At 26.1% G+C, this 144,179-nt stretch overlaps 22 protein-coding genes across 22 annotated transcripts; 14 read left to right on the top strand and 8 right to left on the bottom strand.

The window, feature by feature from the left end:
* Window positions 1–5,022: 5,022 nt before the first annotated feature.
* OCT59_015218 (uncharacterized protein) lies at window positions 5,023–5,978 on the top strand (the record flags this gene model as incomplete). Its single annotated transcript, XM_025326721.2, has 2 exons — window positions 5,023–5,153; window positions 5,462–5,978. The coding sequence occupies 2 exons, from the start codon at window positions 5,023–5,025 to the stop codon at window positions 5,976–5,978; spliced, it is 648 nt and encodes a 215-aa protein (XP_025174730.2).
* A 988-nt stretch (window positions 5,979–6,966) lies between these two features.
* On the bottom strand, window positions 6,967–8,663 carry OCT59_015217 (uncharacterized protein; the record flags this gene model as incomplete). The annotated part of the gene is made up of 5 exons (XM_066139866.1): window positions 6,967–6,970; window positions 7,052–7,081; window positions 7,167–7,195; window positions 7,266–8,042; window positions 8,133–8,663. The coding sequence occupies 5 exons, from the start codon at window positions 8,661–8,663 to the stop codon at window positions 6,967–6,969; spliced, it is 1,371 nt and encodes a 456-aa protein (XP_066002699.1).
* Window positions 8,664–11,461: 2,798 nt separating this feature from the next.
* OCT59_015216 (uncharacterized protein) lies at window positions 11,462–12,916 on the top strand (the record flags this gene model as incomplete). Its single annotated transcript, XM_025311133.1, has 1 exon — window positions 11,462–12,916. One exon carries the CDS (start codon window positions 11,462–11,464, stop codon window positions 12,914–12,916), a length of 1,455 nt encoding a protein of 484 aa, XP_025174732.1.
* Window positions 12,917–14,863: 1,947 nt separating this feature from the next.
* Window positions 14,864–15,632, bottom strand: OCT59_015215 (uncharacterized protein; the record flags this gene model as incomplete). Its single annotated transcript, XM_025311134.2, has 3 exons — window positions 14,864–15,055; window positions 15,125–15,520; window positions 15,627–15,632. The coding sequence occupies 3 exons, from the start codon at window positions 15,630–15,632 to the stop codon at window positions 14,864–14,866; spliced, it is 594 nt and encodes a 197-aa protein (XP_025174733.2).
* Window positions 15,633–17,411: 1,779 nt separating this feature from the next.
* On the bottom strand, window positions 17,412–18,453 carry OCT59_015214 (uncharacterized protein; the record flags this gene model as incomplete). Its single annotated transcript, XM_066139864.1, has 3 exons — window positions 17,412–17,548; window positions 17,621–17,735; window positions 18,403–18,453. The coding sequence occupies 3 exons, from the start codon at window positions 18,451–18,453 to the stop codon at window positions 17,412–17,414; spliced, it is 303 nt and encodes a 100-aa protein (XP_066002698.1).
* An 8,009-nt stretch (window positions 18,454–26,462) lies between these two features.
* OCT59_015213 (uncharacterized protein) lies at window positions 26,463–27,454 on the bottom strand (the record flags this gene model as incomplete). The annotated part of the gene is made up of 4 exons (XM_066139863.1): window positions 26,463–26,485; window positions 26,568–26,603; window positions 26,677–26,967; window positions 27,295–27,454. 4 exons carry the CDS (start codon window positions 27,452–27,454, stop codon window positions 26,463–26,465), a joined length of 510 nt encoding a protein of 169 aa, XP_066002697.1.
* Window positions 27,455–33,444: 5,990 nt separating this feature from the next.
* On the top strand, window positions 33,445–33,795 carry OCT59_015212 (uncharacterized protein; the record flags this gene model as incomplete). Its single annotated transcript, XM_025326723.2, has 1 exon — window positions 33,445–33,795. One exon carries the CDS (start codon window positions 33,445–33,447, stop codon window positions 33,793–33,795), a length of 351 nt encoding a protein of 116 aa, XP_025174736.2.
* Window positions 33,796–36,909: 3,114 nt separating this feature from the next.
* OCT59_015211 (uncharacterized protein) lies at window positions 36,910–37,161 on the bottom strand (the record flags this gene model as incomplete). Its single annotated transcript, XM_066139862.1, has 1 exon — window positions 36,910–37,161. One exon carries the CDS (start codon window positions 37,159–37,161, stop codon window positions 36,910–36,912), a length of 252 nt encoding a protein of 83 aa, XP_066002696.1.
* Window positions 37,162–39,450: 2,289 nt separating this feature from the next.
* OCT59_015210 (uncharacterized protein) lies at window positions 39,451–39,960 on the bottom strand (the record flags this gene model as incomplete). The annotated part of the gene is made up of 3 exons (XM_066139861.1): window positions 39,451–39,564; window positions 39,758–39,803; window positions 39,881–39,960. The coding sequence occupies 3 exons, from the start codon at window positions 39,958–39,960 to the stop codon at window positions 39,451–39,453; spliced, it is 240 nt and encodes a 79-aa protein (XP_066002695.1).
* Window positions 39,961–57,228: 17,268 nt separating this feature from the next.
* On the top strand, window positions 57,229–59,442 carry OCT59_015209 (uncharacterized protein; the record flags this gene model as incomplete). Its single annotated transcript, XM_066139860.1, has 5 exons — window positions 57,229–57,418; window positions 57,689–57,744; window positions 58,371–59,238; window positions 59,303–59,341; window positions 59,429–59,442. 5 exons carry the CDS (start codon window positions 57,229–57,231, stop codon window positions 59,440–59,442), a joined length of 1,167 nt encoding a protein of 388 aa, XP_066002694.1.
* Window positions 59,443–61,020: 1,578 nt separating this feature from the next.
* OCT59_015208 (uncharacterized protein) lies at window positions 61,021–62,754 on the top strand (the record flags this gene model as incomplete). The annotated part of the gene is made up of 4 exons (XM_066139859.1): window positions 61,021–61,578; window positions 61,668–62,541; window positions 62,618–62,656; window positions 62,741–62,754. The coding sequence occupies exons 1-4, from the start codon at window positions 61,060–61,062 to the stop codon at window positions 62,752–62,754; spliced, it is 1,446 nt and encodes a 481-aa protein (XP_066002693.1). The 5' UTR covers window positions 61,021–61,059.
* Window positions 62,755–64,995: 2,241 nt separating this feature from the next.
* Window positions 64,996–66,683, top strand: OCT59_015207 (uncharacterized protein; the record flags this gene model as incomplete). The annotated part of the gene is made up of 5 exons (XM_066139858.1): window positions 64,996–65,526; window positions 65,617–66,390; window positions 66,458–66,486; window positions 66,563–66,601; window positions 66,674–66,683. 5 exons carry the CDS (start codon window positions 64,996–64,998, stop codon window positions 66,681–66,683), a joined length of 1,383 nt encoding a protein of 460 aa, XP_066002692.1.
* Window positions 66,684–67,949: 1,266 nt separating this feature from the next.
* On the top strand, window positions 67,950–69,009 carry OCT59_015206 (uncharacterized protein; the record flags this gene model as incomplete). Its single annotated transcript, XM_066139857.1, has 3 exons — window positions 67,950–68,039; window positions 68,124–68,237; window positions 68,806–69,009. 3 exons carry the CDS (start codon window positions 67,950–67,952, stop codon window positions 69,007–69,009), a joined length of 408 nt encoding a protein of 135 aa, XP_066002691.1.
* A 16,783-nt stretch (window positions 69,010–85,792) lies between these two features.
* On the top strand, window positions 85,793–86,152 carry OCT59_015205 (uncharacterized protein; the record flags this gene model as incomplete). The annotated part of the gene is made up of 1 exon (XM_066139855.1): window positions 85,793–86,152. One exon carries the CDS (start codon window positions 85,793–85,795, stop codon window positions 86,150–86,152), a length of 360 nt encoding a protein of 119 aa, XP_066002690.1.
* A 1,402-nt stretch (window positions 86,153–87,554) lies between these two features.
* On the top strand, window positions 87,555–89,157 carry OCT59_015204 (uncharacterized protein; the record flags this gene model as incomplete). The annotated part of the gene is made up of 5 exons (XM_066139854.1): window positions 87,555–87,744; window positions 88,021–88,076; window positions 88,160–88,409; window positions 88,722–89,033; window positions 89,102–89,157. The coding sequence occupies 5 exons, from the start codon at window positions 87,555–87,557 to the stop codon at window positions 89,155–89,157; spliced, it is 864 nt and encodes a 287-aa protein (XP_066002689.1).
* A 7,394-nt stretch (window positions 89,158–96,551) lies between these two features.
* OCT59_015203 (uncharacterized protein) lies at window positions 96,552–98,095 on the top strand (the record flags this gene model as incomplete). Its single annotated transcript, XM_066139853.1, has 4 exons — window positions 96,552–97,094; window positions 97,157–97,205; window positions 97,590–97,994; window positions 98,070–98,095. 4 exons carry the CDS (start codon window positions 96,552–96,554, stop codon window positions 98,093–98,095), a joined length of 1,023 nt encoding a protein of 340 aa, XP_066002688.1.
* A 14,960-nt stretch (window positions 98,096–113,055) lies between these two features.
* Window positions 113,056–114,983, top strand: OCT59_015202 (uncharacterized protein; the record flags this gene model as incomplete). The annotated part of the gene is made up of 2 exons (XM_066139852.1): window positions 113,056–114,652; window positions 114,940–114,983. The coding sequence occupies exons 1-2, from the start codon at window positions 113,194–113,196 to the stop codon at window positions 114,981–114,983; spliced, it is 1,503 nt and encodes a 500-aa protein (XP_066002687.1). The 5' UTR covers window positions 113,056–113,193.
* A 4,324-nt stretch (window positions 114,984–119,307) lies between these two features.
* On the bottom strand, window positions 119,308–121,011 carry OCT59_015201 (uncharacterized protein; the record flags this gene model as incomplete). Its single annotated transcript, XM_066139851.1, has 5 exons — window positions 119,308–119,321; window positions 119,404–119,433; window positions 119,524–119,804; window positions 120,089–120,108; window positions 120,481–121,011. 5 exons carry the CDS (start codon window positions 121,009–121,011, stop codon window positions 119,308–119,310), a joined length of 876 nt encoding a protein of 291 aa, XP_066002686.1.
* A 3,575-nt stretch (window positions 121,012–124,586) lies between these two features.
* Window positions 124,587–125,965, bottom strand: OCT59_015200 (uncharacterized protein; the record flags this gene model as incomplete). Its single annotated transcript, XM_025319050.2, has 2 exons — window positions 124,587–125,410; window positions 125,476–125,965. 2 exons carry the CDS (start codon window positions 125,963–125,965, stop codon window positions 124,587–124,589), a joined length of 1,314 nt encoding a protein of 437 aa, XP_025174749.2.
* A 9,663-nt stretch (window positions 125,966–135,628) lies between these two features.
* On the top strand, window positions 135,629–136,936 carry OCT59_015199 (uncharacterized protein; the record flags this gene model as incomplete). The annotated part of the gene is made up of 2 exons (XM_066139850.1): window positions 135,629–135,838; window positions 136,307–136,936. 2 exons carry the CDS (start codon window positions 135,629–135,631, stop codon window positions 136,934–136,936), a joined length of 840 nt encoding a protein of 279 aa, XP_066002685.1.
* Window positions 136,937–136,966: 30 nt separating this feature from the next.
* OCT59_015198 (uncharacterized protein) lies at window positions 136,967–137,659 on the top strand (the record flags this gene model as incomplete). Its single annotated transcript, XM_025311137.1, has 1 exon — window positions 136,967–137,659. One exon carries the CDS (start codon window positions 136,967–136,969, stop codon window positions 137,657–137,659), a length of 693 nt encoding a protein of 230 aa, XP_025174750.1.
* Window positions 137,660–139,347: 1,688 nt separating this feature from the next.
* Window positions 139,348–140,031, top strand: OCT59_015197 (uncharacterized protein; the record flags this gene model as incomplete). Its single annotated transcript, XM_066139849.1, has 1 exon — window positions 139,348–140,031. The coding sequence occupies one exon, from the start codon at window positions 139,348–139,350 to the stop codon at window positions 140,029–140,031; it is 684 nt and encodes a 227-aa protein (XP_066002684.1).
* Between the last annotated feature and the right edge of the window lie 4,148 nt (window positions 140,032–144,179).

The raw sequence follows: 144,179 nt of genomic DNA, 5'->3' as shown, positions 1-144,179 counted from the left end.
ACAAATGCTAATAGCTAAGAATTTATCATGAGCAATATCATGATAAGGAGGAAGTCCCGTACAGACTTCATATGCAATAATTCCAAATGCATAAATATCACTTTCTTGAGTATATTCTCCTCCTCTTAAAACTTCAGACGCTACATAAGGTAATACTCCATATACTTGTTTTTCATTTTTATTAATTTGAGAAGATTTTACATTTGCTGGTTGGCATAATCCTAAATCAGTAATAATAGTATAATTACCATCTCTTAACATATTGCCACAATGAAAATCATGATGAATTAATCCTTTTTCATGAATAGAATTGAGGCCTCTTGAAATATCTACTAGATATCCCAACTTATCTACCCACTTTATTGAATTAAATCTATTATTTAAATATTGTCTTAAACTACCATCTTTTGCATATTCTATTACCATCATGAAATTATTAGATTCCGGATCTCTAGTAATACCAAAACATTTAGTTACACAACCTGAAATAATCGTAATATGTGATTCAATCTAAAAAAGAATCCATTATAATAAATAGTAAGTTTAACATTTATAATGGAACAGTAGTTTTTGAAAATGATATACAAATAAGTAACTTACTTCTCTAAAAAATTCGGATGTAATATCCTGAGAATTGTGTAAACATTTTAAAATAATTGGAAAATTATTTTTATAATCTGTACCAAAATGTTTGCTTCTCTCCCATCGATTATTTTCAGAATCCCATCTTTTTATATATCCATCCTTCCAAATTGCTTTATAAATAATTCCAAATCCTCCTTCAGCCAAATATTCAACATTTTCAAATCTATCATATTCAATCCACTCTAAATTTTCCATATATTCTTTAGCTTTAAGTTGTGTTTTTTGAATAAACTTATCAACTTCGTTATTTCCACTAGTCCAATTTTTGAAATTTTGTTGAAAATGCTTAGCATTACATGACTTACACCAATCACTCTTAGTATTAGGCTGTCTACATTCTTTGCATAAACCATAATATATATAACGTTTTTTTAATTCTTCATTTAATATTAGCTTATCAATTAACAACCTTTGTTCATCTGTTAATTCATTATAATTAAAATCTTTTATTTGTTCAATTACATCATCACTGAGCTTAAATTCTTCCATGTCAGCTTTATGTGTTTAAACAGAGTAAAAGGATTTTTTTTTTTTAAAAAAAAAAGGCAGCCTTATATTACGTATTACAGTTGCACAACAGTGATCGACAAATCTTATTTTAATTTTGGTCAAACAAGGCGTTAAAACTTAAAAAACCAGCTGGTGATCACAAAATAAAAAATATTGTTACACAAAAAAGCAACTACAAGTGATAAATGATAATTATTTTATAAGATTTTTTAATCTATCTTTTAATGCATTCTGTTAGATAGTGATATTCTTTTACAATTGAATTACTGTGATTCAACTAAGAAATTATTTAATCATTAAATAAATGGAGGTATAATTCAATTATTTAATCTTTAAAGTAATTAGGAAATTTCAACTGTTGGTAAAAAAAAAATTGTAATGAAACCAGGAAATTAAAATTTTTATTTTAACATCTTTTTTATACAGAGGCCTACAGTAATTTACCGGATTTTTAAAATTACTTAAGTAATTTATAGTAAATAACATTTTTTAAGATATATAAAAGTTTGTCAAAATTCAATATATTGTAATCAATTTATTTTATTTAAAAACTAATCAATTATAGCTTTTAAAAAATATATTAATTAAAAGACTGAAATTCCAAAAGTTATTTAAATATAGTAATTAATGTGTAATATAATTATAAAAAGTTGTTATGCTTTACATTCAGAAATTTTTTTATATTTTAAAACTATTTAACTATTTATTTTTGATATTTAAAAACTATGCTATTTAGCTATCAAATAAAAAAATTTTGAATGAAATTTGTTAGAAAATTTGACTTTTTATGCAATTTGAAGATCATCAAGCATTTAAAAAAAAATTCTTACTGTAGGCCTTCTGTATAACATGAACTTTTATAGATAATTGATTTGTTTTTTCTTTTAGTGTTTCTAAAAAAATATAGTATTTAAACTTTTTTTTTTTGAGTTTTTGGCTAATGATGTAAATGTTTCTAAAATAAATATAGTAACTCAATAAATTTTGTGCTCAAAATATTGTGAATAAAACAAAAAATTAGTGAAATAAAATTTTTAAAATATCATAATTTGCTTAGAAAAATAAATAATACTATTATCAAACTATAGAATTCTAAGGAGAGATACAACAAAGAATGCTAAAGGATTAAATAAATTGAAAGTTGAACGAAGTGTAGTTGTGGCACAGCATATCGTATTAATAAAATGCCCCTATGACACCCGAAAATCTGCCAAAAAATTCCGCACAGGGCCGGAACTATGCAGTAACACGTGAATAAACAGTAACGACTAAGGCGTGACAAATATGATTTTGACTAACCGAAAAAACTGTCACTCAGATACTTATAGAAAATGGAAACACAGAGGGACGTGACATGTGTGATGAATAATTTTACTATTGCGGAATTTTTTTGGGTGTCACTGGGGTTAATGTTTTAATAAGCAACATTTCAAGTTTTAAGATTTTCACACGGCTTCTTAATAATAGCTATTGATTTACTATTAAATAAATTAGCTTAAACTTTTTATAATATGAGTAATTAACGTAAAGACTATTAAAAATCTACATTTTTTGATATAACTATTTTACGAGATTGCCAATGAAAGACTAAAGTTTGATATTAACAGATTCACGCGTTTATGATGAACTTATCTGAGAATGTTTTGGGCTGAATCACAATATTTTACGAAGGGATACAATGATATTAACGTTAACAATATTGAAGGACCCAGAAATATATATAAAAGGGTCATTTGAGTTTGCGTATTTAAAAGATCATGAAAATTTTTCCTTTTTTAGATAATTTTTATAATGCCAGTCAGAATTTTATTTCCTATTATAGTGGCCGACTGACATTATCATACTGAAAAAAATGTGTACAACTCATAGTAAAAAATTTTTTTCATCACCTGACCATTATACAGTATATAATATTAAGATCCACTAAAACTGATGGTTGATTTATTTAACATTATTGACAGTACGTAAATATAGTCAAGTTGTAGTATATTAGATTCATGGAATAAATTATTTATATGGGAAATTGAACTAATTCGTAAATAGAAAATATTATAAAAAGGAGTACAGCATAATTATGAATTTTAATTGTTTTCAAATAAAGAAAATTTGCCTCCAAAATTCATGTTACAATTGTTACATCTAATTTTTAAATTTATTGTACTCAGTGACTTTAATATTTATATAATGGACCCTTAAATTTCGAAAGGTAGAAAATATTGCATTTTTTTTATCATATTATTTTTATTAGAAAATAAAGCCATATATATTATATCGTAAAAATCAAAAAAAAAAATTAGTTTATTTATTAAATGATGTTTGAATTCTTTAAATATTTTTTTCATTATTATCACATATTCCATCGAATTTATTAATCAATCATCTGATTAAGAGGATTATTTTTTTTTGACTAATTGTTCAATAATCATTATGTATTTTTTATTTCGCTCTAACTATATATATCGAGATCTATCAATTTTAAATTGTATAAACGAAATCTAGAACTATTAAAGGATAGGGATGTTGCAGTATGTGGTTTATTCCAAACCAGTTTTAAACCAGCTTATGCTCAAACCGATATAGTTAGCTAAAACTAGTTATTAAACGATAACGTGTCATTTTAGAAAAAACATCTAGAGTTTCATTATTTAAGAGTTAACTTTACATTAAAAAAAAGTATTGTAAAATATCCAAATTTATGCTCCAAATTAGGAAAATAATAGTTTTAAACCAGATTTTGCCAAGTTTCATGTAGTTCGTGACCTGAAACTAGTAGTTTGCACGAACCGAACTAGTTGAACCATTTAACATCTCTAACTACTATCTATGGACATTAATTATAAAAAGATATCGCTATATTAATAAGAAAATAAATTATTTCAAAATTATAATTTCTTAATTAATAAATATTAGCCCTATAAAAAATTTTTCAGAAAAATAATCACGTGTCTGAATTTCTTCGGAATAAAAACTAGAAAAATGAGTTTTTTCCAGAATTTTTTTATAGGGTATCATCGAACGTAATCTATTCATTATGAAATTAGGATAAATTATTTAACTATAAAATAAATGATTGAAGATTTTTAAATATTTGAAAAAACTCTTTCAACTCCTTAAATTTTACTATAAATCTGCAGAAATTTTTTTTGGAAGTTTTGAAAAATTTTTTATATATCCTTCATAAATATGGAAATGATACTAATACAAAAAGAGTTTTTAAAAAGTTTTACAAGGAAACAAGTTGCAAACAGTCAAAAAAATTTAGAAACATAGGTCGTAAAAGTACTAGAGAGACCTACAGTATCAGTCATAACTTCGATGATACAATAACGAAAGCAAGCTTTTCGGCGAATTAAGTAAAAATACGAATACAAAAGTAGAACTCATGGAGCTGCTAATAAAAGTCTGTGACAATATGATAATGTATGAACACTATGAAAAAACACAACCAGGCTTGGGAAAAATAACGAGGATGGCTGCGACAGGCACAGCACTCAGATAAGAAACACGTGGACGAAGTCAAAAAGGGAATTGAAAGAGAGCTTTTGTCGAACAAAGATAGCGCCAACAGATGTACAAAAAAATACAGAAAAAGGAAAAGGAACATCATGTTCGAGAAATCTTTTTGTACGACATTTTGAAAAGATGGACAGAGATTCAAATACAAGAAACGGTAAAGAAGATCAATGACAAAATATATTCGATAACGATCAAAAAGCAATACAAATATCAGACGGTCAGAATAAAGATTAAACTACAAGACTGTTTTGAAAAGTCATTTACGAATGGAAACTTCACAGTTTTATAGTCGGTTGAACATATATTAGATGGTACGATGGCAAGTTGACAAGAACGAAAAGAACGAGACAGATGGCAATTGTGGAAGGATGTATCAGAAGCGGAATGGAAGATGATCTGGGAGGACGAATCGAAATACCTAAAAATCTTCTAACAGTATACCCAAAAATTACGCTCTCAAAAATGATAAAAATCAAGATCCTGTAAAGTTTTGACTTATTGCAAGTTGAAAAGGACCTGGAAGATACCCATATAAAAAAAGAATGTCCGGAAATTGTAGCTAAAAACGTCCGGAAAATGTTTATTTGTCTGGAATATGTCCGGAATATTGCAATATTCCGGACGTTGGAAAATCTCCATTTTCCAGAAAATGTCCAGAAAATGTCTAGGAGGGTTCAGACCCAGCGTCCAGAAAGTGTCCGGAATATTGCAATTTTCTGGACGTTTTCCGGGCACACGGACATTTTCCGGATGTTTTTAGCTACAATTTCCGGACAATTTTTTTTTACAGGGTACACTTAAGGCAGGCACTCACTCTTTTCGTGAAGCAACAGAGAAATTTATCACTTGGACCGGTAAAATCGGACAAGATCCAAGGACGTCATGAATGGGCCTTAGATAAATTAAAGGAGGAAGTAATACGTCCTTCAGTTGAACCAGAAGAAATCATAAAGGTTATAGATGAATTCCAGGACGATCAACAAGAGGAGAACGATGATGTGTTGAGCAAAATAAGTGTTGATGACGTATTGGATGCGGAGGTCTGGACCAATCGACCCATCGTTAATTTCCTCAAGAAACTAAGGGAATCCCTGCTGACAGAGGATGACGTGATTGAATATATTAACGAATGTAAAGTAACTATTCAACTAGTAGAGGAAGTGGAGAAAAAACTCATACCGGCTTTCATCACACATTCCAACAAAATCCCAACAAAAGAGGAGATTAAAGAATTTGACACAAATAACCAGAAGATGGTGAACCGACTTGTGAAAGAAGATAAAATGAAGAGAGTGAGCAAGGAATAATTAAAGGAAAGACTGTGGAAAATATAGGTTATCGATGGAAAGGAGGGTTTTGTCAACTAATTTTTAGAATAGTCTTCGTGTATGTGGTTTTGCTAACATCGTAGATAGTAGGAAATTTATTTCTTTAAAACAAATGTATGTGGAGTACCACGATATCAAATTAAATAGCGACATAGCACAGCCATTACAAAATTTTTATTTATTTTCAGAGTAGTTAATTTAATTTTTGGCTCAACAGTATAAAAGGGATTAACTGTTAGTTTTTTTTTAATACAACAACTGACTAAAGGTGAGGGTCAATAACTGTTTGTAGCTGAGAAGTATTAGAAGTATAACAGATGACAGAAGTGGTATCTATTCGATGTTCACAAATGGTAGTTTAATAATTTTTTCTTTTATAAGTTCTGCATCTTTTACAAATAATATTTAATGATTTACCCAAAAAAAAAGTTTTTAAAATATTTCTTAATAAGAAAAGCAAGGTACAGTACATGAATGAGTAAATATGTTTGTTTTTTCAGGTAGTAAAAACATAAATTAAATTGAAAAACTTTATCACTTACAACATGCTCTGACAATTCGACATATAGTACAATCGAGCAATATTAAATTATTAATCATAAATATCATGTTCAAATTCAAGAATTCTAAAAATGAATATACAAGGAATATTAGAAGAGTTAAACTATATAATGTTAAATTTGAAAATGTAACTATAAAGTCGAAAAAAAGTATAAAAAATGTAATTTATTACTTCATCATAATTTTATAATATACAGTACAGTATAGTAAATCATCCTATTTGTTTTTGGTTTAATTTATAAAAAACTTTATTTATAAGATTTTAATCATAATAAATATATTCCAATAAAATACACATACTGTAATAATGATAAAGAAAATAAATAGTAAATAATAGATAAAATAAAGAAATTTATATTCTGAATATTGGTAAATTTTCTTCCTTTTCTTTTTTCTTTAGTTGTTTTCATCTATAAGAATGAATTAAAGTAAATTGTTAATATTATTAGTAAAATTAATCATGTAGAAAGCAATATAATGCAAATAAGTACCTAGGTTGAGTTTGGTAAAATCTATTACTTCTGTAGATTCAAAAAACAAAAAAATAATTGTAAATTAAAAGTATTTCAAGAATACTTTTGTAAAATAAGCTAATACATTAATTACCTGATATTCTTCAAATGAATTATCATCATCTTTATTATTATCAATAGCATTTTTTGGTTCTGGTAGATTTTTAAAGTTTAAAAGCCTACTTGAGTAAACTGCTTGAGAATTTATAGTATATGAGAGAGAAGTACCATTATATGATAATGAAGTAGAAGTTAACTTTTCATTAATCTTATCTGCTTCTTCAATTTGCTTATTTAATTCATCATCACTCCAATTACAACTTGAAATCCATAAATTATATAATAAACTCTTTAATTCATTTGCTTTAGGTCGTTTTAAAGGATCAGCATCCCAACATTGTTTAATTATGTCTGAAATTAGTTGAGGAATTTTATAATTGGATTTTGGCCTATGCCCTTGACAAATGCTAATAGCTAAGATTTTATCATGAGCAATATCATGATAAGGAGGAAGCCCTGTACATACTTCATATGCAATAATTCCAAATGCATAAATATCACTTGCTTGAGTATATTCTCCTCCTCTTAAAACCTCAGGTGCTACATAAGGTAATACTCCATATACTTTTTTTTCATATTCGTTATTTTGAGAAGATTTTACATTTGCTGGTTGGCATAATTCTAAACCAGTAATAATAGTTTCACTACCACGTTTTAACATACTACCACAATGAAAATCATGATGAATTAATCCTTTTTCATGAATAGAATTGAGGCCATATGCAATCCTTTGTAAAATATCCAACTTATCATCCCATTTTATTGAATTAAATCTATTATTTAAATATTGTCTTAAACTACCATCTTTTGCATATTCCATTACCATCATGAAATTATTAGATTCTGGATCTCTAGTAATACCAAAACATTTAGTTACACAATCTGAATTAATCATAATATGTAATTCAATCTAAAAAAAAATCCACAATAATAAATAATAGTAAGTTTAACATTTATAATGAAACAGTAGTTTGAAAGTTATATACAAAAAGTAACCTACTTCTCTTAAAAATTCGGATGTAATATCCTGAGAATTGTGTAAACATTTTAGAGCAACTGGAAAATTTTCGTAATTCACATCCAAATATTTGCTTCTCATCCATTGATTATTTTCAGAATCCCATCCATTTATATATCCATCTTTCCAAGTTGCTTTATAAAAAGTTCCAAATCCTCCTTTAGCTAAATATTCAACATCTTCAAATCTATCATATTCAATCCACTCTAAAATTTCCTTATCTTCTCTAGCTTTAAGTTGTGTTTTTTGAATAAACTTATTAACTTCATCATTTCCACTAGTCCAATTTTTGAAATTTTGTTGAAAACGTGTGGCATTGCATAGCTGACACCAATACGAATCAGTTTTAGGCTGTTTACAATCTTTGCATAAACCATTCTTTTTATAACGTTCTTTTAATTCTTCATTTAATATTAGCTTATCAATTAATAATTTTTGTTCATCTGTTAATTTCCGATTATTAAAATCCTTTATTTGTTCAAATACATCATCACTGAGCGTAAATTCTTCCATGCCAGCTATATGTGTTTAAACAGAGTAGAAGGTTTTTTTTTTTTAAAAAAAGGGGCAGCCTTATATTACGTATTACAGTTGCACAACAGTGATCGACAAATCTTATTTTAATTTTGGTCAAACAAGGCGTTAAAAAACCAGCTGGTGATCACAAAATAAAAAATATTGTTACACAAAAAAGCATTATTTTATTTTTTAATCTATCAATTATATATCTTTTAATGCATTCTGTTATTGATAGTGATATTCTTTTTATGGTTGAATTACTGTGATTCAACTAAGAAGTTATTTAATCATTAAATAAATGAAAGTATAATTTACAGTAATTATTTAATCTTTAAAGTAGTTTAATAGGAAATTTTAACTGTTGGTAAAAAAAAATTGTAATAAAACCAGAAAATTAAAAATTTATTTCTATTATTTAAAACATTTTTTTTTATATAACATGAACTTTTATTAATAATAGATTTGTTTTTTTTTTAGTGTTTCCAAAAAAAAATATAGTTATTTATTTATTTATTTTATGTAAAGTCGGAAGAACTATTCTAAGAGAGCATTACTTCTAAGAAGTGCGCCCAACATTTAGTCAAAAAAAAATATAGTATTTAAGGGTAGAGTACACACTATAATTAATTTTAATAGTCACGTGATGGAATGTCAATTTCAAAGTAATACAAGAGAAGATCGGTCTAATAAAAAAATGGCAATTTGTGCCAAACCTTTTTCATATTTTTTGTGTAAGCTATTTGGAACCAATAATATTCATGATATAAAAATTAAAGTTCGTTTAATTTTACCAAGATTCTTTTATGTTCGTATGAAGTTGAGTAAAACTGCCAATTTTCTAAAAAGTCTGCCAATTTTCTAGTTTGTTTTAAGTAACTATAACTAAAACTCTTATATTATATTAAAAAATTATTATAAAAACCAAAAAAAGTAAGTTTATCTTGTTGTTTATTTTCTCAGAAATGAAAAAAAGAAAATATTATATATTATAATTACTATTTCTAAGTTAATAAAATATTTTTGTTTTTTTAAACATAGGTTATAAAATACATGAAACAAAAGACTATTTTAATGTGCTATAACTGATAGATTAGTTGATATATTTAATCTTTATATTAGTTTCAGTTCTTTATTTTTATTACGCCAAAATTATTGATTGTAAATATTAGTTTACTATAAGATAGGTTCTCAACGAAGTAGTTAGTTTTTTGTGGTATTTTTTTAAAGGAAAATTAGCAATTTTACTTTATTCTTTATTAAATTTTATGTTTCTTTCGTTTGTATATGCCGATCATTTTACATGTGACATAATTAGCCACGGTAATTAATAAAAAATGATAAAATAGGTGTACTCTACCCTTAAACTTTTTTTTTTTTTTTGAGTTTTTGGCTAATGACGTAAATGTTTTTAAAATATAGTAACTCAATAAATTTTGTACTCAAAATATTGTGAATAAAACAAAAATAAATTTATTTCTACTAGTAATTCTAAGGAAGGATACAACAAAAAATACTAAAGGGTTAAATAAATTGAAAGTTGAACGAAGTTGTAGTTGTGGCGCAGCATATTACTGTAATAAGCAACGTTCGTGTATTAAGATCTTAATAATAGATGGCTATTGATTTACTATTAAAATAAAGTTAGATTAAACTTTTTTATATTATGAATAATTAACGTAAGTTCTATTAAAGTCTACATTTTTGATATAAATATTTATAACTACGGCAACGTTTTAAGAGATTGTCAAGATGAAGAACCAAAAAATTGATAATATTTTCTACTTTTTGAAATTTAAAGGTCCATTATATAAATATTAGAGTTACTTAGTTACTTAATACAGTAAATTAGATGTAAAATGAATATTGGAGGCAAATTTGTTTACGCCCTGTAAAGCTCAATAGTTAAGGGATTATTAATACATTTAGTTTATTAATAAGAATACAAATGTTCTTTATTTGAAAAAAATTAAAGTTCCTTAGTTAATATGTTGTACTCCTTTTATAATGTTTTCTATTTACAAATTAGTTTATTTTTCCCATAAAAATTTATCCCTTGAAACTAATTTATGATATACAACAATTTGACTCATTTTTTAACTATATTTACATACGTCAATAATGTTAAATCAAGTTAAATAAACTATAAATGACAAATTTGTAAATCAACCAGTTTTATTTTATTAAGTGTTTCCAATATTGTTAACGTTTAATATTGTATTCACTCTAACTATATATGATACCAAGATCTGTCAATTTTAAAATTATTAAATGAAAATCTAGAACTATGAAAGAAATTATCAAAATATAAATAAAGTTTAAACTTCATAAACTTTTTGTCATCAATTTCAGGTAAATCTAAAAAGATTTCTGTCTATTTATCTATTATAATTTATAAACAGTTTAAATTAAATTAAAAAATACTTGATCTTTTTGGTTTCGTTGACATTTTGTGTAACCTTTACCTTAACAAACAAAACAGCAGGCTTATGATACAAAATTTCCTGTACGATATTCCTTTCTTAATAACCTCTTATATGTAACGTAAAATATGCAGTCGTGACAGTGATACAGGGAGGTAATTTTTTTGCGCCTTTGATAAATATTGACCGCAAATGGAATTATCCGAAAGATTTTCATAACGATAACTCAAAAAAGAAAAAGTTAATAAAACTAAATATTGTTAGTCCTGTTAAACATGGCGTTTCAAACAATATTAAACCATTTTTTTTTTATTTTAAATTCAGTACAATAAAAGATTTTCAAGCGTCAAGATTGAAAACAAGGCTGTTAACATGTCTTCAGGTTCTGATACTGAATCTGCTATTATTTCAAATGCATATACTCATTCCATTAAAACTGAAAGTCAATTTACCGATTCCAGAGATCCAAGTATTTTAAGTCAATCTTCTGATAGTGATGGTTTTGTACCAAATGATAAACTTAAAAAAATAGAAGATGCATTTTTGGGTTATTATGAATGTTTGATTGGTAACTCTGAATCATTAATTCCATTTTCTACAGCTAGAATCGATTTACATGGGACAATGATATTAAATGAAGGAAAACATTTAGTTTTAACTAAAATTAAAGAATCTCCCTATTTAAATAATACTTCAATTCTTTTCATTACTGGTAAAGGAAGGAAAAAAATGGGAGAATGGACTGGAAAAATGTTTAATGGATTTCCTGAATGGATACAAAGTGTTAGACATTTACTAAGTGAAGATCCCGTAAAAGGATTGGGAAGTTATGAAGTATTTATCAAAAAAGAAATGAATACTGGAATTAGTGAAAAAACTTTGAAAAAATGGGAAGCAGAATCTAAAAAGAAAAAAGACATAAATTATAAATTATCATTAGCAGGTTTTTATATGAAAAGTAATGAAGTAAATGATGGAAATTATAATAAAACTAATAAATGTTATTTAAAAGCTAAAGATTTATATTTAAAAGCTGAAAGTTTAGGTTCATTTGAAGCAAAATTATGTTTAGGAGCTATATATTCTATTGGTTTAACTAAACCAAAAGATTATAAACCGGCCAAAGCTAAAAAATATTTCAAAAAGATAGCAAAAAAAACGAAAGATGAAAATATTGCTAGGATAGCAATGAGAAATGTTGCTACATTGTTTCATAATAATGAAATTGAGAAAAAAAAAACAGGATTATTGGAATATTTTTCCTCTTTAATAATTAGTAATAAACCTATTAAGCCATTACATTTAAAGAATGCAGAAACATGGTATCAAAAATCTCTTGGTTTAAAGGATAGTCAATCTGCGTATCAACTTGGATTGCTTTACGAAAATAATTTTTATGATAGTATAAAAAATGAAATTGAAGAAAATAAAAAGAAAGCAGAAGAATTATTTGAAAAGGCTGTTGAAGGCAATAATTTGTATGCAAAAGCAAAACTAGGAAGAATCTTAATTAATAATAAAAAAGATGAAAGTAGAGGGCTTAAACTGTTGAAAGAAGCGGCAGAAAAATTGGATATGGGGCAAACATACCTTGGCGAATATTACGAAAAAGCAGAAGATTATGAAAAAGCTGTTAAATTTTATTCAAAGGCCGCCAGACAGAGACGTGGATATTATAGTCATGCCGCACAATATCGCCTTAATAGATTAAATGACAAAGAACTCATTAATGAAGATACTAATATTGAAGATATTTTGGAATACTATAGAAAGGAATGTAAATATGGTTATGTTGAAACTGGAGAAAATTTTGAAAAAATTCGTTAGAAGAAAACTTATTTTTTTTCATAAATTATTTATATCAAAATATTTATAATTGTATTTACATGAATAAAGGGTATATGATTAATTACTTTTATTTATTTTAAATAGTATTTGATGTAAAAAAGTGTTAATGACTAAAAGTAACATAAAACAAAAATTTCAGGTTGAGATTTGAGGTATAACGAGCTTAACCATTAAGTCACTTTCAGTTCTGATCGGTGTCAACATTTTGGTAAAGAATTATAAATTCTGTATTGAAGATTTTAAACAGTTCTTAAACGCATTTGCTTAAAACAAATTTTTAAACTGCCGCCCATATAATTAAATGTAACTAATTTTGTAGTACGGCCTCAAAAAATGATGTATATATTATTTCTGTATCCTGCTGGTACACTTCATACGTTGTTAACGAAAGAAAATAATGAATAAACAGTTAAAAGAGATATAACCGTCCGAGTGTTCTCAAAATTTTAATTTAAAAAAGATATTTTTATTTATTAAGAAAGTTAGTTGCTACCTTATTGGTCAATTTACTTGTATAATAAAGTATCGTAATAAACAGTTGTACGTTTACTAGTCTATTGCGTATTAAATTAATATTTAAAATATAAATAATTCTAATCATTGACCGATCTTTTTGCAAAACTAGAAAACAAAAAAAAAAAATAATAATATCATTCCTTTATTAAAATCTGTACAGTACAAGTACATATTAATAATCGAAATATCTAGAACCGCAGACCTCAAGTTCAATCTAGTCTAAATACAGAGGGCTGATTTAATCTAATATGTACTATTATTACAAAAGTAATAGAAATCGCAATAAAAATTGAACAAATAAACGTAAGCCTAACCAAAGATGACTAAACTCTAAAAAAAGAAAAAAAAGAAAAAAAAAATTAATTAAATGTAAAAAATATCTTTCCGTTTCGTTGTATTTATGAACATGTTTTTATTTCAAGCAAAAATTTTTTTTTAATAAGAACAAGATAACTTTTCACATAACAGGGAGCTTCAAAAAAATTTATGTGAGATAGAGTTGTAATGTTAAGTGATTTAAATATAGATATATAATAAAGAATGGTATTTATTATTGTTATTATTTGTTTAAAAAAATAAATAATAATATATTAAAAAATAAAAGTGCAAAATATTATTACTGATTAGATTGCTAAAATCAAAAAGATGATAACAATTTATTATATTTATGTTGCAATTGTTGATATTCTACTATAACTTGTTCATCTGTTTTTATTGAATCAAAATCAAGTGCAGTTATTGTTAAGGAATCCCATGTTTTTGCACGGCTGATAGCAACATAAGACTGGCCAGGTGCAAACATCTGTGAGTCTAATGATATTGTAATATCTGGTAATGTTAAAGATTGTGTTTTGTGAACTGTCAATACATAGGCATCTTGAATAGGAAATTGATACCTTGAAGCAGGTTGCCCATTATAATTGAATCTAAAAATCTATTGTCAAAAATATTTTTTTATCGTGCAAAAATTTTCATTATTTCGATCTATTGTCAAAAAAAAATTTTTTTATCATGCAAAAAATTTTCACTATTCCGATCTATTATCACGAAAAAAAAATATTTTTTTTTATCATGCAAAAATTTTATTATTCCGATCTATTGTCACAAAAAAAAAAAATATCGTGCAAAAATTTCACTATTCCGATCTATTGTCACGATAATTCGCCAATCATCAATTTTTTTATTTAGTTTTTAATTAACAATGAATAAAAGCTAATATTAATTTTATTACGAAACAAATATATTTTTATTTTATATACTGTATACTTAATTAATAAAAAATTATTTTAGGTAGAATGGGTGTTAAACTATAGTATTATATAATTCCTAATTATAATTACCATAACTAAACAAACAACAGATGTTTTATGAAAATAAAGAAAATACTATTGCGTATAAATCATTGAAATATCATGCATTTTCTTCTGATTCTGTTAAAATTATATCATCTTTCTGCTTTTCTTTCTGTGATCTAGTTCTAACATTAGTTTTTTTAGCAGCCTTTTTTAATCGCTGTAAAGATAAATCTTCTTTTTTGATAACAACATCCTGCATTTGTTCATCATTATTTGTGATCTCGGTATTACTTGAAGCCTTCATTTCCTAAACAAGTGGCTGGACTATATGTTTATTACTTCTAAACTTGTTGGCACGTGAAAAAGTTGAATGGACATTAATATTTGACTGGTTTTGAGACAAATTATTAGAGTAATCATCTAATAAATCAATTTTTTTCGCTTCAACAAATGGAAGCTCATTTTCATTTAAATCAAAAAATCCAGAAATATACACTAGTTTTTCAACATTTAGTTTTGGTGCAATGATCTTTTTAAAGCGTGAATTGGGTCCAGCTTCATAGACGACCTGTATTTTGAAATCCATCCTTTCCTTATTGCCAAAGCTAAAGTTGTTGTATTCTAATAAATTAACCCCAAACTTGCAGTCATTCTCATGTTGTACAACAGCTTCGTAAATTTTTCCAACAAAAGATGCATAAGGCCCATATGGAAGCAAATTATCATCATAATTTCCAGTTTGAGGTAATTTGAAGGCTGCAGAAACTAATAACTATAATAAAACAAATTAATATTTATTTTAATTTAAATTTTTCTTTTTTTATTTACAATTTATAATAAAAACATTTTATAATTATTATGGGGTATTCAACACTTACATACATAATTCCACGATTAAAGACGCATTTACCACATAATAGTGCTGCAATTTGTAAATCATACAAAAACAGAGATACTTGCTTTTTATAATAACCATAATGAAAAATTTTAGTTTTTCCTGGCTCAAATGTATAGCTTGCTAGACCATTGATGAATCCTCCATCTTGCCTTTTGATTTAATTTGACATACTTAGCTATCAGTGCCTATTTTTTTCACTACCATATAATAATCCTATAATGTATATTTTGTAATAATTGACAATATAATTGCTATTATAATTTAATATATATTAAAATATCATATTACAATGAAATGTAAAAAAATAATAATTTTGTAATATATGACAATTATCCTTTTATATTAGTTACAATATTAATATTAAATATTATACTTGTTAATAGACTTATTAATATATATGTTATTAAATATGATATTTACATGACATGTCAAAAATTCCTATTAATATTATTTAAAAAGATTATAAAATACTACCAAAAAAATCACCACTGATAGCAAAGTAAACTGTAACTGAGGAAGGCATTTTTATTAAATTTCTTTTTTTTTTTTTGCAATGATAAACTTGAAAACTACCGCTTTCTTTTTTTCAAATTTATAAAAAATTTACACAATAATAATTCGCAATAAAGCAATTTTATTTTTTTTTTATTCTATATTTACAATACAATAGTATTGTTCTATTTAATTAAATACTATAATATAAATTTTTTTTTAATAATAAATTAAATCATTAGTAAAGAAATTCTAGTATCCACTGATCTGCCACAATGCATTTATACAGATTGTTTTGGTACTATCTATGGTCTCTGATCAAAATTAAAAATAAAAAAAAAATAAAAAATCGTCAAAAAAAGATTATCATACCTACTGATTTGCTGCGGTATGCTGTGAACCCACATTTTTCCGGTATCACTCATGCACCCTGACCGAACTTAAGAAAGGAAAAAAAAATTTTCTAAAAATAACTTGGCTGGGGATTAGTAATCAGGAAAAAAAAATATAGCTAAAAAAGTCTAAAAAGAAAAAGGTTACTATACCAGCCGATCCGTCACATCCAGTAAAATTATTTAATATAGTTTTCCAAAAATAGCCAGTGTTAACCTTGAGACTTCTTTATCTTTATCCCACAATTTTTTTGACAACAAAAAAATGATATAAATGCTCTTTTGGTCCTGCGGATGGTGGGTGGGCGTGGGTTAATGTTAGTAATTCATTTCATTTCGATATGAAATGTAACGTTAATGTTAACGTTAACATAACGTTAACATAAAATTTTTCTAAGACTGGTTTCCTTTTTTGGAATCCCACTACCCATTTTGGCATTGATTCACTGCTGTAAATTTTACCCTTCCCTTTTTTAATCAGAACCTTTCCTTTTTTAACAGAAGCCTTTTCCTCTTTTAAACAACAACGGTCAACAAATCTTTTAGTGGTTTCAAATAGAATAAATGTCACGTTTTTTAATAAATTTCATAAATCCTTATTCCGAATGTTATGGTAGATAATTTAATCAAATTTTTTTAGGGTAAACGTAATACTTTATTTAATTATATGATAAAGAACATAAAATTACATACAGTACACATTGAATTTGGACCTAAGTCCTCCCTCCTTACCCCATACCCTATATATCTTTTCGTCCCCCCAGGATATGTAGTAGCTAATTGACCTCGATCTATTCTCAAATGTACTATACTAATCGGACCCTAACTAAAAAAAAACAAATTATACTATTCTATATTTTATCTTTTACTCTAAACTTATCCTAAATAGAACTACTTCCTTTTTTATCTAAAAATCTCTCAGAAATTTTATCTTGAGTCTCTTCGTCATTTTCTTCTAAAGACCGTTTTTTACCTTCTTTGACCTCCACAGTGGCTTTGTCTTCTTTTCTTCTTTTATCTGTGGAAAGTCATTTAGTCTCATTTATTTCGTTGTAAAGAAAGACTTCTGTCAACTCAATCTTTTTATTACCAATATCGGAATCTACAATTGGAATCATTGATGGTTGATTGGGCTCCCTAGTGTAATTATTTATCAATTTTGAAATTGCGATGTGTTCCGGTACTAATTCCAAAGAAACATTCGTCTAAATTTTTTTACCATTAAACAATTTCATCAACCTTGTTAATTCTTTCTTTATCGTACTCTGGAATTGATGTAGTATCCACTTTAGCTGTTTTTAAAACAGGATTAATCCACGTTATGTTTCGTTTTTTTATTTAAATTTTCTCATTTCTTTTCCGTAGATTTTCCATGCTTTTTCAAGCCCTTTAATTCAATTGATTTATCTATGCTTCCTTTCTTTGCTGTTCATTTTCAAATTCATTTTTCCAAAACTACAGTAAATGTGTAACCATATTTATATACGTCATTTAAATAATTATACGCTTTCCATTTACAAAGTTGTTTAATATCTGTTACTACTTTTAAGCTCCCTGGGGAACCATCTTATATTAAGACATTTTTTGTCTTTTTTCGTTAGATCCTATCGTTAGATTTATACTTTTCCTAAACACTTCCTCAAGTTCATCTGTCAAATTAATTTGAATTTTTACTGTCGATATTTTTCTTTGTTTTCAAGCTAACTTTACTTAAAATCCTGAGTTGGTGAATCGCTGATTCCAAATATTTCTCTGGAATATCGTACAAGAACATTTCACGTGTGCTGAACAATAATCCCCGTGGTCGAGAGTGGAATTTCTACTGGTTTGTTCATCTTTTGATCACGTGGATTTTTCTTTTCTCTTTTGTACCTGCCGATCTGCTCCCTCTTTCCTTTCTTGTTCTAGTTTCTGTTTCACCATATTAATTTCTTTGTTTAAAGACGAATTTTTAATTCATTCTAATTTCAGCCATTTTTTTTTCTTTTGCTACGCTTCCCGCAGTCCCGCAGTTCTGCAGCCATCGTCGAAGTCAGTTTTTCATTAAAAGACCCAATTCTTTTTACATTACTATCATATAATTTCACTGGAAGAAATTATATCTTTGAAAAAAGCCGGTTGGTTTTGACGTTTGGATATATATCATCTATTTTTACTTCATAGTTTCTTTTTGCGTATTTTATTATTCCTCGAAAACTAGTTATTAAAAATTTTCGAACTTCCTTAAGAAAGTCTGTGCTAAACTCATTTCTTGATGGAAATGACTATATTTTTTTTATGTTTCTTATTTATATATCGTTTATTAATAATTTTTTTTGAAAAAAACTTTCTTGTATAATTTTGGATGAAAGATCGTCAGAAAGAAATTTCTCTTGTCGATAATTTAATAAATTTAAAGAATCTTAAACCATATAATTGTGCACACAAATAATATTCTGGAAATAAGTTTATTGATCCCAGTGCGAAGCTAGTAAATAGATAAGATGCAATTACTACAAAATTGCAAAAAATATTTTCCAACTATCATATTTACTTGCTTTGGTCTATTTAAACATAAATGACAAAATATAAATTAATTAATTATTTATATAGTAAATGAATCATTATAATTAAAGATTATCCCCTTTAGAACCGATATTTATTTGATAAAATCTATTTTGATGAATCCTATAAAAGATAATTATTAATCAATTTGTTTACACCAAAATTAACTGAATATTCTTCAAATGAATTATCATCATTATTTAACAATAATATTCGTGACCACCAAAAGATTTTTAAAAGTCTAAAAGTTTATTCATGTAAACTGCCTAAGGAAATTATTTTTATAAATATGTTACACAATTGCTGTTAGTTGCTTCAAGTCTATGTATAGCAATAATTTGTACAATATAATGGTAATAACAAATGATAATAAAATATTAATCTTGAAACTAGATGTCTGTATTCCTAAATTTCTTTCAGAATCTATAAAAAAAGAATTTTTTATCAAGATTTATTCGTGACTTTGTGATCATCAGCTGATTTTTTAACACCTTTGTTTGACCCAAATTAAAATATGATTTGTCGATCACTGTTGTGCAACTGTAATACGTAATATGAGGTTGCCCCCTTTTTTTTTAAAAAAAAAAAATCTTTTTACTCTGTTTAACACATAAAGCAACATGGAAGAATTTAAGCTCAGTGATGATGTAATTGAACAAATAAAAGATTTTGGTAGATATTACTATTTAACAGATGAACAAAAATTGTTAATTGATAAACTAATATTAAATGAAGAATTAAAAGAGCGTTATAAAAAGAATGGTTTATGCAAAGAATGTAAGCAACTTAATACTGGTAGTAATTGGTGTAAGTCATGTAATGCTAAGCATTTTCAACAAAATTTCAAAAATTGGACTAGTGGAAATGATGAAGTTGATAAGCTTATTCAAAAAACACAACTTAAAGCAGAAATACAAAACGAAATTTTAGAGTGGATTGAATATGATAGATTTGAAGATGTTGAATATTTGGCCAAAGGAGGATTTGGAACTATTTATAAAGCAATTTGGAAAGATGGATATATAGAAAAATGGGATTCTAAAAATAATCAATGGGAGAGAAGTAAAGAATGGAATATAAAATATGAAAATTTTCCGGTTGCTTTAAAATGTTTACACAATTCTCAGGATATTACATCCGAATTTTTAAGAGAAGTAGGTTACTTATTTGTATATCATTTTCAAAACTATTGTTCCATTATAAATGTTAAACTTACTAATATTTATTATTTTGAATCTTTTTTAGATTGAATCACATACTAAGATTATTGGTTATGTAACTAGATGTTATGGTATTACTAGAGATCCAGAATCTAATAATTTTATGATGGTAATAGAATATGCAAAAGATGGTAGTTTAAGACAATATTTAAATAATAGTTTTAATTCAATAAAGTGGGTAGATAAGTTAAATATTTTACAAAATATTGCAAATGGCCTCAAATCTATTCATGAAAAAGGATTAATTCATCATGATTTTCATTGTGGTAATATGTTAAAAGATGATAATTGGACTTTTATTACTGATTTAGGATTATGCCAACCAGCAAATATAAAATCTTCTCAAAATGAATATGAAAAAAAAATTTATGGAGTATTACCTTATGTAGCGCCTGAAGTTTTGAGAGGAGGAGAATATATTCAAGAAAGTGATATTTATGCATTTGGAATTATTGCATATGAAGTCTGTACAGGACTTCCTCCTTATCATGATATTGCTCATGATAAAATCTTAGCCATTAGCATTTGTCGAGGGCATAGGCCAAAATCCAATTATAAAATTCCTCAACTAATTTTGGACATAATTAAGCAATGTTGGGATGCTGATCCTTTAAAACGACCTAAAGCACGAGAATTATATGATTTATTATATTACAATTTATATAATAAATTAGTTGATAGCAATGATGATGATGATAGTGAAATCAAAAAGCAAGTTGAAGAAGCGGAAAGAATTAATGAAAAGTTTACTCCTACTTCATTACCATATAATGGTACTACTCTTTCATATACTACAAATCCTCAAGCAGTTTATACAAGTAGGCTTTTAGACTTTAAAGATCTTCCAGAACCAAAAAATGCTATTGATAATAAAGATGATGATAATTCATTTGGAGAATATTCAGGTAATTAATGAATTTAGCTCATTTTACAAAAGTATTCAATGAAATACTTTTAATGTACAATTATTTTTTTATATTTTAGAATCCATAGAAGCAATAGATTTCACTAAACTCAACCTAGGTACTTATTTACATTAACTTGCTTCTACATGATTAATTTTACTAATAATAATATTAACAATTACTTTAATAATTCGTTCTTATAGATGAAAACAACTAAAGAAAAAAGAAAAGGAAGGAAATTTACAAATATTCAGAATATAAATTTCTTTATTTTATCTATTATTTACTATTTATTTTCTTTATCACTACAATTTGTATATCTTATCGGAATATATTTATTATTATTTGAATCTTTTAAATAAAGTTTTTATAAATTAAACAAAATGAATTATATGTATGTTATAAAATCATAACAATGTAAATAGATTACATTTTATATATATATACTGTATATATATTGACTTTCAAGTTTAACATTATAAGTTATAACATGATAATCATAGGAGATATCTAACATTGGAGATTACATATTTGATTTTGTAGTCTTATATATATCTTGGAAAGAAACATATCAGAGTGAATCCCAAAAATAAAAAAAAAGTTCATTAATAAATGTTGGCCAACATCGTTAGTTGACTTGAATCATTTCATATTTTCAAAAATCATACTTAAAAGAAAATGTTAATTTAATTCCAGATGTAATTATGTTGATTTATTAACAACTAAGGTCCATAATAACCGACTACAACCTATTTCTTTTAGTCATTCAACGACATATTAGTCATATTCATTACGTTGTGAAGCCTTCATCATAACAGATTTTTACGCAAATAATAAAAATAATGGATGAAGTTTTAATAAGTTCACGAAATTACTCGCAAAGCGTTTGCTATAGTTGTGCTTTTGCTTTCATTGTGATAATACATATTCGGCTTGTAGCTGTATTAATAAAATAGAAAGTCCAAAAAAACAGAAAAACTTATTTTTACTCCAGTAGATTTGATCCAACAAAAAAGATATGTGAATCTTAAAGACAAAAATTATGGTCATAATTCAGACTTTAGTCAAAAATTTTCAATTGTTATTTTGTACCAAATGTAATATTAGTGCATATGATAGGTTAAGATCTTCAAATAATTAACGAAAAATACAGTATCTAGCATATCTAATCCTGAAAATCCTTCTATTGGCGAGTTTAAATTTAAACTAATTGTAAAAAAAAGAATGGTAGTTTACTTCAGTAAAAGAGAATTATCATCATTGGAAGCTTCAAAGTGAAATTCAGTTTATTACTAGTTGATAGATCAATTAGCAATAAAGATTTTATAATATGCCTCAGGCCTTGAGTTTAAAATTTTTTCTAAACTTAAAATCCTTATCACATGACATAAATATCGATTTGCGTCAGTTGATAACTAACGCGCGTCGACGTCAGGACGTCAGGTGTTGATTGACATTTTGACGTGGTTCACCTATATCGCACAATCAAAAGAAGTGATGATAGTTTTTTATTAATTTCAATTGTTTTTATAAATTGCTTTTTTATTTCATTTTTATACTCAGGAAATATATGCAAGCCAATTAAATTGAGGAATTTCATAATTGATGTTACTCTTACTAATCCTTGACAAAAATTTTTTATGGACAAGAGTTCACCATGTGCCATATCATGATTCCTGTACAAATTTCATATGCAATAATTCCAAATCCATAAATATCACTTACTTGAGGCATATTAATTTCCTCTTCAGGTGCTGTGCAAGGTAACACTCTCTATACTTTTTATTACTATCTTAAGAAGTCTTTACATTGGCTGATTGACATAATTCCAAATCGGTATTATAAGCATTTTCATCAAAATCGCTTAATATATTTCCATTATGAAATCATGATGAACTAATCCACAATTTTGAATATTTTTAAGACCATTTGCAATACCCTGCAGACTTCGCAACTTTCGTTTCCAAGTCTGTAAATAAAATTATTAATTAAATATACCTTAGTTCTTACCATTATAAAATTATTTGATTACTGGATCTTTAATAATGCAAAAATAATGAACTACCAATTCAAATAAGTTTCACATGCTAAATTATTTGATTCAACCTTAAAAGAAAATCAATTGCTAAGCTAACATTTATAAAGACCAATATTAATAATAATAAATCAATGAAAAAATATCTTGTCTCATTAAAAAATTGAGCCGTGATGCTTTGAGTTATATAAACATTCTAGAGCAAAATTTGGTTTCACTACTAATTCTTTCCTATTGATTATTGTTATAATACCATCCCAAAATAGGTTCATCTTTCCAAATTGCTTTAAAACAGTTTCAAATCGTACTACTGCCAAATATTCAACATTTTCAAATTTACAATTTATAATATTCAATCCACTCTATCGTTTGATACCTATTTTTAGCTTTTAATTATGCTTTTCGGATTAGTAATTCATATCAACCTCATGATTTCCACTAGTCTAATTTTTTATAATTTTGTTGAAAACAATTTATAAGCAAACTATAATTTCTCATAAGCCATTACCTTATATAATAGGCTTTTAATTCTTCATTTGATATTAGTTCATCTATTAACGATCCTTGTTCTTCAGTTATATCCAGTCAGAATCTTTTATTTGATCAATTACATAATCACTGAGTTTAAATTCTTTCCATTCTAATGACTAATGAGTTATTTGAAGAATTATATCAAATATATGTAAAAATAATAGAAAATATGAACAAAAAAAGAAGCGAAAATATTTAATATTTGTACAATGACATAATACTAATTTGGACAATTTGCATGTTATATGACCTTTGATTTATATTTAAAAAAAGATGAATTAACATCAATACGTTAATCAGTCATCTGATCTATGGAAAATTTGAAAATTAATTACATATAATAGTGATGCAAAATTTCATGTGATCGCGTACAACATATGAGTATAATATTTTACCGCTCCTCTTCAGCAAAGGATTTACAATAATGTCCTGGCTTATATAATTTAAATTATAAAAATCACCAAAAGGCTTTCAAACTATTTTAAAATTATATACACGAACTTGATAAACTTTTATAAATATTTTACTTAAAAGTTTTTTGATCAAGCAAACATTATTAAGAACTTGCATTTTTTTCAATAAGAATCAATTGATTAATTACACAAATATTATTAACCAATATTCCAGAATTTTTTTTTATCTTACATTACTCTCTTAATATCATTTGTTTATTTAAAGAGATTAATTAATTAGCATGTTTGCAGGGGGAGGAAGCTTAACCTAGACCCCGGGCGCAAGTTAAAATCGTCCTTGCAGGTGATAGAATTCGGTTAGGTAATTAAAGAGTTCTTACACGAACGCGAGTATATAAAAATCTTATACTAATTCTTACATAAATTTTTTTTCATTTCCTAGGAATATAAATCATTGATTAGTTTAATAATAGAAATATACATATTTGAGACGTTACATAATTTGAATAATTACTACCGAATTTATCCATGAATTATTAAAAGAATCATGATGTTATTACATTTATTAAATAAAATGGAAGAGATTATCGATAAATATAATCACTCAACATTCCGAATTTTACATAATCATCAGGAAAAAATGTGTAGTTATCTTAATATGATGGTTGAAAAATTGATTAAATTTACTACTGTAACTTATATGTACCGCATTTTTATATAATTGTAATAGACTTGTTAAAAATTTTATTTGCTATTTCGTCATGACCAGTATTACTACTATTACTATTACTAAAAAGGTTAACCATAATTTTCTTTAGCATTTTTTGTTGAACTAAGTCATGTGCATAACTGTTAGTCCTTTAGTTGTGACAGATTTTAACAGTTTCCATTTTCTAGTAATATATTTTGGTGCCATAAATAGGCTAAAGATATAAACTAATCTTGGACTATTAAATTGTAAAATCTAACTTAATGTATAACGTATCTTATTTTACTTATTTTTAATGTGAGTAAATCATATAATTCCAACTGTAAGATTTTAAAATATGAATGAAATCATAAGTATTTAAATATTTGTATTCTATAATAATTATTCAGTACGTGCCGCTATTAGACTATTATATAGAATAATATAATTTAATCATCTAATAATATATAATAATCACGTCAGAATATTAATGTCATTCTTTGTTTTATTATTTTCTTTTAATTGTTTATTTACATCAGCCTTTAATTAATTTTAGATATAATTATACAATATTCGAAAAGAAGAATCTCTCTAACTTTCATTAAATAACTGCGAATAATCTAAAATTAAAATATTTAAATAATTATTTTCCATAACTTATATGTAATTTAACGGGTGTACAGATTATTCAAAAGTATAAACTTAGCAAAACTGAAAATAATAGACCAAAAAAAAGTAATTTTTCACCCGCTAAGGTCATATAGCCAAAATATATTCAAAATAGACAATGTATCACAAACTTTATTTTTACATGATAAATATCACATTTTTAAATATTTATGACATTAGTATACACATGAAGAAAAAAATACATAATTATAAATATTTATTTTTGTAAGGATTTTTTTTATATAAAAATACCAAATAAAAGAATACTAAATATAAAAATAAATATGAGAAAATTCTAATGTTCGTACGACTGTAACGTGATGTGTCTGATTGACAATTTTAGTGGTCATTTTTTTTTGTCGCTCTTGTCAAGGTTTCTGTTTATCAAACCTCTAAATATCAATTTTAAACGATTAGATCATTATAATTAGGCTGCTCCAATTTAATAGTTTGTTTAACGTCCTAACTTTATATAAAAATTGAGGGGGGGGAGGGGGTCAAATTAAGTAAACATTTAAAAATAAACATAGTTTTTTCTTTATCACTCAATGCATTTTTACTAAAAATACATCTTAATTTATTACAGATAATGCAATTAATAAGTTTACATATATTACTTTTATTAATTATACCATTTTCTTTGGTAGATTCAATTATACTGGAAAGAAATTCTTTTAAATATTATACAGATCGGTGATGTTATTATAAGTCACGTGATATAACATATGTTTGTTTATTTTTAAAAATTTTTCAAAAATGAGGGGGGTGGGGTACGTTAAACAAACTATTAAATTGGAGTGGCCTTAAATTTTTGAGATTCCCACTATATTTTAAGAAATAAAAAGGTTTTATAGTACGACAAAGTAATTAACAACGAAGAATTACTTAAATACAATTTTGTTTTGAATTTGGCATTTTGTTCTGAATTTAGTTACTTTTATTATCTCGATCTATAAAAAAGAAATAAAATTCAAAAGTTAAATATCATGAAATATAACAAAAAAATATAAAAAAAAATATTAAAAAATTTACCATATTCTAATTGAGAAATATTAATTTGTTGAGATACTACAATTTAATGAAATATAATTTATTAATATTATTAGGTAATTTTAAAATATCAAAAATTGCCAAATAATACCTGAATATTCCAAGGATACTATATTATCATATCGTTCATAATAATCAACAGAATTTTTTGGTTCAGGTAGATTACTAAAATCAAGTAATCTACTTGTATAAATAGCTTCTGAATGTGTTTCATATAATAATTCTAAACTAGTTGAGGGTATTCTATTAGTTGATAATTTCTTATTGATTTCATCAGCTTCTCTAATTTGATCTTGTAATTCCGTTTGATCATAAAAGTAAATCCATTGCAATAAAATTTCCTTAATTTCATTTGAAGATGGTCGATTTAATGGATTTGCATCTAAGCATTTTTTAATTAAGTGGACAATTTGTTGAGGTACTTTAATATTAAACCTTGGCCTGAATCCTTGACAGATTTTTAATGCTAAATTTTTATCATGGCTTACGTCGTGATATGGAGGCAATCCAGAAATTATTTCATACATAATTATACCAAAACTATAAATATCAGAAGCTTTGGTATAATTCTGTCCTCTTAAAATTTCAGGAGCTATATAGGGCAAGACACCATATACTTTGTTTTCTGTATTTTCTGACGCATTGTAATCTGCAGGTTTACATAATCCCATATCTGTTATACAAATTACAAAACCTCTTAGTATATTACCAACATGTAAATCTCGATGAATTATTTCTTTATAATGAATATTTTCAAGTCCTCCTGCAATACTACGTAAACATCTAATTTTATCACGCCAACTTAACTCACAATAATTGTTATCTAAATAATTTCGTAAACTTCCCTCCTCTGCATAATCTAAAACCATTATATAATTTTTTGTTTCGGGATCTTGAGTTATTCCATGAAATTTAAGAATGCGACACAACTTAGACATAAAATTTATTTTCTGATGTAATATAATCTATATTTAGAATAAAATGTATTAGTAAAAAAAAAAAGAAAATCTCAAAATTATGTTTAATATTTTAATAATACCTCATTCAGAAATTCTAATGAAATATTTTTTGAATTATCTAAACTTTTCAAAGCCACAGTTTTATTTCGATATCCTCTATCCCAATTTTCATTTTTATCATCCCATCCTAATATAGGTCCATCAATCCAATTAGCTACATACACCTTAGCAAACCCGCCTTTTGCAATATATTCAATATCTTCAAATTTATCATAAGGTATCCATTCTAATGCTGTATTATTATAATCATGATATGATAATTGAGTATCTTGAATAAATTTATCAATATTATTATTACCGCTAGTCCAATTTTTAAAATTTTGTTGAAACCGTTTTGTACCACATATTTCCTTACATTTCTCACATTTTATGTTTAATTTTTCATTAGAAATAATTAGCTTATCCATTGAAGGATTTTAAACTTTAAATGATTACAATTAAAATGTGAAAAAGCGAAATTGGGTTTGTTAGGAATCAAATAATAAAAATCCGGAATAGAATTTAGGTCATATTTACTTATTTTTGAAATCTATTAAAATAGGTAAAAAGAACTCATTTTACGCATCTCTTGTATGGAATTATTCAAAAAAAAGGAAGGATCTACTCATTATTTTGGTTCATTCTACGCGAATTTTGTTACCCTTTTATGTATAACGTGTAGATCTCTTCTTTTTGGGATAATTCCAGACGGGCCAGATGAGTAATCTCCTGTTACCTATTTCGGTCCTATTACATCGTTGTATTGTCTTTTTTTTTTTTGATTAGCAATGCATTTTTTATTAATTAAATCAAAGATTTTATAATATACAAATATCTAGAACCATTAATGAAAAAACACCAAAGGCTCTATAACTATTAACTAACCATGATCTAATCTACATGATCTAACTAATTACTAAATAACTAACGATTCTAATTGTTGAATCTACAGTATATCAACCTAAAAAATTGCTATTACTAAACTAAAAATCTTTATAAATTTTTTTTTGATTTTAAATTTTCTCTTTTTTACGATACTTTACTACTTTTGTAAAATTCCTTTGATTTCAAAAATATATCTAAATTTGTGAACGTTCAAAAATAAAACAAAAAGAAAAGAAAAATAAAAATAAATTATCATAATACATTAAAGAAAAGAAATCCATTAGATTTACCCTTCACTGGAAACGTTTTCGAAAATCGGCCGAAAATTCCACACTCGTCCGCGCATTCTTCAACCCTTTCCAAAGCAAATATAACAAATCTCTCCTTTTAATTTTGTTTTAATTGTGGTCACTTTTATCATTGTTTATTCGCTATCGTACTCAGCCCTGGTAATCTGGTGTGTCACTTAGTCACTCACGCTTCTTGTTTTCATTCAAATTGTCGTCTTCTGCTCCATAAACTTGTCCTTGTTCGAACTTACATTTACTTCCTTTCTCTTGATTGTAAGGTTAAAAAGTTTTTTATTTTTCTTTGAAACGAAATATGTGTTACCGCAATACGTGTTGCAATTTAATATGTAATGTATGTAATATATGTGATACATATACGTGACACAAAATAAAACAACCACAAACTGTACCACAAAAAATCACGTGGGGGCAGAAAAGTGACGGGAAGAATATGAACACCCCGAAACTTTCAATAATAAATAAAATATATATAATCATTTATACTTTATTAAGCTATAATAAATGTTCAAACAAAATTTATTTTAATTATACTAGTATCTAGTATTCAATTTAATTATACTCCTATTACCGCTTAAATTATTTGTTATATTTGTTATTTACGGTTAACTACACTTTTTTAAAATAATAATGTAGTTAGCCGTAAATAGTAGTAGCTGAGGGTGTTGTTAGCCGAAAATTTACTGCGCCTTCGGCTGAATTTTTCGGCTAACTACACCATTATTCTCATCACCATCATAAAATTATTAGACTTTGAATTAACAGCGAATTACGCAAGGTGAATTAATTGAAGTATCTAAAAAAAATACATATATGTATAAAATTATTATTATTAGTCAGTTAAATTATTTAAAAAATCTTAAAAATTATATATAAAAAAAATAGGCTGTATACTTCTCATCAATATATTTACTTCTTCTCCATTGATTATTTTTAGAATTCCAGGTTCTTATATATCCATCTTTCCAAATTGCTTTATAAATAGTTCCAAATCCTCCTTTGGCTAAAAATTCAACATTTTCAAATCTACCATATTCAATCCACCCTAATATTTCATTATAATCTTTAGCTTTAGGTTGTACTTTTTGAATCAACTTATCAACTTCATGATTTCCACTAGACCAATTTTTTAAATTTTGTTGAAATTTATATTGATACCAACTACAGTCAGCTCTTAATATAATGAACCCTCCGGTTTTCATCTCAAATTCGTCACAAGATTATAGTGAAGAATTCAAAGAATTTAATTGGCTGATTCGTTATAACGAGGGATACTTGACGTATTTGATTGGTTAAATGTCACGTGTTGGAAAATTCTGTTATAAGCGAGTTCGTTAATCTTTGCATAAACCATTCTCTTTATAACTGAACGTTCTTTTAATTCTTTATCTAATATCAGCTTATCAACGAATAATTCTTATTCCTTAGTTAATTCATTATAGTCAAAATCTTTTATCTACTCAAATACATCACCACTGAGCTTAATTTCTTCCATACCGGATTATTGAATGTGACCACGATTAAATTTCAACTAAAAAAAATATAGTGAGTCTTAAAAAAAGCATATAAAAATATATTGCTGTCACTAAACTTGTGGATGTATTTATGCGTAATGTTGCAACATGCATCACAACTTTGTATTGCTATGTTGAAACAATATGACCGTAAATATCTATGATTTAAATGGCCTTGTGTACAAATTGTTTTGTAATTGATCAAGGCAACAGAAATGATTGACAAAACTTTAGCCAAAAAGTAAAAAGTCCGGACATGTGATTTAATGAGCATGTGATTTTGTTATATATGGCGCAGTTTCGGTCGTATTGTTTTAGCTTTTAACTTCAGATTCCGGATTCAGCGTCATACACAAAAGAAAGACTCAAGAAATCCTTGACTGTTGGAAGGTATATTTCTATAAAGTAATTCGAGTAAAACCTAGTTATTAGTTCTTACTTTTTGAGCACAAGCCGGGACTGTTAGTGGCCAGTGATGAACTGCTTGTTCGACGCTTCCTTTTCGACAAGCTGGGACTGTTAGTTTCCAGTAATGAACTGCTTGTTCGACGCTCATATACTTTTGCAAGATTGTACAAAATCGTTATTTAAGCATAACTTTTATAAGAAATATAAAATATAAATGGATTTATTTTACAAGATACCTATTGCAACAGTTGTAAAATCTTTAAGTCATCATTTATTAAGAACTTGCAATAATTGTAATCAATAATTTGAGAAAACTGAAAAGCCCCTATAGAAATAAAAAAAGCTGATATCTTGAAAATTGTTATTATTGATTTTTTGAACGAAATAATTGCAAATCTCTTAGAAGATGTATAATCCAATAACCAAGAATTATACTGCAATTACATTACTGGGTAAGCGAATATCACTTGATTTCGACTAAGGATTAAGGAAACACAGGAAGTACAAATAAAATCATTGAATTAATTGAATCAAAAAGTAAACTAAGTCATTAAAATTTATCATCTAATATTACATTTTATCTTCAATAATAAATATGAATTTCACTATTATACGCGGAATAACTTTGGAGTTAATATTTACATTAGAGTTGCTTAAAGTTAAGGTAAGCTTGGGAATGAAATAAGGATTAGGGGATTAGGAAGGTTAGTTTAGGTTGAATACTTGCTTCTAGTTAATATCCGATACAGTGAAATGACTGCGGCACACTAAGCCGCAGTAAAATCACGTGCTTTTCATTATAAAATAAAGAAGAAAGAAAAATTGTTAAGGAAATTTTGGAAAATTATTGCTTAAAAATAAGAAACTATTTGGTTAAATAGATGTAATGAAGTTATTGAATCGGGGAAAGCGAAGGGTATAAAATAGATAAGAAAAAAAGGAAAAGAACAGAAGAAACAAACGATAACGCAGGATGGGAAACGTGATATTTTAGAAAATTTAGAAAAAATAAACAAAAAATCAAAAAAACTTAAAAAATATTAAAAAGAATAATATTTTAATTAATAGTCCTTTTAATAATACATGGGGATACACACATTAACCGATATATAGATTAGATAGTTCACTTAGTTAATTTTTTAATAGTGTTGTTTTAATAACGCATCCATATTTATGGAGTTAGTAGATAGTGTTTCGTTCTCTATGTATTTTTTATAAAATTTTATGTAAATTTTTTACTATAAATTAATAAAAAATGCGTGTTACTAACTATCATGCTTTTATAGATCTAAATGAAATTTGTCAAGATGGTGAACATAATATTGAATGAAGTTTCTTTTTATATGAAAGTTGAAGTCAAATAGTTTAAATTATTAGTTTGCGTATTGTAGTTAATTTTTCTTTCATTTATGCTTTATAAACATAATAATATTTATTTGATCTTAGAAGTGGGAGACAGTCTCATATACCGATATGATAAGTTAAACAATTTATAAAGAAAAATTAAGAATTTTTCAAACAAAATCCAACAAACGTCAACGACATTACCAAAGCAATTGTTATTATCACTTCTGAAATAACAACAAAACACGATGATGATAATACTAGAGGAAGTGACTTCGAATTTACTTGGATTGAAATTAACCTTTTATCTAGACTGGTCCAGGTACTAACTTTATTAAATTCATAATAAAACAATCGTTTTGTCATGATCACAAAATCCAATAACCAATCCAAACATGTGATCAAAGTCACTAATCGCAAAAATAACCAATTAACGTTTGTTTTTGTTTTACTTTTTTGTAGATCGGTAAAAATTGGGTCACTGATCAAGTTATCTATAAATTATATCAAATATCAGATATCATAGTTTTATTTTTTTAAAAAAAAAGTAAATAAATATTGTTGTTCTTTTTTTATTGTTTATATATTGAAATAAATCTTTAACGCCTGCTTAGTGCTTACTCAAAAATTATTTAAAATTTCAATCTTATTTGTACACTCGCATAGAAGCACAGTGTATTTAAAGCAATAAAGTTACTTTTGAAATACAGATTAGTTGTGTATAATCACGTGGAATAATATCTTAAAATAGCTTTCGAAGGAATGCTGTATACTTAAGTTTATTTGTATTTAAGTTAGTACGTCATAGGTTATTTTCCACATGATCTGCTTGTGCAACATGAGTTGGCTGGAAGATTGAAAGCATAATCTTCATTTAGATTAAGAATTTAATTCATAATTTTTATTTAGACTAACGAATTTGGTTTATGCGATTGAAAGAATAAATGCCGCCTGCCCGCATAATAGTTATGTGATTGCGAGACATAATTTTTATTTAGATTAACGAATTTGGTTTATGCAATTGAAAAACAAATGCCGCCCACCCGCATAATTGTAGTGATTGGAAGCACAAATGGTGCCTACCCACATAACTACTATACGTTATCCACAATATTTAATAAATTAAACCCATCTCGGTGTCTATAAAGAAATCAAAAACAGAATAATTTCTCATTTTTCTCACAAAAATAATCCTGTCAATTTTTTCGTGAAAATAAATTACGATGACAGACTATAATCCGCTTCAAGATTTTTGGGGATTTTATCAATGGAATCGCAGTCGCCATTATAGCTACGCGACTCAGCAGTAGTAATACCAAAGATTTGAATGACAGTACCAATGACAGAACCGAGAATAGGAATTACAAAACCGAGGATATGAATGACGAAATCAAGGATAGAAATGGCAAAACCAAGGATAAGATTGACGGATATAAATCACAAAACCAAAGATAAGATTGACAAAATCGAGGATATGAATGCCAAAACCGAGGATATGAATAACCGAACCGGGGATATGAATGACGAAATCGAGGTTAGAAATGACAAAACCGAAAATAAGATTGACAAGACTGACAAAACCGACAAAGTCGTGGATTATATTGACATAATCGGGAGTTGGATTAAGGCAAGATTTGCTAAGCTTGCAGAAGTAATAGATGATATTATAATTATGAACTCAATACATGTTGTAAATTTTTATTTACTATTCACATGGTGGGAACATATTTACAAAACTAATAGGGTTTCTTGATAGTTTGATGAATTTTGCGTGAATGAGTATTCATACAGAAATTTTATGAATGATAAAAAAATAAGGAAAATTATATTTAAGTTAATAGTGACTCTAGTGATTCTTTCTCCGAGTGCTATGAATTTTTATGAATTGCTAATGAAAATTCGGCTGCCAAAATTAAGAAATTTGATAGAATCAAATTTCAAATTATATACAAAGGCGCCAGAATCTCCGACTTATTCTTTTTACGATTATAATTATACTTCAATCTGTTGAGAATGGTTATTTATTAAGTAATAATTTCTGGCAAACAAAATTTTCAACGGCCCTAGCTACAGTTTCAATAATTAGGTTATTTGGTATTTATAGATACGATAGTCATAGCGTATATGCATCAGTATTTGGACTCAATTATGATGAAAGTGATTCCAATGGTAAGGCGCTTAGAGGCAGCGACAATGTTTAAATATTGGACGCAAACCCTGATGTACATACAAAATTATTTCAAGTTCAGTCTTTATAATAGAATAAAAATAGAATTCATAATCCTGATGTCATAACTGTTAGAAATATACCGTTTAGTTATTAGGGTAGGTAGTAAAGTGTAGAATTTTATTCTGATAATATTCGGTTTAACGCTATTTTTAATAAATTATTAATTTTTAAAAATGAAGAAATATAAATTTAAAAAATAAACCAAAAAAAACCCAATTTTTCTGAAAATAAAATCAAAAAAATTTTTTACTTGATTTGCCACAGAAAGGCAGCTTCATTTCGAAACTAAGACGTGGCCTAAAGATGAAAAAGATGAACTGTTGATTAATATTTAAATAATCAAGTAGTACTTAATAATTAATAAATTATTCAATGCAATATCTATTTTAGTAAAATATCACATTTCGAAGCCAAGGATGTGAGTCATGCGACCTAAAAAAAATATTTTTTTTAAACAGTAATTAATAATTAGTATTGTATATATTATTAATCAATCAATAAATAGGACGATTTGTTGCAGAAATTTTAACGGCAGGTAGCAAATGCACAACATAAGGTAGTAAAAAAATTCGCATAATTACATTACATCCATTTAGAACATAAGATGAATTTTTTTTTACCTCCCATGTATGTCACGTGATATATATAACAAATTTCTACCTAAACTTTTATCTCACCTACTGGGCTTTCTGCCTTGTTAAGACCCCAGTCTAATCAATAAAAAATAAAAATAAAGATTTAAACTTTTATCTTAAAAAAATTTTTTCTTATAAAAATAATATATAGTAAATTTTATTGGGTAGTTTTCACCTGGGATGAGGTGATATCACCTATTAAAATTTAATTTAACGTAGGTGTCACCCAATTATTAAAATTAAATGTTGATATAATGTTTACATTGATCGTGATACATATATCCATTGTTTTTCCATCAGTTTCAAACAATCTCTTTCTCTTCCTACGGAAAAAAAAATTCATAATGGGGTTTATTTAAGGAAAATATTGATATTTTGAATATTGTTAACGGTTTAACTGGACGGTAATATGAGTCATTTAATATTATACAAAAAAATATATTTATGGATATGAAATATTAATAATGTTAATAATGTAAAATTCTCACACTGCGGTCAAAAACTATGAAATTTTATTTGAAGATCTAGTCATATTAAATATATAGCATACTACCATCTAATTGAAAAACTTACCATTTTCTTGTGAGTGACCTGACTTTTCGACTATCTTTTTATAAACACAAATTTTGTTTATGATTTTTTTTTTGATTTTCGCTTTGCCCACCTTTTATGTCAAATTGGTCAAAATAATTGCAGGTGATTGAATTTCGTTACCTTTGGAAAATAAAAATTGGCATATTCGCTGATTTACAGGTTTTTTTGCCTTTCTTAGGTAATGTTTTAACACCGATTTTTTTTTATATGATATTTAAAAATAAGGACATAATTTTATATCGGTTTCATATTTATTAATTAGGTAATTTTTATATGGACGTATTTAACTTTTTTTAAGTTTCATCGTTCTTTATTGTAATTAAAAAAAAAATAATAAAATAAAATAAAATAGTAATTTCACAAAGAATATTTATTCCAGTAATTTTTTTTTTGTTTCAAAAATGTACCAACTTTTAATTTATTAGAATAACGATAATCAATATTTATTATATTTCAAATCTTTGATAAATAAAATCAACCAACTAAATCACAAACTCAAAATATCACAATATCACTTTAAAATGAAAAAATAAATAATATCATAATTAATTTAATTTAATTAATCATTATTAATCGATTCGAACGTGGTATATAATATGATTTATTGACGCACAGATTTTTTTCTTTAAGAACATTCGAAGAACATTCGAATGCATATAATTTATAATATAGTATTTATTTATTTATTTATAGTATTTTATTTTTATTTATTTAAAGAAATTATTTGTTTATTTTTTCTTTTTTTATCGAATGCATAATTATAGTACTTTTTTTTTTCATATTATAACCCATTGAATTACATTTATTACCATTTCTGATTTGTATTTCGACAAGATTTACATAAATGCAAAGTATCGACTTTTATTAAAATTAATAATTCATTATAATACCAGTACTGACTTTAAATAAATTTAAAAATTTTATTATAATACCATAAAAAAAAAAAGTTTTATTTCTATTTTATTTAGTACAAAGAAAAAGAAAAGAAAAAAGAAAATATTTTTTTTTTTTTGTAATTATTATTATAATAGATATATTTCTATTTTGCTTTGTTTAAAAAAAATAAAAAAAAAAGGATGCTTCGATGGGCGATATGCACATATGGCTGCAGATTCTTTGTAGAAAAAATTATAATTCTTAATTAAGATGATTGTGTAACATAATGAAATAATTTCTATGACAATTATAAGGGATATGAGAATTTCTTTTAAAAAAAAATTCAATTTTAAAAAAAGAATTTTTAAAAAATATTTGAAAATTTGTCCCATGTAAAGTGTCATGTGATAATATATGAATATATGTGACAAAAATTGGATTTTCTTCCTGATGATCAGGGATTACCCATGTCATATTAAAAAGAATTAAAGAATTAACGATACCGTCGACACGATAAATGTAAAGAGCTTTTTTAATAGAAAGAAGAACCATTAAACATTTGGTTTACAAATTTTTCTTTGGTAATTTGTTCAATTCGATTTAACGTGTCTTGATTATCGACTTGCGCACGTCTTTCATATATTCTAATTCTGCGTCTTACAGACAAGTTTCTTCGACGAATTCTTCTATCAACAATAATATTTCTTTCATAACGTCTACGAAGAATAATATAATTGTAACCAATAGAAGAACCAAATAGATTATTTGAGTTATTTAACGACATTTTTTTTTAATACAAAGAATTAGGAGAATTGAAGAATTGGGAGAATTTAAGAATTAGGAGAATTGAAGATTTAGGAGAATTGAAGAATTAGGAGAATTTAAGTATTAGGAGAATTGAAGAATTAAGAGAATTGAAGATTTAGGAGAATTAAAGAATTAGGAGAATTTAAGAATTAAAGAAAAAGCGAGAGAAAAATTAATGAATTGAAAAAAAGAAATACGGTAGTATTTATAATAAAAAAAATCAAATGTATATAAATTGATTATTTACGAAATGGGATATTGCGTAACATTTTTTAAAATATGAGCTTTAAATCATAAAGTGACGCGCTAAAAAAGGATTATATAGTTGGGGAAACATTTTATTATAAAACTCTCGCTTTCGTTGAAAAATATGGTATATGTGATTATTGATTGAATTCGATCTGAATAAATTTATCTGGATCAAATTGTGTACAGTAGATTTTGTTTATGGAACGATTGGAACGTGTTGACGCATTGAAACAATGGCCAAAAATAGTAAACATTAAAGTTAAATTACGCGCGATCCCACATGCTGTAATGTATGAAATTATTTATGGTGGGTTAATTTTGACATGAAACATTATGTGTGATTCTAGAAAAAATCGTATGATTTACCCCAAAATATTTCAAACCCATTTTATAATAATTATTATCTTTTTGAAACAATAATTTCTTTAATATTGTTTATTGATACAATAATTTTTTTTTTTTTAAAAAAGAAAATTCGAATTAATAAATATCCCCAGCTTTTTACGATAATCACTGCACGAAAGGTTCATATTATTTCTTTTCTTTTTTTATTTTGCCACTATTTTTAGATAATTACTATATGGAAGGTGAATATTTAAATTTTTGACCATCATTAACATGAAAATACGATTACATTACGTATTTATTACGTCAATTGAAAAAATTTTTGGTAACTTTAATATATTATAGTAGGTCATGTCACCTGATCGGAATATAACTTTAAGAACATGTAGTCAAGTTCCTTGACGTAAGAATATAATATGCAGTCAAAATCCTTTGATGTAATATAAGGTGTAATATAATATGTAATCAAGTAAGAATATAACATGGAATCATTTTTACATAAAGTCATAAAGTAATAATTGACAAGAAAAAAATAATACGTCAGTTTTGGTAAATACGTCATTTATGTCATTTATTTAACTCTGGCCAAATTAGTAAACTTAATTATTTATAACCAATATACAGATTATATCAGATATACTATAATTCTATTGTCCTTAATCAATTAAATTCTATTGTCCCTAATCGACTAATCGATTGAACAAAGAAATATGCTGATGTGCATGCCAAGCAACTTTTGTCAGCTGACATACAGTATGCTTATAAGTTTAGCCTAAATTATAAATAGTGCCGGTCCAAACGAATTTTTACAAAAAATTCACATACTAACTATACGATAATACAATAAAGTACCAATTAAAATTTTTTTAAAAAAAAAATTCTATATTTAAAAAAATCATTATTTAGAATAATAATAAAAAACAATGCAAGGGTACCAATAATTTATAATATATATATATTTTTTTATTAGGTTTTTGTTTTTTATTATAATGGATATAGATTTAACGATCGTAAGTAATTTAACGATCGTAAATAATCGTAAATAATTTAACGATCGTAAATAATAGTAAATAATTTAACGATCGTAAATAATAAAGTACTAACCCAAATAACCCAAAGTAATTTTGCAAAATTTTATTTCCATTTTCGTTCAAAACGTTCCGAATATTTCTCCTAATCTACTTCTGACCTTTCCAAATTTTATACTAATCAAGTTCTGATAAGTTTCATTTCATTCCTTTAAATTATACAAGGGCGATGATCCGATCTAAGAAGTATATAATAATTATTAAAATTATTTAAAAATTATTATATACATTTTTTTTTATGACGATACTAATATAAATTTCATATACGATACTAATATAAATTCACTGATGATACTAATATAAATTTTGCGTCACAAATTTAAAATGAAATCGTTTCAAAAATCATTAAAATCATTTAAAATCATTTTAAAATCATTACATCATTACATCATTTACATCATTTACATAATAAATGATTTGACTTTTAATAATAATTTTAATAATTTAACGAATATTAATTTTTTTTAATACATATCAAAAAAAGGAAAAAAAGGGGAAAGGGGAAATACATATTAAAAAAAAGTATATTATATTTTTTTTTTAACTAATAAAAAAAAGAATGAAATTTGCCTAAATTAATTGCATTACTTACTTGCATCAAGCTTATTACTCGATATTTGCCCTGCATATATTACCAAATCACTGTATTGTTTATTTAACGTTCCACAAGGGTCAAATGATTTGACTGCGCTTACTCCCTATTCGTTAAAAAAATATAAATAATAAATAGTAAATAAATAAAAAAATAAATAAATAAAATAAAATAAATAAATAAATAAGATAAATAAAATAAAATAAAATAAAAGCCACATTAAGACGGCTGATCCATTATCTGTAGACATTTCATTTCCATGCATTTTTACTCTACATTTTTACTCTGCATTTTTTTACCTCTGCGTAAAACGTAATATCCGTAATATCCGACCGGTTTTCTTCTCTTTTTTTAAAAAAAAGGAATTACAAATTATTGAAAATGTCACAAATATGTTTGTTACAGATTAGAAAATCACATACATAAACACAAAAAAAAAGAGGGAATTAAAAAAAAAAATAAGGGAATCAAAAAAAAAATTTAAGGTGTTGAACAGTTCCATTGCGGCATAAAAAAAAAGGCACCCTAAGATTTAAAGTTTCGAAAGTTTTACGGATTTTCGTAGAAAAATTCCATAAAAAAAAAGATTAAACTTTGATAAAAAAGAGTGATTTTAGTCCAGATTGCAAATGTTGTGCAATGTATGTGTATTTATTTACCTTCTCCCCTCTTCAAAGAATATTATTTTAGTTTAGAATGATATGTTATCAAAAGCATTCGCATGTTTATACAGCTAAAGATTTCCGTATAAAAGGAAAAAAAAAATACGATAAAACTTTTTGTTATTTCTTTTATGCGAGTATGTATCATGAGTAAGCAGTTTTTTTGATGGTTACTCCCTTTTATTATTTAAAAAGTCTTATTAAAATCTTCATTGAAATGAGGGACTTTGACCAAAGTTTTCATATTCATATTCCTTTTTAGAGAGATGCTTGAAACCCGCCCCGATTTTTTTTAATCATCACATTGGATGTTTCATAATGTAATCAATTTATATATAATTTATATAATTTATATAATTTATTTGTTGTCACGAAAGAATTAAAACGAAGATGATCTTACAAAAAAATACTGTATATTTGTATATTTTGAGTGAAAAACAATTAAAACAATTAAAAAAAAGTTTTATTATATGAATAAAATAATTATGGAATGATGATCATATTGAATAAGTACCTAATTGACATTATAGACGTAATGAATGTTTCGTATTGATACTAACCTAGAAAAGTAAAAGAAAAGAACAAAAAAAAAAATAAAATAAAATCGGAGAAATTTCAATTGTTTTTTATTCAATTATTTCCGCGTACCTTTTAATTTGTACTTATTTATATTATAAAAGACCGTGCTGTGTAATAATATTATTACTGTAAATCGGGAACCGTTATGTAATGGTATAGCGTATTCTGTTCTTGTTATACATTGACTTTACGATTGTTGGTTATTATTGTTGTGGATTAATACAGTATATAAGGAGTTAATAATAATATTTCCCTTTATTTTTTTTTTTAAAAAAAAGTTATTTATAAATAATTTTTTATAATTTGTAAATCATAATCATAATCATAAGTAACGTATCATACGTATCATACGACATACTGCGCCAAATTCCCAATCCAGCGCGTATTTTTTTTTTATTTGATGCATAATTTGATTTTTTCGGAATATTCCGTTAATTTCTAACTATTAGATTATTAGTAATATTTTTGGGAGGTTATGGATAATCTGTAATTAGTCGATTATTACGTATTGTTCAATAATGCAGCTTTATGCTTGTTGGATTTAAATGGTAATTTCTTTACGCGAACATAACGACAAAACATTTGTAACATTTGTTGATTTGTAAAATAATTAATCATGAGAACAAGTCAATTCTAAAAACTTTTGTAATATATAATATAAATAATAATTTATTTTTTTAAAAAAAAAAAATTATTTATTATTTTAAATTATTATTTTTTTCAAACAAGCTAAATTACAAGATTTTATAATGCACTGTAAATCTTTACAAATCTACTCAATATTTTTAAACCAATGAAATAAATACTTTTTAAATGTTGTAGTATAGTAACTTAAGTTTATAAGTTTTAAACTTTACACGAAAGAAAAAAAAAAAAAAAGGTCTGAAATACCACGTGCGTATGTTGTTTGATGTATTATGGTAACATTACTTCTGTAATTGATGTAATTTTAAGTAACCGTTAAATATTCTCTTAACGGAAAGAGTAACTGTAACTGTAGCTTTTTTTGTTTTTTAATACCACAAATAAATATCTAGATTTTTATCAAGTTTTTTTTTTTATTCACATTGTTTTACATATTTTTATTCATTCGCATATCATAACTATAAAAAAAATTTTTTTTTTTTTTTTTTTTCTTAGAATTTTTTTTTTTATATTTTTTTTTATATTTGCTTTTATATTTGTTTTTATAGTATGTTCGGGTAAAATAAAAAGCTTTTTTTTTTTTTTTTTTTTTTTTTTGAAATAATATATTTAAAAGAATATTTTGGATCAGGTTAAAAATCTTGTTACGATAATTATGATAATTATGATGATTATTTTTTTTTTACAGAACACGAAATACGAAATACGGATAAACAAGATTTTTCTATAGAACGGATAATACGAGTGGAGGAAAAAAAAAACATGAATAATTAAAAAAAAAAATTTTTTTTTCTAGTCCAACCAAATTTTTTTCTAGTCCAGCCAGATTTTTTTTTTTAGTCCAACCAAATCTTTTAGTCCAACCAAATCTTTTAGTCCAACCAAAACATTTATTTTATTCATCTCAAAAGTCAACCTCACTAACTAAATTTTTCTCTAGAGAAATTATTATTTCAATGATTTAATTTATTTATTTGTTTATACCTATATTTACTATATTTACTATATTTATTCCTTTTTATGCCTTTTTATGCCTTTTTATGCCTTTTTTTTTATGCCTCTTTGCCTTTATGACCTTTATGACCTATATGCCCCACATGCTTTTTTACTTTTATGACACTTTTTTTTTTATTTATTTATTTATTTATTTACATCATATTTAATATTTATTTGAATGAAAATATTAGCCCATTTACAGTTTAACAAAGCCCAAAATCAGAAAATAAAAATAAAAAAAAAAAACATTTTTTTTTGTAAAAAAATTCATTCAAAAAAATTCATTCAAGGAAAAATAAATTTTTTTTACAAAAAGGAAAAAAAAAAAAAAAAAAATTATTTATATATAAATGGTTCATACAATTTAAGTAATTTCCAAGTAACAAAGGAAGTAAACAATTAAGCATACACATGAGTAAATTTATAAAAAAAATGTCTGTTCTTTTTAAAATTTTTTTTTTTTTTTTTTTTTTTTTTTTTCTTTTTAAAAAAAATTATATATATATATATATATATTATATATAAATATAAATAAACAAATAAAAACTTAACTTTATTTAAGCCCTTCATCTTTTTTTTTTTATGAACTCCATTCTAGAAATTATATTATTTTGGTATGATTCGTAGAATAACTAATTCAATTGGGGAAAAAGATCTACAATTTCAACATGATGATATAAAAAGTTTCAAACTTTAAATTAACGAATAATGAACCGGATGCTGATCATTTTCAAAAAGAAATTTCAGCCTCATGTAAAAGAGAGCATATTTAACAATGGATACATTTGATTTTCATGATAATGATAAAAATTGACGGGATCATCATACATTAAAAAGTTATTTAGGCGTTAGTGTTTTACTTAAAATATTTTTTTTACTAAGCTCTCCCTTTCAATAAAAACAACAAGGTACGTAATTGGTCTACATGATGTTATACGAAGTTATACCTAAAATAGAATATAATCGATCCATATAAAAAAATTTTAATACTCATAAAAAAATATGAACTAAACCAAATTTGGCAAATAATAATAATTTTGGGAATTAGAATTAAAAAAAAAAAAAACCTCATAAAATAAAAAATAAAATAAAAAAATAAAATAAAAATATATAAAAATAAAAAAAAAAAATAAAATGATCTATTAAAATATTTTTTTTTTTTTGTTGTTGTTGTTTCGTAATATAACATATAACTAACGAAAAGGTATTATTATGAACAATAAATCTGAATTCATATTATACCTCATTTAGTATATAAATAGTATATAAAAAATCACGAAACAACTAAAAATAAAAAAATTTTTTTTTTATATTACCTACTTACCCTATAATAATTATATATATATTATTATCATACGACACGGCATATAATATACCATATGTGGGCTTTTGGAGTAGATTTTTGAATACATTAAAAGTATCCTCGTTATAAGTTACTATATTCTCGATTTCGATATGCAATATATCCAGATGCCATGATTTTTTCTTCATCTCTTTTTGAATCATGCCACTTACAAATGCATCCAAGAAAGGGTCAATTCGTTTACTTTAAACGTAAATCGAAAAAAAAATCACCATTGAAAATGACTTTTACCGCGGTAACTGATATGTAAGTTTATCAAAAAAAAAAACGGTTTTTTTTACGCTCCCAGATGCATAGTACATGAACAATGCTAATTTATATAAGTTTACACCACTTGTAATATTTACACCACTTACACTATTTACAACGCTTATACTATTTACATCGCTTACACTACTTATTATTTACATCGCTTACACTACTTAGTATTTACACCAATTACACTATTTACACCAACAACTCCGTTATAAATTAAAAGTACATTAAAATACAATATAAAAGTGATTAACTTTATTAACTTGAGATGAAAGAGATTAACATTCGGTGACGATTTGATCATTTAATCAATTGATGTGATTACACGATTTTCATTCATTCTCCGAATCACCATTATATTTTATCAGTAATATAAATCTGAGTTTTCTTTGTTTAAAAATCAATAAAAAAAAAAAAAAAAAATACTAGTAAATATTAAGAACCTTTGTGAACTATAAAAGTCTAAATTTAAAATGTGACTTATATTACACAAGAATGATAGAAAAAAAAATTTTAAACCCGCGCGAATCGCGTTATACTTATTTAAACAAGTTTATTTACCTTTTTATTTATGGTGGATAAAAAAACCTTCAAATACTTTTTATGCACAACATGAACATAAAAGAAAAAAGGAAAAAATGCGTAATATTTGTCACGTAAACAATTGCATGTGTATGAGAAATAAAATCGCGGGTACTTTTTCCGAATACATACAAAATTATCATTCATCTTTCATCAATATATTAAAAAAGCATTTGATGTAATGCAATTAATAATCTATAAGAATTTTAATGAGCTCATTGATGTGTAAGTAGTAAGATTTGATATTTTTTTCATGTAATACAAAAGGATACATGATTAGATATAGAGTACAGATAAAAATCCGTATTATAAAAATATGTAATATAAAAAAAAAAAAAATTTTTCATTTTTTTTTACGCTTACTTACAAAATAACTTCTTGTTATTTAAATTTAGAAATATTAATTTCGAATCTCCCGCTTTTTTTTTTTTATAAAATCTTGTAATTTACGATAAAAAAAATAAATTTGTTTTTATTTATGCGTCATTTTTTTCTTTTTTGGTTGCATTCTTATTATTTTATTCATTTATTTATATATAAAACTTATTATAATTACCATTATAATAATTTTTTTATTATAATATATTATTATATCAATATAGTTTAAACAAATATGTTTAAGGTTGTAAAAAAAAAATATTTTTTTTTTTTTTTTTTGGCGGTTGTAAAAAAATGTAAAAAAAAAATTGTTTAATTTGACATATGAATCTTTATAATGTCAAAGTTGGGTTTATAGAAATGAAGGGTAAATCTTATAGATTTATAGGTTTATAGATAGGTCTTTTTTTTTTACGTAAGAAATTACAAGTTTAACAAGTTTTGAGCGAAATTTAACACGAGGGAATTTATATCACATATTAAAAAAAAAAAATCAAACAAGAAAGAATACAAGTTTTGACACGAAAAATGAAAGAAAAAGAAACAAGAGCAAAAAAAAATCTCATGAAATTATGTCATCGTGCAAGAAAAAAAAAAGAAGAAAAGAAGATGATTATGCGAAGAAAAGAAGATATTTATGCGAAGAAAGAGAAGAAACTTATGCGAAGAAAAAAAAAGAAAATAATTATGCGAAAATAATTATGCGAAAAATATTTATGGATTTATGGATGATGTTTAAAGAAAAAAAAAATTTTTTTTTAAAAAAAAAGTCTTGTTAATGTAAAATTTGTAATCATCATTTTCATGATTTGAAAAAATTTTATAAGTTCATGCAATATTAAATTTATTATATTATTATACTATAATGCTATTGTTGTTGTATTGCTGCGGGAATAAAGAACTATTTATGGTAATGGGTATAATAATGATTGGCGCTATGTTACAGTTGTTTACATTTGGTGTAACCCGTCAAATTAGACGTTAAACGTAAACCCCGATACATAATAATACGAATGAAAAATAGAAAAAAGGCTTATAAAAAAAAAAAATTTTTTTTCTTTTATCGGAATTTTTTTTCTTTTTTCAAAATTTTTTTTTTTAACGAATGACGAATTTTTTTTTTTTTAATATCTCATTCAAATATTTCATTCATTCCAATAAATTAAAAAAATTTGCTTAAAACAAATTCGTTTAAAAAAAAAAACAAAGACTTTTTTACTTCAAACACGCCGATGAAACCCCCTAACTTTAGGAATTTCTTTTTTCATAAAGAAAAAAAAATCCTCCTTTCCCAGGGTTTTTAACCTTAGTTACCTTTGAAACCAACACATAAATAATAATCGTTTATAATGTGTAATGATGATCTTTCCATAAATTAAAGTTACGTAAGATTTAATTGTTTAAAAAAAAAAAAATTCGATACAAGTTTGAATAAAACTTTTTTGAACTTTATGGATTAAAAAAATAAAAAAGGCTGAAACAAAATTTTTTTTTTACACAATTTTTTTACATTATTAATTTTTTTTTATATTAATTAAAAAAAAAGTAAATTGTTTCAAGTTTCAAATTTTTTTTTGTTATTTACATAAAAGTTTTTATTAATAATAAAATGAGAACGAAAATGAACTTGTAAATCATTTTCAAAAAGATGACCAAGAAAGAATTCATTGAAAAACATTGAATATTTTAAATATGTTGCACAAAAAAAGGAAAAAATAAGAAAAAAATAATAAATAATAATAATAATAATAATGATAATAATAATAAATAATAAATAATAATTGGTGATAATAATAATTATACACTTGAAAAGAAGAAAAAAAAAGAAAAAAAACGAAAAAAGATAAACAATAAAAATTAAGAGAAAATTTAATACTTTTTTTTTTTGTTTTTTTGAAACTATTTTACAAATTCTGATTGCTTTTTTTAAAAAAATAGCTAAAAATGTTGAGAGATGAAAATATTAAGGTAACAAGAATGAAATAAATTAAATGTCAAGAATGCACCATTTTTTTTTTTTGATTTCACACTCAAAAGTTCCTTCCTTTTTTTTAAAAAAACCAAATAGAAGAAATCCAATAATTATTATACATGAGTAACCTAAAGTTAATTAATTTACAGTCCCACCATGAAATATAAATACATATTTTTACGGTTTACGGGCAACTCAAAATCAGAATAATCCGCCAACTCAAAATCGTCAGCAAATAAATAATCCGCCAACTCAAAATCGTCAACAAATAAATAATCCGCCAACTCAAAATCGTCAGCAAATAAATAATCCGCCAACTCAAAATCGTCAACAAATAAATAATCCGCCAACTCAAAAGTCCAAAATAATCCGCAAACTCAACTAAAAATCAAAATAACCCATCAACTCAAAGTCTGTCAACTCATAATCAAATAATCCGTTAACCCACAACTCAATAATCAAAGTAAGTTATATCCTATTTTACAATTAAATAATACAAATAATTAATCCAACCCTTATTTAACCTCGTTAATTACTAAACTCCTGAAATTCCTTTTTTAATTACAAGGAATAAAATTTGTACCAACATTACCAACATCATTTTGATTATATTGAAATCTTGATGAATTTTGTTTGAGTACTTGTTGTACTTGTTGAATTTGCCATTGTAAGAAATGATTTTGCCAACAACAAGGACATTCGCTCATACAATGAATAGGTACATTTGGTAAAATTGGTGTTTCTGGAGGACTCGGTGATGACGTAGCTGAAGATAAAGTGGTTGGTGACGTATATCCATTATTATCATAGGCTGGTAATCCGATAACATTGGAATAATAAGAACCAACTTGAGGAGTTGGTAATACTGGTTGAGGAGCATAAATTGTTGGAATGGTTGGAGAACTTGGTGATGAACCAGTTGTTGAATAAGTAGAACCAGAAGAAGTTAGAGATGATAATAATGAACCTGGAGATAACATGGGTCCAATAGGAGTAGAAAGATACGGATGATAAAACTGATCGGAAATTGAAATATTAGAATTATCAATTGGAGTACGCCATATGAAAGGTCTTTCAGTTTTCAAAGCCATCAAATGAGTTCTTCGATGATGTCGCGTCAAGTTTGTTTTACGACAAAAGCTAATAAATTTATATAGTACGTTATTAATTTATATGATTTTGATTTATATATATATATGTGTATGGATATATTTTTTTTTTTTTAACATTTACCTTTTTCCACAATTTTCAAAACCGCACTTGTAAGGACGTTTTCCGGTATGAATACGTCGATGTCTAGCTAATGAAGAACTATCGCTAAACGATTTATTACAATCAGGATGTTCACAAACATGTGGACGTTCTCCTGAATGAGTTCTCATATGAACGGTAAGGGCGGATCTCTAAAATCAAAACGGCGTATAAGTAAATATTTTGAAAATCATTTGGTTTCAAATAAAAAAAATTTTTGATTTCAACCAACCTGGATAAAAGATTTTCCGCAACCAGGCTCGTTACAAGCAAAAGGTCTATTACCAAAATAATAATAAACATAGGTAAATAAGCATGTGAATTGAATGCATAATTCTTATTAGGGGTCAAAATTTTTTTACGTAATAAACAATGAGAAATAAAAGGTAAGAAAAACAATTTTAAAAAGAAAAAAAAAAAAATAATAATAATAATTTTTTTTTGAAACAAAGAAAAATTAAATTGTTCATCATGTTATCCATGTTATCTAGCCAAATTTAGTTAATATGAATGAGATTTACCTTTCATTTGTGTGAATACGCCCATGTCGAGCTAGGTCAGACCTTCTTGAAAATGCTTTCGTGCATCCTTCCCAAGTGCATCGGAATGGGCGGCTTTCGCTATATTGAGATTCCATGTGAATAAGTTCCAAAATATCCATTGTTTAAGGGAAAAAAAATGAAGTTTAAAGAAAAATAATAGATATAATAATAATAGATATATCGTAAGAAAAGGCTTTTGTATAAATAAAGTTGGCGTTTTTTATAATGTACAAAAACACGTGCGTGCAGATAATCGTAAGTCTGTGCGTTTTTCAAAGTTCTTAACAATAAAGAATAAAAATAGATAAATTTTTTTTATGTGGCACGAATACAAGTAAATTCCTTTGTTCTTTTTAATAAATAAAAATAAATTTCTGGTTAAGAAATAGATATAAAAATATTATTAAAAAAGAAATAAAAAAAGAAAAAAAAATTTTTCTTTGTTTGATAAGGAGGAGGATAGAATCAAAACGCTTTATTTATAAAAAAAAAAAAAAATTGATGACTGCGGGATTTTAATGGTACAGATTTGTTTTTTTTTATTTTTGAGGGTAATAAAGTGGTATAACAAAACCCCTTTTATTATTTAATTATATCACATTATTATTAAGATCCTTTACACAAAAATAAATAAACTTTTTATAATAACAAATAAAAATAAAATTATTATAAAATTGCTCAAAACTATTTTAAATTTAAAAACAGTTACATGAATTGTAACAAAATAATGAATATATATTAAAAAAAGAGTGTCATTACACAATTAATTTATTAAAAGAAAGTTTCAACTTATAATAAGAATCAAAAGATCAGTAGCACCTTAAATTAACGACATTGTTAAAAAAATTTTTTTTTTTTAAATTATGCATGCTTTCAAAGTTAAACTTTATTTTTTGTAAAATTTATACTTTTTTGATTCATAGCGGTAAAAAGTAAATGAACTAGTTAAATTTGGAAATTATGAAAAAAAAAATTATTATATATATATATATATAATGTCATTAATGCTTTCAAAAGTGTAACGATTCCTCCTTTTTTAATGTTTAATAATACTTTTTTTTTTCCTTTAAATAAAATCAAGAATTACATTTCTATAAGACCAAAAATAATTATAAACTTGTAAATAAACATTTAGATCATTACTAAAAAATTGTCAGTAAAAAAAAAAGAGATCTTTTTTTTTTTACTATTCTTCGATCTATTATATAAAGTGATCTATATCTGATACCCCCGTTTTTTTCCAAGTAAACATCAAAAATTTTTTTCAATCATATGAAAAAAATAACAATCCGGCACATATATGCAAAAATTTCCGATGTTTGTATGAAAAATATTAAGAAATATACAAACGATGTTGAAAATGTTGAAATTTCTGTCATTTTACATAACGTAAAAATAAAAATCAGCTGATGTTTTTTTTTTAAAAAAAAAACTTTAATAGCGTTATTGAAGGCTTTCGTGAATAGATCCAAAAGCGAACGTTATAATTGTTATTTTAATTTTTTTAAAAAAATTTCATTATCAAATATGTAAAAGAACATTCTATTAAATACATTAAATACGGAAACGTATTTTAATATGGTTAGAATATAGTATTATTATTGAAATATGAAACTATCCGACAAATATATATGTGTGTTACATCGAAACATTAGCTATTGTTATTATTCTTTTCTTGTTCTACAAACATTGATTTCGTAATTTTTAAAAGTGATTGGTTAAGAAGTTTCACAAGGTACGGGTGTAGGTGATGTCTGTCCGCTCGATTAAGTTATTATTGTTTTTTACGAATTTGTGGATTTGTTTATAAACAAAAATAATCAAATGTTCTAACAAGGGGTAAAGAATTTATAAATTTATACTAATACTTATTTCAAGGGTTGTCATTATTTTATTTATAATATATATTTTAAATTTTCATAAATATCAAAAATGTGATTAAAATGATTTTAGAATATTTATTAAAGATGCAATGTTTAAATGATCTACATCACATCAAAAAAAAAAAGCGTCATAAAAAAAAAATAATAAAAACTGGATTTTAAGAAACTTTGTTTATTATAGAAGATTTTTATGCCTATTAATGTAACTAACAGATGAAAGTTATAATAACAATGAATCAATATATGGGAATTAATTTTATAAATTTGTACAGAGGATAACATGTTTAAAACAAAATGCATATGTCTACTATGAAACGTTGTAAGATACAGTGAATGATCACCAGATTCTTTTTTTTTTTTTCAAAAATTAGAATTTTGGCAAATTGATCGAAAGTCAATCATTGATTAATTTTGGAAAAAGCAAGATTTTGATGCTGTAATTCCTGTATTGAAATCAATTTAATAAATCCATTGTAGGTCAAATTTTAAGTTATGTAATCCTTAATAAAAATAGATAACATAATGTTTATATATAATATTTGAAAGAATCATGATATTCCATAATTGCTTTATTCAATTACCTTATAAGATAAACAAAAAAAAAATGGATTAAATGAATGAATGTAAACATAGAAAAAATTCGTAAAGTCGGAATTCAAGAAATTTCTCTTTCTTGCTTAATTGTTAAAAAATTAATGTTTCAAAAAAAAAAAAAAAAAAAAAATTTCCATTTTTTCCATGAAAATTTCATTCTAATAATAAGAGTTCAATTCTTTTTGATCTTTTTCCTATTTTTCTACGATTATTTCGGTCTTTTAAATTTTTACTTTTTTCGTTGTAATTCAAAAACAATGAGAATGAAATATAAAATTTTTTATTTTTAATATTTTATTTATTCTATTTTATTTTATTTTATTTTATTTATTTATTTATTTATTATTATTATTATTATTATTTTTTTGTTTCAAGAAAAAATTTAGAATTTTTTATCACTCGAATTTTAATTTAAAGCCTCATTACCTTTCAATATACGTCGTTTAAAGTATTTTGCAGATCCCACTTTTTCTAATTATTAAAAAAAATTTCACTTATCACAATTTGGTTCATTATTAGCATTTGGGCTGAATTGATTTGTGATATAAACAAATACAGATAAGGTAATCGAAACTTTTTGACACTGAATTTTGTTTATATAACTTTTTTTAATACTATAATAAGGAGTAATATTTTAAAACGTGATATTTTTTATATATTTTATATATATATAAATAAATAAATTCTTTGGAGTAAAGTCGGATCCTTCTAACTTTAGAAATACGATATGTTGTCATTTCCCACGATGTTCCTGTATTCCCTTTATCCGGAAAATTTAATTTCCATAGTAATTATTAAAAAGTTTTCATTCTTAAAGCAATAAATAGTTAGGTAAAATATGTTGCCCGTTTCTTCCTTATTCAATGTCGGATGTAAATCCTTTTTCTTTTATTCAATGTATTAAAATTGTTTCATCTTTTTTAAAAAAAAAGTGTATTATGATATACTTTTTTTGTATTTATAGAATTTTATAACAAGGTTGAAAATAACTTTTGATCCTAGTTTAAAAACATTTTCATCGAAATTTTCATAAATAATAAGTTATCGGAGTTACGAATAGAGATTTATTGAAATTTTTAATTTACGCAGTACTAATAACTAATTAGGTTTAGTTTCGAATGTCGATCCCGAATCAAACCGCAGTTTGAATTTTTTTCTCTTTCAAAGTGTAACGAGTCTAAAATAGATCTTATTGAAAAAAAAATTTTTTTTTTTTTTATTCTCGCGCTTCAAGTTTAAAGTACTTATATATATTCGCCTAATTCTTTAAAAATAATATAAAATAAATAATAAATAAATAAATAAAATAAATAAATAGATTTTATCTCTCGCGATCTTTTTTAAAAAAGATTATCGTTTTTTTTTTTCTCATCATAATTTCAAGGGAACCAAACCATATGATATGCTATCATAATCTTATAAATCTTTTTTTTTTAAAAAAAAAAATCCCATGATGCACAATGCACTAAATAATAATAATAATAATATATCAATGTTATCATTATTTCATCTCGCGCAAGATTAACCGTACCTATCATATGTTTCAATCAACGTTGTACATTTTACTTTATAATCTATAAAAAAAAAAATAATTGTAAACTAAAATTTGTCATATTATTTTAAAAAAGATTTATAATTATTCTGACACATATAACACATGAATGTTGTCAATATGAACAATGGTAAATCAAAATTTCTTTGTGTTTTAAACGAACACACACGGACAATGAAAATCGCGATTTCCTAAGTTAGATTAGACGATAAATATGTTGAAACCGTGTTTAATAATCATGATTATGAAGTTATGACATACTGGCATATTCGACATAATTGACATACTGTAACATTTTATAATTCTTAAAACTTAAAATATGAAAAAAAAACCTCCTTTTTTTTTTAAATGAACATTATAATAAGAATTTTACTTTATTATTTCTTGTTATATGTTACAAAAATTTTGTGAAATTAATTTTAAGATAGTACGAGAATTTTTAAGATAATAAAACAATTAAATATATTTGTCTAGCTTTGAAAGTATTCGTATTCTTCTCGTTTCTGTCTTCTTTTACTTGATTTGTTGAAAATCTTTACAATGTAATAATGGTTTTTTTATAAACCGGTTCTATAACTAGAAATTAAATTCTAAGATTATAATAATAATGAACACATGGGAATTTTTGGAATTTTTGGAAATTTTATAGGGAATCTCGAATATTCAATGTGAGAAAACGCGTACACAGAAAATTTTGAGTAACCCATATGCACGTATGATATGCCTTTTATATTTATAAAGGTTTTTTTTTAGGGAACGCGATTTAGGGTAGGGTTCAAACTACAATAGTTAAAAGGGTTCTTTTTTGAATTAAAAATGGACGTGATATTAAGACAAAAAAGAAAAATAAAAGGATTATAATAGATTTGGTAATTTGGCAAAAAGCGAAAACGTTTTAATATTTTTGGTTAATAAAGGAGTCGATTTAAAATAGGTCTATAAATATATTCTTTATGTTCAATGAATTTAAATTTATAACTTTATTTTTAGGTTCATGATATTTATGGATTAGTGTTTTTTTTATATCATAAAAATAAGTTCATTGATTATATGACGTTGATTACTTTTTTTTCCCTTGTTTTAATGTGATTCATAATGAAAATAACGCGGTTTTATACATTTTTTTTTATCATCCTAGTTTGTATATTTGTTACACAAAGTATATGAGCATGTCGATCATTTTGGTCACGTGTTTGGAACTTTTTAATTTTTTTTTTTTAAAAAAAAATATTATTAAAACTATTAATAATTCACATTTGTGAAATTCCGAATTTTTACTAATATTAATATTTATTTATAAATATTATCAACCGTGCAAATCACGAAATTCAATTTTCTATATTTTCTATATTTTCTATTAATTTTCTTACGGTATTTATAGTTTTTATAAATTATTCGATACAGTTATCCAACAAGGGTGGGGGCTTGAATTGAGCGATATTTTAAATATTTTAAATGATCATATGTATGAAAAAAGTATTAATATTATTAATATTATATAATGATTTTATCAATAAAATTTTATTATTGTTTCATAATTTTGATATACGCATAATTTTTGTTATGTAATACGTAATACGTCACCTTTAATGATCGGCCGCCGGAGTTATCATAACGATCATCAAAATTTATGGACAAATGTACAATAATTTTTTTAATAGAGTTTATATATAATATATTTTACTTATTCTAATTCGGAAAATATTTTAAAATTTAATTTTTTTCAAGAATTTCATAAAATTTCATAAAATGCGATTATTAATCATGTCAAAATATTTTTTTTTAAGTTTATATATTTTATATATTTTATATATTTTAAGAAAATGTTACAATTCATAAAATAATTAAAAAATTAATTTATTTGTTATACATACTGTACGTTCATTATGTATGAGTTATGTTATTAATAAAAATTTGTTATACACAAGTTACACAAGTTGGTTATTATTTATTGTCAAATTTTTTTTTTTAAAAAAAAATAAATTATTTACATGCATGGAAAAAAATTAGGATATTTCATTATTTTTAATTCGAAATTGTTATCAAAATTGGTTTGGTCTTTAATTAAAAATTAACTAAATTCCTTTTTAACATAAACAAACAATAATATATATATATATATATACAGTATTATTGCTTTTTTCTATTATCACAATTAATTAACGTAATCAATGTTGTTTATTTCTATCTCATACTTTTTTTATCACTAAATGATTGGGATAAAAAAAAAAATATTCCATTTTTTTTTGACATACTGTATATGCATAACCTTATCTTATGAATACAATTGTATTACAATAAATTTTAATGATGAATTTCAACACGAGTGGGTTTAAACTTATGCTTAATTAATTCTTTTTCGATCGGATCTACTCATGTAACGTTGACTAACTTCTAATCATACTCTTGGGCGTGGGTTTTAAGAACCTGTTTAATAACAATCTAAAATGATCGGCGTATTGTTAGGCTAATTTTTGTGGGGGTTTTCGCACAACGTACTGTACAATAATTAAAATTATTTATAGAAAAAAAAATTATCATTTTTATCTTTTTATTATTATTTTTTTATATCCTCTTCTCATCACAATAAATAAATTAACAAATGAAAAAGAGGAAATGAAGAATTACCAAACATGAAAAAAATTGACAATAATGTAATGTACGATACCGGAAATTTACTCATATGGCATATTGGTAAGAAAATAAAATGAAATTTAAATTATTTGGTAAATAAATTTGAATTTATAGTTTTATTAATTTTTATTTGTAACCATTTGTAACCTAAAATTTATTTATTAGGTTAAATAGCAACTGAGGCAGCTGGAAATACTGTAATATTATGTTATCGGTTTTGATGTCATTAGAGGTTAGTAATAGTAGCAATCAATCATAATTATTCTTGTTTAATATATAACGTGTTTTATGTTTTCATCTAAACTACCCTTTGTTAAATTCACACGTGCACACTAGTATAATACAGCACAATCCTATTTTGTTAAGTACTTTATATTTTCCTTTCACTTCGTTTCATTGGTTATCCTATGCAGAATTAAATATTGTTAATGTTAATTTATTAACCCTTCTAATATTCCCTTTGTGTACTATTCCTCTTTAGAATTCTTGAATTGAACGCGTTGTTGTTTATGATTAGTATGATTCGATTGTCACTTTGTCATCACCTTTTTCTGTATGTCAAATTGTCAAAGTATGCCGTAAGTGATAGAGTTTCTTCAATCTAATTTATGATTTTAATAATACCTTTGGAAAAAATAAGCATATTTATTTATCCACGTGCCTTTATGCCTTTTGCTTAGGGAATGTTCTTTTTTTCTTTGTATTATTATTCACGCGCCAAGTATGTAGTATGAATGATAAATCATTTTATAATTAGCTAACTAAAATAGTATATTCTAATTTCGTAATTATGTAAATTATGATATATTACGTTTGGTAATAAAATTAATAAAATGTAATTTATATCGTTATTAATTTTATAATTTTTTTTTAATATTTTAGAGATAGCTTCTTTAATATAGCGATATCTTTTTATAATCATTGTCCATAGATAATTGTAGTACATCAATAATATAATAATTATTCTAAAGAGCAACCTACTAACTGAATTAAAAAGATGATTATAGTATTTTTTGAGATTTATGACGTTATTAAGATACAATATTTTGAATACGTATTTGTATCATTAATAAAAGATTTACCATAAGAATTTAAATACTAGTATATTATTTTGAAAGCATTTAAATAAATAAACAAAACAATAAAATATCAATCATGTTATTAGAAAGAATGATTTTAAAATGAACGGAAACTTAATTCTATTAAATATGATTATTTTTATTTATCATCAGTCAAAATTTTTCTTTTTCCTTTCGTTAAACATAATTAATTTAACGATTATTATATTATAAATGAGTTCATTCATTAAATTCCCTTTACTTAATAATAACAAAGTTTTTTATATATTATATTTATTTATTGAATCTTAGTTTGAGAAAGATATACTAGTATTAAATCAATCATAGAGAATATTATTATTAGTAAATCTTGCATTATGAATAAACATAATTAAAATCATAATTAAAATTACTATCATATCAAAAAAATTTTTTTATAAAATATTTTATCCAATTGCTATCAGTTGTTTCAAGTCTATGTACAGTAATTTGTACAATATACTAATTGTAATAACAAAAGATAATCAAATAGTAATTTTAGTATTAGATGATCCATAAAGATTTTTTTGTGAAATTCGTATTATAGAGTATTTTAATTTTGTATTCCTAAATAAATTTCTGTCAAAGAATCTACAAAAAAAAAAAATAATTTCTTACTGAGATTTATTCGTGACTTTGTGATCATCAGCTGATTTTTTAACGCCCTAAATTAAAATAAGATTTGTCGATCGCTGCCGTGCAACTGTAATACGTAATATAAGGTTGCCCCTTTTTTTTTTTTAAAAAAAAAAAATCCTTTTACTCTGTTTAAAAATAAAGCTGACATGGAAGAATTTAAGCTCAGTGATGATGTAATTGAACAAATAAAAGATTTTAATTACAATGAATTAACAGATGAACAAAGATTTTTAATTGATAAGCTAATATTAAATGAAGAATTAAAAGAACGTTATAAGGATAATGGTTTATGCAAAGATTGTAAGCAGCCCAAAATTACTTCTAATTGGTGTCAATGTAAATTTCAACAAAATTTCAAAAATTGGACTAGTGGTAATAATGAAGTTGATAAGTTTATTCAAAAAACACAACTTAAAGCTACAGAATTTAGGGAAATATTAGAGTGGATTGAATATGATAGATTTGAAAATGTTGAATATTTGGCCAAAGGAGGATTTGGAACTATTTATAAAGCAATTTGGAAAGATGGATGTATAGAAAATTGGGATTCTGAAAATAATCAATGGAAGAGAATAAAAACTTGGGTAAGCCATAAAAATTTTCCAGTTGCTCTAAAATGTTTACACAATTCTCAGAATATTACATCCGAATTTTTAAGAGAAGTAGGTTACTTTTTGTGCTGTATATAATTTTCAACTAGAGGTTGGAACCGGTTAAGCTTAACCGGTTAATTAACCGGTTAAAACGGTTAACTGGTTAAAACATTTGTTAACTGGTTAAAAAACAATTTTTAACCGGTTAAATTATCCGGTTAAATTATCCGGTTAAATTAATTGGTTAAATTAATTGGTTAAATTAACCGGTTAAAATGCGTAATTCTGGCCAATTTTACAGTGCCGGCCAGAATTATAAATCACGGGACTTCAGATAAAAGTTTAGCCACCAGGTAAGGAATTTTTTGTGTTATATATGCGGGCTGAAATTCATAGTGCCGGCCAGACAATTTTAGCCTGAATTTCGTCTTTCAGCTAGAGTTTCGTTTCGATTGTTAGAGTTTTGGTCTGGCCTAATTTTGGCTGGGATTAAAAATATATTTGATGCTAATCCTGGCCGAATTTTAATTCTGACTAGGATTGAGTTTTAACCGGTTAATTAACCGGTTAAAGGTTTGGTTAACCGGTTATTAACCGGTTAAGACTTTTTGGACCGGTTCCAACCTCTATTTTCAACTACTGTTCCATTATAAAGGTTAAACTTACTATTATTTATATTATGGATTCTTTTTTAGATTGAATCACATAATACAATTGTTTCAGATTATGTAACTCGATGCTTTGGCATTACTAAAGATCCAGAATCTAATAATTTCATGATGGTAATAGAATATGCAAAGGAAGGTAGTTTAAGACAATATTTAAATAATATATTTAATTCAATGAAATGGGAAGATAAGTTGGACAATTTAGTAAAAATTGCAGCTGGCCTCAAATCTATTCATGAAAAAGGATTAATTCATCATGATTTTCATTGTGGTAATATGTTAAAAGGTGGTAATTATACTATTATTACTGATTTAGGATTATGCCAACCAGCAAATGTAAAATCTTCTCAAAATAATGAATGTGAAAAAAAAGTATATGGAGTATTACCTTATGTAGCGCCTGAAGTTTTAAGAGGAGGAGAATATACTCAAGAAAGTGATATTTATGCATTTGGAATTATTGCATATGAAGTCTGTACAGGGCTTCCTCCTTATCATGATATTGCTCATGATAAATTCTTAGCTATTAGCATTTGTCAAGGGGTTAGACCAAAATCTAATTATAAAATACCTCAGCTAATTTTGGACATAATTAAACAATGTTGGGATGCAGATCCTTCAAAACGACCTAAAGCACAAGAGTTATATAAGTTAGTAGATAATTTATATGATCATGGTTTTGCAAAATATAAAGGTGAAATAATCAAAAAGCAAGCTGAAGAAGCAGATAAAATTAATGAGAAGTTTACTTCTACTTCATTACCATATAATGGTACTACTCTTTCATATACTACAAATCCTCAAGCAGTTTACACGAGTAGGCTTTTAAACTTTAAAAATCTTCCAGAACCAAAAAATGCTATTGATAACAAAGTTGATGTTGGAGAATATTCAGGTAATTAATATATTGACTTATTTTTAATACAAAAAATATTTTACAATTATTTTTTATTTTCTAGAATCTATAGAAGCAATAGATTTCACTAAACTCAACCTAGGTACTCATTTACATTAACTTGCTTTCTAGTACATGATTAATTTTACCAACAATATTAACAATTTACTTTAATAATTCGTTCCTATAGATGAAAACAACTAAAGAAAACGGAAAGGAAGAAAATTTACAAATATTCATAATATAAATTTCATTATTTGTATTTTTTATTACTACTACTACAATATATATATTTTATTGGAATATTTATTATGATTAAAATCTTATACTAAATAAAGTTTTTATAAATTTAAACTGAAATCAAATAGAATGCATTATATAACTATTATATATGTAGTATGTTATAAAATTATGTCAAATTGTCAAAGTATGTTGCTGAAAGTGGTAGAGTTTCTTCAGTTTAATTTATGTTTTACTACCTTTGAAAAAAAATAAGTGTGCGACGGAGGTGTAAACTTATGTAAATTTGTGTAAATATATGTAACCTTGTGTAGGTTTTTGTAAATTTCTTTTAAAAATTTACTTGGACTTGTGTAAAATTACATAGATTACAACCCATTGATGACTACAAATTCTTATATCTAAGATGTATTATTCACGTGCCAAGTATCTAATATGGATGAATATTCATTTTATAGTTAGCAAACTAAAATAGTCTATTCTAATTTCGTAATTATGTAAATCATGCTATATTACGTTTGGTAATAAAATTAATAAAATATAGTAATTAATATCATTATTAATTTTATAAATTTTTTTTTTAATATTTTAGAGATAGTTTCTTTTCTTATTAATATAGCGATATCCTTTTATAATCATTGTCCATAGATAGTTGTAGTATATCAATAATATAATTTTCTAAAGAGCAACCTACTAACTGAATTAAAGAGATGATTATAGTATTTTTGAGACTTATGACGTTATTAAGATACAATATTTTGAATTTGTATTTGTATCATTAATAATAAAAGATTTACCATAAGAGCTTAAATACTAGTATATTATTTTGAAAGCATTTAAGGAAATAACAAAACAATAAAATATCAATAAAATTAGAAAGAATAGATGTTAAAATGAACGGAAACTTTAATTCAGTTAAGTATGATAATTTTTATTTATCAGCACTCAAAATTTTGTTATTTTCCCTTCGTTAAACATAATTAATTTAACGATTGTTATATTATAAATGAGTTCATTCATAAATTCCCTTTACTTAATAATAACAAAATTTTTTTTTAGTTACATATTGTATTTATTTATTGAATCTTAGTTTGAGAAAGGTATAACAATCATAGAGAATATTATTGTTAGAAAAGCTTGCATTATGAATAAACATAATTAATAACATAATTAAAATTACTATCATATCAAAAAATTTTTTATAAAATATTTTATCCAATTGCTATCAGTTGTATGTACAGTAATTTGTACAATATACTAATTGTAATAACAAAAGATAATCAAATAGTAATTTTGATACTAGAAATGATCCATAAAGAATTTTTGTGAAATTTGTATTATAGGATATTTTATTTAATTTCTGTATTCCTAAATTTCCGTCATAACCTATAAAAAAGAATTTCTTAGCGAGATTTATTCGTGACTTTGTGATCATCAGCTGATTTTTTAACGTCTTTGTTTGACCTAAATTAAGATTTGTCGATCGCTGCCGTGCAACTGTAATACGTAATATAAGGTTGCGCCCCTTTTTTTTTTAAAAAAAATAAAAATCCTTTTACTCTGTTTAAACATAAAGCTGATATGGAAGAATTTAAGCTCAGTGATGATGTATTTGAGCAAATAAAAGATTTTAACCCTTGGATATTAACAGATGAACAAAAATTGTTAATTGATAAGCTAATATTAAATGAAGAATTAAAAGAACGTTATAAAAATAATGGTTTATGCAAAGATTGTAAGCAGCCTAAAATTACTTTGAATTGGTGTCAATGTAAATTTCAACAAAATTTCAAAAATTGGACTAGTGGAAATGATGAAGTTGATAAGTTTATTCAAAAAATACAACTTAAAGCTACAGAATTTAGGGAAATATTAGAGTGGATTGAATATGATAGATTTGAAAATGTTGAATATTTGGCCAAAGGAGGATTTGGAACTATTTATAAAGCAATTTGGAAAGATGGTTATATAAGATATTGGGATTCTGAAAATAATCAATGGAAGAGATATAAAATTTGGGGTGACAAATATGAAAATTACCCAGTGGTTTTAAAATGTTTACATAATTCTCAGAATAATACACCCGAATTTTTAAGAGAAGTAGGTTTCTTTTTATATATAATTTTCAACTACTGTTCCATTATAAATGCTAAACTTACTATTATTTATTATTATGGATTCTTTTTTAGATTGAATCACATAATACGATTCTTTCAAATTATGTAACTCGATGTTTTGGCATTACTAAAGATCCAGAATCTAATAATTTCATGATGGTAATAGAATATGCAAAGGAAGGTAGTTTAAGACAATATTTAAATAATAAATTTAATTCAATAAAATGGGAAAATAAGTTGGATTATGTAAAAGATATTGCATATGGCCTCAAATCTATTCATGAAAAAGGATTAATTCATCATGATTTTCATTGTGGTAATATGTTAAAAGATGGTGATTTTACTATTATTACTGATTTAGGATTATGCCAACCAGCAAATGTAAAATCTTCTCAAAATAATGAATGTGAAAAAAAAGTATATGGAGTATTACCTTATGTAGCGCCTGAAGTTTTAAGAGGAGGAGAATATACTCAAGAAAGTGATATTTATGCATTTGGAATTATTGCATATGAAGTCTGTACAGGGCTTCCTCCTTATCATGATATTGCTCATGATAAATTCTTAGCTATTAGCATTTGTCAAGGGGTTAGACCAAAATCTAATTATAAAATACCTCAACTAATTTTGGACATAATTAAACAATGTTGGGATGCTGATCCTTCAAAACGACCTAAAGCAGAGAAATTATATGTTTTATTATATAATTTACATAGGCCAAATATTAATGCAAGTAGTACTATGAATGATGAAATCAAAAAGCAAATTGAAGAAGCGGATAAAATTAATGAGAAGTTTACTTCTACTTCATTACCATATAATGGTACTACTCTTTCATATACTACAAATCCTCAAGCAATTTACACAAGTAGGCTTTTAAACTTTAAAAACCTTCCAGAACCAAAAAATGCTATTGATAACAAAGTTGATGTTGGAGAATATTCAGGTAATTAATATATTGACTTATTTTACAAAAATATTCTTAAAATACTTTTAATATACAATTATTTTTTATTTTCTAGAATCCATAGAAGCAATAGATTTCACTAAACTCAACCTAGGTACTCATTTACATTAATTTGCTTTCTATATGATTGATTTTACCAATAATATTAACAATTTACTTTAATAATTCGTTCCTATAGATGAAAACAACTAAAGAAAAAGAAAAGGAAGAAAATTTACAAATATTCATAATATAAATTTCATTATTTGTATTTTTTATTATTACTACTACAATATATATATTTTATTGGAATATTTATTATGATTAAAATCTTATACTAAATAAAGTTTTTATAAATTTAAACTGAAATCAAATAGAATGCATTATATAACTATTATATATGTAGTATGTTATAAAATTATGTCAAATTGTCAAAGTATGTTGCTGAAAGTGATAGAGTTTCTTCAGTTTAATTTATGTTTTACTACCTTTGAAAAAAAATAGGAGTGTATGCGACGGAGGTGTAAACTTATGTAAATTTGTGTAAATATATGTAACCTTGTGTAGGTTTTTGTAAATTTCTTTTAAAAATTTACTTGGACTTGTGTAAAATTACATAGATTACAACCCATTGATGACTACAAATTCTTATATCTAAGATGTATTATTCACGTGCCAAGTATCTAATATGGATGAAAGAACCTCACTTATTCATTTTATAGTTAGCAAACTAAAATAGTGAGTCTATTCTAATTTCGTAATTATGTAAATCATGCTATATTACGTTTGGTAATAAAATTAATAAAATATAGTAATTAATATCGTTATTAATTTTATAAATTTTTTTTTTTTAATATTTTAGAGATAGTTTCTTTTCTTATTAATATAGCGATATCTTTTTATAATCATTGTCCATAGATAGTTGTAGTATATCAATAATATAATTTTCTAAAGAGCAACCTACTAACTGAATTAAAGAGATGATTATAGTATTTTTGAGACTTATGACGTTATTAAGATACAATATTTTGAATTTGTATTTGTATCATTAATAATAAAAGATTTACCATAAGAGCTTAAATGCTAGTATATTATTTTGAAAGCATTTAAGGAAATAACAAAACAATAAAATATCAATAAAATTAGAAAGAATAGATGTTAAAATGAACGGAAACTTTAATTCAGTTAAGTATGATAATTTTTATTTATCAGCACTCAAAATTTTGTTATTTTCCCTTCGTTAAACATAATTAATTTAACGATTGTTATATTATAAATGAGTTCATTCATTAAATTCCCTTTACTTAATAATAACAAAGTTTTTTTTTAGTTACATATTGTATTTATTTATTGAATCTTAGTTTGAGAAAGGTATAGCAATCATAGAGAATATTTTTGTTAGAAAAGCTTGCATTATGAATAAACATAATTAAAATCATAGTTAAAATTGCTATCATATCAAAAAAATTTTTTTATCTCCCTTGGGACTAGCTTCCGGTGATAAAAAAGGGGAAATTAGCGATGCAAACCTTCTTGTTTCTCCTAAAATATTTTATCCAATTGCTATCAAGTCTATGTACAGTAATTTGTACAATATAATTGTAATAACAAGCGATAATCAAATAGTAATTTTGGTACTAGAAATGATCCATAAAGAATTTTTTGTGAAATTTGTATTATAGAGTATTTTATTTAATTTCTGTATTCCTAAATTTCTGTCAGAACTATAAAAAAAAAAGAATTTCTTACCGAGATTTATTCGTGACTTTGTGATCATCAGCTAATTTTTTAACGCCTTTGTTTTAAAGATGGTCATCGGTCTCTCCGGTCCTACATGCAAAAAGACCGGACCGCGTAGGACCGCAGTTTTTTGCCGTCCTCGTGATCATCCGATGGATCAACAAGACCGATGGTCTTTTTTAGGACCGCAGTCTTCAAAAGACCGACCAATATTATTAATACTTATTTGTTTTATTAATCACCTACTGACTATTTTTTTTATATTTTTATTTCTTTATTTTAGATTTCTTTATAGTCCCGTTCCTACTACTAAAAAAAGTACTACCTTCTTAGTATATAGTATAAGTATATTATTTTTTTTTTGTTTAATACAAGAAACATTTACTAGAGTAATAATAATAAAAAAAATTTATAAGATGGACCGATGGTCTTTTGGTCAGTCTTAGGTCAGTCCCCAAAACGGTCCTACTGCGCCACAAATAATCAGGACCGTGGTCCGGTCCTACGAAGACCGGGACCGGTTGAGACCGGACCACGTAGGACTGAGTATGACCGTTGACCATCTTTACTTTGTTTGACCCAAATTAAAATAAGATTTGTCGATCACTGTTGTGCAACTGTAATACGTAACATAAAGCTGCCCCTTTTTTTTTCCTTTTTTTTTTTTTAAAAAAAAAATCCTTTTACTCTGTTATTTAAACACATAAAGCTGGCATGGAAGAATTTACGCTCAGTGATTATGTATTTGAACAAATAAAAGATTTTAATAATCGGAAATTAACAGATGAACAAGAATTGTTAATTGATAAGCTAATATTAAATGAAGAATTAAAAGAACGTTATAAAAAGAATGGTTTATGCAAAGATTGTAAACAGCCTAAAACTGATTCGTATTGGTGTCAGCTATGCAATGCCACACGTTTTCAACAAAATTTCAAAAATTGGACTAGTGGAAATGATGAAGTTAATAAGTTTATTCAAAAAACACAACTTAAAGCTAAAGAATATCGGGAAATTTTAGAGTGGATTGAATATGATAGATTTGAAGATGTTGAATATTTAGCTAAGGGAGGATTTGGAACTTTTTATAAAGCAACTTGGAAAGATGGATATATAAATGGATGGGATTCTGAAAATAATCAATGGATGAGAAGCAAATATTTGGATGTGAATTACGAAAATTTTCCAGTTGCTCTAAAATGTTTACACAATTCTCAGGATATTACATCCGAATTTTTAAGAGAAGTAGGTTACTTTTTGTATATAACTTTCAAACTACTGTTCCATTATAAATGTTAAACTTACTATTATTTATTATTATGGATTTTTTTTTAGACTGAATTACATATTATGATTAATTCAGATTGTGTAACTAAATGTTTTGGTATTACTAGAGATCCAGAATCTAATAATTTCATGATGGTAATGGAATATGCAAAAGATGGTAGTTTAAGACAATATTTAAATAATATATTTAATTCAATAAAATGGGATGATAAGTTGGATATTTTACAAAGGATTGCATATGGTCTCAATTCTATTCATAAAAAAGGATTAATTCATCATGATTTTCATTGTGGTAGCATGTTAAAACGTGGTAATGAAACTATTATTACTGGTTTAGAATTATGCCAACCAGCAAATGTAAAATCTTTTCAAAATGAATATGAAAAAAAAGTATATGGAGTGTTACCTTATGTAGCACCTGAGGTTTTAAAAGGAAAAGAATATACTCAAGAAAGTGATATTTATGCATTTGGAATTATTGCATATGAAGTATGTACAGGGCTTCCTCCTTATCATGATATTGCTCATGATAAAATCTTAGCTATTAGCATTTGTCAAGGGCATAGGCCAAAATCCAATTATAAAATTCCTCAACTAATTTCGGACATAATTAAACAATGTTGGGATGCTGTTCCTTTAAAACGACCTAAAACACGAGAATTATGTGATTTAGTGGCTAGTTTATATCGTTCAAGTAGACATTCAGATGATCATAAGATCAAAAAGCAAATTGAAGAAGCAGATAAGATTAATGAAAAGTTAACTTCTACTTCATTATCATATAATGGTACTTCTCTCTCATATACTATAAATCCTCAAGCAGTTTACTCAAGTAGGCTTTTAAACTTTAAAAATCTACCAGAACCAAAAAATGCTATTGATAATAAAGATGATGATAATTCATTTGAAGAATATCAGGTAATTAATGTATTAGCTTATTTTACAAAAGTATTCTTGAAATACTTTTAATTTACAATTATTTTTTTGTTTTTAGAATCTACAGAAGCAATAGATTTTACCAAACTCAACCTAGGTACTTATTTGCATTATCTTGCTTTCTACATGATTAATTTTACTAACAATTTACTTTAATTCATTCTTATAGACGAAAATAACTAAAGAAAAACTAAGAAAAAGAAGAAAATTTACAAATTCATAATATAAATTTCATTATTTGTATCTATTATTTACTATTTTTTTTATTATTACTACAATATATATTTTTTTATTGGAATATATTTATTATGATTAAAATCTCATACTAAATAAAGTTTTTATAAATTTAAACCGAAAACAAATAGAATGCATTATATAACTATTATATATGTACTAGTATGTTATAAAATTATGTCAAATTGTCAAAGTATATTGCTGAAAGTGATAGAGTTTCTTCAGTTTAATTTATGTTTTTACTATCTTTGAAAAAAAATAAGTGTGTATGCGACGGAGGTGTAAACTTATGTAAATTTGTGTAAATATATGTAACCTTGTGTAGGTTTTTGTAAAAATTTACGTGAACTTGTGTAAGTAAAATTACAGATTACAACCCATTGATGACTACAAATTCTTATATCTAAGATGTATTATTCACATGCCAAGTATGTAATATGGATGAAGAACCTCACTTATGCATTTTATAGTTCTGTAGTTAGCAAACTAAAATAGTTTTTTTAATTTTATAATTAGTATGTAATTATGATAGGTTGCGTTTGGTAATAAAATGTACAGTAAATAATATCGTTTTTACTTTATTTAAGAAATTATAATTTTTTTAACACCTTATTAATATAGCAATAACTTTTCTCTATAAAAAAAATTCTGGAAAAAAAATCCAACAAATGATCATTTTTCTAGTTTTCATTCCAAAGAAACTCAGACGCATGTTTATGGGTTTTATAATCATTGTCCATAGATTGTTGTAGACTGTAGGCTTTGCTGAAACTTTCAATTTAGCAACTTTAATATTGCTAGCATGCGACTATATGACCATTTAGTTTCTTTATTCATGGGAATTAACAGAAGAACAAAGCTTGTTAATTGATAAGTTAATATTAAATGAAGAATTGAAAAAACGTTTTAAAAATAATGGATTATGCAAAGATTGTAAGCAACCTAAAGCTTCTCGTAATTGGTGTCAATGTGAATTTCAACAAAATTTCAAAAATTGGACTAGTGGAAATAATGAAGTTGATAAGTTTATTCAAAAAGCACAACCTAAAGCTAATAATAGTAAAGAAATTTTAGAGTGGATTGAATATGACAAATTTGAAAATGTTGAATATTTGTCCAAAGGAGGATTTGGAACTATTTATAAAGCAATTTTGAAAGATGGATTTATAGAAAAATGGGAATCTGAAAATAATCAATGGAAAAGAAATAAAATGATATGGGGCAATATTTATGAAAATTTTCCAGTTGTTCTAAAATGCTTACATAATTCTCAGGATATTACAGCTGATTTTTTAGGAGAAGTAAGTTACTTTTTTGTGTAAGATATTGTCCTTTTATAAATACTAAACTTACTATTATTTTTTTATTTATAAATTCATTTTTAGATAGAATCACATACTATTGCGAGTTACAATCATAGTTATATAGTTCGATGTTATGGCATTACTAAAGATCCAATGTCTAATGATTTTATAATGGTAATGTTCTATGCAGAAATGGTAGTTTAAGACAACTTTTAAATGATAGTTTTAATTCAATGAAATGGGAAAAAAAATTGGATATTTTAACAAGGGTTGCAAGTGGACTTAAAAATATTCATGAAAAAGGATTAATTCATCATGTTTTCATTGTGGTAATATATTAAATAGTGTACGTAATTTAACTTTTATTACTGATTTAGGGTTATGCCGACCAGCAAATGTAAAACCTTCTCAAGATGAATATAAGAAAATATATGGAGTACTACCATATGTAGCACCTGAGGTTTTAAGAGGAAAAGAATATACTCAAGGAAGTGATATTTATGGATTTGGAATTATTACATATGAAGTCTGTACGGGACTTCCTCCTTATCATGATATTCCTCATGAAGTATCCTTTGCTATTAATGTCTGTCGGGGACTAAGGCCAAAAACTAATTATAAAATTCCTCAAGCAATTTTGAACATAATCAAAAAATGTTGGGATGCAGATCCTTTAAAACGACTTAAAGCACAAGAGTTATATAAGTTAGTAGGTAATTTATATGATGATTTAGTAAAATATGATGGTTAAATAATCAAAAAGCAAGCTGAAGAAGCAGATAAAATTAATGAGAAGTTTACTTCTACTTCATTACCATATAATGGTACTACTCTTTCATATACTACAAATCCTCAAGCAGTTTACACGAGTAGACTATTAGACTTTAAAAATCTTCCAGAACCAAAAAACGTCATTGATAATAATGATAATAATAATTTATTCGAAGAATATTCAAGTAATAATTAATAACTTAATTTATATTATTGAATTTAATTATGAAATAATTTTTAATAAATAAGCATTTTTTTTATTCTATAGAATCTCTTGAAATAGATATTAAAACACTTAACTTAGGTACTCATCTAAATTTAATTTGTTATATGATTTTATCTTATTATTGATAATATTAATAATCACTTTAATAATTCATTTATAGATAAAAACTGAATAAAGGAAAGGAAAGAAAGCTTTCAAATATTCAGAATATGAAATTTATTTATTTAAAACTATTGTTTACAATTTATTTTTATCATTATTTATATTTTATTGAAATGTTTTTTTACAAACTTTATCATATTGTGATAACCTTTTTAGTGAGATTTCTAACATTTCTTTAAAGATGATACTATAGTAATATTCTTATTATTCCATAAGACTAATATTGTTAGGCATAATTTACCATGTTATTTTTTATAGTATCTTCTCATTTATGATAATAAATGAATTAGAAAATGATAAGCTGCTGACTTATTATCAATTGTTAGAGGGTTCCAATTTTTTAATTAATAATGGTCGTGATAACATTATAGGAAATAATTTCATACTTTTCCTTATGAATCATAATTAAAATTATCTTTTTTTTTTAACGCCCTAAAATTGTTATATACGTTACACGATCTATATGACAGAGCGCAGCATGCCAGTAGCATGTCTATCATTTTATTCATGTGCTCGAAATTAAACAATCCACATTTATATGCTTAATTATACTCTTTTTTTTTTTAAACTGTAACGCATTTCTTTATTAAGGATAGAAATCCAATTTCGGAAATACCTAGAACCGTTCGTGCAACACGAAACGTATCCTTTCCATATACAGATTTCTTATAGGGCTGTATAAGCGTAACAAGACGTATTAACGTAGATACTAAAGTTAAATATTTTACAGGAATATATTGTATTAAATATATTAAAATGGATTTCATGATATAATAGTATAAGTTACTGTATTTATAAAGTGTAATTTGACAAGCAGTCTTTTAAAGGTTATAATGTAAAAAATAGAATTTTAAAGAAATCAGAAATTTTTTACAAATAAGGCAAAAGAAATTATTAAAATACATTGTAAATAACGATGTTGTAAAGGACGGATTTTATTTATACTGCGGATTTTAATAACTTACACGACGATGTTAAAAAAATTAAGTTTGTTATACAGTATTATTTTAAGCCTTTATTATTTCGAATCATTGATAATATATATTTAGTTTTTTTTTAAAAAAATAATCAATTAATAAAAGAATTTTTACGTTAACTAATCATTATCATTGACATAATCGTAGGAATCGAATAATTAAAATAAGGCAGCGTTAAATCTAATTCCAAGTCATAAAGTACATATAGTCATATACTATATATGTAATAAACCCAAGTATTTTTCTTATGTTAAAAAAATCATTTTAGGAATATTTTGAACATTTCATTTTATTAAAGTGAATAAATCGCCTTGAGATACTTTTAACAAATATATTAAACTATATTTAAACTCGCGTTCTTTATGTCAATAATAATGCCGAAATCAATTTACAAAGTTCTTTGCATATTTGAATTGTACAAATATTTACTGTATTCAAAATATAATGATTTAAATTCAAAACTTTCAAAAGGAATGTTCGTCTTAAGCTTCTTTTTTAAATTTGATACTTGTAAGGCCATAAAATTATATTCAGTAGATTTGAGAAATAATTAAATAGTCGAATTTAGAAATTCCAAATAGGTGATTTATCTGGTATTCCTTGATTATGCATTAAATTAAACTTTATTAAGCTTTTTTTTTACATCTAAATTATTTATTTATTTCTTTCTTTCTTCTAGTTGTAATATTTATATTTTTTATTTATTTATTTCTTTTTTTGTTCTAAAATAAGTTCATTTAAATACACTTAAAATTAGCACGCAATATATTTTTTTTGAAAATTTCTAAGTTTACACGGGGTGTTTGTACACGGGTCATATAAATATAATTTTTAATAGACTAATTTTTTGTTTTTTAATTTGAAATTGAATGCTACTGACATTATATTCTTTTACTTTTTATTCTTATTATATTACAGATAAATATATGTATTTTCACCTGCTCTGCAAGTTTACTTAAGGCATTAAAGAAGGTTTTGAATGCCGTTTTTAATATACTAATATGACCCGTGTTTAAACACCCCGTGTACAAATAGAAATTGCCATTTTTTTTTATTTATTAACCCTTTAAAAAGAAAAAATAGGGTTACATGAATGTTTTGTACGAGATAGAAAAATACCATTTTTATTATAAATTAAAAATTATAACTAATTTTTATGGATATGTTTAGCTATTAAAATGTTACATACTTTAAATAAAAAAGTTGCTTGTATGGACATGAAATGATTTAATAATTTAATTCGTAAATATATTTGATTTATTTAACGAAACCGTATTTAATACTATGCACTGATATCTTATAATATATAATAAAAAAAATAAAATAAAAAATACTAAATCATAATTTATGATAAAAAAAAAATCAGTTGTAACAATGTCGTTTAATTTATACAACATTTGTACCTAAACGTCTATAATATTAAATTGTAACAATTTAATTTAATAAAATTCAACATTTAATAATAAATTCTTATTCAGGAAGTTCCAATTCATCTTGCTCTTCTGAATGAAGATTCGGATTGTTATACGTATCATCTTCGTCTATCAAATATATAATGTGTTAAAATTAAAAAATCGAAAAAACAATTATTTTAGGAATTTAAATAATTTTTATCATACCATTATCGTTAATATGAAGTTTCTTTATTCGCTTTCGCATTGATTCAATCTTATAATAATCTAAATAGTAATAAATCATGTTTAATTAAAATATTATAATAATAAAACTAACATAATTTTAATTACTTTACTTGCCATTTTTTGAGCTTCTTTTAAATATATTGGATAACTTTTTGCTGTTAACTAGATAATCATAAATTTAAGTTATTCGTTTATTTCAAAATAAAATATACTGTATTATTTAATTACCTTTATATAAGCTACTTATTTTTGAAGTACTATTTTTCTTACTACTTAATTTATCAAAATCATCAACTAAAAAAGTAAAATAAGTCAATAAATAACGCTTCATTATACAATATTTAATTGTATTTACCATTATTCGGAATATGAAAATCATATGATTTATTACTATGAAACGCTATAAAAAATTAACAATGTTATCATTAATTTTTACAAATTAAAATTATATAAGAATTTATTTAATTTATACCTTCTTGTTCTTCTATTATAATATTTAAATTAAAAAAAAATAAACATTATTAATTAAATATATTAATAGACTATTTAAACAATTAATAAAAAGCAATAAATACCTTCTGTAGCATTTCTTGGTTCAGGAAGATTATCAAATTGATGAAGTTTACTTGTAAATAGTTTGCTACTGCTAGTATGATTTTCCATTTCAGAATTATTATTTTCTTCTGGTTGAGTTAATGATTCATTTGATTTACTTTGATAAAATAAATTAATTTCTCTCATTTTTTTCCGAAGTGTAATAATATCTGGTCTTTTTGATGGATCAGCATCCCAGCATTGTTTCATCAAATTTTTATATTCTAAAGGAGTTCCTGGTACAATTTTTGGTCTTATACCATTAACAATATTCATTGCAAGATCATAATCATGTTCACAATCAATAAATGGTGGTTGTCCTGATGAAACTTCCCACATAAGCATTGCAATACTATAAATATCAGATTCAAAAGTCTGCTCTTTTCCAATAATAACCTCAGGTGCTATATAAGGAAGATTTCCATATATACTATTTAATGGCTTATCTGCAGGTCCACAAAATCCAAGATCACTAATACTAAATTTATTTGTAAATAATATATTTCCAGAATGCAAATCTCTATGAATTGCATTTTCAGAATGAATTCTTTTAAGTGCAAGTGTTATATTGTCATGTGATCGTCATGTGCCACTCCGAAATTGATCGATGTTGCAAATGTTTAACTTGATTGACATGTCGGACATAATTAATATGCCGAACATGATTAACATGTCGAACCTAATCAACATGTTGGTTATGATCAACGTATTGAACATGTTAGTCATATTATACATAGTAAATATATTAAATTTCTTCTTATATGTATAATTTATTATAAATATAGGTCAATTTTCTTGTTGTAATAAAAAGGGAATAAATAAAGTTTTTATTAAAGTTATAAAGTGACAGTTTTTATCAAGTGAAATCCTTTATTCGTGTTTGGAAGTATATGCCGACGTACAGCGCTATACAACACGTCTGATCGGATAATTTTGATATATTGTTTGTCTATACACTACATAAACCTTCTGCTACCTAACCACATAAATTGCTTAATAATTTTAAGCGTAAAGAACTGATACAACAAATTGGTGCCTTCTGCCAGAATTTCCGATCCCTACCTTTAATCCCCTTTTATGTTCCAAAACCATTTTGATCGTAATACTATACACGACGCTATACATAGACAGTTAGGGCTAGATAACGTAACCGCCTATCATCGTGACCTTTCGTGTAATAACTGCTACCCATCAGAAATTCCCTTAACACCCACTTTTCAGCACTTTTTGGACTGGATTTCCTCCAACTATCCGGTTGTAGAATACACCCGATACACTCAACAATATTTTGAAGAGGTTGCGTATTCGATTACTAACACAGATATCGATAACGCTATACATAACCTATTGTTCAGCATCCGATACGCTGATATAGAACTAACAATAGATTATACTCTATTGCGTCAGGACCTTATCAACGCCTATAATCTAACTAACGGATTTCAACAGGACCCTAACGAAGTCCTTTATCAAGTTAGTGAAACTACCACCTCACCAGAACCTGAAGTTTTAAGTGACACCGAAACTGAAAATTCCGAGGAAGATATTCCCCGATTTCACATTCCATTACCACCTATATACGATACACCAAATAACCCAGCTCCAATAGCCCTACCGGTGATTAACATGGCACAACCTAACCAACAGGACTTTCAGCAATTACGCGCAGCAATTGCTGCATTGACCCAAGCATTACCTAACACCAACAATGCTTTGGCCGGAAACACACAGGCCATTGCCAACCCGCCTAGACGAGAAGGAAAGGTGGCTGAGTTGCCGTATTTTTATGGTGGCAACCAGGATCCGGTTGCATGGTTAGAGGATTTTACTAGATCCTGTAATGCAAATGGTATTGCAAATGTACGAAAATTGGAAGTCGTACCAGCATACCTAAAGGGAGCTGCTTCTACTTGGTGGAACGCCAATCAAGCATTACCAAATAATAATCCGAATAAGATTGTTGCGTGGACTGGCAACAATAATAATACGGATTTTATATTTAATTTCCCGGCTGCCTTCAGAACGCAAACCTTGATCGAAATCTGGACCACAGAATTGGAACAAAGGAGACAACAGCCCGGCGAAGACGTAAATACATACGCCGCTGCTCTCCAGGAATTGTATAGAAGGGTAGAGACTAACGCCTTCGCATATCCAGAAGCTATTAAAGCTCGTAAATTTGTTAACGGGTTGTTGCCTGACTTGTACGTCACCGTAAAGCCCCATAACGATCAGACTTGGAATGCCGCAGTAGACCGAGCGAAGGCCTATGAGTTAACTCATCAAGACCAACATGCGGTAAACGCCTATCTTAATAAATTCGCTCCTGCAGGCACTAGTACCCAAACGGAAGACCTATACAAAGCCATCCAGGATTTGACTAGACAGGTACAACAGTTGAGTACCGGAAGTAAGGGATACAGGGGAAATAATTATCGAAGTCCGCAGCAAGTGACGCCGCAGCCGCAACAATCGTTAAATAGAAGGATTGTTTGTTATTCTTGTGGACAGCCTGGGCATATAGTAAGGAATTGCCCTGATCGAAATAATAACAATACGACCTTAGTCGCAAACAATGGTGAAGGAAGATCTAATCCTCAACCAACTAGTGCGGGCAATTCCAATAATAATCAACTCGCCCAGATACAACAACTACTAGCCCAATTAGTCCCACAAGAAACTGATAAGGATCAGTCTTTAAACTAAAAGGCGTACCTCATGAGGGTGAGAGTACAAGCCAACATACAATTCCCTCGAATCTCACATTATTAGAAACTTATCCCGCCACTAGAACTACGAGGAGCAAGACCAGGTTAAATCCTCTGGAAGGAATAGCAAAGGATAAAACGGTCGAAGAGGACGAAGCTCAGATACGGGCTACACAGTTTTATCCGAAGAAGAAACAACCCGTAAAAACTGCGGAGTCCAGAAAAACGGTATTACAAAAGAATACCAAGAAAAAGCCCACCACTACCGCTCCTATCAATAAGATGGTTGAGCCTTATACTCCTCAACAGTTCTTTGATCAGGTAGCCAACATCACGAATGGACAACTTTTGGCGATGAATCCCAAGTTCGGTTTAACGGTAGCTAAGCAGCTAAGAAAACCGGTTATACGAAAAAAGGATGAGGATCCTGAGAAAATTCAAACCAGGAACACTGTAAATAACGAGACGCCAGAAGATGGAGGTATAGCGGAACTACAAGATTTGATGCAGGCGAACACATCAAGTGCTAGCAAGTCTTCCGCCTTGTATTGTGATGCTTCGATCAAACATATACAATTTCCGTTGATCTTGGATTCAGGATCAGCTGGTAGTATTATCTCCCTGTCTTTGTTAAAAGATCTAGATATGGAGATAACTAGAGCATCTAAAACGGTGATGGTAAACGTAAACGGAGAACGGCGAAGACCACTAGGAGCCGTATCCGATATTCCGTTAAAAATACACGATCAGATCATCCCTATGGACGCTATTGTGACTGATGCTGATTCTTACGCAGCAATAGTCGGTAATGACTGGTTGCGAAAAACTAAGGCCATCTTGGATTATGATAATGATACTATGACAATTAAATGGAAAGGTGATGTAATTAAAGTATCAACCGAATGTCGGGAGACGCCACATCACATCATCAGTATCGAAGTACCGGATATCGAACCCGATAAGGAACAAGATGAGGAGATAGATGATGAAGTTGTGGAAGATTCTGATGAAGAGTACGAGAGTGAAGACGAAGCCACTCAAGAACAGTTGTTTTGTCATACGCACTTCATCACTCAAAAGGAAGCCCAAGAAATCGAAGAAGGATTAAAAGGAACAACCTTGATCGAAAACGATTATTATTACCAGTATAAGGAAACTGAGATAGGAAATTTCCATACCGGAACTTTGGATGAGAACCAGCAACAGCAATTTCATGAATTCATGAAAAAATATAATAATCTGTTTGCGTGGAACTCAAACGATTTCGGTCGAACATCAGTGGTTACACACACTATCGATACCGGAGGTGCGATCCCTATCAAGCAAAGATTTTACCGGACATCACATCAGAATCAGTTGTTCATTAAAGAGGAAATACAACGACTCTTGGAGGCCGGTCTAATTGTGCCATCAAGTAGTCAATGGACTTCTCCCGTGGTTGTAGTAGAAAAAAAGAACGGGAAGAAGCGCCTTTGTGTGGACTATCGAAAGCTCAACAAGGTCACCAAAAAGGATTGTTATCCTTTACCACGAATAGACGATATGTTGGAAACGTTATCAGGATCTCGTTGGTTTTCGTCCTTAGACCTTGCTAGTGGCTTTTGGCAGGTCGAATTGGATCCAAAAGATCGAGAAAAATCAACGTTCATCACCAGGTTCGGGACGTATGAGTTTACAGTGATGCCTTTTGGCCTCTGTAACGCTCCCGCAACCTTTCAACGTCTAATGGATATGGTGTTACGAGACATCCTTTGGCAGTTCACTGTAGTATACATCGACGACATTAATGTAGGATCAAAAACCTTCGAAGAGCATTTGGCACATCTGGAACAGGTTTTCTCACGTCTAGAGAAGGCCGGTTTAAAATTAAGTCCTGAGAAGTGTTTCTTTTTTAAAAAAGAACTTCCTTTCCTAGGACATGTGGTGGGCCGAAAAGGCATCCATACCGATCCTGAAAAATTATGAACCATCAACGAATTTCCCATTCCGAAAGATTTGACGCAATTGAGAGGATTCATTGCGCTGGCCTCGTATTACCGAAAGTTCGTGAAGAACTTCTCGTCTATCGTTGAACCGTTGAATAGGTTATTAAAGAAAAACATCCCGTATATTTGGGATAAAGATCAACAAGCCGCGTTTGAAAGATTAAAGACTTGTTTAACAACGCCACCTATATTGGCGTATCCTAACTTCGAAAAGTCATTTTTATTATATACCGACGCCTCTACTTTTGCGTTGGGCGCAATATTATCCCAAAAGGATGACGATAAAAAAGAACGTGTTATTGCTTATGCGAGCCGGACTCTAAATAAGCATGAACGGAATTATAGTGTTACGGAATTGGAGTGTCTTGCGGTTATTTGGGCCGTCAAGCACTTCCATCATTATTTGCATGGACAACGATTTACCGTTGTAACTGATCACGCCGCTTTAAGATATTTAATGAATATGTCAAACCCTGTTGGTAAGCTTGGAAGATGGTTGATGACTCTTAACGGATATGATTTGGAAATAATTAATCGCCCCGGAAAACAACACACCAACGTCGATACACTAAGCCGAATAAGAGTTTAACACAACACATATATTACTTTTTTTTTTATATACACCGGATTAACGCCTTTATTGACACCTCTTTACGGATTTCCCATTATTGACTTAATGGAATGGATACCACCACATATTATTCACTAATACGATTTTTGACGGACTTATCATTACCAACAGACATGACGAAAAAGCAACAAGATGCAATAAGACGAAAAGCTCGATACTTTATTGTATTGAATGATCAGTTATACAAAAGAAATAAAAACAACCCAAATAGACCTATTAAGGTTGTGAAAGAAAATGAAATTAGAGAAATTTTATATTTTACCCATTCGGATCCGCTGGCCGGACATTTTTCCTTGGACGAAACCTATAGGCGAGTAAAGGTTCGCTATTACTGGCCGCAGATGTACGAAGATGTTCGTAGATATGTACGAACTTGCGACGAGTGCCAAAGAAGGGGGAAAAATCGACGTGTAGAACCTCTACACCCGATCAAAGTTGGAATGCCTTTTGACAGGATAGGCATAGATATCGTAGGACCCCTTCCCACAACAAAGAAAGGCAACAAGTATATAGTTGTTGCCACTGAATATCTTACCAAATGGCCCGAGGCACGAGCCCTTCCTGATGCAAAAGCTTCTTCAGTTGTGTCTTTTTTCTATGAAGACATAATCTGCTGCCACGGGTGCCCAAAAGAAATATTAACCGATCGTGGGTCCCATTTTGTTAATGAAATGTTGGATTCATTATGTGATGAGCTTGGGGTAAAACATCGATTATCAACTGCCTATCACCCCCAAACAAATGGTCTTGTGGAGCGTTTTAATAGGACATTGTGTGAGGCGTTGGCGAAATTTTCAAATGAAAATCATGATGATTGGGACATGTATGTGTCCTCTGCCTTGTTTGCATATCGTGTAAGAAAGCAAAGCACCACGCGTCACGAACCATTCTACCTTATGTATGGAAGAGAGGCCGTTCTACCTGTAGATTTTGCAGTAAAGACTATGCAAGCTGAACTGCATGAAGGAGATTCACAAGATGATTTATTAGTTAGAATACGCATGCTTACTGGAAGAGTCACAGAAGACAGATTGATGACTCAAGACGCCATATATGAAGCACAACAGCAGCAGAAGCAGCGTCATGATGAAAATCTTGTGAGAATATTTTACAAGATTGGTGATCTTGTATTATTATATAAAAGTCAGCTGAGGGGAAAGAAAAAGCTGCAAGACCGTTGGAAGGGTCCTTATTACATTCACGAGGATTTGGGGAACGGAGTTTACAAATTAAGGACATTACAAGGAGACATTTTAAAAACCCCAGTAAATTCGGAACGTCTGAAACTTTACAATCAACGGTGATAACGTAATGCATATATGTACATAATGTATTACAAATAATTATGACCGAAGATCATTTTTTTTTGGGATTAATATGTTTAATGTTTAATGAAAAATTATATATATATACATTTTTTTTATTATTTTTTTTATTTTTTTTATTATTATTTTTATTATTAGTATGGAACCCTATCAAAGCATCTTAGAAGATTTACTACAAACAACTCCAGTTGAAGTGACACCTTTTCCACTTCCTTATGAACCCAATATGAAGCCTGAAAGAAAATTTGAGATTCTTTGTGATGCTTTGAATCGGATTAAGCATTTTAACAATCGACTTTTGTTGCTTGTTCACTTATATTACTTGGGTCGATTTTTGGAAAAAGAAACTGAATCCAGTGTGCAGCGCAGTTACTTTGTGCGACAGTTAACTGCACATTACAGGACCTCTGCTACTAGGATTTTTTATATTTTCGAAATTCCAGGAGCCAAACAAATTATGAGAACTAAAAGGACCAACGTAACATTGTTGAGAGAACTTAACACTCAAGAATATCAAGGTTTAGTTCTGCGAGCTTCGGAAATTTTCAACGGAGTTGAAAATTAGGGAGGGGATGATGTCATGTGATCGTCATGTGCCACTCCGAAATTGATCGATGTTGCAAATGTTTAACTTGATTGACATGTCGGACATAATTAATATGCCGAACATGATTAACATGTCGAACCTAATCAACATGTTGGTTATGATCAACGTATTGAACATGTTAGTCATATTATACATAGTAAATATATTAAATTTCTTCTTATATGTATAATTTATTATAAATATAGGTCAATTTTCTTGTTGTAATAAAAAGGGAATAAATAAAGTTTTTATTAAAGTTATAAAGTGACAGTTTTTATCAAGTGAAATCCTTTATTCGTGTTTGGAAGTATATGCCGACGTACAGCGCTATACAACACGTCTGATCGGATAATTTTGATATATTGTTTGTCTATACACTACATAAACCTTCTGCTACCTAACCACATAAATTGCTTAATAATTTTAAGCGTAAAGAACTGATACAACAATATCAGTAATAATTTGAATTCTTTTTTTCCATGTAAGTTGACTATGATTTTGTTGTAAATAATTTCTTAAATCTAAATCCAACTTATTCATTACAAGCATATAATTTCCATTTGACGGATCTTGTGTTAATCCACAACATTGGACAATTCCACTCCATTTATTGCTTATATTTAAATGTGATTTAGCCTATAAAATAAACCATTAAAAAAAATTTTTTCAACAAAAAATTTATTTGTTCTTTTTTTAATATTTAGATTACAAACCTCTTCAATCCAATTTTGGTTTGCATTTTCAACATTTTCTAATCTTTTGAGTGCTACATAAAAATCTCCAAATCTTTTTAATTGTTGCCTTCAGAATCCCATTCAGTAAAATTCCCATTAATCCATATTGCCGTATAAATTTCTGAAAATCCACCTTTTGTTAGGTATTCAATATTTTCTAGATTATTATATGGAATCCATTCTGGTATTAGGCTTGGTTTAATTGTCTTCATTTGACATTCTTGTATTAAATTATCAATAATAACATTTCCTGATGTCCAATTTGAAAATTTTGCTTTTAAATAATTTCGAACACAATATTCACAATATGTTACAGCTAAACATTCTTGGTTACAATTTTCACAAATTCTTTTTGTTCCTTCATTAAAAGTAAGTTTGTTAAGATCATAATTTTTAGCTATTATTATTATTGCTTCAGATTTTTCATTTTCCGTAAGTGATTCATCATCAAGAAGTATTTGTTTTCTAAATTCATATTGTTTTTGTATATCATTATGAATGTTGGAATCTATTAATGCATATGATCTGTTAAGTGCATTATTAATTAATTTATTTTCACCATATGACATAATGAAATATTTTATAAGGTTTTAAATTCTTTTATAAAAATATATTTATTACTTTTTTTAAATAAAAAAAAAAGGTTGAAACCGGTATTTTAACTCCGAATTTATACATATAAGAATAGTAATGTGTAACCAAAATGAATGTTACAAAAAAGCGACATTGTACTACTTAAATTGATGATATGCGTGTTACAGTCACAGACGTTACATGTACAGTACGACTATATTTAATGATGTTATTAATTTTGAGGCGCAATATTACATTTAATTTAATCGTAAAAATTTTAAAGTGTTTTAAATTGACTGCGATCCGAAATGACCTTAAACTAGTGATTGGTTAACTTATTTGAACGACTGCGGTTAGAAACAACCTTAAACTATTGGAAGATTTATTTGAATATATGAGCACCCTTAAGAGGTAAAGCGACTCCTGTCAAGATTCCTGCAAAAGTTACTGCTAAATCTGTACCTGCAAAAGCCGTTGCCAAAAATGACTTGATGAACCTAACTGCGATCCGGAATGACGTTAAACTAAATTTTTATTGGGTGATTCATTTATCAGGTGATGATCTGCTAATTTTTAATTTCTGCGTTCAAGAAATTTTACCATGTAGATCTTTAGGGGAACGATCCATTTGGCAATGGCAACTTTAGAACAATTAGAAATTTTAATTTTTATAATTTTAGAAATTTTGTTGTCATGCGTTTCTGAATTATTTATTTAGTTCAAGCTTTAATTTTATTGGTTATTTAATTTCATTTAAATAGGATTTGAAAGTATTTTTATTTTTCATGACTTAGAAATTCTTTTTCTTTCTTGAATTTTTCATTATTTGTTATTAAATTTTATTTTCGACTTTTTAAAACTTGGGAATCTACTAATAATAAAAACTCTTTCTGCACACCACCTGTGTGGCAATGATTTAACAAATCATGCACGTAAAGGGAGTTGGAAATAAATGAGTAATCCCCTGGAGCGTGTCACTCATTAAATATTAACTATTTTAACTATTTTAAACTAAAATTAGTAATTTCCCGGCTATCTATATGAGACCGGGAAATAACTAAACGAAGATTCCCGATCATTTATAAACTCAGCTAATCACTCGCAATTTTTAAAAATTAGTATGAAGGTTTGACATACTGTATGTTATGTATGTATGGTGAATATGGGTTTGATTACAATGTAATTGGTTCAGTACTAATAAAGTCTTCGTTAAAAAAAAATATTAAGGATAAAAAGTATTAGCAAAAAAAATCCTAAATTTATCAATAAGAAAAAAAAGAAACGAAAAAAAAGGTGCTTACCGTTGTCTGCAGCACCGATCCGATTACCTAAATGGTGAAAAATTCGGTTTGAAAAAAAAAGCCAACCCGAAAAAAAGAAAAGGTGAAAAAATTTTTTCAGATTGATAAAAACTTATTATTATATATCCTTATAGGATCACACTGTATTTTTTTACATTTATTGAATAGCTTTATTGATGATATATATAATAAATGAATACTGTTTAAATCATTACAAATACATAATAAAATTAGATTTTTATACAAATAGACTATACATTAATTCGTGACTGTGATCGTGAGAGTCTATATAATAAAACACTTATTGTATAGGTCTTTAGGCAATACTTTGCTGTTTTCGATCTCAACCATTTGATCGGTCATATTGTACCACTTCGTGGCACAATCTGAGCCAATCAAATGGCCTCAATCGAAAACAGCACGTTATTGCCTAAATACTATACAATAAGTATATATTATTACATATTATATATACTCTAATAAATTGGGTTTTTTTTCTTTAATATACTCATTTTATTACATAAAATCCTAATAAATTAAAATAAATTGACTAATTTGTATACATTTGCTTAACAATCTTAGACCCCTACAATCAAATATTAATACTTTCATATTAAATTTTCGTAACAATTCCTCCTTCCTAGTATAATGTTGCGTGGGTACTGGTAATAAAGTACTGACTACTAGTTATAAGTTATAACTAGTTGAACATAGTACCAGTTACTGCAGTACAATGAAAATGGTTGATCAACGGTTAAAACGATCAGCGATAATTTGTTCTCAGTACAATAATCAATCACTAAAATTAAATAGTTTTTTAAAACAATTTTTAATATAAAGAAATAAATAGTGAAAAAATTAATGGTTAAAAAATTCCAGTTTAAGAATTTTTGTAATAATCCTTTCGCACTCATGGTCACCTTTATCATATTTTTTCTCACGTGATTTTTATAGTCAAACATATTACTCATATTGTCATGGAGAATAGTAGCTGATATTTAAATTATATTAGATTGGCTCTTTATACCAACTACTAATATGATCGTCAGGAATTTCTACTGTATTCCTTGTATCCCCATGGAATAAATAATGAATTTTTTTCTATTTTGTAAAATATAATTACCTGTTTCGCTTATTTTATCAAATATATATGGTATACAAATAGTTTCTGAGGAATAATATTTTATTTTATCATTGCCAATTATTGTCTGTTTCATTTGTGTAATCATTAGATAATTAAACTAATCAAATGTTGAGAATTTTTTGTACAATCGATTAAGTCTTCGAAATATGAGAAACATAGCACTAAAATGTCATACGAGGGTCTGTTGATCTTATAATACTACTAGTACCTAATTCCTTTAACATTCTCCATCTTACAGTTCCTTAGATCAAGAATGGTTAATATTCCAAAAAAAATTTTATTATCAAGTGGAAGATTTTTATTTTATAATTGTGGGACTTTTTCTGAAAGGATGGTAATATTTACTATAGTTAACAAAAACGTTGAAAACTAATTTTATATTAGTTCGTGATGTAATGCTTTATTGTTTGTCCTTTTACGTCTATATCATTGAAAAATGTAGTATTTGCTTTGTGGCTTTCAATAATGCATGAAATAAATAATACAAACCTACACTAAATAAGACCTAGCTAATCTGAAACTTATAATTACTAAAATTACATTATATAAATTTTATTTCTGGTCCTCTTCCGATCTTTAATAAAATTTTTTCAACCCATTTTTTTTTTATTTGTTTTTACATGTTTTCGCATGATTTTTTATTTAGGATAAATATATTATTTTATTTAGTAAAAATAAAATGGTTACATTGAAAATTAATAAATTATAATTTTTAAATTACATAGATAATTCTTTTTATCTAAATGATTAATATAATACTTATTTTAATATTATTCATTTCTTTTATTAAAAAGCATTCAAGAAAGAATGAAAATTTATTTTTATCATTTTATTATGAACCAATATTTTTTTAATTGTAAATAAAAAAAAAACTATTTCAACCCATAATCTATAGATTTTTTATTTATATCTTTACTTATTATATAATATTTTTATGTGCATAATTTATTATCTGTAATATATGTTTATTAAAAAACGTTAATCCCGGTGCGAAGCAACGGGTGACTGCTAGTAATTTATTAAAATTGTTATTTAAAATTGGGTTGACTTTTAACTAATTCTTATTAACATAAAAATTGTGGCTTTTCTATTGTACGTAATAAATGTTTTTTGCATACTTTTTATCATATGAATAGTATTATAATAAATTTAATATTAAATTAACACGAGTGGTCGAGTGGTTTTAGACTTAATTCTTTGTCGATCGGATCTACTCATTAACTTCTCTTGAGCGCGAGTGAAAGAACCTGTTTTATGACAAGCTAAAATGATCAACGTTAGACTAATTTTTTGTGGGATTTCGCACAATATACAATGATAATAATTATTTGTAAAATATACACATACTGTATATATTACATTCTCTTCTCAATCCCTTATAATAAATAAATGAACAAGCGAAAAGAGGAAATGAAGAGTTATCAAACATAACAGTGATATATACGAAAAGTGAACAAGATCAAAATTAAATTGGTCTCTTCATTTTATTAATTTTATTTGAAACTAAAGCTCTTTAGGTTATTCAGCAGATCTTAATTACTTAATAATGACTAAATACTGTACTATCATGATGTTATCATATTTGATGTCATCTATACGGAATTATTAACCTTTCCAGCTTTCCAATATCCCTTATTTGTATTCCTCTGAAAATTTGAGTTTGAGCGTAATATGTACGACTATGAAGTTGATTGTCACTTTGCCACTTTTTATGCCAAATTGTCAAAATAATTGCAAGAGATTGAAATTTTTACCTTTGGAATAAAATTAGCACATTCAATTATTCACGTGCCTTACGCTTTCCTTTGGTAGTAATCTTTTTTTACATTATCATTCACACGTCATGTATGAAAACCTTATATAGTTAGCAAAATAATCTATTATATTTTTGTGAATTATGTAACGTTACGTTTGATAAAAAATGTAATTATATGAATGTTATTCATTTTACTTAAGTAAATCACGACATTTTTGATACCTTAGAAATAACTACTTTTCTTATTTTGTTTTATTAATATAGCAATAACTTTTTATAATTATTGTCTATAGATAGTAATAAATATTCTGAAGAGCAACTTGCTAATTACTATTAGCTACAATTTAATGATAATTAAAATAACAATAAATTAGTAGTTTTGTACTTAAGATTAAAATTTTTTTTTTTTTTTTGTGAAATCTGTATTACGGAGTATTTGTTTAATTTCTATATTCTTAAATTTCTGCCAGAATCTATAAATAGAAATTTCTTAACGAAATTCTTTTTGGTTATCAGCTGATCTTTTGGAACGCCTAAATTAAAATAAAATTTGCTGTGCGACTGTAATATTAATAATGGCATGGTTTTTTTTTTTTTTTTTTGAAAAAAAAAGCTGTTAAACTAGTGTTAAACTGTCATGGAAGAATTTAAGCTTAGTGATGATGTATTTGAACAAATTAAAGATTTTAATTATTGGGAATTAACAAATGAAGAAGAATTATTAATTGATAAGTTAATATTAAATGAAGAATTAAAAGAACGTTATAAAGAGAATGGTTTATGCAAAGATTGTAAGCAGCCTCAAGTTGCTTTTTATTGGTGTCAATGTAAATTTCAACAAAATTTCAAAAATTGGACTAGTGGAAATAATGAAGTTGATAAGTTTATTCAAAAAGTACAACTTGATGTTAAATATAAAAATGATGATAGATTTGAAAATGTTGAATATGAGGATTTGGAACTATTTATAAAGCAATTTGGAAAGATGGTTATATAGAATATTGGAATTCTGAAAATAATCAATGGATGAGATGCAAATGGACGTCGCACAGAGATTATGAAAATTTTCCGGTTGCTTTAAAATGTTTAAACAATTCTCAGGTTATTACATCCGAATTTTTAAGAGAAGTGATTTATGTAATTTTTAAAAATTTTGTTTTCTCATAAATATTGAACTGATTATTATTTATTATTTATAAATTCATTTTTAGATTGAATTACATACGAGTTGAATATTTCCGAGTTCTTTAAAATTTGCTGTATTTTTTGTGTAATTTTTTTATTTATTTTTCAGCTGATTTCATAATGTACGGGACACCCATCATTTTTACTCCATGCCGAGAGAAACTCGGTAAGATTCAGTATAACTCAGAATAAAATAAAACCATGCTCGGACTAGTGCTTCGATCCAGATGGGTTTTTAACGGATCGATCCGTGGTTTACTATGGTTTGGCATCGGTTTATTTGAGTTGGAGCTATAAGTTTGGCCAAAATTAATAAAATTTGTGGAAGAATAATTTTTTTTAAATCTGACAAAAATTATAGTTTGACAAAAATAATAGAAAAATGTTGTCAATGGATCAATCTGGATCGAAGCACTAGCTCTCCGAATCTAACAATATGGTTTTACCTTATTCTGAACTTTACCGAGTTTTACCGAATGTACCGAGTCGTCTCTCGGTAATTATTAGGTGTCCCGTATATTATGAAATCAGCTGTTATTACATATTTTTTATATATGTATGATATATTATCGTCATTATTTATTTCATTTATTTCATCTTTTAGGCTTATGCCATGGTCATTGTTAATAATTTTTTCTTATTGCTCTATTAGCTTTTTCTATTTTTTTTCTTTCATTCTTTCACCTCTTAGGTTTGGTTGGCGATATAATCAAATTATTATTTTTTATTGGATAAATATGCTTTGTATCATTTTTTAGTTAGAATAGGTATATATATATATTTTTACTTAAAATAAAAAAACGTTAATATTATATAAGAGCTAATTCATCTAAATATAAAACAAAAATTTTATTGTTTAATTGATTTAAACTCATTTAATCCTGTTGCAATGCAACGGGCTACGGCTAGTCACACACTAAAAATAAAATGATTAAGAAATCACGTTAGAATTGAAATTATTATAAAATATATTATCCAATTAGTTACTAATCCATGTACTCCGTACAATATAATGATAGTCACAAATAATAACAAAAATGTAATTGGTATTTTATTTTTCTGTCAGAATCTATAAAAAGAAATTTTTCAACTTTTGTGATCATCAGCTGATTTTTTGAACGTCGATCATTTCCGTGGATTTTTTTAAAAAAATTAAAAAAAAAATATCCTTTTTACTCAGTTAAAACATAGAGTTGTTCTTTTTATTATCCAATATGGAAGAAATTATGCTCAGTGGCAATGTAATTGATCAAATAAAGGATTTTTACCCATGGGAATTAACAGAAGAACAAAGCTTGTTAATTGATAAGTTAATACTAAATGAAGAATTGAAAAAACGTTTTAAAAATAATGGATTATGCAAAGATTGTAAGCAACCTAAAGCTTCTCGTAATTGGTGTCAATGTAAGTTTCAACAAAATTTCAAAAATTGGACTAGTGGAAATAATGAAGTTGATAAGTTTATTCAAAAAGCACAACTTAAAGCTAATAATAGTAAAGAAATTTTAGAGTGGATTGAATATGACAGATTTGAAAATGTTGAATATTTGTCTAAAGGAGGATTTGGAACTATTTATAAAGCAATTTGGAAAGATGGATTTATAGAAAAATGGGAATCTGAAAATAATCAATGGAAAAGAAATAAAATGACATGGGGCAATATTTATGAAAATTTTCCAGTTGTTCTAAAATGCTTACATAATTCTCAGGATATTACAGCTGATTTTTTAGGAGAAGTAAGTTACTTTTTTATGTAAGATATTGTCCTTTTATAAATACTAAACTTACTATTATTTTTTATTTATAAATTCATTTTTAGATAGAATCACATACTATTGCGAGTTACAATCATAGTTATGTAGTGCGATGTTATGGCATTACTAAAGATCCAATATCTAATGATTTTATAATGGTAATGTTCTATGCAGAAAATGGTAGTTTAAGACAACTTTTAAATGATAGTTTTAATTCAATGAAATGGGAAAAAAAATTGGATATTTTAACAAGGGTTGCAAGTGGACTTAAGAATATTCATGAAAAAGGATTAATTCATCATGATTTTCATTGTGGTAATATATTAAATAGTGTACGTAATTTAACTTTTATTACTGATTTAGGATTATGTCGACCAGCAAATGTAAAACCTTCTCAAGATGGATATAAGAAAATATATGGAGTACTACCATATGTAGCACCTGAGGTTTTAAGAGGAAAAGAATATACTCAAGAAAGTGATATTTATGGATTTGGAATTATTGCATATGAAGTCTGTACAGGACTTCCTCCTTACCATAATATTTCTCATGATAAAATCTTAGCTATTAGCATTTGTCAAGGGCTTAGGCCAAAATCTAATTATAAAATCCCTCAATTAATTTTAGACATAATTAAACAATGTTGGGATGCAGATCCTTTAAAACGACCTAAAGCAAATGAATTATATAATTTATCACATAAATTATACTATTCAAGTAATTACGAGAATGATCATGAAATCAATAAGCAAATTGAAGAATCAGATAAAATTAATGAGAAGTTAACTTCTTCTTCATTATTATATACTGGTAATACTCTTTCATATACTACAAATCCTCAAGCAGTTTACACGAGTAGGCTTTTGGACTTCAAAAATCTTCCGGAACCAAAAAATTCTGTTGATAACAAAGATGATGATAATTCATTTGAATATTCAGGTAATTCATATCTTAGCTTATTTTCACAATTTCTTGAAATGCTTATTTAAATTATCTTTATCCTATAGAATCCATGGAAGCAATAGACTTCACTAAACTTGACCTAGGTACTCATTTACATTAACTTGCTTTTGACATGGTTAATTTATTAATAATATTAACAATTTACTTTAATAATTCGTTTTAATAGATAAAAACAACTGAAGAAAAGAAGAAAATTTACAAATTCAGAATATAAATTTATTTATTAATATCTATTGTTTGCTATTTATTTTCTTTATTACTACTTCAATATATATTTTATTGGAATATTTTTTTTTGTGATAGAAACTTAAATAAGTATTTGATAAAATTATACAGTATATAAATAGTTATGATAAATTGAATGAAAGTTATAAAATCATAATACAATCGCATTTAAAGATTTAGCTATATAATATGATAAATTCCTAATATTTCTTGCTGGAAGAAGGAAGAAGAAACATCGATTTTACAAAAAAACTTATTGTACTCGTGTATCTCACGTTTTATTATGCTTTACTTGAGCAATATTTTTATCTTTTTTTTATGTTATCAGCACGTGTCATACATGTAATACAAAATAAAAATTTCATATATAGTGAATAATCCATTTTAATTTCATCACATAAATATCGTTAGGTAATAACATGTAATTATATTTTTTTAAACATGGTAAGCGTATTTATTTCTCTTTATTAGGTGTAATATTTAAAAATATACAACACCAACAATACTTACTAGACCGTGCATGTGATTGGACGAACCACTATAGCGTCTGAACCTACCTAGCATTTGGGGGGCCAGTATTATATCTAGTTTAAGAGTATAAAATTTTAAAAGTATTAAAAGTATTTTTATTTACTGCGGTCGCGATGACGTCAAAGTCGTCAAACTAAGTTAGAATCTGATTGGTAATTAGTATTTCACTTTATTGGAGTTATATAGGAACATTAATAGTAATTGTGACGATAGACATTAGTTGGTCATTACTAATTGTAGAAGGATTGGTTCGATACTTTATTTTAGAAATTATTATTTTAATTGGTAGTTTAATGAACGACTTTATTTAGGATTCAGTGTAACATGAAAAGATATAAATATGTGGTTTATTCGAGGATTAGAAGGCCCTCTGTTACCTTAGTTTTCACCTTATAATATAATTGGTCGATTCTTTTAGCCTTTTTCTCATGATGAAAAAGAGCCAAATTAATTCCTTTATTAATACTTTATTGGTGTTGGTAATAGGAGGAAACTATCGCAGTTTGATTTTATGAATTAGTTAGCATTATTATTTTATTTGTTATGGAATTCGGGTATATTAATATTTTATTGCATTTTTTTGGAGGGGTTAGAAAGCTATAACATAAAGGTGATAGTTATAGTTGTTATAAGACTGACTAAAGGATGAAACGAAGGTCAGTAACTTTTCTCAGAGAGGGAGAAGAATAGCATTGGCTGAGGTGCAGGAGATTTCATTTCTGATGTAATTGAATGTAGTTGTTTTGAGATATTGTGTAAGTTCTCTTCCCTTATTCCAATAAAAAGCAACATTGCACCTTAAATAATAATAATAATAATATTATTATTATTTTATTGCATTTAATAAGGCTGTGACGTGATCACGACTTTTTCTTATGACCAAGTGAGAAATTTTTATGGTCTAGGGGAAATCGGATCTTTGCCGTGCAGCAGTATACGTTTTATTTTTCTATTTTATTATTATTGTTTTTTTTTGTTATTAACACGCATTTCTTTATTAATTATAACTATAAACATAACAATATATAAACAATACAAAAAAAATACACAGAGAAAGTCTTTATCTACTAACTTCATAGCGAAACATTATACTATAGATACTATAAATACGTTGAACACAAAAGAACTAATAAACATAAAGACTATTCTATGTATATCAATAAGAACTATACTGATATATAAAAAAACTATCTACCATCATCGCTACAAAACAAACTTAAAATATTTAAAAATCCGTATCATTGGAAACTCTTCACCTCCCCTTCTATGTTTCGGTTGCGGCTGGGTTAACTTCCTAACGCATGATATCCATGATGCTCTCCACTAATCCTTGAATCCAAATCCCCAGAAACTAAATCTTCATCCAGTTGTCGGAAGCACTCCTGGCCATCATTACGATGTAATGCCGTAGTATACATAGTGAATTTATTAATTGTGAGGCGCAGTATTATATTTTAACTTAATGTATAAAAATTTAGTATTTTAAAATAGTATTACAATGTTATAAATTTAGCGTCCGAAATTGACGTTAAACTAAGTAGATCAGTAAGATCAAGTGATCTAGATTTGTCAGGTGATTAACTTGTAGGTCATTACGTTATTATTATAAATTATTACAAATCATAACTAAGGCGATCTCATGGAAAATATTTTGAATTTCATGGAAAATTTTAAAGATAAAGTCCATGAATTAAATTAAGAATTTGGTGAAACATAAATAAGTATAAAAAGGGAGAAAAATGCGATTTCTCAAGGAGCGGTAATAATTTCTTTAGTCACGAATTTTAGAAAATATTAAAAATGGTTAAGTATTATAATTTACACTTAGAAAAATAATAATTCGATTCTTTTAGCATTTTTCTTATAATGAAAAATTGCCACATTAAGTAATTTAATGGAATTAAAGGATACTAACATGGGAAAATTATCGTAATTTGAAATTTTGATATAATTTATTTATTTATTATTTAATGTTATTAAACCAAGCATATTATTGTATTTATTTATATTATTAATAAAGAGTCATTTTGTTAATACCTGGGGTGGCAAACATGATTTATCATGGGCTCAGGTGTTACAACGATAAACCTGGCGGTATTCCCGAGCCTTGTATAAAATCCAGTTTCCAAGAATCCAGAGAAAAGAAACACGATTGTTGCAGTCTGTTTATTTTTTTTTTTATAAAAAAAAAATCCTTTTCATTTTGTTTATGCATCTTTAATCCAATGTGGAAGAATTTAAGCTTAGTGATGATATAAGATATAATCGAGAAAATAAAAAATTTTAAACATTGTAATTAACGATTGAACAAAATTTGTTAATTGATAATCAAATATTAAATATAGAATTGAAAAGACATTATAAAGAGTATGGTTTATGCAAAAAATGTAAACAGCCTAATACTAGCGATTACTTTACGTAATCATAATATAAATTATTTTAAAGTATAACATATTTTATTTTTATTAAAAAGATGATTAAAGTATATTTGAGAGTCATATTTTGAGGAAATATTTATATCATTAACAAAAAATTTAAAAGAGCTTAAATGATTCTAATATTGATTTTGTTTTTGGAGGTACTAAAGAAAAATAAATTAACAAAAAAGTTCATATCGCTAATTTAAGTTAGCAATAACATTTAATTAATAATTATTGGTAAAACTTGACATATATATTTTATTATATCGCGATAATCATAGTTGATATTCTTATAACGATAATCATTATTTCAAAAGTTATTAAAAGAAATTATTAATATATTTCGAGAAAATATTTATAGGCACTAACTAAAAAAAATGAGAGTTTAAATACAATTAATAATGAAAACCGTATAACCCGTATTATAAAAGAACAATGATGGCGATAATATCGATGGTTATATCTAGTATGTTATTAAAATTTTACCTTTTCCTTTTTTGTAAGATATAAATATTTTTGAAAATATCATTAATTTACACTGATAAATTTACTCGTTAATATACCTTTATATCTAATGATAAAATAATTATTTTCTTTTTACAATGAATCTCCATTATCATTATCAATACGTAGTAAAATAAAGATAATGGAATCACACTTTATAAAACTATTATCCAAATATTATTAATTATCTCAAATTTCTCAAATTTAATTAGCAAATTAGTTGAAATTATGAAATCAGTATTTCAGAATATTTTATAAATTTTTTGTCTTGAATAGTCTAAAGAAAATTTTTTACTATATTAACGAAATTTTATTCTTGTGATCATCCATCAGCTGATTTGAATTATAAATATTATAAATCAGAATTGTCAATCACTGCTGTGCAACTGTAATACGTACTTAATAATTTTTTTTTTCTTTTTTGAAAAAAAAAAAGTTTTATATTTTGTTTCATGCAAAAAATCATAAAAAATTGATATTTATTCAATATGAAAGATATTAAAATCAGTGATAATATATTTGAACAAATTAAAGATTTCGATCATTTTAACTTAACAGAAGAACAAAATTTGTTAATAAATAAACTAATATTAAATGAAGAATTAAAAATACGTTATAAAGATTATGGTTTATGTAAAGAATGTAAACAACCAAAAATTACTTATGGTTGGTGTCAATGTAAATTTCAACAAAATTTCAAAAATTGGACTAGTGGAAATAATGAAATTAATGAATTTATTCAAAAATTACAACTTAATGCTAAATATTATAGTAAAATTTTGGAATGGATCGAATATGATAGATTTGAAAATATTGAATATTTAACAAAAGGAGGTTTTGGAACTTCTTATAAAGCAATTTGGAAAGATGGTTATATAGAATATTGGAATTCTGAAAATAATCAATGGAAAAGAGGTAAAAAAAGTGATGAAACTTATCCTGTTGTTTTGAAATGTTTACATAATTCACAAGATATTACAGTAGAATTTTTAAATGAAGTTAGTTACTTTTTTATATTATTTCGAAATGTTTCCCTTTTTATAATAAATATTTAATTATTCATTCTTTTCATTCTTTTTTTTTTTAGATTGAAACACATATTATTGCGACTAATTCGCATTACGTAACTCGTTGTCATGGTTTTACTAAGGATCCAGAATCTAATAATTTTATGATAGTAATGGAATATGTAGAAAATGGTAGTTTAAGACAATACTTGAATAATAGTTTTAATTCAATGAAGTGGGATGAAAAAATGGATATTTTACGACATATTGCAAGTGGCCTTGACGATATTCATAAAAAAGGATTAATCCATCATGATTTACATTGTGGTAATATATTAAAAGGTAGAAATTTTACTTATATCACTGATTTGGGATTATATCAACCTGCAAATGTAAAATATTCTCAAGGTGATCATAAAAAAGTATATGGGGTATTACCTTACGTAGCACCTGAAGTTTTAAGAGGAGATGAATATACTCAAGAAAGTGATATTTATGCATTTGGAATTATTGCGTACGAAGTCTGTACAGGGATTCCTCCTTATCATGATATTATTCATGATGGATTTTTGGCTATTAGAATTTGTCAAGGACAGAGACCAAAATCTAATTATAAGATTCCTAAAATAATTTTAAACATAATTAAACAATGTTGGGATGCAGATCTTTTAAAACGACCTAAAGCGAACGAATTATATAATTTATTTCATGATTTATATAATAATATTTATTCAAATTATGATAGTGATCTTGAAATTAATAAGCAAATTGAAAAAGTGAATGAGTTTAATGAAAAGTTAATACGTTCTTCATCTTCATATAATGGTATTACTCTTTCATATATTATAAATTCTCAAGCAATTTACACTAGTAGACTTTTAGATTTTAAAAATCTTCCAGCACCCCGAAATGTTGATACTGATGATGATGATAATTCGGGTAATTAAAATTAATTTGTTTATCTTTATAAAATGAAATATATTTAATATAAAATCATTTATATATTATAGAATCCATACTTAATTCTATTATATTAACAACTTTGGTAATCACATTTATTGTTTATTATATGAGTAAAAGTAACTAAATAAATGTAAGCAAACAAAATGTTTGGAACGTAAAAATTCTTTATTTGTATTTTATTATTTGTTATTCATTTATAATATGGTACTTATTATCTTAAAATAAAATGATTATTTGCTGTGCAGTGAATAAATGGGGTGAAATTAAAAGTAATAAATTGATTTTTTTCATTAACTTTGTCACATTATCAAAAATTTGGATTTGATTATAAATTTCTAATATTTGTATTGTTTATGGGTTTTTTTCCCGAATGTTCCCTTCCCATGAAATAAATGGTGGAGCGTGTCACTAACTATTTTAAACTTAACAATTTTAAACTAAAATTAGTAATTTCCCGGCTATCTATATGAGGCCGGGAAATAAGTAAACGAAGATTCCCGGTCATTTATAAACTCAGCTAATCACTCGATTGTAAGATTGGTGGCTGGAAAATCACTGCGCCCACTGATAATGCGATAACTAGATGAAATCTGAAAAGAAAAATAGAAATATTTTCCTGCAGTAACTAGCGTATAATGCAAGCCCCTTCAAAAATATATTTAAATCGATAAAAAAATTTCAAAGTGCCCATTTCATACGAATTCCAGAAAAATTAGACATTAATTCTGACGTTAAATAACTTAATTACACATCCATTACAATTGTAAAATGAATTAATTAGTAATAGCTACGAAAAAATAATATAATAATAATTTTAATACAAAATGATTAAACATAGCGACCATTTGTTTGTAAAAATCGGTATCTTCATATTTTAAACTTTAACTTTTGTATTATTTATTCTTTTCTAAAATTTTATTATTCGTTTCTAGAAAGTGTGTTAACTTTTTTTAAAAAAATCAACAGGTGGTTAATAAACCGGTTAAACTTAATTTAACCGCCATTAAAAATTTGTCAATTATTTATAGTCAAAATATAAACGTTCCAAAAAAATTTTAAAAATTTGTACGACCAAATTACATTTTAATTGCTAACATAATATCAAATTGGCTAAACCCATATATACTCATTCGTTTATTATGCATAATTGCTTTATTCATAATAAATATCACGATGATTGTAACTTTTTTTTTATTGTTTTTGAGTGAAATAGCGTAACTCCGAATTACCAAAATGAAATAAGGAGGCACAAATTTGTCTCTGCTTTTGAGAATTAACAGAGACTTAAAGAATTTAATCATTATTTTTGTCTTATTTGCATCAAAGGAAACTTAAAAACCGACCAATAGAAGCCTAAATAAAAGAAATTAGTATGTTAAAAGTAACAATCCATAATTCCATATATACATATACTGGCTGGTCTTTGTCTTTGTTTATTATTATTATTACAACATTTGAAATTTCTCCTTTTATGAATATATTTATTTACATTATCCTTAATTATGATGTTTCACATTTACGTTTTACAATATCATACGATATAATGATTAAAAGATGGTACTTAAAAAAGAAAAATAATAATGTAGAATGTTCGATAGAAGTTTTTTTTTATTTTGTGAAATCGAGTTCGGAATATTTTATTTGATTTTTGTTAATAAAAGTTTTACTCTGTTATGATCGTTGTAGTATTTGTGATATTTGGTGATCATCAGCTGATTCTTGAGCGACTTTATTGTTACTCATCACTACTTTGTAAATTATAATACGTAACAACGTTTTTATAAGGGACACAGCAATAAATCCACTTTATTTTTGTTTTGTACATAAAATTCATTTAATTCAATATGGAAAAAATTAAGCTAAACGATGAAATAATTGAACAAATAAAAGATTTTGAATGGGGGAATTTAACTATAAAACAAAGTGCTATAATTGAGAAGTTAATTTTAAATGAAGAATTGAATAGACGTTATAAAGATTACGGTTTATGTAGAGAATGTAAACAACCTAAGGCTGGTCATTATTATAATAATTATTGGTGTCAATCATGTAATTCTAAACATTTTCAAGAAGATTTTAAAAATTGGACAAGTGGAAATCATGAAGTTGATAAGTTTATTCAAAGTTTACAAATTAAAAGTAATGATTGTAGTGAAGTTTTAGAATGGATTGAATATGATAAACTTGAAAAAGTTGAATATTTAGCCAAAGGTGGATTTGGAATTACTTATAAAGCAATTTGGAAAGATGGTTATATATTAGATTGGAATCTTGAAAACAATCAATGGGAAAGAAGCAAAAAGAGTAGTAAAACGTATGAAAATTATCCAGTCGTTTTAAAATGTTTACATAATTCGCAAGATATTACAGCCGAATTTTTAAGAGAAGTAAGTAACTTATAAATAAATTTTTTTTGATAATTTAACTAACTATTATGAATTCTTTATAGATCGAATCACATATAAAAATCGAATCGATTTTTGTAATTCGATGTCATGGTATTACTAAGGATCCTACATCTAATAATTTTATGATGGTAATGGAATATGCAGAAAATGGCAATTTAAGACAACATTTAAATAATAGTTTTAATTCAATGAAATGGAGAGAAAAATTGGATATTTTACGAAGGATTGCGAATGGACTTTATGATATTCATAATCAAGGATTAATTCATCACGATTTTCATTGTGGTAATATATTGAATCATAATAATAATTATACTTATATTACTGATTTAGGATTATGTCGGTCAACTAATATAAAATCATCACAAGATGAATATAAAAAAGTATATGGAGTATTACCTTATGTAGCACCTGAGGTTTTAAGAGGAAAAGAATATACCCAAGAAAGTGACATTTATGGGTTTGGAATTATAGCATATGAAGTTTGTACGGGGCTTTCTCCTTATCATGATATTGCTCATGAAGTATCCTTAGCTATTAATATCTGTCGGGGACTAAGGCCAAAATCTAATTATAAAATTCCTCAAGTAATTTTGAACATAATCAAACAATGTTGGGATGCAGATCCTTTAAAACGACCTAAAGCGAACAAATTACATAATTTATTGTATAATTTATACTATAGTAGTAATCATGAAATCAATAATCAAATTGAACAAGCTGATGAAATTAATGAAAAATTAACTACTACTTCATCATTATACACCGGTATTATACTCTCATATACTATAAATTCTCAAGCAATTTATACGAGCAGACTTTTGGATTTTAAAAATCTTCCAGAACCCAAAAATGATGATGAGGAGGAGGAATATTCAGGTATCTATATAGTATAACATATTTTATAAATGGTATAATTATTATTAATCTTTTCTTTTTATTTTTATATTATAGAATCCCTTATGATTTGTTACGCATAATTTTTTTACTTTTATTTGACGCCACGTCAGATTCCTCTTTTCTGCAGATCCTTTGCAGTAGTTGATGGAGTTGATGGATTACGAATTAATTAATATATGAAAGCAATTAAATGGAAGATAAAGAACAAATTACAAGTATTCATAATTTAACTTCAAATATGTATTATTTACTTTTATTATACAATATTATATAATTTATCTTATTTTTATTTCGTTATCACTTTATACGAGTTTTATTTTTTTATAAATAAATTAACATATCATTATGGTATTTACTTTTTAACTATTAAGTAAACTTCTTACACTTGGAAATAAATTTTTATATTATCGCGTAGTACTTTTAAGTTATATGTTTTTGATAAAATGATTACTTTTCTATTTTGGAAACAACCTTAATGTAAACGTGGAACTACGAACTACGGTAAATAGGGTTTAATCTCGAGTATATAAACTTGCCAAATAAAAGAAATAAATATATTCAAACAGCTGAAAAAAAATATTAAAGAAGTCGTCTATTGTTAATGACGAAGCTCCATTGTTTCATAATAATTTACTGATTTTAAATTCTTAAAATGATTTATCACATCTAAATAATCATATTCGATATGTTATAAAAAGGCTTTATTTAGTTAAACTATGAAATATAAACTACGTCATACATGATGTATTTTAATAATAACATGATCAAAAAATAATATTTAATTTAATAGCAGAAAAAGAGAATGTTCAATTAAAAAGTTTTGGCCGGTTTATTGACCTGTTTTGCTTTTTACTCAATAGATTATATATATGTAAAGCAACTAAATTTAAGGAAACAAACTTACAGTTTTCAGTAAAAAGATCTTTTATTGTCCGAAGCGTAAGATGTTTGTCACGCTGCAATCGCTGCATGTTATGCATGTATGACAATCACGCTAACATTGATGATCATGTGATTATAATACTCGGACAGTATAAATTATTATTTATTGGTTTTGTTATTATGTACTTTATATTCTTTTTAGGATATTGTTTTGTTATAATTTTATAATAAAGTTTATGTTACGTTTCCTAATAGTCGGCCATGATTTTCCTTATTAATTAATGAATTTGAAAGGATAAGCTAAAAAGTCTATCGGTAGTTAAAAATAGTATACAGGATGTTTAGTCTCCGTGGTATAAACCTGTTATTTCATGGATCTGCCTCGATCTCATCATCACGGCTACTTCTAATTTAATTTAATTTTTTTTATTTATTGTATTTTAATATTAAAAACAGAAAAAAATTTATTTTATTTTTTTTTACAACGTTTTTTGACAAAAATAAAAAATTGTGGTCAATTAATATTTAGTATAAAAATTTTAATTTTACCGTTACAGATTTGTTTTATGTATATTTATTATTGAGACATAACTCTACAACCAATTTGTGATCCTAGAATATTTGGTAAATTTGTTTTTTTTTTTCATTGAGTATTTTGCACTTCCATATTCTTGCTTATCTTAATGAAACCCTTGTGTAGGACTATTATAAAGTTTTTGACCTTTCTTCGCTTATGCTTAATTCAAATAATACGAAAAATGGCAAAATCTGTGTAGTACAAGACTCGAATATCTCAAATGTTATTTCATGATTAAGAATATTTCAACGGAAAATTTTACAGCATGAAATTTTTTATCTGACATCTACACATGCAGCTTCTATTACACATACTATATAATATTATTTTAGTATAATTAAATAAATTTTATAAGATCACAAAAAATCAAAGTATGTTTTATTAATTTTATTTTTAATTATATTGTATTTTCAAAATTATTATATAATTAGCATAAAATAATAAAATATAACCGTACTATATTATTATCACAATAGTTAAGTGTTGACTTATGAGTAAATGTATCAAACAAATTTATTATTATTATTATTGTAAAACATTCTAAACAGACTAAACTAAAAGTAAATATAGCTTAATATTAAAAACATTATTGAATTTATGTCTTATACCCGAAAACCAGTACCGTTATAAGCTTAAAAGAAGAATGAAGAATGTTCAATACAAACAAAGTAAAGCATCAAAATCGATCAATGAATGGAATTTGAAATTTGCTTTTAAAAATTTCTCAATTGTTATACAAATTTATATAGTGAGTAATATAAACCCATAGAACTCTGTCTTAATTGTTGTTCCGATCTTAACGTCTTGAATAAGTTTTTGTTAAATTAAAGAACTGTACTTTCATTTTTTTTTACGATAAAAATAAAAAAAAACAAACAAAAGGTGTTATTTACAACAATATTCTTATTACAAGTTAATTCTGCATATTTACCTATTCACTCACGTACTGTGCATTTATAATATTTTAACCTTTTTTTACTTTATCTTATCACGCATTATGACATATACCGTATGTAATATAATTAAAATCTCATTTATTTATTATATTAATACCTATAAATTATCAAATGCAATCCCTACGTAATGCGCTATTATGAAATTAACCTAAGCAAATTAAGAAATTAAGAACTTTTTAATATTTTAGAATTTTAGAATCATCGTCCATAGATAGTAAGTACTAGTACATCAATAATGCAATATAAGCCGTGAGCAATCTGTTGAATTAAAAAATAATTTTAGTATTTTAAAATTTATGATATTATTAAGTTTCTATATTTTGAAATTATTTGAGTCATTAACCAACAATGATTTACTACAAGCGGAATTTAAATATTATCTTATTTTGGAAGCACCAAAGGAAATAGAATAAATTGTCAATGTTATTAGAAAGTATGGTGGCGTTATAATGAAAGGAAATTTTAAATTGTTGGTTTTTAGTTATACATTATTAACAATAATTATGTTTATTTACAAGCAGTCAAAATTTTTCTTTTTTCTATGTAAAGCATAATTACTAACTGACTTCATTCATTAATTTCCTTTATACTTGCTTCTTTTACCTAAAAATGACAAAAATTTTTTTTTAGTTATATACTTTATTAGTTTATTGAATCATGAGAACGATATATTAAATCATTGTCAAAAAAGCTTGTGTTAAGAATAATTGGATTCGTAGTTAGAATTGTTGGATCAAAAAATTAAAATACATCATCCAATTGCCAATAAAAAATTTTTTAGAAAATTGATCACTTCAGTTTTTTTGGGATGAAAACTAGAGAAATGATCATTTATCAGAATTTTCCCCAGAAAATTTTTTATAGGGTTGTTCAAGTTTAAGAACAATAATCTGTACAATATAATGTAAGGCCACACAAATTCGATTTTTCGGTTACTTCACCCGGCCGGGTCACTTTTTCAAATTTTAATAAAAAAAAGTTTATATATAAAAGTTTATCACGTGACTAATACGTAATTTTATTGGCGGGTAAGTTTATCACGTGGCTGAGAACTTCTGTACCCTCTCCTTTAAAAGTCAACCAATCAGATGTCACGATTTTATATATAAAACTTTTTATTAATAAACAATAAACCCTGAATCCCCGGGTCAATTTTAAATTTCAATGTTACATGAACCGAAAAATTGTATTTGTGTGGCCTAATAACAAATAATAATAAAATATTAACTTTGGTCAAGATGAAAGATAAATCTTTTTTTTTTTTTTTTTGTGAAATTTTGTATTACATAGTATTTTATTTAATTTCTGTATCATCAAATGATCAGCTGATTTATCAAACTACTTGTTTAACCCGAATTAAAATAAGATTTGTCGATCGCTGCTGTGCAATTGTAATACGTTTTATAAGGTTGCCCTTTTTTTTACCCTTTACTCTGTAAGACATAAAACTGTCATGGAAGAATTTAAGCTTAGTGACGATGTACTTGAGCAAATTAAAGATTTTAATTATCGGAAATTAACAGATGAACAAAAATTATTAATTGAGAAGTTAATATTAGACGAAGAATTAAAAAAACGTTATAAAGAGAATGGTTTATGCGAAGATTGTAAGCAGCCTAAAACTGATAGAAAATGGTGTAAATCATGTAATTCGAAACATTTTCAACAAAATTTCAAAAATTGGACCAGTGGAAATAATGAAGTTGATAAGGTTATTCAAAAAGCACAACTTAATGCTAAAATATTTAATGAAATTTTAGAGTGGATTGAATATGATAGATTTGAAAATGTTGAATATTTGGCCAAAGGAGGATTTGGAACTATTTATAAAGCAATTTGGAAAGATGGTTATATAAGATATTGGAATTCTGAAGATAATCAATGGAAAAGAGGTAAAGAATGGGGTAATAGTGGCCGTGAAAATTTTCCAGTTGCTTTAAAATGTTTAAATAATTCTCAGGATATTACATCCGAATTTTTAAAAGAAGTAAGTTACTTATTTGTATATAATTTTCAAACTTCTGTTCTATTATAAATGTTAAACTTACTATTATTTATTATTATTATGAATTCTTTTTTTAGATTGAATCATATACTGTAATTAATAAATATCCTGTAGCTCAATGTTTTGGCATTACTAAAGATCCAGTGTCTAATAATTTTATGTTGGTAATGGCATATGCAAAAGATGGTAGTTTAAGACAATATTTAAATAATAGATTTAATTCAATAACGTGGAATGATAAGTTATATACTTTATTAAAGATTGCAGAGGGCCTCCATTCTCTTCATAAAAATGGATTAGTTCATCGTGATTTTCATTGTGGTAATATGTTAAAAGACAGTCATTTTACTTATATTACTGATCTAGGATTATGTCGACCAGCAAATGTAAAATCTTCTCAAGAAGAATGTAATAAAGTATATGGAGTATTGCCTTACGTAGCGCCTGAAGTTTTAAAAGGAAAAGAATATACTCAAGAAAGCGATATTTATGCATTTGGAATTATTGCATATGAAGTCTATACGGGGCTTCCTCCTTATCATGATATTGCTCATGATAAAATCTTAGCAATTAGCATTTGTAAAGGGAATAGACCAAAATCTAATTATAAAATTCCTCAACTAATTTTGGACATAATTAAACAATGTTGGGATGCAGATCCTTCAAGACGACCTAAAGCACAAGAGTTATATAAGTTAGTAGATAATTTATATGATGAATTAGATGATAGCAATTATGATGATGATAGTGAAATCAAAAAGCAAGCTGAAGAAGCAGATAAAATAAATGAGAAGTTTACTTCTACTTCATTACCATATAATGGTACTACTCTTTCATATACTACAAATCCTCAAGCAGTTTACACGAGTAGACTTTTAGACTTTAAAAATCTTCCAGAACCAAAAAATGCTGTTGATAACAAAGATGATGATAATTCGATTGGAGAATATTCAGGTAATTAGCAATGAATTAGCTTATTTTATAAAAGTATTCTTGAAATACTTCTAATATACTATTTTTTATTATTTTCTAGAATCCATAGAAGCAATAGATTTCACAAATCTCAACCTAGGTACTGATTTATAATAACTTACTTTTTACATGGTTAATTTTACCAATAATAATTAACAATTTATTTTAATAATTCATTCTTATAGATAACAATAACTAAAGAAAAGAAAAGGGAGAAAATTTACAAATCTTTAGAATATAAATTTCTTTATTTATATCTATTATTATTTACTATTTATTTTCTTTATCACTACAACAGTATGCATATTTTTATTTGAATATATTTATTATGATTGGAATATTTTAAGTAAAGGTTTTATAAATTAAACAGAAAATACATAATATTATGTGTGCGTTATACTGTAAAATCATAAAAAGTAATAAATACCGTAAAGTCCCGATTATAAGCACCCCGAATATAAGCACCCCAGATTTTTATATTACCCGAAAGTAAGCACCCTTGACCAACACTATGATAATTTTGGCCAATACTACAATATACCAAATATATAAATTTACCCAAATATAAGCACCCCTATAACAAAAAAAGGTTGCTTATATTCGGGACTTTACGGTAATATTTTTATACATTTTATGGTCGCATTTTCAAATTTAACATTATATAATTTAATCCTTCTAATATTCACTGTGTATTCCTCTTTAATTTGGACGCGTTTTTTACGATTAGTATGGCTCGATTGTTGCTTTGTCATCACCTTTTTCTGTATGTCAAATTTTCAAAGTATCCTGCAAGTGATAGAGTTTCTTCAATTTAATTTATTTATTACCTTTGGAAAATAAGCATATTTATTTAATCACGCACGTACCTTCATGCTTTTTGTTTTTCTTGAGAAATATTTTAACCCTTTTTTACTTAGTATTACTATTCACATGCCATTTATCCCATGTGTGCAGTATAAATGAAAACCTCATTTATTTCATTTATTTTATAGTTAGCAAACTAAAATAGTCTATTCTAATTTCTATTCTAATTTCACTGATTATGTAAATTATGATAGTCTAGGAAACGGAAACCGCTGTAAGTTACGATTTCATTAGATGGCGTCACACAAGGAACAGAGAAATTCACATGATCGATCATTGCATAGTTATATATAGATAGTCCTTCGTTTCACTCCAGACAATTACAGTAATAAGTGTAACTAATAATGTTATTAATTAAGAAATTAAAATTTTTTTTTAATATTTTAAAATTAACTAATTTTCTTATTAATATAGCTAGCAATATCTTCTATCATATATAGCCCTATAAAAAAATTCTGGAAAAAACTCTGATAAAAATTTTTATAGGGTAGTACATCAATAAAATAATACAAGTAGTTATTTTAAAAAGCTAACCTGTTGACTGAATTAAAGAAATAATTATAGCATTTTTGGCATAAAATTTAGTATGACATTAATGAAGCTGCTATATTTTGAAATTATTTGAGTCATTAATCAATGATTTACTACAAGCAGAATTTAAAACAATCTTATTTTGGAAGCACTGAAGGAAATAGAATAAAACGTTAATATTATTGGAAAGAATGGTGTTATGATAATGAAAGGAAATTCTAAATTGTTGGTTTTTAGTTATACATTATTACCAATAATTATGTTTATTTACTAACGGTCAAAATTTTTCTTTTTTCTATATAAAGCATAATTAATTTAACGTTTATTATTGTATTTAGTATGTATTATTAACTGACTTCATTCATTAATTTCCTTTATACTTCTTTACCTAAAAATGACAAAAATTTTTTTAGTTATATACTTTATTAGTTCATTGAATCATAAGAATGATAGTATATTAAAGCTTGCATTAAGAATAATTGGATTCATAGTTAGAATTGTTGGATTTATATAACTGAAAATACATCATCCAATTGCCCTATAAAAAATTTTTTAGAAAATTGATCACATATCAGAGTTTTGTTGGGATGAAAACTAGAGAAATGATCATTTATCGGAATTTTCCCCAGAAACTTTTTTACAGGGTTGTCATTAGTTTTTTCAAGTCTAATAACAAATGAAAATAAAATATTAACTTTGGCAAGATGAAAGATAATTTTTTTCTCGTGAAATTTTGTATTACAGAGTATTTCTTTTGTGATCACAGCTGATTCATCAAACTACCCAAATTAAAATAAGATTTGTCGATCGCTGCTGTACAACTGTAATACGTTTTATAAGGCTGTAATTTTTGGGGATTTTTTTTTTCTTAAAAAAAACCCCTTTACACTGTAAAACATAAAACTGTCATGGAAGAATTTAAGCTTAGTGACGATGTATTTGAGCAAATTAAAGATTTTAATTATCGGAAATTAACAGATGAACAAAAATTATTAATTGAGAAGTTAATATTAGATGAAGAATTAAAAGAACGTTATAAAAGGAATGGTTTATGCAAAGATTGTAAGCAGCCTAATACTTGTTATGATTGGTGTCAATGTAAATTTCAACAGAACTTTAAAAATTGGACTAGTGGAAATAATAAAGTTGATAAGCTTATTCAAAAAGCACAACTTAATGCTAAAACACGATATGAAATTTTAGAGTGGATTGAATATGATAGATTTGAAAATGTTGAATATTTGGCCAAAGGAGGATTTGGAACTATTTATAAAGCAATTTGGAAAGATGGATATATAATAAAATGGGATTTTGAAAATAATCAATGGGGGAAAAGCAAATATTGGGGTGGTAAACATGAAAATTTTCCTGTTGCTTTAAAATGTTTACATAATTCTCAGGATATTACATCCGAATTTTTAAAGGAAGTAAGTTACTTATTTGTATATAATTTTCAAGCTTCTGTTCTATTATAAATGTTAAACTATTATTTATTATTATTATAAATTCTTTTTTAGATTGAATCATATACTGTGGTTAATACATATCCTGTAGCTCAATGTTTTGGCATTACTAAAGATCCAGTGTCTAATAATTTTATGATAGTAATGGCATATGCAAAAGATGGTAGTTTAAGACAATATTTAAATAATAGATTTAATTCAATAACGTGGGAAAATAAGTTAGATACTTTACGAGGGATTGCAGAAGGCCTCTATTCTATTCATAAAAATGGATTAGTTCATCGTGATTTTCATTGTGGTAATATGTTAAAAGATAGTAAGTATACTTATATTACTGATTTAGGATTATGTCGACCAGCAAATGTAAAATCATCTCAAGATGAGTGTAAAAAAGTATATGGAGTATTACCTTATGTAGCGCCTGAAGTTTTAAGAGGAAAAGAATATACTCAAGAAAGTGATATTTATGCATTGGGGATTATTGCATATGAAGTCTGTACAGGGCTTCCTCCTTATCATGATATTGCTCATGATAAAATCTTAGCAATTAGCATTTGCCAAGGGCTTAGACCAAAATCTAATTATAAAATTCCTCAACTAATTTTGGACATAATTAAACAATGTTGGGATGCTGATCCTTTAAAACGACCTAAAGATAATGAATTATATGAACTACTTAATGATTTATATCATTCAAGTACACGTAAGAGTGATCAGGAAATCAAAAAGCAAGCTGAAGAAGCAGATAAAATCAATAAAAAGTTTACTTCTACTTCATTACCATATAATGGTACCTCTCTTTCATATACTACAAATCCTCAAGCAGTTTACACGAGTAGACTTTTAGACTTTTAAAATCTTCCAGAACCAAAAAATGCTGTTGATGACAAAGATGATGATAATTCGATTGGAGAATATTCAGGTAATTAGCAATGAATTAGCTTATTTTATAAAAGTATTCTTGAAATACTTCTAATATACTATTTTTTTTATTTTCTAGAATCCATAGAAGCAATAGATTTCACAAATCTCAACTTAGGTACTGATTTATAATAACTTACTTTTTACATGGTTAATTTTACCAATAATAATTAACAATTTATTTCATTCTTATAGATAACAATAACTAAAGAAAAGAAAAGGGAGAAAATTTACAAATATTCAGAATATAAATTTCTTTATTTGTATCTATTATTTACTATTTATTTTTATCACTACTATGTATATTTTTATTTGAATATATTTATTATGATTGGAATTTTTTAAATAAAGGTTTTATAAATTAAACAGAAAATAGATAATATTATGTGTGCGTTATAAAATCATAAAAGAGTAATAAATTAATTTTTATACACTTTATGGTCGCATTTCAAATTTAATGTTATATAATTTAATCCTTCTAATATTTCCTGCATATTCCTCTTTAGAATTCTTGAATTTGAACGTATTGTTTACGATTAATATGGCTTGATTGTCGCTTTGTCATCACCTTTTGCTGTATCATGTCAAATTTTCAAAGTATCCTGTAAGTGATAGAGTTTCTTCAATTTAATTTATTTACTATCTTTGAAGAATAAGCATATTTATTTAATCACGCACGTAGTACTTTTATGCTTTTTGTTTTTCTTGGGAAATATTTTAAATCTTTTTTACTTGGTATTATTATTCACATTCCATTTATGCCATGTATGCATTATGAATATAAAACCTCATTTATTTCATTTATTTATTTTATAGTTAACAAACTAAATTGTCTATTCTAATTTCGCTGATTATGCAAATTATAATAGACTAGGAAACGGTAAGTTGCGATTTTATTGGATGACGTTACGCAAGGGACAGAGAAATTCACATGATCGATCATTGCGTAGTCATATATAGTGATTATAGTCCTTCGCTTCGCTCCGGACAATTACGGTAATAAAATGTAACTAATATTGTTATAAATAAAAAATTATATATTTTAAAATTAACTTATTTTCTTATTAATATAGCGATATCTTTTATTATCATTCCCCATAGATAGTAGTACATCAATAATTCAATAACGTAATAGTAATTATTCTAAAGAGCAACTTGTTGACTGAATTAAAGAGATGATTATAGTATTTTTTGAGTATAAAATTTATGACATCATTAAATCACTATATTTTTGTGTCATTAATCAATGATTTGAGTTTAAATACAATATCATTTTTAAACACTTAAGGATTATTTTTATTATCAGAAATCAAAGTTTTACTTTTTTCTTTCATAAAACATATTAATTAAATGATTATTATATTATCAGTTATAACATTCATTAATTAATTTCCTTTTATATTTTTTTCGCCTAATAATAACACAATTTTTTTTTTAGTTAAATACTGTATTAATCTATTGAATATTAGCTTGCGGAAGATATATTAAATCAATCATAATGAAGTAATCAAAATAATAATAAAATTGTAAATTTGATACTAGATGATCGATAAAGCTTTTTTTTTTTGTGAAATTAGTATTAGAGAGTATGTTATTTAATTTCTGTATTTCTTAACTGTCAGAATCCATAAAATTAATGAGATTTATTAGGACCCCGAACAATATATAAATAGGTCATAGGAAATTGGCAAAATTTTACTACGGTGCAGAACCTCTATAATAGGAACTTAAAAAAATTTAAATAAAATTTGATTTTATGATTGGATTTTAATTTTATAAAAAAAATTAAACTCTATTTATTAAAAGGAATTGATTTATAAAATAAAAAAAAGTCTCAATTTTTCAGATTATGTAAGCGTCACGTGATACATATATTAACCAATCAGAAATTAGGATTTTATAAGTTATATAATATAAAATTTATATAGTAATATATTTATTTATTGTATTTCATTATAAACTGATGAATCAGATATATCATATACGATGATGAGATTTGTATTTTATTATATGTATTTTTTGACCAAATTAAAGTAAAATTACTAAGTTTTTGAATTCTTTCATTTATAAATTCATCTGAATTGTCTTTTAAATATTCACTTAATGGTATATAATTATCATCTATAACATTAAATTAACCTATATTTAAACAACCTTATTCATTAAATCTTTTTTTGCAGTTTTAAAATTTTTTTTCTTCTTGGCATATTAAAAAAAAATCTGTACATTATTAAATGTGGCTAAAAAAACCTGTAATATAAAAATTTAAACTAGTCTCAATTTTGACTAAATTTAATCAATATATTTAAATTACAGATTTTTAAACAGCTAAAACTCAGCCAAAATTTAATTTAGAAAAAAAATAACCGATAATTTTTAAAGCTAATGGTCATATCTATAAAAATTATCGGTTAAATTTTTTACTTTAATATAAAAAAATTTTTTTTTAGGAATTTATAATCAATCAATTGTTACTATACATAAGTAGTTGAGTATAGAGGTTCTGCACTATATTAGCTCTACGCATTTTTTCAGGGCCGGAATTATGATAATGTCAGTCAGTTACTAAATAAAGTAATATATTTCTTACCAACGTTATCAAAATGTATCTAAAAAAGGAAAGATTTTCATGATTATTTTAGCCTATTCTACGCGTTATTTCTTGTTACCTATTTCAGTATTGCTCGGGGTCCTGATTTATTCGTGACTTTGTGATAATCAGATAATTTATCAAACACCTTGTTTGACCCAAATTGAAATAAGATTTTTATTTATCTATCGCCGCTGTGTAACTGTAATATGTTTTATAAGGTTATGGTTTTATTTAAAATAAATATTTAAACATAAAGCACACATGGTAGAAGCTCAGTGATTATGATTTGAACATAAAAGATTTGGTGATTAACAGATGAACAAAGATTGTTAATTGATAAACAAATATTAAATGAAGAATTAAAAAGACGTTAAGACGTCATAAATAAAATGGTCTACGTAAAGAATGTAAGCAGCCAAATTACTGATGATTGATATGAAGGTAAATTTCAATAAAATTCAAATTGACTAGTGGAAATAATGAAATTGATAAGCTTTTCGAAAAGCACAACTCAAAGCAAAAATTATAGAAAAAGTTTAGGGTGAATTGAATATGATAAATTTGAAAATTTTTAATATTTGGTCAAAGAAGGATTTGGAGCAATTTATAAAGCAATTTGAAAAATGGATATATAGTAAAATGAAATTCTGAAAATAATCAATGGAGAGAAGCAGATATTTGGAGGATAATGCAATTTTCTGGTTATTCTAAATGTTTGCACAACTCAGAATATTGCAGCTGATTACTTAAGAGAGGTCAGTTTCTTGTTTATACATAATTATTAATTTTTATAAATACTAACTAAACTAGATATTATTTATTATTATGAATCCTTTTTTAGCTTGAAACACATACCAAAATTGAATCATACTATATAATTCGCTGGTAATGGCACATGCAGAAGATGGTAGTTTAAGACAACATTTAGATAAGAGTTTAGTTCAGTGAAATGATAAAAATTTAAAAAATTGAATATTTTAACGAACTTGATGATATTCATAGTCAAGGATTATATTCAGTATGGTAATATTTTAAATAATGGTAGATAGAAAAATTTTATCATAAAAGTTAAGAATTATATTTATTATTATTTTATTTTATAAACAGTGAGAAATATCCTTCTACAGAATCGTACAGGTGCGTATGTAGCTTGCTTGTCGCATAAGAAGCTCATCTGGAACTACCTTGGAGTAGTCCAATTGTTAGATGGAACCGTTGCTAGTAATGTTAGAGAAGAATATTTCTACTTGATTTTATCTTATTTATTATTTTGATGAATTACCATTTCTTATTTAAATTAATAGATAAAATTAAGTGTATCTAGTGTGTCGGTAGTCTAAAAATACTGTAATGTAATTTACGTAATTTTATTTGTTTATTATTAATTATACACAATCATCAAATTAATGTTATATAATAGAAATATGGATATTTAGGTTATTTATAACTTGTAAAAATTTATTTATCTCTTAACGTTAATAATTAAATTAAAATTATGTTTCAAAAAAAAAAATTTTCGAAAAATTTTTATTTACTTTGGTTTATACAAATAATCAATTAAAATTAAAAATTAAGAATTAATATTAAGTTTATTAAAATCGACTTTTGTGGAATCTATAAATAAAAAACGATGATGATAAATATTACATTATTACGTTATTACGTCATTTCGAAAATCAGAAGGATAAATTCAATTACCTAAATTACTAAATTTCATTCGCGTCACTAATTGGTTTAAAAAAAATTCATTGTTTTTATCAAGACAATCAGTATAACATTGAACAAATATTTTTATTCGGATATTCGACATTTTTTAATGGATTTGCATCTATACATTTCTTTGCGATATTTTTTATTAATTGAGGTACTTCTAACATTAAATCTTGATCTAAACCCTTGGCATATTTTTATTGCTAATAACTTATCGTGTGCCATATCATGAGATAATCCATTAAATATTTCATATAAAAGGCTATAACTTGTATCTCAGGATTTCGGGCGCTAATACTCCATAAACATTTTATCGTATTTTCCTAATTTTTCATTTGCTGGTTTACATAATCCTAAACCGGAAATAATTGGCATCATAGTTTCAATTTAATATGTTAAAGTCATGATGAGCCAATCACTCTTTATGAATATTACAAAGATCATATGATATTTCTTAAAATGTCAAGTTTTTTCTTTCCAGCCTAACGAATTGAACCCTTATTTAATTTTTTCCATTATTTACATATTTGCATTAATATTATAAAATCATTTGTTTTAGAAATTAGAATCTTTAATAATGTCACAAAACTTAATAATATGAACTAAATTATTCATTTTCAAGCGTAATTTAATCTAATAATTATTAATAATAATTAATAGATAAATATTTTAAGATGATAAAGGTGATAATTAATCAATAAAATATTTCCTCGTTCAAAAATTTTAATGTTAAAATACCTTTATGAATTATTTTAAACATTTTAAAGCAACAAATTCTGTTTCCAAAGATTTAATCCATTGATTAATTTTACAATCCCATGATCTTTTATTATCTCACCATTCTTTCAAATTGCTTTATACCTCTCTTTTTGTGATAAATAACATATATATATATCGATTATATTCAATATTTTTCAAATTCATTATATATTCAATCCATTTTAATTTTTCATCTGAATTTTTTTCGCATTTAAGTTAAGATTATTGAAATTAAATATTATCATTATTAAAATTTTCACTTGCCCAATTTTGGAATTTTTTTTTTTTGAAATGTTTATTTGACAATTGACATCATTCGGTGAAACCATACAAGCTTTTTTCCAGTTTTGGCCGCTTACGCAACCCATTCTTTTATAATATTCGTTTAATTTTTTTCATTTAATAATAATAATTTATTAAATTATTGAAATTATTGTTCTTTAAGTTATAATATTCAATACTTAAAATCTTTTATTTGTTTCAGTATATCGTCACTAAGATATTTTTTGCTCTATAATATTATGAAATAATATTATAGAAGAAATGTAAAATAGTATAAATTATTTTACGTTTTTTTTACGTTTTTTAATATTAATAAAATAGAAAAAAAAAAGATATTTAAAATATATATATATTATATAGCATAAACGATAACGTCAATTTTATTCAATTTTATTGTTGGGTAATTGTAATCCTTTATACTTCTGTTGACAAAGATTTTGTATCGTTTAACAAGGATTTAGTGTAACCGTGTAACTTTCAAGAAATAACATTTAAAAGATTTACACAAATCATTGATTTGATTTGCAAACTCTCTCTTGTCGATCACTCAACCAAAAATATTTCATAAAGAAAAAGTTGAGGAGAAAACTGACAAAAAAAAAAAAAAAAAACTCTTTAACAAAATATAAATAAATATAAAAAAGAGTCTTTTTTTTTAAAAAAATGGAGTCATATTATTCAAGAGAAGAGTTTGAAAATATATTTCATGAAGAAACAAGTTTTTTTATTAAGAAATATTTTAAAAATATAGGATTAACTCCGAAAATGAAATTTACTAGTATAATAGATAAATTTTTCGGAAAATTTACAAAATCTCCAAGATTTTTCGAAGATATAAGTCGATATACTAGATTAAATACGGAGACAGTAGAGCTTTTACTAAAATGTTGTGAAGAAATAGCCTATGGATTATATAAAAAGGATGCTTCATTTATGGAAAAACAAAATTCTGACCTTCAAAATCGTCTGCGGCAGGCGCTACAAAAAAATAAACAACTCGAAGCAGAATTGAAGAAAAAGGAAATTGAACTTAAACAAAAGGAACAAATCATTTTACAGAACAATGATAAAATAAGGAAAAATAAAATAAGGATAAGTGACCTGCGCCATGAGTTAGAAAAAGTCAAAAATGCGGCAGATCTAAACAATAATATGCAGATCGTAAGCAAATCGAAACACAACAGACAAAAAGGGACGATTGTGGAAGTCCCGATAAATTCCGTCCAAATAGAAGATCATCATGTAATCGGAAACATGGTCCGAAAATCACGTGACATCATGTTTTATGATATACCAAAGACGTGGAAAGAAAATGATATTATTTCAAAATTAAGTTTATTAGGTGAAGTTAAGAGAGTCAGAATTAAGAGGCTATTTAAGTATCAAACAGTAAGAGCCGAAATGAATCTTAAAAAAGAATCAGACAACTTGTTCAAAAAAGGTAATTTCTATATAACACTAGGTAACCATGCAGTACGATGGTATAATGGTGAATGGAAATTATTGCAAAGACGAATGAGAGATCGATGGCAATTAATAAAAGAAGTTAAAAATACATCATCAAGTAGTGAGGAATGCCAATTAAGAGTCAGTTTAATGGAAAAATATAACGCAATGTACGTAAAATTCATTAAAATCGACAAAAAACAAATGGCAATCGCTTACTTTCAGAGTGAATATACTATGTCAAAAGCGTTAGAAAAATCAATTGAAGAAAATTTACAAGATATTTGGAAAGTAAGAGAAATACACAACGAGATCAAAGATAAGAATAAAAAAGAAACGACTGGTAACATTATACACAAAACAATTTCATCGTTGAATTCTTCAATTAGATCGTCAAGAGACACAAACAAAACATCAAAGGACGCCATTGTACAAAAAGGTGATCGAAAAAATGATGATAGTTTGATGTTAAAAGATAATAATAATGGTGATGTATCAACATCAGTTCCAATTCGTCATCCGTCAATATCATGGGAAAATACCGTACTATCGGCAATAAATGCACGAAACAAAGAAAGAAATCATGAATCCCAAAATGTATTCAGAGGAAGTTATAAAGGAACGAAAAAGAAGAAGAATAGTGAAGAACATTATCAAATAAAATATTTAAATATCGGTAAGTAGATAAGATTTTAGATAAAAATAAGAAAAATACAAAAACATCGTAAAATATAAAAAACGAAAAAAATAATAATAGGAAATTAACTTTAACACGTATATTTTTTATACAAATATAAATATAAGTAAAATAATTAAATTCCATGGTAATTTTATGTAACACATTTAACTATATTGATTATCTATTTAATATTTAAATAAAAAAATATGATTAATTAATTTATTAATTTTAATATTATGTCATTTTATATTAAATCTTACCTTGAAAATTAATATCAATTTTAGTAAAATCGATTTTGGTAGATTCTACATTAATTATACGTCAATGAATATTACATTATAAGTCAAGAATTATAATGAATAAGTTTTATTACCTGAATATTCCACCTCTAAATAATCATTATTATTATCCACATTTATTGGCTCAGGTAAATTATTGAATTTTAATAGTCTACTTGCATAAATAGCTTGAGGGTGTGTATTATATATAAGTTCAGTATTAATTGATGATTTTGTCACATTGTATTGTTTTTTATTAAATTTATCTGCTTCATTAATTTGTTTAAAAAATTCATTGTTCTTGTCAAGATAATCAATATAACATTTGTCAAATATTTTTTTCAGATATTCTGCAGTTGGCCTTTTTAATGGATCTGCATCAACACATTTTTTAGCGATATTTTCTATTAATTGAGGTACTTTAATATTAAATCCTGGTCTAAGCCCTCGACAGATTTTTATTGCTAATAACTCATCATGAGCCATATCATAATAAGGAGGTAATCCATTAAATATTTCATATATAATAATTCCAAAGCTATAAACATCACTTGCTTGCATATATTCTTTTCCTCTTAGGACTTCGGGCGCTACATAGGGTAATACTCCATAAACATTTTTATTACGTTTTTCTACCTTTTCATTTGCTGGTTTACATAATCCTAAATCAGTAATATTGGCAAAACTTAATGAATTCCTCTTTATATTTAATATATTTCCACTATGAAAATCCTGATGAGTTAATTCCTTTTCATGAATATTACCAAGACCGTACGCAATATCTCTTAAAATATAAAGTTTTTCATCCCATCCAAAAGAATTGAAATCCTTATTTAATTTTTGCCTTAAACTACCATTATTTGCATATTCCATTACCATCATAAAATCATTTGTTTTAGAATCTTTAGTAATACCATAAAGTTTAACAATACGTTCAGAATTATTCATTTTAAGATGTGAACGAATCTAATATTAAATATTAAATTCAATTAGTTAAATGTATTATATTAAGGATTTATTATAAAGTTTTATTGTATACCTCATTTAAAAATTCGGATGTTATATCTTTTGAATTATTTAAAGATTTTAAAGCAACCTTATAATAATTCACATTATTATTATTATTATCATTATTCCATTGAACAGTTTCATAATTATTTTTTTCTTTCCAGATTGCTTTATATATTATTCCAAAACCTCCTTTTGCAACATATTCAATATTTTCAAAATTATCATATTCAATCCATTCTAATTTTTCCAAACTATTTCTTGCATTAATCTGAGAATCTCGAATTAATTTATCAACATTAAAATTTCCACTTGTCCAATTTTTGAAATTTTGTTGAAAATTTTTAGCATTACATGATTGACACCAATAATCTAAACTAGTATAAGGATGGTTACATTCTTTACACAAATCATACCTTTCTTCAATTATATCATCATTTGAATATTTTTGTTCCATGAATAAAATATTTGATAAGGAGGTATTAATGTATTATTTGAGAGAAAAAAAGATATATAAAAAATAGAAAATTTAACGTATCAATATGTTAAAAAATTTTTTTAATAAAAATTATTTAAGCGAAAATGTGAAGTGGTTTAATAGTTTAGTCGACCAATATTTTTTTTTTTCGGTTTATGTTCAATAAATTTGTGTATCATTCTACCTACTTCAAAATTGGTAATGATATGCGGTAATGCGCCACACGCCCACGCTAGTTTTTTTTAAATCAATAATTTGTTAATAAAGAATAAATAGGTCAAGTGAGATCGATACACATCACGGTCATCGCGTACTATACATTGTCCAAAAAGTTAACTATTTATATAGAAGTATATATCTTATAACATTAATGAAATGAAAAAATCAAATACGCAAAGTTTTTACTAAGGTCGGATAAATGATCGGCCGATAGGCCGATCATGTTCCGATTCTAAAGTAAAATTTTACTATTCCAGTTAGCCAGGATGTAACTGATTTTTTACAATAGTAAAAATTGTTTGGATCCTGTTTTTTCCGCTTGATTTTTTTTATTTTTCCATTTTTAAAAAATTTTATTATTACGTTTGAAAAATAATATTGATATTACAAATAAATTAAAAAAAACTTTTCCTCATTTGGAAAATGCAAATCTTTCTGAATTACACAAATTTTTAAAGCCGTCTATTATACAATGGTTAATTTCTGAAACATCTCCACAGAAATGAATCAAATGATAAATAAATACATATAAAATTTGCTACATAATAGTTATATTAATATAATGATAACTTTTTGTAATCATTGCCCAGAACATAATATAATAATTATTTCAAAAGTACAACACGTTTTATTTTTGTTAAAAAGGTGATTAAAGTATTTTTTGAGCGAATTGGTTTTTATTTTTTCGGGGTTTTTTTTCAACCCGAAAAAAAAAAATTGATTTAATTAGTTTTTTAAATCAAAATATTTTTTTTAAAAAAATATTTTATTTTTCAGTTTTTTGAAGTTGAATTTTTTTTACCTATTAATTATTAGCAATAATAAAAAAAAGCTTTTTTGCTATTGTTCTTATTTATTTAAAGTCTGATCAAATTTTTTATTAGTGTTATAGATAAATAACTACGAATAATAAAATAACTATTCTTCTCATTCAAGCAAATTACTCACTCTTAAATGGGATTTTTTAATACGCTCAAAATCTTAAAGTTGATCAATTGACCAAATTTTTTTTTTTTTTAAAGAAAAAAAATATAGTTAAAAGATAAAAAGATAGACAAATCACAAGCAATGATGGACCAAAGAATGAAAATTCCATCGTAAGGGAAATTGGAAATATGGAAATATGGAAAAAGTAGAAAAGGATATAACAAAAAAAAAGAAGAATTAGAGAATTCAAAATATTTTGAAATCATTAAATATTTTAGCAAATCTGAAACAACGAAATTTTTTTTTAAAAAAACAAGAAAAAAACAATAATAGCGAATGATATTCAAAATGATGTTAAAGAAAACGGCTCACAAAAAAGAGAATTGAAAAGTTGGAAAAATAATTTGAAGATCAATGAAGAAATTTTTTTTTTTTTTGAAAAAGAAAATGCTTATTTGTGAAATAATTTAATTTTTATACCTTTTATTTTCATTTAATAATTGTATTAGAATTTTTCTAAGGGGGTGATGATCATCGGTGACTGATATTATGATATTATGACAATCGACCAGCATTTAAAAAAAATATAGTGCCGGTAAAAATTGATAATTCTGGCCAACGGTGGCCCGGTGATTGAAATAATAAAATAATAGAAATTTTACGGATTCATATAGGTATAGGTAATTACTAAATTACAATACTATTTTTAGTTACTGTATATTTCTTTTTAAACTAAATAACTACACATTTTATAAACTAATAAAGAAAGAAATAAATCACCATTTATATATATAACTGATTTATTTTGAAAATTTGAATTAATATCGAAAATTTATTTTTGTATTTTTCAGAACCTTGGAAAAAGTGACATCAAAAAGTAATGAAATACAAAATGGGAAGATATTTTTGTAAACATATATAAAGTTCAAAAAAAAAAATAATGACGAATTGAAATAACAACTAATTTTTTTTGCTAGTAACGCATTTCTTTATTAATATTTTTAATAACAAATAGATAATAAATATAGATTAAAAGTACTTAGCAGTATACAATATACTCTATAACTAACTCCGTCTAACAGCTAAGGCGGATAAGGAGAAGGACTATCTAACTATGCTATATATATCTAACCTTCTATCCTCTAAACCTAGAAATCCCATATTGTATTATCCTAAAAAAAAAGAAAAAACTTGGCAAAATGTCATGGAATTTGTAATGTTAATGTACCAGGAGATACTCATAGTACCATCAACGAGATCTCATAACTAACGTCCTTCAAAAGAAATAACAGCTAATTAAAAATTCGTATAGATAAAAATATATTGGTCACAGAAATAATCACATGATATTACGTTGTTTTACATTTTTACACCTTTTTGTATTAGATAATATGATATTATTGTCTTTATAAATGACAAGTTGTACTACGATAAAGCGATCAATATAAAAAAGATAAAAAAAAATCATTTTTAAATTTGAATAAAAATAAAAAAAAACTATTTCAACAAATAGTACTAGTCACTATTTATTTTTCACTAAAATAATGAATCTATATATTGTTTTATTCATACCAATGCTTATAATTTATCATATATAATATTGATTAAAAACATTAGTCCCGATGCGAAACAATGGCACGATACTAGTATTCCAATAAAATACATATGCTGTAGTAGTAATAAAGAAAATAAATAGTAAACAATAGATATTAATAAAGAAATTTATATTCCTTTTCTTTTCTTTAGCTGTTTTTATCTATAAAATGAATTATTAAACAAATTGTTAATATTATTAGTAAAATTATACATGTAGGAAGCAAATTAATATAAATGAGTACCTAGGTTGAGTTTAGTGAAATCTATTGCTTCTATGGATTTTATAGGATAAAGATAATTTTACATCAATAGTTTCAAGAATTTTAAGAATTTTTATAAAAATAAACTAAGACATTAATTACCTAAATATTCAAATGAATTATCATCATCTTTGTCATCAACAGCATTTTTTGGTTCTGGAAGATTTTTAAAGTCTAAAAGTCTACTCGTGTAAACTGCTTGAGGATTTGTAGTATATAAAAGAGTAGTACCATTATATGGTAATGAAGAGGAAGTAAACTTTTCATTAAATTTAACTGCTTCTTCAGCTTGCTTTTTGATTTCACTATCATCATCATAATTGCTATTATATAATTCATCATATAAATTATCTACTAACTTATATAACTCTTGTGCTTTAGGTCTTTTTAAAGGATCAGCATCCCAACATTGTTTAATTATATCCAAAATTAGTTGAGGAACTTTATAATCAGATTTTGGTCTAAGCCCTTTACAAATGCTAATTGCTAAGATTTTATCATGAGCAATATCATGATAAGGAGGAAGCCCTGTACAGACCTCATATGCAATAATTCCAAATCCATAAATATCGCTTTCTTGAGTATATTTTCCTCCTCTTAAAACTTCAGGCGCTACATAAGGTAATACTCCATATACTTTTTTATACTCATCTTGAGAAGATTTTACATTTGCTGGCCGACATAATCCTAAATCAGTAATACGAATGAATTCAAAATTACTTAATATATTACCACAATGAATATCATGATGAATTAATCCTTGACTATGAATATCCTTAAGCCCATTTGCAATCTTTTGTAAAAAGTCCAACTTTCCTTCCCATTTCATTGAATTAAAACTATTATTTAAACGTTGTCTTAAACTGCCATCTTTTGAATATGGCATTACCATCATAAAATTATTAGATTCTGGATCTTTAGTAATACCAAAACAAAAAGTTACACACTCTGAAGAAATCGTAGTATGTAATTAAAAATGATTCGTATATAATAACAAATAATAATCAGTTTAGCACTTACAAAGGAAAATATCTAAGAAATTATAAATAAGTAACTTACTTCTCTTAAAAAATCAACTGTAATATCTTGTGAATTATGTAAACATTTTAAGACAACTGGAAAATTTTTGTAATTCTCAGCATAATATTTACTTCTTATCCATTGATTATTTTCAAAATCCCATTCGCTTATATATCCATCTTTCCAAATTGCTTTATAAATAGTTCCAAATCCTCCTTTGGCCAAATATTCAACATTTTCAAATCTATCATATTCAATCCACTCCAAAATTTTCAAATTTTCTTTAGCATTAAGTTGTGCTTTTTGAATAAGCTTATCAATTTCATTATTTCCACTAGTCCAATTTTTGAAATTTTGTTGAAAATGTTTCGAATTACATGATTTACACCATTTTCTATCAGTTTTAGGCTGCTTACAATCTTCGCATAAACCATTACTTTTATAACGTTCTTTTAATTCTTCATTTAATATTAGCTTATCAATTAAAAATTCTTGTTTATTTGTTAAGTTCCAATAATTAAAATCTTTTATTTTCTCGAATACATCATCACTGAGCTTAAATTCTTCCATATTTTTGGACAATAAAGGTGATATTAACTTTATGTTTAAACAGAGTAAAAAGATTTTTTTTATTTTAAAAAAAAACTACGGCATTATAAAACGTATTACAGTCGCACAGCAGCGATCGACAAACCTTGGGCGTTCAAAAAATCAGCTGATGAAAATAATCCTTCTTTTTATATTCTACGTAATACAAATTTCACAAAATTACTATTTGTTATTGTGATCATCATTATATTATGAGATTTCATAGATATCAAGTTAATTGGATAATATATTTTATTTTAATCCAACAATTTTAATATGATTTTAAATTATTTTAATTTTTGATGCATGCTATTATTGATAATGATAATCCTTTATATGTTTCAAGTTTCAATAAATATAAACCAAAAAAAAAAAATTATTTAGTCATTATTAGGAAAAAATGAATTCAATTATATATAATATATGATCATTTATGTTCATGAAAGAAAAATTCAACCGCTGGTAAAAAAATAATTATAGTTACAGTATTATAAAAAGAAAAAAAATATATAAATAAATTAAAATTTCCATTTATCTTAACACCATTCTCTTTATTAACGTGAACTTTTTTGTTAATTTATATTTCTTTAGTACTTCCAAAGCGAAATAGTATTTAATAATTACATTTGCATAATTGTGTAAATGGTGCCAGGGGATAATAGAATGACGACCATCATTTAAAACGCTATCTATATCTACGATCTGTTGAATTTAATTTATATTTACATTAATTAAACATAAATAAAACATAGTATTAAATAATTCTTTACATAATGTTATTAACAGGTATTAATATAAATCAGATCATTTATAATTTTCTTCCTTTTAATACCTCGGGTGCTACATGTGGTAATACTTTCATTCGCTGGTTTGCATAATCCCAAATCAGAAATATTGGCGTAACTGAGTAAACCTTTAATATGTTACCACTATGAAAATCTTGATGAGTTAATCCCACTTTATGAATATTATAAAGGCCATATGCAATATCACTCAAAATATCGAGCTTATTCTTCAAGCTCAATAAATTGAATTATTTATCTCATCTTAAGTTACCATAATCTGCATACTCCATTACCATCAGGAAATTATTTGATTTACCATAATTTTTAATAATACGAGCTGAATTATTTACTTTCAAGTGTGAATTAATCTATTAATAAGAAAAAATATAAATAAATAATCATTAAAATATTATACAGTAAAAATTAATATTTTATATAATATTACGTCATTTAAAAATTCTAGCGTTATATCTTTTGAATTATTTAAACATTTTAAAGCAACAATTATTTTTCCATATCTATTCTATCATAATCCCACTATCTTCTTATTTCACCATCCTTTCAAATTGCCTTATTTATTTATCCAAAACCTCCTTTTGCAATATATTCAATATCTTCAAATTTATCATATTCAATCCATTCTAATTTTCATAAGGATTTTTTGCATTAAATTGAGATTGAATTAATTTATCAACGTCAGAATTTCTACTTTGTCCAATTTTTTAGAATTTGAAAATGTTTAATATTACATAATTGACAATAACTAGTATTAGATTGTTTACATTCTTTACATAAACCATTCTCTTTATAATGTTCTTTTAATTATAAATATTGGGATTTTAACTGAAGAACAAAAATTGATAATTGATAAATTAATAATAAATGAAAAATCTTTTATTTGTTCAAATGTATCGATACTAATATATTTTTGTTCCATAATACTATGAAATTAAATTGTTTTGATATAAATAAAATTTTTAAAAAAATGAAAGTAAAAAAAAAATTTCAGTTAAAAGTGAAGATGTTAAACGAATATTTATTTATATCGGAATAACTGAAAAGTTTAGCGTATCATTTTACAACATTCAAGTTTAAAAAGTTATTTTAAAAACTTATTAAGTAATGATATGCAATAACGCAACTCGTAATTAATTTTTACATATTTAATCGATTAATTAGGTTAATGACAAAATATATAGGTCAAATGGATCTGCACGAATTTCACTAAAATTACGTAATGCCGGTTGGAATTATCAAGGATGGATTTTTGAGATTCTTGGAATTAATGAAATTCTAATTTTTCAACTCTTGAAAATTTTTTAGAATTTTAACTTAACTATACAATGATGATCAGTGTATGCTTTTTTATTATTAAGTTGTTTAAATTCTTCACATATCGGATCATAAATCCAAATTCTTACGTTGCGTCACTAAGAGAAAGAGTTGCTTTATTTTTTTTATTATTCTCATAATCATTAGCATACTTAACTATATTTATATCTGGAAAAATATTTAGTCCGTAGTTTGTAATCACTAAATGTTAAAAGTAATCACTGTATAATTAAATTAGTATGAACTATGAAGGATCAATATAAAGTCTATAAGTGTTTTTAAATAGACTTATTTATATGTAAGTTACTTATAATGTAGGCGTTATAAAACAGTTTATATTAAAGTAATTAATGAGTGACAAAAGAAAGAAATCATAACACCGGATAAAAACAGAAATAATGGAAATGTTAAAATATACAATTACTTCAATTTTTCCTTTGTTAAATCACCAATTACACTGTTAATACTGTGGTACAATCATCCAACAAAGAAACTGGAAAAGAACGTTTTAATTAATGAAGGAATAAAGGAAATTTGTAATACAAATTTCACCATAAATTTTAGCAGTCAGATGATTTCTAATCACGTGTATATCCAATCATTATATTACACGTGACTAATTAAACGTGATCATCACTAAATTTCAATATTTTTTTTTGGTACAATTTTCATATCACGAAATTTTAGAATGAAAATAAATTAATAGTTTCTTTTGCAAAAATTCTTTTCTTTTTATTATCGGTCGCCCCATTTTTAAAAAGAAAGAAATTATTCATTATCAATATCCTTTATTAATGATATAATCGATCTGTGATTTGCATGATTTTTAAATATGATAATTTATTAAGAGCCAAGAAAAAATATATTCCATTAAGCTAATGGTTTAAGTCATTTTTATTAGACATAATACTTTAATTAGCTTATTATCATAAGCGGACTATAAATAATGAACTCTTGCGTATTTGATTAAACCGGATAAATTGTTCTATTTCTATCCGTCGTTCCTGAACTGCATATTTTGATATCGATTTAATAATTTATCCTATCCTCAAATGAGTCAAATCTGTTAAAAAAAACTTTTTAATAATGATTCTTGGCGTGATAAAATAAAAACATATATATCAATAAAAATATTTATTTATTTATTTATACTTTAATCGCATATTAATAAAGTAAAAAAAAAAATAACAATAATTTTCTTAATAACATATATAATTATAACTAATCCGACTATAAAATAACATTAGTTAATAAATACCCAGACCTTTTTCTGTATCTAAGTTTCGATATCTTTGTAAAATGATATCGCGCGACATGGTTACAACGACCATAATTTAGTTTGACAACTTAAAATATATCGTATTCTATCTTATCGCCTTAATCGGCTAAATTTGGATACAATATATGGTATTTTCAAAATTTTCTCAATTAGCAAATTATTCATTCTAACCCAATACTCGCAGCTTCAGTCAATAATCTAAGCCCTTCCATTTTTTCATTCACATCTTCTTTATTAGATAAAATCTTTCCTAATTTTTTCTTGGCGAAGATATCATTGATATCATTTTTATTACTAAATTCAACAGCCTTCCTAAAATAATATTCAGCCTGGTTTTCATCCTTTTTAATACCATCATCACTTTCATAAAGTAAACCAAGATTATAAGCGGATTGACTATCATACAAGTTAAAAGATTTTTCATACCACTTAAAAGCTCTTTTTAACTTAATTTTAGCTAAATTATTAACTTTTAAATCACTTAATTTTTTCACTTTAGTAAGATTACTCACTTCTAAAGGCCGTTTTAAATGACTATTATGATATATTAATGCCATATTCCTCATAGCAATTCTAGATAATTCTTTTTCTTCATCATTATTAAGGGTTTCTAGTTTATTTATAACACCTTTAAATAAATCTTTTGCTTTCTTTGGATCAAAATGTAATTTACCAATGGAATGCATATAACCCAAACATAATTTTGCTTCAAGAGAACCTAATTTTTCAGCTTTTTTATACCAAGACTTAGCTTCCTTACAATTTTCTTTTGGACCTTTCATATAATAACCCGCTAATGCCATCTTATATTTTATATTATCATTTTTTTTAGCTTTTTCTTTCCATTCTTTTAAAACTTTATCGTCAATTGTATAAAAATTATTACTTTTATTATTTTCACCATTATGAATCCTTTTTATAAATACTTCGTAAGTACCTTCACCTTCTATAGGTCCACCATCAACTAAATTTTTAATTGAATCATCTTTTATCCATTCAGGAAAATTTTATTTAATTTTCCACTACTATTTCAAAGTATATTACCTTTACCTGTAATAATAAAAAGTGAAGCATTTTCGACGTAAGGAACATTTTGAATTTTTGTAATAACTATGTTTTTCGCTTCATCAACAGATTCTCCTTCGTGAAAATCAATTCTAGCAGTAGATAAAGAAATTTTTAGTTTTAATAATTCTGAAGTATTTAAACATTCGTAATAACCTAAAAATTCGATATGCCTATTTTTCTTTTTCCTTTCTTTATCTTCTGACTTCCATTTTTTTATATCATTTTTGACTTTCTTTATTAAATCAGAAGGATTTGTTATCTTATCTACAAGAGATATAACAAATTTTTTCAAAATTTTATTATAAAAAGGTTTTTCTTCAGCAGATGTAAATGAGATATTTATTTCTGAAATATATTTTGTACTAACAGTTTTAAATGATTGAGCATCTAAACTTAAAGTATCAAAAGATAAGATATCAGAAAGGCCAGTAGAAATCTTATTATTTTCTGAGTTTTCTAATGTATCAGTCATGTTACAGAAATTTTATAAGGAAATTGGTTTAAAAAATTACAACAAGTAAAATAAACCTAAAACAACGAAATTTTTTTTTTGCCGGAAACGAGATTTTTTTGTACGCTTTGATTATCATTACTTTATAAGGAATTGATAAACAAAAACTTGTTTTTGTCCTGTTTAATAAAACTTTGAATTTTTTTTTCGGAATTCACCGTATCAGTAAATCAGTAATCAGTATCTGGTATGTCGATCAAAAAAAAAAAAAAGTATTTTACTTTTTTTTTAACGAATATTCGAAATATTTTATAAATAAATATATCGTTTAAAAATTTCCTTGATTAAAATAATATTAAAGTTAAAATGGAATGAAATAGTTTAATAATTCATAAAATAATTTTTTTTATACGAACCCAGTCATTTGAAAATTAATTGAATCAATGTTTAACTTCCTTTAAAAATAATTCCAAAAACATTGCATTTTTATACTTATATGTAATATATCGAAGTTGTACCATTTTATTGTACAGAATATCAAATAATTTGATAAAAGCCCTAAAATATTTCAAATTGATTTTAACGGGACCTTAGACTATGATTAATTAATCAAAGCACAGATATGCTCTCTACAAAGATAAAATTAAAAATAAGCTTATCTATTTTCTTAATTTTAAGCACATAGGGTGATAGGGAATAGAAATGAAGCAGATTAATGAAGAGAAATACCTTATAACTAGCCCGTAGGCCTGGGCGTTGCCCCAGGTTTGTCAACGTTAATGAAATTTTAAGGTTTGGTTTATAAGAGGTTAAATTAGTTGTTTTATTATAATTAAATTGTAAGAATAATTATTTTTAAATTGAAATTTATATAAGCTTAATATTATTAATTCACTATTATGATTTAAACTTTAAACTCTATTCTTTTTTCTATTATATAAATTTAATATTATGATCAATTTTTAAACAATTTAATTCTAATCATCATACTAAAATCCTAACCCTAATAAATACTAATCCTACCCTAATATAAAACTAATACTAATATTAATCTAATACTAACCCTAATCCTAACCCTAACCCTAATTCTAACCCTAACTCTAACCCTAACCCTAACCCTAACCCTAACTTTAACTCTAAACTTAACTATAAACTTAACCTTAATTCTAATTCTAACTATATCTCCTACTAATATAATTAGTAAAATTAATTTTTGTTAGTATAATTTATTATGCAAAATATTATCTGAACTGCTTTGCAGTTCAGATAATATTTTGCATAATAATAAATTATACTAAAAGTAACCCAAATAATATTTTATATATGAATCATATCAAATATATAAGAGTTTTGCTAACTTGCCTTTTAGGTTAAATAACCTGGATTAAATTACTTAAAATTTATAATTTATATTAATCATTTTTTTTTAAAAAAAAAATTATTTGTATTATTATTTATTTTACTTTATATAATTTGAATATTATAGAGTATAATGATCAAGTTTTCTTACATTTTTGATAATGTTATTTGTTTTTGATTGTGATAATTTACATTTTTTTGAAAATTTGGGTAAAATTATATAATTAAATAAATTTTATTTATCAAGGATATATTAGGATAGTAATATATATTAGCTAATATTATTTTAATAGTAACGTTTACTCCCCACCCCCAGGTAAGATTTTATGACCAATCACAACTATTTCACATGGTTTATATTATGTGTAATCTAAGATTTTCTTTTACTCTCCCACTCCCTAAAATATTAGCTAATATATATCATTACCCTTATTATATACTATCATTATATATGGTAGTTATTGATAAGTGAATTAAAATATAAGTTTGGATAATAGCATTGTTAAAAAATTAAATATGAATATTATTTATAAAGTATTGTTAAAATTTAAATATTGGATTTTTAGTTAGAGTTTTATAATTTTGAAAGTTTTTTACTGGTTAGAATGTTAGTTAAATTGTTATTTATTAAAAGTTTGCTGTAATGCTAATCATATTCTTTTAATATATGATTTTTAATTAGTAATAATTGTTGATGAGTGAATTGAAAATGTAAGTTTGGATAACAGCATTATTAAAAAATAAAATATGAAATTTTATTTATAAAGTATTGTTAAATTTAATTATTGCATTTTATTTAAAGTCTTATAATCTTGAATTTCTAATATATGATTTTTAATTGATAATAGTAATAAATAAATTGTTGATAAATTGAAAATGTAAGTTTAAATAATAGTATTATTAAAAAATCATTTTATTTATAAAGTATTGTTAAAATTTAAATATTGTATTTTATTTATATAGCATTGTTAAAAAATCAAATGTATTTATTATAGAGTATTATTAGAAATTTAGATATTGAATTTTTATTTATATAGTATTTTAATATATTGGGATATATAGTATTGTTAAAAGTATATAAAGAATTGTGATTTGCATAAGAATTTCCTTTTTGAAAATTTGCAAAACGTCATATGATAGACTTTGATAGATCTTTAATTCCGGCCGGAATTAATTGATCTGCATGGAAATTACCTTTTTGGGATATTTGTGTAACTCAAAATTTCATTTTTCGTGAGAAACAAAATTTCCTTTTTTGGAAATCTGTGTAACATCACGTGATATATTTGGCTCCATCGGTTGGCTGGCTTGATTGGTCCTTATAGTCAGAATCAGCTGATCATGGGGATGCGACGTTTAAGGAATGTGGCAGTTAGCGCATCACACACAAAATGTCACCCCTTCTGCGGGGATCACATTATATGTCACGTGCCGCATCACATGCCTTCAATTTAATTAGTGACGGAGAAAAGGCAAATATATATAGTGGTGACGCGTAGGCCCGGGCGTTGCCCCGGGTTCGTCAATGTTGATGAAATTTTAAGGTTTGGTTTATAGGTTTATAAGAGGTTAAATTAGATGTTTTATTATAAATAAATTATAAGAATATTTTTTTAACTTCAAATTTATATAAGCTTAATATTATTAATTTACTATTAATTTACTATTATAATGATCAATTTTAAATAATTTAATTCTAATCATCATACTAAAATCCTAATCCTAATAATCAACTTACTTTACTTACTCTCCCTAAACTTAACTAATACTAATCCTAAATCTCCTACTAATATAATTAGTGAAATCAATTTTGTTAGTATAATTTATTATGCTTGCAGTTCAGATAATATTTTGCATAATAAATTATACTAATATTTTATATATGAATTATATCAAATATATAATAAAATAAATTACTTTTTATTTTTATAAAGAATTTTTTTAATTGGGGTGATGATTACTGGTGACTGAAATTATAATGATTGATTGGTATTATTTAAAAAACATAGTACCGGTAAAAATTGATAACTCTGGTCAATGGTGATGATCACCCTGATAATTTGAAGTAAAAATTTTTTATAAATGTAAAGAATTTTTAAATTATATATATAATATATTAAAAAATTTTATTATATACAATATTTTTTATATATATATATTTCATCTATTAATATTTTTACTAAAAGTTTAATATTATTTTTTAATTGAATCATTAATAATACTACATATAATTGCCATGAGTAAATACAGAATTAATCCTACATATATTATTAGTATTTGTTTTTGGATTTTATTGATTATTATTATAGTAAAGGCATAGTAAACTGGAAATTAATAATGTATTAATTAAAATAATAAATATATATATATGATTTATTAAAATTTCTGTATAGAGATTTGCATTGACCTCTATTTTACAATTCAGTCTGGCCCGCACTTGAAAATTAACCTAAAATGTTGGCCCAGTCCAGCCCAAATTTATATTAAAAACCTGGCCTGAATTCAGATTATTATTATAACATTTGTTGTAAAAACAAAAAAAATCAGACAACTTAATTTTGACTCAATTTAATTTTGGCCAGAATTAAAAAGATTTTGGCCAGAATTATGAAAATCTGGGTTTAATGAAAATTATGTGCCAGCCAGAACCCAGCCCAGGTGAATTTTAAAGAAAGTTTGTTAGCCTAAACCTGGATTCAGATCTGAGCCAGTTAGGGTTTCTGGGTTCTGGGTTCCATTTGCAGACCTTTATTTTTGCATCTATTACATGCTGAAATTTATTAACTATTAGTCTAGTATTATAAGGTTCTTCTATTGGACTAATATATTTTAAAAGTATAATAGGTATACTAACTTTAAAAATCAATTTGTAGGAAGGAGTTTTAATTGTTAAAGTGTTTAAGAATTCTATAGGTTAAAGATTTTGATAAACTAAATCTTTATTTTTAATTGAATCTGCTAATAAGAATTCTTTAGCTTTTTTAGGAAAAATATTAAAACATTATTTTTGTTATAAATATTGTTTTATTTATAAAATATTGTGGTTATTAAAAATAAATTGTATTTATTATAAAAGTATTATTAGAATTTTAAAAACTGTATTTTTATTAATATGTATTGTAATATTGTTATATAGTATTGGAATATATAGTATTGTTAAAAGTTAAATATTGAATTGTGATTTGCATAAGAATTTTCTTTTGAAAATTTGCATAATGTCACGTGATAGAGTTTTGCTGAATTAAATAAATCTTTAATTCCGGCCAGAATTAATTGATCTGCACAATAATTTCCTTTTTAGGAAATTTTGTATAACCCAAAACTTTATTTTTCGTTAGAAACAAAATTTCCTTTTTTGGAAATTTGTGTAATGTCACGTGATTTATTTGGCTTACATCGGTTGGCTGGCTTGGTTCGGCTTGTTTATGCGCATTTACATACACTTTATCACGTGTACATGTCTCTATATGCACTAACACGAAAGTAACGTGTATGAATGCCCTTTAAGTTGATACGGTTTGGCTCGGTTTGGCATTAAGTGGCTTGATTTCGCTTGATTGATTTTTTAAGCCAATATACTTTGCCATGATGTTGGCTTAGGTTGGCTTGAAGTTCGGCTTGGCTTGGCTTGGCTTTATCGGCTTGGCTTGGCTTAAAGATCTGAACCCGTGATTTTGCAAAATATGTCAAAAAAATATATGTAAAAAAATATCCCTGGATTCGAACCTGTGTCTCGTGACCTCATCAAAAAAAATGTAAAAAACAAATCATCTCCCGGATTCGAACCACTGTGTCTTGCCTTCAACATGAAAAATCGGTGATACAGGGGGATGCGACGCGATCTTCACACCTTCCCCGTGACCAATCACATGCCTTCAATTTATTAGTGACAGAGACTGCGCAAATATAATATAGGTTGACTAGCCCGTAGGCCCGGGCGTTGCCCCGGGTTCGTCAACGTTGATGAAATTTTAAGGTTTGGTTTATAAAAGAGGGTAAATTAGAAAATAAATTGTAAGAATAATTATTTTTAAATTCAAACTTATATAATTAATTTACTATTATAATTTAATATTATGATCAATTGTTAAACAATTTAATTCTAATCATCATACTAAAATCCTAACCCTAATAATTAACTTACTTTACTTACTTCACCTAATCTTAACTAATATTAATCCTAAATCTCCTACTAATATAATTAGTAAAATTAATTTTGTAGGTATAATTTATTATGCAAAATATCATCTGAACTGCTTTGCAGTTCAGATGATATTCTGCATAATAAATTATACTAAAAATAACCCAAATAATATTTTATATATGAATTATATCAAATATATAAAATAAATTACTTTTTATTTTTATAAAGAATTTTTCTAACTGGGATGATGATAAAAATTTTTTATAAATGTCTTAAAGAATTTTTAAATTATATATATAATATATTAAAGAATTTTATTATATAATATTTTTTGTATGATATGTATTCCATCTATTAATATTTTTTTAATTTTATTTTTTAATTGAATTCTTAATAATACTATGTATAATTGCCAGTAAATACAGGATTAATCCTATATATATTATTATTTGTTTTTGAATTTTATTGATTATTATTATAATAAAGGTAAAGTAAACTGAAAATTAATAGTGTACTAATTAAAATAATAAATATTGTTTGACAAATATATATGATTTATTAACATTTCTGCAGATGTCTGTATTGACCTCTATTTTACAATTTGGTCTGATCCGCACTTGAAAATTAACCTAAAGTGTCAGCTCAGCCCAGCCTAAACTTAATATATTAAAAACCTAGCCTGGGCTGGATTCAGATTATTATTATAACATTTGTTGTAAAAACAAAAAAAAAATCGGATAACTTAAATTTTGACCTAGTTTAATTTCAATCAGAATTATTAAGAAAATTTTGGCAAGAATTACGAAAATCTGGATTTAATGACAAATCATATATCAGGCTGGATCCAGCCCAGGTAAATTTTGAAAAAAGTTTGCCAGTCCAAATCTGGATCCAGTTAGAGTTTTTGGGTTTTGAATCCCATTTGCAGACCTCTATTTCTGCATCTATTATATGTTGTTGAAATTTTTTAACTATTAATTTGGTATAATATTTCTTAAAAGTATAATAGATATATTAACTTTAAAAATTAATTTATGAGAAGGAGTTTTACTTGTTAAAGTGTTTAATAATTTTATAGAATAAAGATTTTGATAGTAATTTTTTTTTTTATTTTATTTTATTTTATTTTAATTTTAATTTTAATTTTAAGAAGAAAATACTTAAAATATATTTTTATTTTTTTTATTATGATAAACTAAATTTTTATTTTTAATTGAATCTGTTGATAAGAATTCTTTAACTTCTTCAGAAAAAATATTAAATATCATTTTTTGTTATAAATATTGCTTTATCTTTAATATAATTAATATTATTATTAGTATTTTTATAATTAGAACATTCCAAATTAATTTTTAGTTTAATGTATTCCTTCCCTCTATTTTTAAAAATTTTAAATATATATGTTTATTTCCTCTCTTTTCTGAAATTGGATATGGATGCTTTGCAGTAGAAAGGGATGAAACTACTAAAATATAAAATCTGAATAAATTGTAGCATTTAGAATATTTTTGCCATATGAAAGAAAATTTGAATTTTTTCAATAGTTTCGTTCTTTTTTACTGCAAAACATCCATATACTGAATATTTCTGATATCACTAAAAACTTCCAGAAATTTTGATATGTTTAAATATCATATTTGTTTAATTATTCTTTCCCCCTTCAAATTTTTTAGTCGAAAAGGATGTTAAATTAATTATTAGTTTGGAAATATTAATAATTTAAGATTTTTTTTATTAAATGTAATTTTACAATATTTTTACTAATATCAGAATATGTGAATTATTTTTATTTTCCAATTTGTAATAAATAATTAATAAAATTTTGTTATTTATTAATTTATTGTTATTGAATTCTCATATTTATAGCTAAATGCATTATATTAATATATAGTCAGCCCTTTTTATAGTAAATTTTAATATAATAAATTTCATGATATAATAAATCTTTATTAGTGTAGTATGTATTTAATCATATGAAAAAATTTGTTACATTGAATTTTACTAATAAAATGCAATATAATATTGAATAAAGAAAAACTTATAAATTTATAAATGTAAGTAATCCCTTATATATTATAATGAATTTCTTTAAAACCGAATTTTTTTTTTAATATAAAAAAGATTTTTGCAAAATAAATTTTAATATAAAGGGTAGTTTGAAGTTTTAAGTATAACATTTTACAAATGTTTTGATTTTCCTTTATTTTATTTCATTATACTAAAATTTTTCAATATACTGAATAATTCATTAATATAGCATTAATGAATTTTTTTATAATGAAAGTTTGATAAGCTTGGACATCTACTTTGTTATATTGAGAGTTAATTGTATTTTCATAGATCTGAAGATTTTATTAATATGGATTTATATTTAATTGTAAGATGGAGTATTTTTTGAAAATATATTTTGCAGGTATTATCGTTATCTTAATATTCTTTATATTTGATATATAAGAATTAAGAGGTTATGTTAGATATAGTAATAAATAGTTGTATTATAATATATTATCATCAGATAAATGAAATTAGATTTTGACCTAGAAGCCTTATAAACTTAAAAGTATTTTACTGGTTGGAGTGTTAGTTGAATTGTTATTGATCTAAAATTTGGTATAATGCCAATTTATATGTTTTTCTAATATATATTTTTTAATTGGTAATAGTAATAAATTGATAGTGAGTAAATTGAAATATAAGTTTGATAACAGTACTGTTAAAAAATCAAATATAAAATTTTATTTATAATTTATAAATATTGTTAAAATTTAAATATTTTATTTTATTATTTTTGTTTATTAAAAATCAATTGTATTTATTATAGAATATCATTAGAATTTTAAATATTGTTTTTTATTAATATAGTATTGTAATATTGTTATATAGTATTGAAATATATATTGTGTATAAAGAATTGTGATTTGCATAAGAATTTCCTTTTTGAAAATTTGTAAACGTCACATGATACTGATGATAGACTTTAATAAATCTTTAATTCCGGCCGGAATTAATAGATCTGCAAAGAAATTTCCTTTTTGGGAAATTCGTGTAACTCAAAAGTTTGAGGAACAAAATTTCCTTTTTTGGAAATTTGTGTAACATCACGTGATATATTTTGACTCCATCGGTTGGCTGGCTTGTTTATGCGCATTTACATACACTTTATCACGTGTACATGACTCTACATGCACTAACACGAAAGTATACGTGTATGAATGCCCTTTAAGCCGATACGCTTTGGCTTGGTTTGGCTTGAATGCCCATTAAGTCGCTTGATTGATCCTTCAAGCTGATATACTTTGCCATGATTTCTCTTGATAAGCCAATACGGGTTGGCTTGGTTTGGCTTGAATGCCTTTAAGTTGATAAAATTTGGCTTGATTGATCCTTTAAGCCGATATACTTTCAGTTGCCATGATTTCGCTTGATAAGCCAATACGGTTGGCTTGATTTGGCGGCTTGGGTTGGCTTGACTTGATCGGCTTGGCTTGGTTTAAAGATCCGAACCCGTGATCTTGCGAAATATGTCAAAAAAATATATGTCAAAAAAATATATGGATTCGAACCCATGTCTCGTGACCTCATCAAAAAAAATGTAAAAAAAAAAATCATCCCCCGGATTCGAACCACACATGAAAAATATAGTCAACACAGGGGGATGCGACGCGATCTTCACACCTTCCCCGTGACCAATCACATGCCTTCAATTTAATTAGTGACAGAGAATTGCCAAATATATATAGTGGTGATATGTAAGAATCTAATCTGCGAATACAGAAGTACACGATATAGATTTATTACGTTTCCAATAACCAAGGTCGTCTACAATCGTCTAGAAAGTTTATTATACGTCAACATCTGAAATAATGGCGTTTTACTAATAAACTGTCATTATAAAAGTTGATGGTTCTGCAGCGTCATAATAAAACTGCACACAGATGGCGCATGGCCCGGTCAAAATTTTAGTCACGTGACTTTGAGTAATATGAGCCATTTAATGTTATAAAAAAGACATCTATATGGAAGAAAAAAAAAAACTCTTTCCCCTTTTTTTCACTTTTATTAATTTTCCGCAGTAATTTTTGCGCTCGTTATTTTTTTTCAGGTTCGACTTGAAATGCCAAAGGGGAAGAGACCCAAGAGGGCGCGTTTTTAGTTAGTATTTTTTCCACACCTAAAGGAATATGACTTCTTCAAATTTTATAGCAATAGACTGGTCTTCATCGTCACACTCATTTGTTCGCATAGATGACCCTTCATTTTCACAAGATAGTTCACTTTATCCAACTCCGGACTTTGACTCTCAAGCTTCTTCAAATTATAATAATGATGGAAATCCAATAGAAAAATTTTCTTCTACACCTCGCATTTCTTCAACGATGACCCCACCTAATGTCGATAATTCTTTTCTCATTTCTTTCAAAAAATTTCACATGACCAGAATTTCAAAAGCCAGTTATAACAAGATTTACGAATTTAGACGTTCAAAAAGTTTCTTTTTTGAGATTGTTGATCACCATTTGGACACCAATCAACTTCATTTACGGATACACACAAATGATTATCTCATGTTAACTATCCCTATTAAGTATCATTCCACCAGTGCACTACCGAACGCCAAATATCAAATTACCAAAGGTCTTCAGCATTTTTTTTCCTCATAAAGAGTTATTCCACGTCGTATTCAACATAAATATTTCAATATGATACGCCAAAAATTATTAGATAGAATCACGTTTATCAGATCACGTGAGAATAAAATCAATAATAAGAATACAACAACGAAAACTTTTTTCAATTTCTCATACAAAAGATATAGATTTCATTTTGGCATTTTTATAATTTGTGACCATATAATTGAGGCAAAAGGCTTATCTCTTCCTCCTCAACATTGCGAGGTTCCTTCTCCTATAGTTATGTCTGATAATAGATATGAATGTGGCTTACACTTTTTCAAGAAATATCCAGATGGAATAGTTTTTGTACAAAATGAAAATGGTGATCTTATACCTAAGATTCAACAGCAAAATAAACAGCTCCATGCTAATTTGACATTCGATCGATGGATAAAAAAAGAATCGAAATTGATATTCTCTTCACGAACAGGCATTTCTTATAACTTAAGATATATTGTTTGCAATTCAAATCGTAAACTCAGACCTGGACGTACTCACATTTATCACAAACTTATGAATTACTTCCAATTTACTCCAAGTCCGAATCCAAAGACAGCTAAAAAGCAGCATATCCGATTTGAACATTCTTGTCATCGTATCTTATCGCAAGAAGTTATTAAACCAGGCGCTGTTTCCAGTATATCAACAAAACTGGCTGCGGCTAAAAAAAGACGATTCCTTTTTTTACCATCTCAAAAGTTCACGACTCCTCTCAAACACTTATGTTATAAGAAAACTGTCAATATCCCCAAACAAAAGAATTATAATTTCACGATTCCACATTATTTTGGTACTAATGCAAATACGACCAACTGACCAAGGGCTAGAAGCAACATTCCTATTGTTATGGATACGGCTTCAGCTTCAGTTCCTAATAATGATATATTACATATGGTCGCTCCTTATAATCCTATTCCGGATATGTTCATTCCTATCAAATATCGGGATATTATACCGCCTGATCCTATCTACGATAATTTTGGTTCTTTTATCATCCCTGGCTCTAGGGAATGGTTTACTTATATGTATCAATTAGATTTAAATACCCGTGATGAACGCCTTGAAAAAGCAGATGATGCTAAATTTGCTGCTAGAATTGCTGAACTTAATGCTGCTTCTGAGGCTACTAAACTTCATAATAAACAATTACAAGAAGAATATTCACAAGAGATGCAGACTCTTCGAATACAAAAAGATGCTAGAGTTCAAAATTTGGCCATATATCATAACACTAGTACTAAACACGTTAAATACCGACAACGTCAAGCGTCTGATTTAACTGAATGGAATAAAACTTATCACATGGTCATGACAAATTCTCAACGCCCTACTCTTTCCAAGTACCAGAAAAAGAAAAAGAAGAAACTTTTACAATTGAAAATTGATTCTTTTTTCATCAATTATCCAAACGTTTCCGCTCCTTTACAATTAAAGCATGATACCAAGTGTTCACCGTTTGACTACAAGGATAATATACTTCCTACTGATCCATACACGTCTGATGACACCAAGGAAATTGAAACTCACCCTTTAAAATGAGAAGATGGTACCTTCAATAATAATTCCAGGTCTCGTGATACGTCTAAATGCTCCCGTCTCGATACTCCTTTAGCTCTTGATTCCGAGCAGGCGGGATCATTTAAATAATAATATTAATGTTCTTATATTCATATTTATATATCATTTTTTTTTTCATTATTTTGGAATCACTTTATGTATATAGACATTGTCTATTTCTTTTATTTTTTATATCTTTTTTTCTTTTTTTACATACATCTATATAATGATAGTTTATACAATAAGAATAGTGTTAACCATTCCACCTATGACAGTATTTACAGGTGGTGGCTTTGGCCAAGAGAAAAATACGGATCAACTAACTTTCTTTTCTTTAGATTAGTTTTTTTGATTGTTCCCATTTGATTTTTTAGCGTAATCCTACTTTATCAAATAGTACAGATCGAAGAGTGGGGTCCCATAGGGGATGACGAACAAAGGTCTATACACATATATTAGTTTTAAGTATTTTCAAACTCTTTCTTCTTTTATTTGTAATAGTCTGGGTTCTAACACTCTTTTAGTAATAAAATAAATAAATAAATAAAAATCTATATGGAAAAATTCCTTAATGCGGAAATATTGATAATTTTCTGCGCCATGTTTAAATTACAGCAATGGGGTTAATTACGTTATATATACTTTAAGTTCTAATCGTATTACCAAGCCCGCATACTCCAACACATGATTGTTAATCCTATTACCTACTGCAAATATGCAAATATTAGAATAATTTCTAAAGTTAGTGGGTAATGTTTTTTTCTGTCTTTTTAAGATTGATTGTTGCTTTATTTATACCAAATTGGTCAAAGTAAACGCAAGTTCACTGACATAGCTTTTTACTTTTATTAGATAATATTTAACACTGATTTTTTACCTCATTATTACCATTCATGTACTATATAAAATATATCTTCCATTTCTCATATAGTTCAATTAGTATTTGTCTCTGTATTTATAAATTATATATATGTCAATACAAAAAAAGCAAAGTTATCTTATACAGTACTTATAAGCTTTAGTATCACATCACCGAGATGTTCACTGTTTTTGTATTCATGTACAATAAAATGAAATAAAAATTGCAACAAATATAGTCATATTTTTATTATATTTTGTTACAACAAACCTAATTTCGCTTTTTTACATTTTGTTATTTAATAATCCATTTGTAGTTTAAAATCGGTAAAAGCCAATTAGGGCAGTGAAGTAGTATGAAAACCCCAATTCTGGCTCAGCACAACCATATAATCTAATTACTACCACTTTATATAATCTAGTTACCACCATCATATAACCTAATTACCACCACATAATCCACCTACCACTTTTACTATAATTCAACTACCACTTTTATATAATCTAGTTACCACCATCATATAATATAATTACTACCATATAATCCACCTACCACTTTTCATATAATCTAGTTACCATCATATAGTTTTATTACCACCATACAACTCTATTACCACCATATAATCTGAAAAAAATCAACCGAACAAGAAATAGGATTTCAAAGCCAACGGAGCCAAAAAAGGTAAGGAATATTAACCCATCCAGGAAACCAGCCATGGAGTCAATAAAGCGGAATAGCAAGGCAAGCAATTTCCCTTATACCGAGAAAAAATGTAATTGAATAAAAGATTCATATATAAAAGGTTTACAAGATGTCACAATACAGACCATCACTAAGACGTATACTAGGTCAGTTTGAACTCAACATAGAAGAATGGGTAAAGGAAATAATGTGGTATTTAGATATAGCATATTTAAAAGCTTTAAATTCCGAATTTAGCAAAGAAAGTATGTTAGTATCTGGATTAGAAGAGCTAGTAGAAATATTTGATGAGATGTTAGAAGGTGATGATATATGGATACATCCATCACTTTTATTACGAATAAGATATTCTATTCTACCAGATGAGATGGCAATATATGAAAGATTTTCAGATATCATTAAGAACTTCTCAGAGGATAAAGAATTAGCATATGCATTATTAGACTTAGTAGAAATATTATCAAAAAAGAAACCTACTACATTCAACATTATAGATTACAATATACAAAGAATATTCACGAATCCTAATGATGAATATAGAAATGAATTCAGCATCTACCATATTAAAGGAGATGAAGATATGAACGAAGACACAGATGAAGATATAGATGAAGACATAAATGAAGAAGAGCAGAATGAATTCAATGAATACTACCAAAATCTTGCACCAACCACCGAGAGTCAGCTGGATAGGCTAAAAAATGAGTTGGCTATAACTCTATGTGACGAATGTCTTATGCCAACAAGAAGTCATGAATGCGATTGCTGGATTTTACAAATAGAGGGTTTCTAGTTTTCAGTGAAACCATTTTTTTACCTCTCGCAATCTGGAATAGGTGCATCACAAATAAAATCTCCAAAATCATATGGATTAGAAAACAACTTCTGTAAGAACTTATAAACCATATCAGCATCCAATTCAGTCTTAGTGCCAAATATATTAACCTTACCAGATTTAGGCCAGATATGTACCCGAATTTTTGAAGTAAAGATTATAGCAATTTTAGAATGAATATCACCTGCATCATTCTTAATATACTTTATCGGAAAGGGAAGAATCTCACGAATACCATCTATAGATTCTAAAGCATATGCTAAGGTAGAAAGATTAATAAACTTATCACCCCCAATATTAATCACAAATTTATAATTGCGCAGGAGAGCCTTATTTTCACCCACAAGTTCTACAGAAGAAAATTCAGGTAGGGAACATTCAGAAAGGTAACATAAGAAGATAGCAACAGGATCAAAAAACCCGAAAACTTGTATACTACCAGATTTAGGAAAATAACGAATAGTATGTACAGTATCAGCTAAGATGATAACAAACTCAATGCATGCATTAAAAGTGCTACCATCCCCTGTACGTCGCCGTCTATTTAATGGATTGTCAGGTGTACTTCGTCTGCATCGCCTCTCACCTTTTGGTTTAGACAAGTACTGTTCATAACCCTCAAAAGCTTTATGAATAAAGTTGCTATTAATGGCAATAACATCCTTAGTAGGTTCAAGCTTATGACCAAGCACGGTGTAATCAAGCCCTTCAACATTGATCTTAAATTCAGTAACAGTAAGAGATGGAGTAAGTTCACTAAAAGTAAGCATGTCTGGTTTTTTCTATTGATAGAAAAGAAATGTTCAAATTATTTTATCCTAAGAAAAAATCTAATTAAATAAAACTTCTCCATCAATATCTCATATGAGATACCATGACAAACAATAGCTTACCTTTCGAACTTTTAGAAAAGATATTCAAAACTTCATATGAAGGTACTTACTCCCGTTGGCATTATCTTTGCAATTATGCATTAGTGTGTTGAAAATGGGCTGTAGTAGCAAACTCTCTCCTATGGGGTGAAGTAGACCTTTATAACCGCTATAATGTGAAGGAGTTCCAAATGTATAAACATCTTACAAAACCAGGAACAGTATGTGGAAAATATATCAGAAAGCTTAATATGGATGGGGTAAAATTATGGCCCATTTGTATTGTAAAAATGCTACAAGCTTGTCCCAATATCCAGGAACTTAGCATAATAGATTATCAATACTATGGTGGAAAAGGTGACGTTAGAGATTTGCTAAGTGAAATCCTGCATATATTACCAAACCTTCAAAAGCTAGATATCAGATGTAGTCGATATTTTAAAAATAGAAATGCCATTGAAAAACTCATAGAAACCCGTAAAGACCTAGAAATCAGAGTAACATGGCAAATGCAATATTTGTAAAGGCTAATCACTGCCGAAAAAATTTGGGCACTACCCTGTTACTGTCACTGCCGAAAAAATTTGGGCACTGCCCTGTTACTGCCCATCACTGCCGAAAAAATTTGGGCACTGCCCTGTCACTGCCCACCACTGCCCATCATTGCCGCAGAAGTTTGGGAAATACATGGATTTTTTCTAGCAAGATGACGCTTTAACTTAGAGGGAAAGTCAAAACTTGCTCCACATAGATGACAGGTTAATCTTCCTCGAGAGTGTGAATTTTTTTTAAGTCGATAGTATCCATCTGCAAGGAAGTCACGTTAGTTTTCCGTTTATATAGAGAAATTGGAATGGTAATTTTTTTACGTGATGATAGAGGGATGGTCAGTTGCCGATTTTGGAAATCTAGAATGACATTAGCACGATCAATCCAAGGTACACCTAGCAATAAAAAGTCCTTATCACTCTTAACAACCATGAAGTCATCTTCAATTTTTTTAGAGTTTTCCCCATCATATACAAAAATACCAAGACCATATACTGTTCCAATAGTATCAGATTTTGTTGCAACACCACTAAGATCAGGAGCATTACTTCTATCAACGTCAAGATTTAGGCGCTTTACAATATTGTTAGATATCAGAGAACTATCAGAACCAGTATCGAAAATTGTCGTAGGAATAACTAAAGATTTTTCACTCTCAGGTGCGACTACTTTGGTCTTAATAGTGACTACATCACTAGCAGACTTGCGGTTAACAATTCCAATACCTGCTATAGAAGACCATAAGTCATTATTACATATAACATCATCATTTTTACGGATTAAATTTGCAGCCATACTATTAGTTACAACCGAAATCATAGGATGAAGGATAGATGTGAAAAGGTCCTTAACATTATCCCAAACTTTTTCACGTGTTTTTATCGAGGGTTCTCCTTTAAGCTGACTGAGTACTGGTTCTTTATAATTAATGAATTCAGCATTCAGAGCATTGTAAGCAGATATAACAGTCTCTTTTGGTACAGCATTAACGAAGGATTGAACCAGAAGCTTTAAGAGTTGTATAAAAACCTCAAAGATAATACGCTGCCTTTCAAGTTGTGATTTTTTCTTATCAGTAGGCTTTTTATCTACACGTTTCCTTTCTGTAGGCTTTTTTTTTTAATCCATAGCAGGCATGTCCAGAGTCTGAATCACTATCAGAGGAGTCAGAGGAGTCAGAGGCGTCAGAAGAGTTAGAGGAATCAGAGGAGTCATGTGCATAATTTGTTTTCCTCTTTCCCTTCTTAGATTTTGGACAGGAACTCTTAGTATGACCAGATTTTCCACAACTTGAGCATTTCTTTGATTTCTTTGGTTTGCGTGTACCTGAACTTATACCAAATACCTGATTACCACGGTAAATATGGTCAGATGGTAAATTTTTATTAAGTTCTGTATCAATAAATATTTCAAGATCACTAAGGGTTACTTTACTTATATCGATATCTCTTGGAAGACCTAATTTATATGCTAAAGCAAGTAATCTCTGAAATGATGTATCATTTTGAGGACTTGAAAATGGACTAGAAGATGGTACTGGTACTGCAGATGATCTAGCCGTAGTCATAGGAATTTTAGAATTTATAAGATTCTCAATATCCGCTAAAGTTGGACCCTGATATGTAACTATAAGAGTAGGTGGCATATCTGTCCTGTATTTCTCAACTTCTTCCAATTTATTCAGAATAGATGCAACTGAATTTTCTAAACCAATACGTTGCGCATCCAACTTATTTTCACTGGAAAGACCATTTAAAAACTGTTGCCGTACTAATTCATTCTGATTTACCTCTGGAAGAGTTGGATATGCAAGTCTAACCATTCTTCGTAATTTAGAATAGAATCGGCTTACAGTATCACTACCCTGAACAATAGCATTAAATGCAAGTTTAGACTTTTCAGATGTTATAGTAGGGAAGTAATGCTTAAAACGATATATTAATTGTCCAATACGTATTCCAGGAGCCACAATTGTACCTCCATTATTAGCATTAGGATTATTAACAGCTATATCAGTAGGACGACCTTCGACTATTGACCAATCTTCATCCCATACAGTATGATCAGGTATAAAATTAGCACCAGTAATAGTATAATCTGCAGCTGCTTGTCTATGTAATACACCAGCCCCTCCACGAAATTGATTCGCCGCTACAGCCTGTATAGCGCCATTATTCAAAGCATTAAAAGCAGCAAGATTGGCCACACCAGTATTATCCAGAAGATTTACACATTCCCAATTTTTTCCTTTGATATGTGTTTCATACCAATCTCTAGCATCATCTTCAAGTAAAGTTTCAAAGATCCCATGAATCCTAACACGAGTCCTAGCATTAGCAGCAGGATCAAGTCCAGCAGACTCACACCATTGCCTGAATTCTTGAAGCCAAAGTTCTGGATCTTCACCAGATGCTCCTCTAAATTTTTTAGGTGCATATCCTGCCATTATAGGTTGTTGTATTACCGGAGGATTATTTTGTAATGCTAGAATCTGTTGATTCAAATTATTGACCTGATTTTGCAAATTTTGACCATGATTGCGACAGTTTATAAATTGCCCTCTCCATGCTCGAGCTTGCTGAATGATACCATTAGCCCGCCTTCTACTTCGCTCTGTTTCAGTATTATAGCAGGACCCCGCTTACTTCTAATAGAGGTCTCCAAAAATATAAGGTAAAATTTATA

Source organism: Rhizophagus irregularis, chromosome 23, assembly GCF_026210795.1.
Source record: "Rhizophagus irregularis chromosome 23, complete sequence".
NCBI classification, from domain to species: domain Eukaryota; kingdom Fungi; phylum Glomeromycota; class Glomeromycetes; order Glomerales; family Glomeraceae; genus Rhizophagus; species Rhizophagus irregularis.
Note: the sequence above shows the minus strand (reverse complement) of the source record. Positions and strands in the feature narration are given on the sequence as shown.